This window comes from Elephas maximus, chromosome X (genome assembly GCF_024166365.1).
Source record: "Elephas maximus indicus isolate mEleMax1 chromosome X, mEleMax1 primary haplotype, whole genome shotgun sequence".
NCBI lineage: Eukaryota > Metazoa > Chordata > Mammalia > Proboscidea > Elephantidae > Elephas > Elephas maximus.
Window position 1 is genome coordinate 57,112,882 of NC_064846.1, and position 144,179 is coordinate 57,257,060.

Below are 144,179 nucleotides of genomic sequence, written 5' to 3' on the forward strand. Positions count from 1 at the left end.
ATCATTAAATTGTACACCTAAAAAATGTGTTATAGATATCAAAAAAAAATCATTCCTTTAGTTTAAAGAGTTAAGCTGCAAACATCCCTGGGACAGGCAACACTGTTAACGCTGGAATGGATTTCTTCAGAGTTTCAGAAGGCCCATCCAGGTGCACCAATGGGACGGCCACAAGTGAGCAGGCGGTGGGCGGGGTCGCGGGGAGGAGGGAACTTGGAGAGGGAAGGCTGCTGCCCCACATGGGGTCAAAAGTACTTTTGAGGAAGCTCTCAAGAGAAGAACCCGGGACATAGTAGAGAGGGGAGCTCCCCGACACCAACTGCCTGGGGCCGGGAAGCCGGGCTGGCACCTGGGAGGAGCCTTGCGTCCCACAGCGCCTGCCCCTGGTAGGGCTGGCGTAGACTAGAGGCGCCTGGCGCACAAGGAAGTGACTCTTGCCCCCACGTTTCTTCTCCAGAGGCAGCAAAGCCAGGCCATTTGCGGGCTTTTTCTTTTGCCGCCTCAGGTTTGTGGGAGGATTTATTGGTTACGAAGGTAAGGGGTAGAAATAGCCTGGAAAATCTGCTTTAACCCTTGCTGCACAGAAAACTGCTGCCTGTGCTCTACTGCCCGCGGGGCGGAGAATTGGGGGAGGGGGGGAACGACCGGACCGTGGCTGCACGAGGTCACGTCTAACTGACGGTCCCTCCTTCTCTGCCTGCCTCCTCAGACCCCGCGGCCTGCCCACATTCAGTAGTAGCCTTTCCAAGCGTCTCTTCTTTGTTAACCCTTCCCACAGGCACGGTGGGCAGAACTTGCCCAAAAAAGAAGGGAGGGGCTAGTGAAGGAATCCTGTGGGGGAAGGAGGGAACTGACTACAAATGGGCTGTAGTCGGGATGCAGCAGGAAACCGATCTGGCCGTTTGGTTTAGCAAGAAACTGTGTCTGGGGCCAGGCCAAGCTGAAGGAAAGGTGAACATTTTGTTCCAAGGAGATCCTTGGTCCCGCATGGATCAGAGCTAGCACATAGTCTCTTTGGCTTATAAGTCCTGGGTGGCGCAGAGGGAGCCCTGGCGGTGCAGCGATTAAGCCCTGGGCTTCTAACGGAAAGGTGGGCTGTTGGAACCCACCAGCCAGCCGCATGGCTGGAGAAAAATTACAGCCTTGGAAACCCTATGGGGCAGCTCTACTATGCCTTATAGGGTCACTATGAGTCAGAATCGGCTGGATGGCAACGGGTTCTGGTGGCGCAAGCCGTTTGCACTTGAGTACTAACTGAAAGATTGGTGGTTCAAATCCACCCAGCAGCACAGTGGAAGAAAGGCCTGGAGATCTACTTCTGTAGAGATTACAGCAAAGAAGATCCTATGGAATGGTTCTACTCTGTAACACATGGGGTCACCACGAGTCGGAATAGTGACCTCTCGACAGTAACCGGCTCTTTGGTTTGAACCTCCTTGAGCACCTCAGGCAGGTCACCCATTCAGCTCTGGACTCTGGGTATCTTTCCAGTCAATCCCTGAGGCAGGAATAGAGCAATTGTCACATCCTTTTTTTTTTTTTCTAGAAAAAAAAAAAAAAAAACCCAAGCATTTATTTAAAACCCCAAAACTATAAAAAACAAATAATCTTTTCGGTGAATAAATGGCTCCTCTGACATTAAGAAATAGAAACAGAACACACCTTGACTAGTATTACTGTGCTGCCTTGAAAATTATATTTTACTACCAAAACAAACTCTTTGCCATCAAGTGGATTCCTACTCATAGCGACCCTATAGGACAGAGTAGAACTACTTCAGGTTTTCCAAGGAGCAGTTGGTGGATTCAAACTGCCTACCTTTTGGTTAGCAGCTGAGCTCTTAACCACTGAACCACCAGGGGTCTTTTTTACTACCAAAACCAAACCAAACCCAGTGCCGTCGAGTCTATTCCAACTCATAGGACAGAGTAGAACTGCCCTGTAGAGTTTCCAAGGAGCTCCTGGCAGATTCGAACTGCCAGCTCTTTGGTTAGCAGCCGTAGCACTTAACCACTACGCCCCTGGGTTTCCTTTTTTACTACAGAAATTACTAAATATGAAGAAAGGCTTTTTACTAGGAGTGATGGCTGATTGGCGCTCTGAAATAGTACATCAGGAGAAAAATGGGGCAGTCTGCTTCCGTCCATGAAGATTTTAAAAAACCCAGTGCCATAAAGATTATAGCCTTGGAAACCCACGGGGGCAGTTCTACTGTATCCTATAGGGTTGACAGTGGGTTTGGTTTGGGTTTTGTTATTTTAGTCCATGGAGTCCTTGGGTGGTGCAAATGTTAAGCACTCACCTGCTAACCAAAAGGTTGGAGGATTGAGTCCACCCAGAGGGGCATTGGAAGAAAGGCGTGGCGACCTACTTCCAAAAGTTCAGCCATTGAAAAGCCTATGGGGCACAGTTCTACTCTGACACCCGTGGGGTCACCATGAGTTAGAATTGATTCAGTGGCAAGTGGTAGTCAGTATCTTAGTCTGTGTTTGATAATGCTGAGGAAGAGGCCTAGATGAACAAGCTCCTTCCTGCTGGGGTATAGGGCAAATGGACCATAGTCCAGGTGGCAGTCACTAGTCAGAGGACCCACGCACTCACAAAAAGTCTAAATGTCGTGGAGGATAGGATTTGTTAGTGCTGAGGAATCGATCCCAACCCATGGCGACCTCACGTATGCAGAGCAGAAGCGTTCCATAGGGTTTTTAAGGCTGTGACTTTTCAGAAGCAGATTGCCAGGCCTGTCTTCTGATGTGCCTTTGTGTGGGTTAGAATTGCCAACCTTTCGGCTAGTAGTCTAGTACTTAATGTTTGTGCCACCCAGGGACTACTGGAGGTGGGATTGGTATTGTTGTTGGTAGATGCCGTTGAGTCAATTCTAACTCATAGCGACCCTATGCACAACAGAACAAAACACTGCCCGGTCCTGCGCCATCCTCACGATTGCTGTTATGCTTGAGCTCATTGTTGCAGCCATTGTGTCAGTCCATCTTGTTGAAGGTCTTCCTGTTTTTCGCTGGCCCTCTACTTTACCAAGCATGACGCCCTTCTCCAGGGACTGGTCTCTCCTGATAACATATCCAAAGTACGTGAGACAAAGTCTCGCCATCCTTACTTCTAAGGAGCATTCTGGCTCTACTTCTTCCAAGACACATTTGTTCCTTCTAATGGCAGTCTATGGTATATTCAATATTCTTTGCCAACACCGGGGGTCAATTCTCTGGTCTTCCTTATTCATTGTCCAGCTTTCACATGCATATGAGGCGATTGAAAACACCATAGGGGGATGGGATAACCCAGTGCTGTGGAGTCGATTCCGACTCATAGCGACCCTTTATAGCTGTCTTCAAATCTCTCAGCTCCCTGTCCCACCTCTCCCAACCCCTAACTGGGCCTGCAGCTTCCTTCATCCTTCCCACTAGCCTGCCGGCTGGAGGGACAGCAGCCCTCTCCTGGCTCATCACCACTGTTTCTTCTCTAGTTTGGTCTCCATCCCCACTGGCCTCTTTAGCCCCCCAACCAACCAACCGGTTGCCATCGAGTCCCAGGCCATTCTATATCCTTTGTCTTCTGCCTCTTCACTCCCATCCGCTCTCTGGCTTTGTGCTTCTCCATATCAAATACATAAATTTGCCTCACCTAGAAAATATGTTTTATCACGAGTCACACACTGTTTTTTGAACATTTTATTGTGCTTTAGGTGATAGTTTGCAGAGCATATTAGTTTCTCATTCAAAAAAATTATATGCAGATTGTTTCGTGACACTGATTGCATCACTTTTGATGGTATGAAGCAGGCCATAGCATCACCTCCCTCCAGCAGACTCTAATGCAAAAGGGTTGGGAAGTTTTTTTGTGTTCGTTTTAAAAACTTCCCACATAATTATATTTATCCTCACAGTACTTGCATGTATTTTTATATCTTGCCAGTTTTGTAGGCTGGAGACTTTGAGGCACAAAGAAGCCAAGTGACATGCTTTGAATCAGAGCCTAAGGAAGGGCAGCGACACATGTTGAACACTTTCCGTGTTAGGCGCAGTGATATGAACTCATTTAATTCTCATTGCAACCTAGAAAAGTAGGTACTACTGTCCTGTTTTTATAGATGGTGACACTGAGATTCATAGAGGTTAAGTAACTTGCCTGAGGTCGTGCAGCTAGTGAGAGGCAGAGCTAGGATTAGAACATGGCTCCAAAGCCCACGTTCTTAACTATTACAGCTTGTTGTCTTCTACTGGGGGTGGGTGAGTGGGGATGTGCAGGTACCATTAACACCTGAACTCTGGGTCAGCTAAAATACCTTCTGTTAGAAATTTGAAATCTCACAATAATGCTTACATGATGTGACAGTTACTCTTTAAAAACCAAAAAAAGAAAAAAAAACCCAAACCCATTGCCGTGGAGTCAGTTCTGAACCACTGCACCACCAGGACTCCAAACTATTGCTGTTGAGTGGATTCCAACTCATAGCCACCCTATAGTACAGAGTAGAACTGCCCCATAGGGTTTCCAAGGAGTGGCTGATAGATTCGAACCACTGGCCTTTTGGTTAGTAGCCAAGCTCTCAACCACTGTGCCAACAGGGCTCCAATACTACTTTCTTTAATACTGTATAATCGTACAAAATTGTGTATGGGCTAAATATTAGAGCACCCGTGTCAATATCCTCTAAGTTACTATTGATCATGGCATATACAGTGGCACTAGAAAGCGCCCTGGAGAAATCTTTGTTACAAATTGTTTTAATTAACTAGTGCTCCAGTAACACAAATATCACAAGTGGGTGGCATTAAAGAACAGAAATTTATTTTCTCACAGTTCTGAAGGCTAAAAGTCCAACTCAGGGTCTCGGCTGTCCCAATTCCTGCCTTGTCCCCAGGTTTTCTTTGGTTCTTGTAGATATTCACATGGAATCTGTTAGGCTGGAACGTGCTCTCATCTATGTCTAATCTGCTCTGTTCTTTTTATAAGGCAGAAGTGATTAGGTTTAAGCCACAGCCTTCACTGATATGGCTCCATTAACATAACAAAGAACCCCTATTTCCAAACAGGATTAAATACACAGGAGTTAACATTCCAACACATGTTTTTGAGAGACACAACTCAATTCATACCACAAATCCACTGCATACATTGGACTTCTAAATATATATCATTCTGAATTAAAGTATAAGTTAGCACTGGGATGAAATCCAAGGCCAGGGCTAAAACCCAGTACCCATTGCTGTTGAGTGGATTCGGATTCCTATTTCACAGCTAATTAGTGCGGTATTGGGCAAGTCCATTGAAACTTCCCGGGTTATTTAAAAAAGGTGTTTACACAGCAATGGACAGACACCATAAGGTAAATAAGTAGAAGACACTCTTGTGTTGGAGGAAGAGGAATCCCTCCTCTTCCTAAAGTGAGGCTGTTCAGTTGTGTTCTCAGATTCATTCGTTCTAACTCTTCCAGTTTTTGCGTCATAGTTACTCCCACTACTGTCTCTCCCTGCCCCCTGCTTCTTCAGTATTGCCATCCCCACTTAGTTCTGTACTGTCTTTAAACACATCAAGGCAGTTATTATTAACACTTACTGAGTTTTTGCCAGGTACCGGATGCTGTGCTAAGAGCTTTACAAACATTTACTCTCTTTAATCCTCTGTAAGTACTTTAGTCTTTGTTGAGGAATAAGACAAATAAAATATTATTAATCAATTTTAAGTGGACACTATGATGATTTTTCCCCCATCCCCCCCTCACGCCACCCCCTGGTAACCACCAATCTTTTCTCTTTTGTCTCAGTGGATTTACCAATAAACCAAAAAAACCAAACCTGTTGTCAAGTTGATTCCTACTCATAGCAACCCTATAGGACAGGGTAGAACTGCCCCATAGGGCTTCCAAGGAGCAGCTGGTAGGTTCGAACTGCCGACCTTTTGGTTAATAACCGAATTCTTAACCACTGCACCAGCAGGGCTCTGGATTTACCTATACCTGGTATTATATTCATATGATATTTGTCCTTCTGTGTCTGGCTTATTTCACTTAGCATCTGCTAAGTACTTTTTAAGGTCCCTGGGTGGCACAAACAGCTTGCTCTTGGCTACTAACCTAAAGCTTGGTGGTTTGAACCCACCCAAAGTACTTTTTATTAATTTGTCTTTGTTTAACTCTTAGCTGTTTCTATCTAGTAGATTCCAACTCATAGTGACCCTGTAGGACAGAGTAGAACCACTGCAAAGGATTTCCAAGGCTTTGATCTTTACAGATGCTACATCTTTCTCCTGCAGAGCTGTTGGTGGGTTCGAATCGCTGACCTTTAGGTTAGCAGCCAAGCTCTTAACCACTGTGCCACCTGGGCTCCTATTTAACTCTTACAACCACTAACCCTATAGAACCGTCCCAAAGGGTTTCCAAGGCGCGGCTGGTGGATTTGAACTGCCGACCTTTTGGTTAGCAGACATAACTCTTAACCATTGCACCACCAGGGCTCCCACCATATGAGGTAGTACTATTATTATCTCCATTTTACAGCTGAAATAAAGGAAGGTCAGAGGGAATGATTACGGTGCCAAAGACCACTCCAGGTCTGTCTGACTCCAGGGTCTGCCCTCTTAAAATCTCAAAACCTTCATTTGTCCGCACTGCCTGCCACTTCCCATTGCCTTATTTCCCTTCTTCCTTTTACCTCAGACTTACTGGATGTGCCAATTCCTTCTTGAAAGGCATCTCCCTTGGCCTCCATGGCTCTGCCCTGTCCTGGTTCTGCTTCTGGGTCACTAGCGACTCTTCTTGCACTTCAAATATTGCCCCCCCCCCACAAGGTTTAGTCATTGGTCTTTTGGTCTTTTCTTTACTCAAAGCTCTATTTTTATCCCACAGCTTGTACCTCATATAAACATTGAACCAAATCTCTAGGCCTGACTTCTCTCCTGACATCTAGTACTACTCCACTTCCTTGTTAGACATTTCTTTTGGGACATTTCTCTATTATTTCAAACACAACATGTCTCAAACATTAACTTGCTTTTTATCACTTCCCTGTTTCATCCTTATTCCTCCATAGAAAGCCTCCATCAGTTCACTGTTGCCTTCGTAATAAAGTCCATATTCTATTCAGGCATTAAAGTTCCTCCACAGACTTACTTTCACTTATATTTTTAGCCTTCTTTTCTATATTCCCTAAAATGAACCTGCCATTTTAGCCAGACTGGTCCACCCACTGTCTTCTAAACATCTCATTCCCATCCCTGCCATCCCTTAAGCGCCAGGTGCAAGGCCTCCTTGCTCTGGGAAGCCTTCCCTGAATGCTCTTCAGGAATTAAATATATTGTGTTATGTATTATTTACTATTGTCTTTTCCTGTGTCTGCATTTGATCTTGATTATGTAGATTGTGACCTTTGTATCTCCACCAGTATCTAGTGTAGCACAGTACCTTGCATGTAGTAAGCACTTACTGAATACTAGTTGATTGGCTGACTCTTGGGTAGGAAGGTGGAATAGGAAGAGACTGGCCATAGAAGTGCATCCAGAGAGATGAGCTCTTTCCTGGAGGACAAAGACTGTGTTTTCCTCATGTTTTTACTTTGGGAGCCTAAGGCAGTGCCTGGCACATACTAATTCACTTCTGGGCAACATGTTGCTTTTACTGAGTATCTGCTCTGTGCCAGACACTGTTCTAAGTGCTAGGGTTCCATTAAGGTTTTTAAATGAGTGAAGGGGTTAGGAGTTGTGCATTCATCTCCCAACTTGTACATGTCCATTATTTTCATACAGGTAATTTCAGTGTGTTTCTTTGGTTGGCAGGTATTAAGAGAAGAGTCATTTTGTCCCAATGCACAGCCTGAGACACTTCCTCTCCAGGGTGGGTCTCTTCTCCAAACTAGGATTACTTCCCTGGTGTGGCAGAAAACCACCAGGTTTGTCACAGCCCTTTTTGGGCATAGCATGTGGGGGAAATTTCACCCACTTGGTAGCCAACAAGTATCAGAGAGGACAAGGAAATCAGAAGAGACCAAGCCAAGACCTTGGACCACTAGATGCTTCCTGGCAAGAAAGGTAAGGCCCAGGCTGACATCCTGTCCTATTAGCAAGGCTGAATCTGTGGACCTAATGAAATTCTGTATTCCTGATGTAGCCAAAGAAACCCTGGTGGCGTAGTGGTTAAGTACTACAGCTGCTAACCAAAAGGTCGGCAGTTCAAATCCACCGCTCCTTGAAAACTCTATGGGGCAGTTCTACCCTGTCCTGTAGGGTCGCTATGAGTTGGAATTGACTCGACGGCAACAGGTTTGGCTTTTTCTTTTTTTTTTTTTTGGTTTAATGTAGCCAATGTGACATAATAAGGATTCATGACAGCACCTAAGGTAATATATATTAAAAAAAAAAAGCCAAACCTGTTGCCGTCGGGTTGATTCCGACTCATAGCCACCCTATGTATATCCAGGGCAAACTTGAGAACGTCTAAAGAATGTTGATGAAAAATGCTTTAGGATTGCAGAAAATGTTCTCCTTGCCTTTAAGTGTATTTTTGGCAGAAAGGAGATATTAAACTGGGACATTGTCCCTAAAATGATCCCCGGCAGGTATGCTGACCACGAGGGACCCAGAGAGATACTAGTTGTATTAGAAATGAATAATCCCATAATAGCCATGCAAACACAAATATACCTCATTTTATGCAACAAATGTATTTTCTAAATCAAATTATATTTTAAAAGTATTAGGGAGGTGAGCTATTTAAAGGAACCCAACAGTGGAGCCTTTTGAAATATAACTAATTAAAAAATAACTAAATTTTTTTTAATTACCTCCTGATAAATCTGGATTTTTCTTATATTAAGTTTACCCATCTGTTCTGCTTTGTTAAGTAGACAGCACCAAAATGGGCTCTTCTCCCAGATACTTATCTCCCTAGGGGCATGCGAATTAGGTCTTCTGAATGATAAATAAAATGCCAGAGAAAATGGTGACAGGAAGTACTTGCATATAGCAGGTGCATAGTACGTATGCATATAATGAATGAAATGCATGAATTATTTTATTCCAGGCTGGCTGATGCCGTGACGCCACTCTGGAGGCTGAGCTATGAAGAACAGCTCAAGGTAGGTGCTCAGCTTAAGTCTTCACCACCCCACTCTAGAGGGGGGATGGTGCTGGACTAATAAGAAGCCCTACCCAGATGCCTCAGCAGGTCCTAAAACTCAACATGCTAATGACTCCCAAATTTTAAGTTTAGACTGATTGTGTCTTCCATACTGTAGACCCATATACCCAAATGCCTGTTTCCTTTCTTCCTTGCTTTTTTGTAATTCTCACTCTATGTGTGTGAGTAGCAGTGCCCTTGCTGTTTCATTATAGCTGTACTTTCCAACACGGCAGCCACTAGCCACATGTGGCTATTTAACTTTAAATACAGTCAGTTATGCTATAATGCTTGTGTTGAAAATGGAAATTTGTTCCAACAGAGTGATATATTAGGGAACAATTTGAGCATCATGCGAATTTTGCGTTTGCTTAGTGATTTCATCTGTGAGAACACCAGCTCCCTCAGTTCACCAAGGGTGTTATGAGTCACACCCATCCGCATCTGGTGTTAGAACTTTCTCTGATTCAGATAACCCTTCTTTTACCACTACAAGATAACTCACAAACTGCCACCCTTCTGATGCCCACTTCCACATGCCAACTTCATGTCTTTGTCAGGGTGAAGTGCCATGTTTATTGTAGTATTTATATATTTCTTATCCATTTAACATGTGCCAAACTGCACCACAGTTTTTATTAGGTTCCTCTCTTTTTTGTGTGTGTTACAGATTTTTTCATGTATATAGTTTTATTCATTTTGTTGTTGAGACTATACACAGCAAAACATACCAATTCAACAGTTTCTGCATGTACCGCTTAGTGACATTGATTACATTCTTCAAGTTGTGTAACCATACTTATCCTCTTTTTGTGAATTATTCCTCCACCATTAACATAAGCTCACTGTCCCCTAAGGTTCCTATCTAATCTTTCAAGGTGCTGTTGTCAATTAGATCCCATGTAGATAGTACTTAAAAGAACATAATGCTCAAGGCAGACATTTTTTACTAGTTAAGCTAAATTATTGTTTGGTTTTGAGAAGACTTCAGGGGGTATTTTTGGTTTAAGGTTTAAAGATTATCTCAGAGCAGCAGTTTCAGGAGTTCGTACAACCTTCATGGAAGTCTGGAGTCCATGAGAATATGAAATTCTGTTCTACATTACCCCCCTTTTGATCAGGATTCTTTTATAGAATCTTTGATCAAAATGTTCAGTAATGGTAACTGGGCACCATCCAGTTTTTCTAGTCTCATGGCAGAGAGGAAAGTTGTCCAAGGAGGCAGTTAGCCACATATTCCATGTCTTTCTCCTATTTCTGACTCTCCTTTTTCCTCTGTTCCAAGGAAATAGAGTCCAATTGTTGCCCTTTGGATGGCTGTTTGCAAGCTTTTAAGACCCCAGGCACTACGCATTGAACTAAGAGAACAGAAGCACTAAACACATTATTAGGCCAGTTAACTGGCATGTCCCATGAAATCGTACCCTAAACCTCCAAACCAAGAAACCAAATCCCAGTAGGTTTTTGGTTGTACATAAGCAGCCTCAGCAGCTACTCTATTTTTTTGGTCATTGTTGTAAACATATCTATCACATAACTTTTGCCAGTACAACTTTTTACAGGTGTACAGCTTACTGACTGCAATTACAATAATCAGCTGTATAACCTTAATCAATGAGATATTTCCATCACCGTTAGCCCCCCACCCCATTCCGCCTTCCTTCCGCCCCGGTAACCACTAATAAACTTTGTTGTCTGTGCATTTGCCTTTTCTTGTCTTTTTATGTAAGTGAGGTCATACAATATTTGTCCTTTTGTGATTGACTTATTTCATTCTGTATGATGTCTTTAAGCTCCATCCATACTATAAGTGAATCAAGACTTCATTTCTCCTTCTGGCCGAGTAGTAGTCCATTGTATGTATGTGCCACGTTTTGTTTATCCATTTATCTGTTGACGGGCTTTTTAGGTTTTTTCCACCTTTTGACTGTTGTGAACAGCGCTGCAATGAACATTGGTGTACAAGTCTCTGTTTGTGTCTCTGCTTTCAAGTCTTTTGGGTATATACCCGGGAGTGGAATTGCTGGGTCATATGGTAGTTCGGCAGTTTGAATCTACCGGCAGCTCCTTGGAAACCCTGTGGGAAGCTCTACTCTGTCCTGTAGGGTCACTATGAATCAGATTTGACTCGACGACAATGAGTTTGGTTTTTTTGGTTTGGATGGTAGTTCTATTTTTAGTTTTTTTGAGGAACTGATGTACTGTTTTTCATAAAGGCTGTACCATTTTGCATTCCCATCACCAATGGATAAGGGTTCCAATTTCCTCACATCCTCACCAGCATTGGTATTTTCTGCCTTTTTTTTTTTTTTAAATCTTAGCTAGTCTACTGGGAGTGAAGTGTTATCTCATTGTGGTTTTGATTTAGAACTCTCTGATGGCTAATGATGCTGAGCATCTTTTCACGTGTTTAGTGGCCATTTGAATGTCCTCTTTGGTGAAATGTCTATTCAGGTCCTTTGCCCATTTTATAATTGCGTTATTTGTCTTTTTGTTGTTAAGTTGTCAAAGTTTTATATATATTTTGGTTATTAATTCTTATTGGGTATATGTTGCCCAAGATATTTTCCCAGTTGGTAGCTTGTCTTTTCACTTTTTTGGTGAAGTCTTTTGATGAACAAAAGTTTTTAATTTTTATGAGGTCTTATTTATTTATTTTTCTTTTGCTGTTTGTGCTTTTATTATATTTGATAATCTGTTGTTAAAAGTTAGGCCTAACAATGTTGCCCCTGCTTTTTCTTCTAAGAATTTTATGGTTTTAGTTTTCACATTTAGGTCCTTAATCCATTCTGAATTTGTTTTTGTGTATGGTATGAGGCATAGATCCTGTTTCATTTTTCTGCATGTGGAAATCCAACTTTTCAAGCACTATTTACTGAAGAGACTCTTCTTTCCCCATCGAATGGACTTAGCACTCTTGTCAAAAATCAGTTGACCATAGACATGTGGGTTTATTTCTGGACTCTTAATTCTATTCCATTGGTCTATGTGTCTGTTGTTATACCAGTACCAGGCTGTTTTGATTACGTAGCTGTATACTATGTTTTAAAATCAGGAAGTCTGAGTCCTCCTACTTTGTTTTTCTCTTTCCACATTGCTTTAGCTCTTTGGGGCCTCTTGCTATTCCATATAAAGTTGAGAATTGGTTTTCTATTTCTGTTAAGAAGGCTGTTGGAATTTTTATTGGGATTGTGTTGAATCTATAGATTGCTTTGGGTAGTATTGACATCTTAACAATATTAAGTCTTCCAGTCCATGAATATGGAACATCTTTCCAATTAAGGCTTCTTTAATCTCTTTCAGCAGTTTTTTTTATAGTCTTCATTGTATAAGTCCTTCACATCCCTTGTTAGATTTATTCCTAGACATTTTATTCTCTTAGATGCTATTGTAAATGGCTTGTTTCCCTAATTTCCTTTTCAGATTTCTCACTGCTGTGTATAGAAACCCAACCTATTTTTGTTTGTTGACCTTGTGCCCTGCAACTCTGCTAAATTCCTCTGTTAGCTCTAGAAGTTCTCTTGTGGACTCATTGGAATTTTCTATATATGGGATCATATCATCTGTGAATAGAAATAATTTTACTTCTTCTTTTCCAGTCTGGATACCTTTTATTTCCTTTTCTTGTCATATTCCTCTGGCTAGGATTTCTAATACAATATTGATTAGAAGTGGTGAGAGTGGGAACCCTTGTCTTGTTCCTGATTTCATAGGGAAAGTAATTGATGTTTTTGAATGTTGTATGTCTGTCTTAGTTATCTAGTGCTGCTATAACAGAAATACCACAAATGGGTGAGTTTAAGCAACAGAAATTTATTTTCTCATGGTTAAAAAATAACAGAAATACCACAAATGGGTGAGTTTAAGCAACAGAAATTTATTTTCTCATGGTTAGGAGCCTAAAAGTCCAAATTTAAGGCACTGGCCCTAGGGAAAGACTTTCTCTCTCTATCTGCTTTGGGGGAAAGGTCCATGTCTCTTTTCAGTTTCTTTCCTCAGTTCCTTGGTGATCTTCGTCTGGCATCAATCTCCGCCACTTTGTCCTTGCTTGCTTCTGTACCTAAGCTGCTCCTTTTATATCTCAAAAGCGATTGGTTTAAGACACACCCTACACTGATGTAGCCTTGTTAACATAACAAAGAAAACCTTAATCGTGGTTGGGATTATATCCACATGTATCGTCGTTGTTATGTTATGTACCTTCTAGTCAATTTTCAACTGATAGCGACCCAGTGTGACAGAGTAGGACTGCCCCATAGGGTTTCCTAGGTTGTAATCCTTATGGAAATATTGAACTTGTCAAGGGTTTCATTTTACTTGGATCCACAGTCAATACCCATGGAAGTAACAGTCGAGAAATCAAATGGTGGAGGCAGGGCCAAGATGGCGGAGTAGTCAGACACTTCCGATGAATGCTTTTACAACAAAGACCTGAAAAAACAAGTGAAACAATTACATTTATGACAAGTTAGAAGCCCTGAATGTCAAAGGCAAAGTGAGAAAATGGACTGAGTGGCAGGGGGAGGGAGAGACGGTTTAGATGTGGAGAGGAGTTGCAGGACCCGAATTGCCGGGAACCCTCAGGCGCCATCCCTGGGAACAACTGCAGCGGGCTGGTGGTAGTGTTCAGCCGAAGTTTCCTCAGGGAGAATAACCCAGCCACACAGCCTACTCACACCTCCAGAACCGAAGAAGAAAGGCGCTTTCGGCAAAAACTAAGTACTTGCATATATTTTACCACGCCCGCAGCCCCCAGCCGGCAAGCTGCCTTCAGTGGCTGTCGATTTCCATGGGCCTGAGATAGGTCCTGTTGGGTGCTCTGAGCCATTCTCCCGGCCTTGGAGAAGGAATAAATTCACATTGGGGAAAAGGTAATCTGCCAGCTGTACTAACCTGGGGAGCTCAGGTCAGAAGCGACTCTTCTCCAGGCATAAATGGTCCGTGAACTTTGTGCATGGACCTGTGTGGGCCTATTTCAGGAGAATAGGCCCTTGTTGGCAGAATGTGAGTGTTTCAGCGGTGTGGTGGAGGGGTGGATGTTTGATGTTTGACAGGGTCCTCACCTACCCTCACCTGGGGCCTAAGGACTGGTGGCTCCACTCAGGTCACCCAGCCACCCACGACACTGGTCCAGGGATAACTGGTACCTCCCAGTCCTTACAGCAAAAACCACTGGGTGCCCGAGGTCCGTCTGCAGAACGCACCCACCTGTGTGCTCTAGAGAACAGGGATGCACTTTCCTCATGACACTCTAGGGACAGTTATCAGTCCCCTGCCTTGATCAGAACATGACCCCCTACTGCAACCAGATACTGGTACCTACACCAGTCACCCCTGCCCCTCTAAGATTGTAGGACAGAACCTATACCACACACTTGATGACCAGCTACGTGGCCACCTGAGCTGAACCCATACAAGAAAAGTGAATGGGCTCCTAGACTAATATACCCGATAACAAATCTAGCCATCTGGTGACAGAATATCAGAGCTTCAAAGGTGAAAATAATCAAGCTAGCTCACTCAAGCAAACCATTTGGGCATATCAAAACAAAACAAAGCAAGAAGCTAGGATACAGTAAGCAAACAAAAAATTAATACAATAACTTATAGATGGCTTGGAGACAACAGTCAACATCAAGTCACATAAAGAAACAGACCATGATTGCTTCAACAAGCTCTCAAAACAAGAACCAAGGGATCCTCCAGATGAAAGTGCATTCCTGGAATTACCAGATGCAGAATCTAAAAGATTAATATATGGAACCCTTCAAGACATCAGGAAGGAAATCAGGCAATATGTAGAACAAGCCAAGGAACACACAGATAAAGCAGTTGAAGAAATTAAAAAGGTTATTCAGGAACATATTGAAAAATTTAATAAGCTGAAAAAATCCATAGACAGATAGCAGTAAGAAATTCAGAAGATTAACAATAAAATTACAGAATTAGACAACTCAATAGAAAGTCAGAGGAGCAGAATTGAGCAAGTGGAAGGCAGAATTGGGGAACTTAAAGATAAAGCACTTGACACCAATATATTTGAAGAAAAATCAGGTAAAAATAATTTAAAAAAATGAGGAAACCTTAAGAATTATGTGGGACTCTATCAAGGGAAATAACCTACGAGTGATTGGAGTACCAGAACAGGGAGGGATAACAGAAAATACAGAGAGAATTGTTGAAGATTTGTTGGCAGTAAACTTCACTGATATCACGAAAGCCGAGAAGATACCTATCCGAGATGCTCATCAAACTCTACATAACGTAGATGTTAAATGAAAGTCACCAAGACATATTATAATCAAACTTGCCAAAACCAAAGATGAAGAGAGACTTTTAAGAGTAGCCGGGGATAAACGAAAAGTCACCTACAAAGGAGAGTCAATAAGAATAAGCTCGGACTACTCGGCAGAAACCATGCAAGCAAGAAGGCATTGAAGGAAAAAAATTGACAGCCAAAAATCATATACCCAGCAAAAAAAAAAAAAAAAAATTTTTTTTTTTTTTTTTTTTAGCAAAACTGTCTCTCAAATATGAAGGTGAAATTAGGACATTTCCAGATAAGCAAAAGTTTGGGAATTCGTAAAAACCAAACCAAAACTACAAGAAATACTAAAGGGAGTTCTCTGGTTAGAAAATCAGTAATATCAGATATCAACCCAAGACTAGGACCCTGAACAGAGCAATCAGATGTCAACCCAGATAGGGAAATCACAAAAATATATAAAGATTAAAAAACGATAAAAATAGGGAAACAGGGATGTCATTAAGTAAAAGAAGACAACATTAAAACAATAAAGAAGGACTAAGAAATGTAGTCATAGATCTTTCATATGGAGAGGAAGATAAGGCGATATAAAGAAATAAAAGTTAAGTTTAAAACTTAGAAAAATAGGGGTAAATGTTAAGGTAACCGCAAAGGGGACTAAGAGTCTTACTCATCAAAATAAAATACAAGAAAAAAATAGAGACTAAGCAGAAACAAAATAAACTACAATGAATAAAAGGAAAAGACAATATATAAAGATAAATTACGCAACACAAAAAATTAAGTGTGAAAAAGAAACTGCCAACAACACACAAAAAAGACATCAAAATGACAGCACTAAACTCATAAAAAAAAAAAAAACTCATACCTATCCATAATTACGCTGAATGTAAATGGACTAAATGCACCAATAAAGAGAGAGAGTGACAGAATGGATAAAAAAACACGATCCATCCATATGCTGCCTACAAGAGACACACATTAGACTTAGAGACACAAACAAACTAAAACTCAAAGGATGGAAAAAAATATGTCAAGCAAACAACAATTAGAAAAGAGCAGGAGTGACAATATGAATTTCTGACAAAATAGACTTTAAAGTTAAATCCACCACAGAGGATAAGAAAGGACACTATATAATGATTTAAAGGGACGATATACCAGGAGGATATAACCATATTAAGTATTTATGCACCCAATGACAGGGCTGCAAGATACATAAACTCTAACAGCATTGAAAAGTGAGATAGACAGCTCCACAATTATAGTAGGCTTCAACACACCACTTTTGGTGAAGGATAGAACATCCAGAAAGAAGCTGAATGAAGACACGGAAGATCTAAATGCCACAATCAACCAACTTGACCTCATAGACATATACAGAACACTTCACCCAACAGCAGCCAAGTATACTTTCTTTTCCAATGCACATGGAACATTCTCTAGAATAGACCATATATTAGGTCATAAAGGAAGCCTTAGCAGAATCCAAAACATCGAAATACTACAAAGCATCTTCTCTGACCATAAGGCCATAAACGTAGAAAAATCAATAACAAAAAAAGGAGGGAAGAGAAATCAAACACTTGGAAACTGAACAATACCCTGCTCAAAAATGACTGGGTTATAGAAGACATCATGGATGGAATAAAGAAATTCATAGAATCCAGTGAGAATGAAAACACTTTGTATCAGAAAATTTAGGACACAGCAAAGCAGCACTCAGAGGTTAATTTATATCAATAAATGCACATATCCAAAAAGAAGAAAGGGCCAAAATCAAAGAATTATCCCTACAACTTGAACAAATAGAAAGAGAGCAACAAAAGAAACCCTCAGGCATCAGAAGAAAGCAGATGATAAAAATTAAAGCAGAATTAAATGAAATAGAGAACAGAAAAATAATTGAAAGAGTTAACAAGACCAAAAGCTAATTCTTTGAAAAAATTGACAAAATCGATAAACCATTGGCCAAACTAACAAAAGAAAGACAGGAGAGGAAGCAAATAACCCAAATGAGAAATGAGATGGGTGATATCAGAACAGACCCAACTGAAATTGAAAGAATCATCAGATTACTATGAAAAATTTTACTCTAACAAATTTGAAAACCTAGATGAAATGGATGAATTTATAGAAACAGACTACGTACCTAAACTGATAAAAACAGAGGTAGAACAACTCAATAAACCGATAACAAAAGAAGAGATTGAAAGGGTAATTTAAAAACTCCCAACAAAAGAAAGCCCTGGCCCAGACGGCTTCACTGCAGAGTTCTACCAAACTTTCAGAGAAGAGTTGACATCACCACTACTAAAGATATTTCAGAGCATAGAAAAGGACGGAATACTCCCAAACTCATTCTATGAAGCCACCATATCCCTGATACCAAAACCAGGTAAAGACAGCATAAAAAGAGAAAATTCTAGACCTGTATCCTTCATGAACTTAGACGCAAAAATCCTTAACAAAATTCTAGCCAATAGAATTCAACAACATATCAAAAAAATAATTCACCATGACCAAGTGGGATTCATACCAGGTATGCAGGGATGGTTCAACATTAGAAAAACCATTAATGTAATCCACCCCATAAATAAAACAGAAGCCAAGAATCACATGATTTTATCAATTGATGCAGAAAAGGCATTTGACAAAGTTCAACACCCATTCATGGTAAAAACTCTCAGCAAAATAAGAATAGAAGGAAAATTCCTCAACATAATAAAGGGCATTTATACAAAGCCAACAGCCAACATCATCCTAAATGAAGAGAGTCTGAAAGCATTCCCCCTGAGATTGGGAACCAGACAAGGATGCCCTTTATCACCACTCTTATTCAACATTGTGCTGGAGGTCTTAGCCAGAGCAATTAGGATAGATAAAGAAATAAAGGGCATCCAGAATCATAAGGAAGAAATAAAAGTATCTCTATTTGCAGATGACATGATCTTATACACAGAAAACCCTAAGGAATCCTGCAGAAAACTACTGAAACTAAGAGTTCAGCAGAATATCAGGATACAAGATAAACATACAAAAAATCAGTTGATTCCTCTATACCAACAAAAAGAACATCGAAGAGGAAATTACCAAATCAATACCATTTACAGTAGCCTCCAAGAACATAAAATACTTAGGAATAAATCTTACCCAAGACGTAAAAGACCTGTACAAAGAAAACTAGAAGACACTACTGCAAGAAAACAAAAGAGACCTACATAAGTGGAAAAACATACCTTGCCCATGGATAGGAAGACTTAACACTGTAAAAATGTCTGTCCTACCAGAAGCCATCTGTAGATACAGTGCATTCCGATCCAGATTCCAATGACATTTTTTAATGAGATGGAGAAACAAATCACCAACTTCATATGGAGGGGAAAGAGGCCCCAGGTAAGTGAAATATTACTGGAAAAGAGCAAAGTAGAGGACTCACTTTACCTGATTTTAGGATTTATTATACCGCCACAGTAGTCAAAACAGCCTGGTACTGGTACAACAACAGATACATAGATCAGTGGAACAGAATTGAGAATCCAGACATAAATCCATCCACATATGAGCTGTTGATATTTGATAAAGTCCTAAGTCAATTAAATGGGGAAAAGACAGTCTTTTTAACAAATGGTGCTGCCATAACTGGATATCCATCTGTAAAAAAATGAAACACTCATACTTCACATCGTGCACAAAACCAGCTCAAAACGGATCAAAGACCTATATATAAAATCTAAAATGATAAAGATCATGGAAGAGAAAATAGGGACAACGTTAGGAGCCCTAATAAATGGCATAAACAGTATACAAAAAACATTACTAACAATGCAGAAGAGAAACTAGATATCTGGGAGCTCCTAAAAATCAAACACCTATGCTCATCCAAAGACTTCACCAAAAGAGTAAAAAGACTACCTACAGACTGGGAAAAAGTTTTTAGCTATGACATTTCTCATCAGCGCCTGATCTCTAAAATCTACATAATACTGCAAAAACTCAACTGCAAAAAGACAAATAACCCTATTAAAAAATGGGCAAAAGACATGAATAGACACATCACTAAAGAAGACATTCAAGTAGCTAACAGATATATGAGGAAGTGTTTACCATCATTAGCCATTAGAGAAATACAGATCAAAACTACAATGAGATTTCATCTCACTCCAACAAGGCTGGCATTAATCCAAAAAACACAAAATAATAAATGTTGGAGAGGCTGTGGAGAGATTGGAACACTTCTGCACTGCTGGTGGGGATGTCAAATGGTACAACCACTTTGGAGATCATTATGACGCTTCCATAAAAAGCTAGAAATAGAACTACCATATGATCCAGCAGTCCCACTCCTTGGAATATATCCTAGAGAAAAAGAGCCTTTACACAAACATATACATACACACCCATGTTCATTGCAGCATTGTTTACAATAGCAAAAAGATGGAAGCAACCAAGGTGCCCATCAACAGATGAATGGATGAATAAATTATGGTATATTCTCACAATGGAATACTATGCATCGATAAAGAACAATGATGAATCCGTGAAACGTTTCATAACGTGGAGGAATCTGGAAGGCATTATGCTGAGTGAAATTAGTAGTAAAAAGACAAATACTGTATGAGACTATTATAAGAACTCAAAAAATAGCTTTAACAGAGAAGAAAATATTCTTTGATGGCTATGAGAGGAGGATGGGAGGGAGGGAGAGGAGTTTTCAGTAATTAGGTAGTAGATAAGAACTATTTTAGGTGAAGAGAAAGACAACACCCAATATAGGAGAGGTCAGTACAACTGGAGTAAACCAAAAGCAGTTTCCTGAATAAACTGAATGCTTCAAAGGTCATCGTAGCGGGGGCGGGGGTTTGGGGACCATGGTTTCAAGGGACATCTAAGTTAGTTGGCATAATAAAATGTGTTAAGAAAATATTCTCATCTCACTTGGAGAGTGGCGTCTGGGGTCTTAAACGCTAGCAAGCGGACATCTAAGATGCATCAACTGGTCTCTACGCACCCGGAACAGGAGAATGAAGAACACCAAAGACACAAGGTAATTATGAGCCCAAGAGACAGAAAGGGCCACATAAACCAGAGACTACATCAGCCTGAGACCAGAAGAACTAGATGGTGCTCAGCTACAACGGATGCCTGCCCTGACAGGAAACACAACTGAGAACCCCTTAGGGAGCAGGAGAGCTGTGGGATGCAGACCCCAAATTCTTGTAAAAAGACTAGACTTAATGGTCTGACTGAGACTAGAAGGACTCTGGAGGTCCTGGTCCCCAGATCTTCTGTTAGCCCAAGATTGGAACCATTCCCAAAGCGAACTCTTCAGACAGGGATTGGACTGGACTATGGAATAGAAAATGATACTGGTGAAGAGTGAGCTTCTTGAATTAAGTAAACACATGAGATTACATGGGCAGGTCCTATCTGGAGAAGAGATGAGAGGGCAGAGGGGTCAGAAGCTGGTTGAATGGACACGAAAATAGAGAGTGGAGGGAAGCAGTGTTCTGTCTCATTAGGGGGAGAGCAACTAGGAGTATGTAGCAAGGTGTATATAAATTTTTGAATGAGAGACTGACTTGGTTTGTAAACTTTCACTTAAAGCACAATTGAAATAAAAAAAAAATTGAAATGGCATATTGCATTGGGCAAATCTGTTGCAAAAGACCCCTCTAAAGTGTTAAAAAGCAAAGATGCTGCTTTAAGGACTAAGGTGCACCTGATCCCATTCATGTTATTTTCAATCACCTCGTATGCATGTGAAAGCTGAACAGTGAACAAGGAAGACGGAAGAATTTATGCATTTCAGTTATGGTGTTGGGAGAGAATATTGAATATACCACGGACTGCCAGAAGATCCAACAAACCTATCTGTTTTGGAAGAAGTACAGCCAGAATGTTCCTTAGAAGCAAGGATGGCGAGACTTTGTTTTGCTTACTTCAAACATGTTATCAGGAGGGACCAGTCTTTGGAGAAGGACATTATGCTTGGTAAAGTAGAGGGTCAGTGAAAAGGAGGAAGACCCTGCACAAGATGGATTGACACAGTGGTATAACAATGGGCTCAGGCATAGCAACGAATACGAGGATGGCGCAGGACTGGGCAACATTTCATTTTGTTATATATGGGGTCTTCATCAGTCAGAAACTGACTTCATAGCACGTAACAACAATAATATTTATGGGAGCAGAATGTCAGGGCTTTTCTTTCGTGGAGCTGCTGGGTGGGTTTGAACTGCCACCCTTTTGGTTAACTGTCCAGTGCTTAACTGTTGTACCACTAGGGCTCCTTACTCACATGTATAGGGCTTAGGATTTACAGTACATATTTTTGGAGGATGCAATTCAAGCCATAACAATGTGCAATCCTATTCTTCCCATAATTCCTGTGATTTTTTTGTGTGTGTGTGATTTTGCACAGTATGGTGATTTTTTGTAACACTCAAGTCACATTAGAGCAGACTGTATAAATGAATTAAAATTAAATAAAATTAAGAATTCAGCTCCTTAGTCACAGTAGCCAAATTTCAAGTCCTTAGTAGCCACATGCAGCTAAATAAAAAAATGTGGCTAGTGGTCCCCATATTAGATAGCACAGACATAGAACATTTCCTTTATCACAGAAAGTTCTACTGGGCAGCACTGATACATAGCTTGACTGTTCAATCTGAAAGGTCAGATTAAATGATGAGCTTGCACCAAAGCTCACTCTAAACTTTTTCCTGATACCTTTCTAGGTATGTTCCTGCTCCGTCATTCTGGGTTCCTTATCTGCTGAGACCACGACCCAAGAATCTGTGGGACATCTTACTCTTTTCCTATTTGTTTTCCGTTCTTTGAAGTACAGCTGCAAAAGTCTTTTGTTTCATTACTTACACACACACACACACACACACACACACACACACACGCACAGACACATTTAATTTTGGTGTATGTTTATTTGGTCTACTTTAGGGCACTTCAAGTTTTTTTTTTGGCTGTCTGATTTTTTTATTGTGGTAAATATATATGTAACAAATTGTTTGCCTTTTCAACATTCTTCACTTGTACAATTCAGAGACATTAGTTAAGTTTATCTTGTTGAACCATTGCCATTATCTGTTTCCAGATTTTCTCCTCTTATATTTTTTTGCAGGTGAAATTTGAAGCTCAGAAGAAAATTTTACAAAGACTAGAGTCTTACCTCCAAATGGTCAATGGAGCCAGTGTGACAATAGCCATACCCAAATCTGAGGGACTCTCTTGTCTGCTCCATCCCATTATACCTTCTGTAAGCCCCCACCTCCCTATTCTTTACCTACTAAGTCTCCTTAATGGCTAATGATACCAGCAGTGTTTATTTATGAGGCATTTGCTGAGGACCAGCCCTATGTTAAGTGATTAGCATGCATCATTGTGTCATTTACTGTTAATAATAACTGGGAGGAGTAGGTGCTGTCATTTTACAGTTGAGGACTTTCTAGTTTAAAGAGATTAAGTACCTTGCCCAAGGCCATACATCTAGAAAGTTCTAGAGCTGAGATTCACACTCAGGTCTATCTGATGCAAAGACTACTTTCTCAGCCACTATATTACTGCCTCCTTAGAAAGATTCCAGACTTTGAAAACCTTTGTAATGAAGCCCCAGAGAATCAGAGTTTCATTTATGGCAGGGATTGGCAAGCTATGGCCCTTAGGCCAAATATGTCCCACTGCCTTATTTGGTAAATGAAGTTTTATTGGAACACTGCCAAGCTGACTTGTTTATATATTGTCTGTGGCTGCTTTCAGGAGTCCCTGGGTAGTGCAGAGGGTTAAGTGCTTGACTAGTAACTGAAAGGTTGGCAGTTCCAACCCACCCAGAGGTTCCTGAGAAGAAAATCCTGGTGATCTGCTTCTGAAAGGTCACCGCCATTGAAAACCTTATGGAGGGCAGTTCTACTGTGCGACACTTGGGTTCACCATGAGTTGGAACCAACTTAACGGCAACTGGTTATGGCTGCTTTCGTACTACAAGGACAGAATTAAGTGGTTGCAATAGGGACCATATGACCTGCAAAGCCTAAAATATTTACTATCTGGCCTTTTACAGAAAAAGCATCATCTCTGTAGGGCCTTGATCTTTTCAGCCATGGACTTTCACATATGCCATACCTTCCAAGCAAGCATCATTTGTCCCTATGTAGAGACTCATTGCTGAGTTGATTCGGACTTACAGTGACCCTATAGGAGTGGCTGGTGGATTGGAACTGCTGACCTTTTTGGTTACCAGCCTGAGCTCTTAACCACTGCGCCACCAGGGCTCCTATGCAGATAAGTCTTACTTTTCTTTATTGTTGTCCATTTTGGCTTCATTTGACCTGTTCTTCCTCTCCTTTCCTTCTGTCTTCTCCAGCCTGTCATCAATGGTTACCGAAATAAGTCCACCTTCTCTGTGAACCGAGGCCCAGATGGCAATCCAAAGACCGTGGGATACTACGTGGGAACTTGGAGAGGTCAATTGAAGGCTGTGACTAGTAGAAATAACAAACCAAGGACTGAGGAAAGGGAAGGGCTCAGAGGACAGTGTCAGCAGGAATGGTAACCCGTAACCCACTGCCGTCAAGTCGATTCCAGCTCATAGCAACCCTGTAGGACAGAGTAAAACTGCCCCATAGGGTTTCCACAGGGTTTATGGGATGGTTCTACTCTGTCCTATAGGGTTGCTATGGGTTGGAATCAACTCGATGGAAGTGGACATAGAGTTTCCAAGGCTGTAAATCTTCACGGAAGCAGACCGCCACATCTTTCTCCTGCAGAGGCGCTAGTGGGTTGGAACCACCGACCTTTCAGTTAGCAGCTGAGCACGTTAACCACGGTGCCACCAGGGCTCCTGAGCAGGAGTGGAGAGGAGTAGCAAAAATGGTGTTCCTAAAGGAGAAGGTTGAATTGGATGTCTCATGCAAAACATGATCACAATTGTAGATCTTTTTTGGTGGGTTAACTGTGGATCCTTTTTGGTGGATAGTGATTGTAATGGTGACAGCAATGAAAGCCCCCCACCCTTTCTTCCTCTAAAGTCCATATGCCTGATCTCTAGTGAGCAGATAGTAAATGTTAGCATTGCTGCTGATGCTGTCCTGTCATCATCATTGTCGTCATCATTTTATGCTACTTTCCATATTTGGAGCAGCCTCCTCCTTATTCCAGCGTGACCTTTTCATTTCACATCCCCTATCCCTGAACGCTAGAGCTTCCTGTGATAAATCTGCCTTAAAAGAATTAGTGGGGGAGGTGAGTGCTGATGAGGGAAATCACTATGCATATTTCTGAGACTTCATTCCAGTATCCATTCCCAGATTCCATTCCTGAGCTTTCTATTTGCCCATTTTCAATAAACTCACTTGAAACACCATCATTTTATAATTAGTCACGCTGCTTAATATCCATATGCCTTAGACTACAGTTCATTAGGGCAGGTGCTTGGGTTTTTTTTTCCCCTGTGTGCTGAATTAAATGAGTATATGACGTCAGTGTTGTATTAGTCAGTAATAGAAAAACAAAGCCCATTACATTTTATTTTCCTCTTAAAATCAGAACAGAAAGCAGACGTTGTTATATTACGCATTCATGGCATAAAAGAAAACATTGAGAACTAGCCCCATTGAGAAGTCTATTCTTGATGACTAGACCAGGAAACAGGTTTTCTCTGAAAAATGGCTGTGAGCTTGAATCAGGTACTTTGTTTCTTGATGTCTGCATATGCCTCATTGAAGGAGGGAGTTTGAGTTGCCAGACATTTTCTCTGAGGTAATCTTTTAAGAAGAAAACCATATAAATCGAATTTCTTTCTCTTTCTATAGACAGGAACATCGTGTGTGTACGGTCTCACCATCTGAAAAATATCCCTGAGAAACACAATCAAGTGGCACAGGTGAAAAGGAACAAGGGCTGGTTGATGATGACCCAGGGCATTGTAGCCTGCAACAGCAGCATCCCTGACATTTTAATAATAGAGCCGCTTCTAGTGCTAGGAGGGAGGAGGGCTCTGTACTGAAAGCATACCTCTTAACTTGGAGAGAACATTGCCAGTGTTTCATTTCAGGGAGGGTGGAGGAGAGGAGTGAGAACTGTACCTTTTATTGTAAATGTCAGGCATCCAAGGCATTTAATAAAACCAAAAAACCAAACCCACTGCTGTCAAGTTGATTCCAACTCATAGTGACCCTATAGGACAGAGTAGAACTGCTCCATAGGGTTTCCAAGGAGTGCCTGGTAGATTCAAACTGCTAACCTTTTGTTTAGCAGCTGAACTCGTAACCACTACGCCACCAGGGTTTCCACTAGGCATTTAATAGTGTGGAAGTATTAGGAAAGACAGGTACTGATGAGGACAATATAGCAGTGTCAGATGTCTGAAATATTTGGAAACCTAATGTTTTCACCAAGGAGTCCTGGTTGGCACAGTCGGTTAAGCTCTCAACTACTAACCGAAAGGTTGGCAGTTTGAACCCACACAGAGGTGCTTCAGAAGACAGACCTGGTGACCTGCTTCTAAAAGGTCACACAACCTTGAAAACTCTGTGGAGCACAGTTCTACTTTGCAATACATGGGGTCGCCTGAATGGGAATCAACTCCACGGTGACTAGTTTGGTTTTTTGGTTGGAGTGTTTTAGGCAGAACGGAATTGAGAAACATCATGAGAGGTGTAGGAGTGGTAGTAAGGCATCTACACAATGGGGTTGGCCTTTGAGACATTTTTATATCCTGTTTCATGCAGCTGCTATTTACTGAGTGCTTATTATGTGTCAAGCACTGTGCTAAGTGTTGGGAATGCAATGGTGACTAAAACAGACATGGTCCCTGCCCTCAAAATAAAAACAAAGCGGAAGCTTTACTACCTTATTAGACTGAGGATTGAGCAGGACTCCAACTGAACAGTCTTGTTCCCTGTTAATTCTCACCGGCATCCACCCTCCTACTATTGCAGGTTTCTGACATTTGGAAGGTGTCTTCTGATAGGACACATCCTGATCTCCAGTTTCCTTGTTAGGACATAGCTCCCTTTCTAGGACCTTTCTCCAGGAACCTTCCTACATGGTCCATCAGCTTCTTCTCCCATTCTCTTTAGTGACTACTGTAATCTCTTACCTCGCTCCTCAAGTTTCCTACCCCTTCATATCTGCCTTTGCTCTTGGCAGATGACCATGCCTTGTTTTCTCTTTATTTATGTTATTTGATTGATGTTGTCGTTGTTGAAATATACACAGCAGAACATACAGCAATTCAACAATTTCTACAATTCTGTGCGATTGATTACATTCTTGAAGTGATGCAACCATTCTCACCCTCGTGTTAGTCATCTAGTGCTGCCATAACAGAATTACCACAAGTGGATGGTATTAAGAAAGAGAAATTTGTTTTCTCACAGTCTAGTAGGTTACAAGTCCAAATTCAGGGCCTCGGCTCCAGGGGATGCCATTCCCTCTCTGTCGGCTCTGGAGGAAGGTCCTTGCCTTCAATCTTCCCCTGGTTAAGGAGCTTCTCAGGTGCAGGAACCCCGTGTCCGGTGCTGCTTTCTTGGTGGTATGAGGTCCTCAACTCTCTGCTTGCTTCCCTTTCCTTTTATCTCTGGTGGTGCAGGCCACACCCCAGGGAAACGCCCTTTACCTTGGATCAGGGAGGTGACCTGAGTAAGGGTGGTGTTACAATCCCACCCTAATCCTCTCAACATGAAATTACAATCGCAAAATGGAGGTTAACCACACAATGCTGGGTTCATGGCCTAACCAAGTTGATGCAGACATTTCTGGGGAGACATAATTCAATCCATGACACCCTCCTTTTCCAAAATGTTCCTCACCCATTAACATAAACTCACTGTCCCCTAAGATTCCTATCTAATCTCTCCAGTTGCTATTGTCAGTTTGATCCCATATAGATAGTTCTTAAAAGAGCACAATGCTCAAGGACCATGCCTCGTTTTTCACTGAAAAACTAAGACCATCAGATGAAAGCTCCCTTAGCTGCTTCTCCTACCATCTATGAGTTTAGCTGAAATCTTACCTCTTCTTTCCTGCTGTCTTAGTGGGGAAAGAGGTGGTTGGTTTTTCCCTGTACAAGGCTTTTTTTGCCCCCTTTTTGGACTCATTCCTTTCCACCTCCCCAGGATCCTTGTTCCTTCATTACATACCCTCTTTCTCCTGTTTCCTTACCCCCTTCTCTCCTACCTCTATTGCTTCTTTTCTTTCAGTTCATAAACATATTATCTCCCATCTTTAAAAAAATTTGATTATTCTTCTACCACCAACACTCCATAGAAATTGATCTTGCCAAAGTCATCAGTGACCTTTGTTTTGTCAAATCCATTGGAAACTTTCTGTCCCTAACTCACTCAACCTATGTCTGCTGTTGGCAGCATTTATTATTCTTATTCCCTCCCTGAAACACCATCTCCGTTTGGTTTCTGTGATACCGTTCATTCATGGTTGTCCTCCTGTTTCTCTGGCCGCTTCTTAGTTTTTCTCGTTGGATCTTTTTCTCTTCTGTTTTCCCACTATAAATGTTGGTGTCCCCTAGGACTCTGTCCTTGGCCGTTTTCTTTCAGAATGTGTTCATGTGAGAGCACACCCAATCATAGCTAATGATTTGAATGACAACCTAGAAATTGTTGATGTTGTTAGGTGCTGTCAAGTCAATTCTGACTCATAGGTAGTCAAGATAGGCCATATCAAGAAGAAGCTGTTTGAATAGAGTAGTGGTTCTCAGAGGGAGACAGTTTTGCCCCACAGGGTACACTTGGCAATATCTGGAGACATTTTGGGTTGTCACCACTAGTGGTGGGTGCTACTGGCATCTAGTGGATGGAAGCCAGGAATGCTGTTAAACATCCCATAGTGCACAGGACAGTCCCCCACAGCAAAGAATTATTTGGCCCAAGATGTCAATATTACCAAGGTTGAGAAACCCTGGAATAAAGACTTAATGGAGGTGAGGGTGTTATACTCCAGGCAAAGAGAATAGTCTTTGCAGAGGCCCTAAGATGAGAGTATGGCTGATTTTTGGAGGAACTGCAAGTAGGCCCAAATGAACGAGAGGAAAAGTAGTAGGAGATGAGGTAAGATAGCGGGGGCCAGATCATGTATTGTCTTGGGGGTCATTGTGGGGACTTCAACTTTTATTTTGAGTGAAATGGGGAGCCACTAGTGGTTTTGATCCGGGAATGTCATGATAAGATTCAGGTTTTAACAGGATCACTCTGGCTGTTGTGTCAAGGATAGATTATTGGGGGGCAAGGTAGAAGCAGGGAGAATAGTTAGAAAGCTATTGCGATTATCCAGGTGAGAGATGATACAGACTGAGACGGGCTGTGGAGGTGGATACAACTTGAAGACTGAACAACAGACATTCTTGATGGAGTAAAAAATGGATTCAAGTGCTTGAGTGGAGCAAGTGGAAGAATTACTGTCAACTGAGATGGGAAGACTGAAGTACTGCAGACTTTAGGGGGATGATTTCTAGCTCAGTTCTAGCCATGTTGCATTTGAGATGCCTATTAGGCATCCAAGTAGATGTGTCAAGTAGACAATTGGATATGTTAGCCTGGGGTTCAAGAGATAGAAATTTGAGAGTTGTCAAGATAGAAATGGCTTTTACAGCCATTGGACTGGAAGAGATTGATCACGAAGGGAGTGAGAGCAGATAGAAAAGAGAAGAGGAACATGGACTGAGCCCTGTGGCTCTCCCATTTTAAGGGGCCTGAGAGAAGAAGAGGAGCCAGCAAAGGAGACTGAGAAGGAGCAGGCAGTGAGGCTGAGTGAAGACAGTGAAGTGGGGAGGAAGGATTCATCAGCTGTGCCAGAAGCTGCTGATAGGTCAAGTAAGGTGAGGACTGAGAATTGACCATTGCATTGAATGATGTGGAAGTCATTCATGACCTTGACAAGAGCAATTTTAGTGGAGTAGTAGAGATGAAACCCTGAATGGAATGGATTTAAGAGAGAATAGGAGGAGAAAATTTAGAAACAGTGAATAAAGACAACTATTACAAGGGACAATAAAGTAGTCTGGATATTTGGAAACTCTGTTGGTGTAATGGTTAAGAGCTGCGGCTGCTAACCAAAGGGTCGGCAGTTTGAATCCGCCAGGCACTCCTTGGAAACTCTACAGGGCAGTTCTACTCTGTCTTATAGAGTCACTATGAGTCGGATATCTGGGGGAAGAACTTTCCTGACTGATGGAACAGACACTGCAAAAGCCCTAAGACAATAGTAAGCATGGCTTGTTTGAGGAACAGCAGGGAGGACACAACTGGGGCAGAGTAAGGCAAGGACTGGAATTGACCATTGGCCTTTGGAACAAGGAGGCCGTTGGTGATCCTAATGTGAACAGTTTCAGTGGACCTGATTAGAGTGGGTGAATGGGACGAGAGGAATGGGAGGCACTGAGTATATACAATTCTTTTGAAGAGTTTTGTTACAAAGGGGAGCAGAGAAATGGGGCAGTAGTTGGTGAAGAGAGTGAGGTCAAGAGATGGTTCTTATCTTTTTTTAAAGATGGGAGAATAAGAGCATTCTTGTATGTTGATGGGAATCATCTAGTAGTGAGGGAAGAAAATGATGGTGTGTGAGAGAGAAAAGGAAGAATTGCTGGAGCAATGATCATAAGTAAGCATAAACCATTGGCTGTCCTGAATTGTACATATAGAAATGGTTGAATTGGTGTGTTTTGCTGTGTATATATTCTCAACAACAAAACAAACAAAAAACCATTTGCCATCGAGTTGACTCTGACTAATGGTGACCCCATGTGTCGTCAGAGTAATACTGTACTTCATAGGCTTTTCAATGGCAGATTTTTTGGAAGTAGGTTGCCAGACCTTTCTTCTGGGTGAACTTGAACTGGCAACCTTTGATTAGCTGCTGAGTGTGTTAACCGTTTATACCACCCAGGGACTCCTAAGTAAGCTTATACCTTTTATGTTTCTTTATTTCATTTCAGTAGGAGTTTTAGGAGGAATATTCTGCCCTTACCACAAGGCCCCTTCAGTCTTAATACTTAGGCATTCCCATATAAGAATAGGCATTTTAGTCTCCACTTTATAAATGAAGAAACCAAGGCCCGAGATCATATAGTAGAGAACCTGTATTTTGCATGTACCGATTCATTATTTTCCAGGTCAGACTCAATTTTTCAATTCACATTCTTTCCGTACGTCTATGATATTTGAATCTTGCTTTCCAAAAGCATTCCTTTCCAACCAGCTAAAAAACAAAAGTTTCTGCAGTCTTTCTTTGAATCGCCAACTTCAAGATTTGAAAATTATGAAATTATAGCAAAAGTGATCAAATGTAGCCTAAATTGGTTTTATGTCCTCAGGCAGCACTGGTTTTTGGTATAACCCCCCCTTCCCTGCATAATTTTGGGCTTGTTTGAAAATACAGTGAACCCAGAACACATGCATTATGAAAACAAAACCCTAATAAATCAGACAGGATGTCTTTGTTGTGATAGCAGTTGGCTTTTGTTTGAGAAGTTTGCTTTTGAGGATTTTTAACATGCCATCGACTAAATCAGGATTGCATTTGACTTGTATTCCCAGGTGAATCTGATTACATGATAATGGAGTTGATTATATGAATATGGAAATAATAGGCTTATATTTGGAAGTTACAAGTAAGAATAGAATCATAGCAGCCTAGTAGTATATTAGGAATTGCTGCCAGAAGAAATTAATGGAAATGGAAGATTACTGCATTCTGTAATGGGTTTATGGGCTGAGATACTGTATATAAGGAGCCCTGGTGGCACAGTGGTTAAGTGCTCGGCTGATAACCACAAGATTGGTACTTTGAACTCACCAGCTGCTCCGCAGTAGAAAGATGTGACAGTCTGCTTCTGTAAAGATGACAGCCTTGGAAACCCTATGGGGCAGTTCTACTCTGTACTATAGAGTTGCTATGAGTCAGAATCAACTTGACAGGAATAGTTTTCTTTTTGGTTTGTACTATATGTTGAATAAACTGAGATTCTATATACAAATATATTTTTTGTTCATTCATTTATACCTTCTTTTAACAGTGTTTATTGAGTACCTATTATGTGTTATGTGTTAGGAAACCCTGGTAGCATAGTGGTTAAGAGCTATGGCTGCTAACCAAAAGATTTGCAGTTCGGATCCACCAGGCGCTCCTTGGAAACTCTATGGGGCAGTTCTACTCTGTCATACAGGGTCTCTGTGAGTCGGAATCAACTGGATGGCAACAGGTTTGGTTTTGGTTTATTACGTGTCAGACTAAGGATACAACTGTAAGCCTTCATGGAGTTTCCAGTTTGGAAAACAATGGATAGTATCCCTCTAGAAGGTTGTAGGCAGGGATTATACATTTCCAGCATGAATAAACAGCTATGGGACTTATTAATTTTGCATTTGTAATAATACTGTTTTCTTCCTAGTACTACGAAGTATTCCTTCGACAGTCCCCAGTAGAGCCCTGCCTACTGTTTCACGAAGGTGGGTACTGGCGTGAGCTCACAGTCCGCACCAATAGCCAAGGGCACACGATGGCCATCATCACTTTCCATCCCCAGAAATTAAGTCAGGTGAGACTCACCGGGTCATAAGAGTCAGCTTCTGAAGCAACCCTTACTATTACTATGCCGCAGCTGGTTTTTGGAAGTTTCAGGGCAGATAACAGAACCTATACCTCTATAGAGTATTAATGGAGGCCAGGGAGAGGGGTTGGGGATGAGGAAAAGGAGGTGGCTATTTAAGCATGTTGCTGGCGTAATCAAAGCCTAGAGATTGTGGCTTGCTTATCAAATTAATTATCACATGGTGATGTCTAAGTATTTTCATAAGAACTTTGCCATGAAAATTAGCAGGTGCTTTCCTGGATCCAAAAACCAATTCAATAGAGATTAGAATATAGCCAGAATTTCATGACCCAAATAATGTCTTACATTTGTAATGCACTTAGAGCTTTCAAACATTAACACAATAAAACATTCCTATACTTATTTGATCATCTCAACCAATTTGGGAGAGAAGGAGAGGTATTGTCAACCCTCATTTTACAGATGGGGAAATGGAGGCACAGAAGTACCCAAGGTTAAAGACCAGCAAATAGCAAAGCTAGCACTAGAACCAGGTCCTTTGGTATTTTTAACTCTATAGCCCCAACAGGGTTCATTGTGATATATCCTTGTGTCAAACTAATGGTTAGGCTGTCTGCAGTGATGCAGGAATTTTAAAATGTTCTGAACTCAAAGACGGGGTTTAGTTACTGTACCCATTCTCTTCTGTGCCCCCCTATTTCCTTTCTCCCAGGACTTGCACTTTATGAAGTGGTGTTTTTTTTGGTGGATGGTTGGGATGTTTGAAGTGGAGAGGTATGAAGGGAACCAAAAGGTTATTGCTTCTTCGTGATGGCACAAAAGCTTAGTTTAGCTCCTTGCTTAGAACAGGAATAGCTCTACACTTTCTTTTTTGTTGTTGTTGTTTTTTGCATTGTAATCATCTCTCTTCTTTTATTTTTTAAATTGTGCTTCAGGCGAAAGTTTACAGCTCAAGTTAATTTTTCATACAAAAATTTATGCACATATTGTTTTGTGACATTAGTTCCAATCCCCAGAATGTGACAGCACACTCCCCCTTTTTACCCTGGGTTCCCTGTGTCCGTTCAACTAGTTCCTGTCTCTTCCTGCCTTCTCATGTTGCCTCCGGACAGGAGCAGCCCATTTGGTCTCATGTATCTGATTGAACTAAGAAGCACAATCCTCACATCACACTTTCTTTAGAGAATTATTAAATAGGCTCCAGCCAGAGAAAGTACCACAGATATTGTAAAAAAAAAAAAAAAAAAAAAAAAATTTTTTTTTTTTTTTTAGGATTTGTCAAAAGCAGAGAAGCAAAGCAATTCTTCCACTGAGATGTGGCAATAGCTTTGGTCCTATAAAACATTGCTTTGTGTTAAGTGTTATTTATAATAAGAGTTGAGAAATGTGCCCTCTTGTCTGACTACTGCAGGGCTGACTACTGTAGGGTTTGGAGAGACAATTTGTCAGAGATGAGTCTTTGCTTGACTTCTGATTTCATGGTCTGGACAGGAGGAGCTCTGTGTCCAGAAGGAAAGTGTAAAGGAGTTTTTCACCAAAGGGCCAGGAGCAGACTGTGACTTGACATCACTTTACTTCCAGGAAAGGTAAACCTGGGACAGCCAAATGGCAAGTAGGAGGCCAAGGGTTGTCATATTCTGGGCTTGTAGATTACTAATGTACGGCTGCTGATAGTTGAGGATCTGGGCTGAGTGCTCCTGGCCCTCATACCCCAGCCAGGTCTGGGAAGCCAGACCAGAATATAGACTGGAGAGTGTCTGCATTACCTCCATCCCTAAGAGGGGAGCTCCTGCAGAGCTTTCCGGGGTGGGGGTGTGGGGGGTGGGGCGCAGGATGGGGGTCATAGCAAGGAGGCTTTGTCTCCTGAGATGCTGGAACCCTCCCCTCCAACCAACCACTAGAGGCACCAGTGAGCTGCTCTGCCCCCAAGATACTTTTTTTTTTTCAGCACCATGACCCGTTGTAGCCATCAGCAGTCCCCCTACCAGCTCCTGTTTGGGGAACCCCACATCTTTGAAGATCTCCTGGACTTGAAAATCCGCATCTCTCCAGATGCCTTTTTCCAGGTTAACACTGCTGGTGCAGAGATGCTGTATCGGATTGTGGGAAAGCTGAGTGGAGTGAACTCTAACACCATCCTCCTTGACATCTGCTGTGGCACTGGCAAGTGGCAGCCCACAGCTGAATCTGTGTGCTGCTTAGCTCCCAAACACTGCCCACCTAGTACACGGGGCCATTGCAGCTTAGTGGGGGAGATGGCGATGGTAGTGCAGGCATAACCCTGTTGGATTATGCCTAAAATACCCTTCCCTTATCCTGTCTTGCTTCTCCAGGTGTGATCGGCCTCTCTCTGGCTCGACATACCTCCCAGGTTCTCGGGATTGAGTTGATGGAGCAGGCGGTAGAGGATGCCAGGTGGACTGCAGCCTTCAATGGTACACTGCTCACAGTCTGAGGAGAAATTGAGATGCACTTGTTCCTTGCTATGGAAAGAGTTGTGTGGGAAAGGGTATCTATCCCCTATCTGTAGTGAAGAACGGAGGGGATTCTGAAGTGGTCAGAATTGGGTCCTGATTGTTTTCTGTAAAAGGTCCTGTCTTAGTCATCTACTGCTGCTACCACAGAAATACCACAAGCGAATGGCTTTAACAGAGAGATTTATTCTCTCACAGTCTAGTAGGTTACAAGTCCAAATTCAGGGTGTCAGCTCCAGGGGAAGGCTTTCTCTCTCTGTCGGCCCTGGAGAAAGGTCCTTGTCCTCAGTCTTTCCCCGGTCGAGGAGATTCTCAGGTGCAAGGACTCCAGGTCTAAAGGACGTGCCCTGCTTCTGGTACTGCTTTCTTGGTGGTATGAGGTCCTCATCTCTCTGCTTCCCTTTCCTCTTATCTTTTGAGAGATAGAAGGTGGTGCAGGCCACACCCCAGGGAAACTCCCTTTACCTTGGATCAGGAAGGTGACCTGAGTAAGGGTGGTGTTACAATCCCACCCTAATCCTCTTTAACATAAAATTACAATCACAAAATGCAGGACAACCGTACAATACTGGATATCATGGCCTAACCAAGTTGATACACACATTTTTTGGGGAACATAATTCAATCCATGACAGGTCCTAATGACTTTTTTTTCTGTTCTTTTTTTTTATTAATTTATTGTGTTTGAAGTGAAACTTTACACAGCAAATTAAGTTCCCACTTAACAATTGCTACACATATTATTCAGTGATATTGGTTACATTTTTCACAATGTGTCACTGTTTTCATTCCGTTCTGGTTGTACCATTTCCAGTACTCTTGTTTCTCCGCCCACTTACCTTCTCATCTTTGCTTTGGAGTAATTTTTGACCATATGGTCTCCTGTTGATGATTTTTTTAAAGTGCTCATCACTCACGGATGATATTCCTTATTTTATGAGCCAATCTGTTTTTTAGCCAAAAGGTGACCTTAAAGGATAATTTTTGCCTAATGATGTTCTCTAATCTTTTTTTTTTTAAATCAAGAAAAAGAGACAGAGGGAAGGAACAAACCTAGCTGATAGGAACAGAAGTAGATAAAACTTTGAACGATATAGAAGAACCTTCTTGACATTAGACTCATGAAGCATCATAGCATGCTACAATAGGTTTCAAGCTACTTGTAGCAACAGAATCTTCCTTCAAGCAAAATCTCATGCCAGATTACAATGTAGAAAACAGATCCTCTTGTCCCCCCTACTCCACCTCCAGACATCTCTTGAGGCACTGTGTGAAAACCTCTGATAGAACAGAAAGAACAGTTGAGTAAAAGTCAAGGTTCTGTTCTCAACATAGGTACTTAAGGGCCATGTGAGTCTCTAAGTTGTAAAATAATACTGTCTAGTTTCTCAAGCACAAAGGCTTACTGAGACATTCCAAGGAAAAGTGCTTTGGAAAAAATGAAGCAGGTCCTAAAGCATTTCATTTATTGTTGTTGTTCAGATTTATGCTCTATCCGAAGGGAAAATGGCAGAGCCCTAGTTCGTGTACGTTTCTATAAAGCTGAAGATTTTCCCCCTACTGCTGAGCCTGAGTTATGTCATGTGGCCTTCTCTCCTGCAGGCATCACCAACTGTGAATTCTATGCTGGTCAAGCAGAGAAGATTTTACCCCAGTTACTTAAGTCAAAGGAAGATGGGCAGTTAATTGTTGCTGTGGTGAACCCAGCCCGGGCTGGATTGCGTAAGAATAAATAGCTTCTCTACTGCAGAGCTAGTTGGGTGTTCCCCATGATGTCTGCCAGCTTTTGGTCCCTCATTCCCACACCATGCTAAGGGTGTTCCCAGTGGGCTGGCCCTGCATCATCTTCTCCTCTACTCATAACAAACCCTAAGTGGTGGTCATTTGGGAGTTCATCATGACCAGGACCATGATAGTTTAATATATTAATATCAAGGTATTTCTTCCTTCAGATCATCAGGTGGTTAGAGCCATTCGTAACTGCAGGGCCATCAGCACAATAGTATTTGTTTCCTGCAAGCCTCATGCTGAAGCCACAAGGAACTTCATTGAGTGAGTCTTGATTTCTTTTTTAATTTACTTATTTTTTTGTGGTTACCAAAGTAATCCACGCCCACTGTACAATATTTGGACAATGCAGAAAATTGTAAACAAACAGATAAAAATAATGTATTATGCCACCACCAGTAAGAGTTAGTTATAGGGCCAGGATTAGGTTGAGACAAGTAAGGCACCCACTTTGGGTGCAACATTTAAGAGACTGCCAAAAAATGTCAGTAATCAAAATAAAATTTTAATGCAGTATTTCCAAAAAATAAAGATTGATCCCCCCAAAATCCATGATAAACAAAATATTAAAGTTTTAAATAAAGACAGGCTCTACTCCTATACTTGCTAAACCTTGTCTCACTTGTCTCACCCTAATCCCTGACCTGGTTCCAATAAAACTTTATTTACAAAAACAAGTAGCTGGCCCATGGGCTATGGTTTGCCAGTTTGATTTTCTAAAATACTGGATCAAGGTATTATTTATCTTGATTACTGAGCTTTTTGACACCCCCTTAAATTTTGTATCCAAGGTGAGTACGTCTTGCTTCACTCTAGTCCAGGCCATGGTCAATGATTTTGATTTTTGAAATGTTTTCTTTTTATAATTTCTCCCTCTTTTTAACATAAATAATACAATTTTTAAAAATAACATTCAAATAACAGGCAAGTATAAACTGCAGATGACATATTTGGATAAAACAAGTGAGAATTTAAAATAAATAAATTGAGCTTTCAAGTCAAGGAGCTAAAAAAGAACAATAACCTAAGGGAAACTGAAGGAAGAAATCCATAGTGATAAAAAATAATCCAGAAATTAATGGATTACTAAACAAAAAAACTTGTAGACTTGACAAATAAACAAGTACATGTTTTTGGAAAAAGAAAATTAAATAGAAAAATAAACCTAATTGAGAATAAAAAGGGGCAACCTCCCCCCCAAAAATCACACATAGTCTTAAATGAGCAAAAGAGCATAACTACAGATATAAAGGAATTTTAAAATATTATAGTGAAACCTGTGAGAGCCAGAACTTGACAGGACTGCCTTGTTTTTCTGGGTCTCGCAAGTTTTCCGCTTTCGACAGGGAGCAGTCTTACCACTTTTCTGTCACTTGTTTTAGTGGAAAATATTTGAGTTTTCCTTCTCTGACAGGTTTCCACCTTACACAGGTTCTGACTTTTGCGGGTTTTACTGTATAAGAAAGTAATTTTTATAACTCCAAATAATATTTAAAAACCAAGTGAAATGTGATTTTCTAAGAAAATACAAATGGCTAATATTAACTGCACGGAAAACCTAAACAGACCAGTAACCACGGAATAAATTGAGAAAGTTGTTAAAGAGCTTCCCCTTCTCCCTCAAAAAAGCGTCAGATCCCCATGTTTTTACAGCCTCATTTCTTTCGCTATTCTTGCACCTTCCAGCTGTAAATTTCACTAATTTTCCCTGCTAATGGAAATTTAGGATATTTCGTCTTTTGTTGTTCCAATGTAGCAATAAATATCTTTATATATATGTCATTTCACACGTGTGTGAGTATATTTGTAGGATAAAGTCGCGGAAATGGAATTATTGGATCACTGGGTATATACGCAGTTGTGATTTTACTCTATATGGCCAAATTTCCTTCCATAAGGATGGTACCAATTTACACTCTTACCAGTAATTTTTCAGAATTTATAATTCCCCATAGTATTGCCAATAGAGTGTTGTATCAAGCTTGAATTTTTGTCAACCTGAGATGTAAAAAAATAGTATCTCAGGATAGTTTTAATTTGCATATCCATTATTATGAGAGAGATTGAGCATCTATTCATGGCTTATTTATAATATTCATTTTCATATCCTCTGCTCATTTTCCTATTGAGCTGTTGGCTTTTGTCTTCTCAATTTCCAGGAGCTTGTCATATAACGTATTATGGAGAAAAGTCTTTGTGACATGAACTGTAAATTTTTTCTAGTTTGTGTTTTGTCTCCTGTCTTTTCTTACGGTGCTTTTTATCATGCAAGAGTTAGTGATATTTTTTAAACATTTCTATTGAGATATCGTTCACCTGTTTAAAGTATACAGTTCAGTGGTTTTTAGTATATTCAGAGGGCTACGTATTTATCATTACGATTAATTTTAGAACATTTTCATTAGCCCAGGAATATACCCAGCACTCCTGAGTCATCTCCCTCCAAGCCCAACCCTAGCCCTAGGCAACCACTAATCTACTTTCTGTCTCTATGGATTATTTATTCTGGACATTTCATATAAAAGGACTCATACAATATGTGGTCCTTTGTGACAGGCTTCCTTCACTTGAAAACCCTGGTGGCATAGTGGTTAAGAGCTACAACTGCTATCCAAAAGGCTGGCAGTTCGAATCCCCCAAGTGCTTCTTAGAAACCCTTTGGGACAGTTCTACTCTCTCCTGCAGGGTTGCTATGAGTCGGAATTGACTGGATGGCAACAGGCTTGGTTTGGCTTTTCTTTCACTTAGAATAATGTTTTCAGGGCTCATCTGTGTTGTAGCATGTATCAGTAGTACTTCATTCCTTTTTATGGGCAAATGATATTTATTGTATGGATATGCCAGATTTTGTTCATCTCTTCATCAATTTATGGACATTTGGACTATATGTTTAACACTTGAGGAACTGCTGAACTGTTTTCCAAAGTGGCTACACCATTTTATAATCCAAACAGCAATGTATGAGGATTCCAGTTTTTCCACATCCTCACCAAAACTTGTATTGTCTACCTTTTTGATTATGGCCATCCTAGTGGATATGATGTGGTATTTCATTGTGGTTTTGTTTTTTAATGTTTAATGGTGTTGAGTTTTTTTTTAATTTTTATTGTGCTTTAATTGAAAGTTTACAAATCAAGTCAGTCTCTCGTACAAAAATTTATGTACACCTTGCTATATACTCCTAACTGCTTTCCCCCTAATGAGACAGCCCACTCCTTCCCTCCACTCTCTCTTTTTGTGTCCATTCCGCCAGCTTCTAACCCCCTCTGCCCTCTCTCATCTCCCTTCCAGATAGGAAATGTCTGGTGTTGAGTTTTATATGTGCTTATTGTTCATTTGTATATCTGTCTTGGAGAGGTGTCTATTCAAGTCCTTTTCCCATTTTTAATCAGGTTATTTGTCTTTTTATTATACAGTTATAATAGCTCATTTTTTCCAGTTAAAATATCATTACCTTTACTTTTTATGATTTTTTAAAATAATTTTTATTGTGCTTTAAGTGAAAGTTTACAAATCAAGTCAGTCTGTCACATATAAGCTTATATACACCTTACTCCATACTCCCACTTACTCTCCCCCTAATGAGTCAGCCCGCTCCCTTCTTCCAGTCTCTCCTTTCATGACAATTTTGCCAGTTTCTAACCCTCTCTACCCTCCCATCTCTCCTCCAGACAGGAGATGCCAACAGTCTCAAGTGTCCACCTGATACAAGTAGCTCACTCTTCATCAGCATCTCTCTCCAACCCATTGTCCAGTCCCTTCCATGTCTGATGAGTTGTCTTTGGGAATGGTTCCTGTCCTGGGCCAACGGGAGGTTTGGGGACCATGACTGCCGGGATTCCTCTAGTCTCAGTCAGACCATTAAGTCTGGTCTTTTTATGAGAATTTGAGGTCTGCATCCCACTGATCTCCTGCTCCCTCAGGGGATCTCTGTTGTGCTCCCTGTCACGGCAGTCATCGGTTGTGGCCAGGCACCATCTAGTTCTTCTGTCTCAGGATGATATAAGTCTCTGGCTCATGTGGCCCATTCTGTCTCTTGGGCTCATAGTTATCGTGTGACCTTGGTGTTCTTCATTTATAATAAAAAGAAAAATCAGTCCCTTACCAGAATCATGATTGGCCAGTATTTTTTCCATTCTGCGGGTTGTCTTCACTTTCTTGATAATGTCCTTCATTGCACAAAGTTTTTCATTTTGATGATGTCTACTCCACCTAATTTTTTCTTTTGTTGCTTGTGGCTTTGGTTCTGAGGTATGTTATTAAGTAGAAATAGCAAGATTCAGAACTGTGTATATAATAGGAAGATATCTTTGTAAAAAAAAAGGACAAGAAGAGGAATATATATTTGTATTTGCTTGTAGATGCAAAAAGAGGCTAGTAAGTTACTGTTTTAGTTATCTAGTGCTGCTATTACAGAAATACTATAAGTGGATGGCTTTAACAAACAGAAATTTATTCAGGCTGGAAGTCTGAATTTAGGGCTCCATTTCTAGGGGAAGACTTTCTCTCTCTGTTGGCTCTAGGGGGAGGTCCTTGTCTCCTTTCAACATCTGTGGGCTTGGTGTTCCTTGGAAATCTACATGTGTCTTGTCATCAATCTTCCCCTGGGTCTAGGAGGTTCTCGGCACAGGGATCCTGGGTCCAAAGGACACGATGCACTCTGGGCTCTTTTTTCTTGGTGGCAGTCAGGTCTCTCTGTCTGTTTGCTTCCCTCTCTTTTTATCTCTTGAAAGATAAAAGGTATTACAGGCCACACCCCAGGGAAACTCCCCTTATATCAGATCAGGACTCTGACCTGAGTAAGGGTGTTGCATTCTACCCTAATCCTGTCTCATTAGCATAAGAAACGTAACCTAATTCTTTTTAATCCTGCTTCATTAATATAATGGACAGCTCACTCCCAAATGGGACCATAACCGTAGGCATAGAGGTTAGACCTAGGACAATTATATCAGATCACAAAATGAAGGACAACCATACAATACCGGGAATCATGGCCTAGCCAAGCTGACACATATTTTTGGGAGATACAGTTCAAGCCATGACATTCTACCCTTTGGACCCCCAAAATTTATGTCTTTGCCACATGTAAAACACTTTAACTCCATCATATTATCCTAAGGGTCTTAAATTAACTCCAAGTCCAAATTCATCCTGGGGCAAAATTCCTCTTCATCTGTGAACCTGTGAAATATAGACAAGTTATCTGTCTCCAAAGTACAGTGGTAGAACAGACACAAGGTAGACATTACCACTACAAAAGGGAGAAATTGAAGAGAAAGAAAGGATAATGGGCATCAAACAAGTCCAAAACTTGCAGAGCAATTTGTGTTAGCTCTCAAAGCTTGAAAATAATCTTTTGTTCTCTGAGACCACCTAGGCAGTGGCCCTGGTCTCCAGATTTTAGGTGTTGGCCATGTTCTCTGAATTCTTGGTGGAGGCCCCTCAGCCTTGGGCTTCAGCTCCGCCTTCCAGACCCAGCACTCTCTAGTCTCTGCCCCCTCGGCTTTGGGCAGCCCCATTTTCCCAGTCCATCTGAGTGGCCACCCCACTCTCTCAGCCCGGCAGGCCCCTTTCTTCTGCCTCTTGGGCAAGGCAGCTCTACCCCCTCAGCTTTGGGCAGTGGATCCAGCCCCTTTCCCCTGGCACTTGTGAACGGCAGCCCCACACTCAGGAACCGGTTTGGTGAAAATTTGACTCTTTGAAACCTGGGAGGCAGGCTGTGGCCCCAACCCTTTGAAACCCAGAGGCCATGGTTCCACCCTTTGAGATCCCAGAGGTCATGGTCCTACCCTTCCAGACTGAGGCAGCTCTGCTTCCTGTGCTCCTTGTCTCTTCAGCTTCTGTTTCCTTGGCCTCTTGGCCCTTTGGCCCCTTGGGCCTCTTGGGCCAGCCTGGCCTCTGCCCTGCTTGGACAAGTGTTACAAAGGTGTTTAGCTATACCAGTAAATTCTCAGAGGTGCCCCATTCCACCAGTAAGCCTCAGCCTAAAGGTACTCAGCTCCTCTTGCTCTGTGGGTTGGCAAGCCTAGCTCCTTTGACAAGTGCCTGAGGGCACCCTACTCTGCCAGGAAGCCTCCTGCTCAAAGGCACTCAGCTATCTTGCTCTATAGGTCAGTTCCTGTACCATTTTGCACCAGCCTCCTGGTTCTGCTGCCGCCTCTTCTCTGCCCCTGCTTCTCGCCATCTGCGCTGTCTCTCTTGTTACAGCTCTCCTTACTTCCTTCTGAGCCCTCACCAGAATTGCCTTTGACATCTGTAATTCCACCAATGGTCTCTTCAAGGCAATCTAGACTTTACTGTCTGGATAGACTTTGCTGTCAGGTACCTTAAAACTATTCCAGCCTCTATCCATTACCCAGTTCCAAAGCAACTTCCACGTTTTAGGTATCTGTAAGAGCAGCACCCCACGCCCGGTACCAAATTTTTGTCTTAGTTATCTAGTACTGCTATAACAAATGGATGTCTTTAACAGAGAAAAATTTATTCTCTCACAGTCTAGAAGGCTAAAAGCCCAATTTCAGTGTGCCAGCTCCAGGGGAAGGCTTTCTCTCTCTGTTGGCTCTGAGGGAAGGTCCTTGTCATCAATCTTCCCCTGGTCTAGGAGCTTCTCAGTGCAGGGACCCCAGGTCCAAAGGACACGCTCCCTTCTTGGTTCTTCATTCTTGGTGGTAGGAAGTCCCCCTGTCTCTCTGCTTACTTCTCTTTTTTATCTCAAGAGATTGGCTCAAGATACAACCTAATCTTGTAGATTGTGTCCTGCCTCATTAACTTAACTGCCTCTAATCCTGCCTCATTAACGTCATATAGATAGGATTTACAACACATAGGAAAGTCACATCAGATGACAAAATGGTAGACAATTACACAGTACTGGGAATCATGGCCTAGCCAAGTTGACACACATTTTTGGGCGACAGAATTCAATCCATAGCAGTTATCTAGTGCTGCTGTAACAGAAATACCACAAGTGGATGGCTTTGACAAACAGAAATTTATTCTCTTACAGTTTAGGCGGCTAGAAGTCTGAATTCAGGGCACCAGCTCTAGGGGAAGGCTTTTTCTCTGTGCTGGCTCTGGGGGAAGGTTCTTGTCTCCTTTTAACATCTGTGGGCCTGGTGTTCCTTGGAGATCTACATGTATCTTGGCATCAATCTTCCCCTGGGTCTAGGAGGCTCTCAGTTTAGGGACCCTGGGTCCAAAGGAGTTACACAAGAAACTATAGCAATTACCTATAAAAAACCCAAAATCCAACCCACTGCCATTGAGTTGATTCCGACTCATAGCAACCCTATAGGACAGAGTAGAACTGCCCCACAGGGTTTCCAAGGCTGTAATCTTTATAGAAGCAGATTGCAACATCTTTCTCCCCCAGAGCTGCTGGTGAGTTTGAACCACTGACCTTTCGATTAGCAGCCGAGTACTTAACCCCACTCCACTATCGAGGCTCCTTGCAGTTACCTATAGTAGGGGAGAACTGGACAGAGGTGAGTCAGGGATGGGAAGGAGACTTTGCTGCATACAATAAAAAAAAAATAATAAACCTAGGATTCCGTTAGCACTCACACTGAGTAGAACAATAAATATGGCCTCACAAAGGTAAGACAAATTTTAAATCGATAGCATGTGCATATGGTGAAAAAATATTCAAATAATATAAAGGGTATACCGTGAAAAATGGGTCTCTTTCCTACTCTTGACCTCTAGTCCTTCAGATGTCACCAGTTTCACCATTTTCTTGTTTAGCCTACTAAGAGATATTTTGTGACTACAGTTGTGTGTGTGTGCGCACGTGTGCGTGTGTATACATTACCATCTCTCCCTCCTTTCTTTTTAAACAAATAGTTGCATACTATGAACTCTGTACTATACCATGCTTTTTCATGCACCGATAGATTTTAGAGATTGTTCTACAATGATGTAGCATCTACATCAATACATGTAAGTCTACTTAATTTTTTAAATAGACTGTATATTTTTAGCTTATATAAATATACCGTACTTTATTTTAACTAGTCTCCTGCTAATGGACATTAAGGTTGTTTCTCCTCTGTTGCTACAGACAATGTTACAGTGAATATCCTTGTGCATACATTGATGCACGTGTGTGCCAAGTATGTCTATATGTAATAGATAAATGTATGTGACAGCATATACTATATTAGATGAATTCCTGATGTGGAATTGCTCGGCCAAAGGATATATGCTCTTAAAATTTTCATGTATTTTATAGAAGAACTCTAGAATCAACCTACCAGAAATATCTTTTTGGGATTGTGACTGGAAGTGCACTGAATTTATTAATTCATTTAGGGAGAATTGAGATCTTTACAGTATTTTTTTCCATCCAGGTATGTGGTCTGTTTCTTCAATTACCGTATTTTTTTTTCTCAAATAACATGTGCATTACCTGTTTTTTTGCCAGCCATGCAACTGTCCTGCACATTGTTTTCATATGCCGTTTTTTTTTTAATTATTGTACTTTAGATGAAGGTTTATAGAACAAACTAGCTTCTCATTAAACAGTACACATATTGTTTTGTGATATTGGCTACTAACCCCACGACACATCAACACCCTCCCTTCTCCACCTTGGGTTCCCCATTACCAGCTTTCCTGTCCCCTCCTGCCATCTAGTCCTTGCTCCTGGGCTGTTGTGCCCCTTCAGTCTCGTTTTGTTTTATGGGCCTGTCTAATCTTTGGCTGAAGGGTAAACCTCAGGAGTGACTTCGTTGCTGAGCTGAAAGGGTATCCGGGGGCCATACTCTTGGGGTTTCTCCAGTCTTTGTCAGGCCAGCAAGCCTGGTCTTTTTTTGTGAGTTAGAATTTTGTTCTACATTTTTCTTCAGCTCTGTCCGGAACCCTCTATTGTGATCCCTGTCAGAGCAGTCAGCAGTGGGAGCTGGGCACTGTCTGATTATACTGGACTCAGTCTGGTGGAAGCTGTGCTAGTTGAGGTCCCTTAGTCCTTTGAACTAATCTTTCCCTTGTATCTTTAGTTTCCTTCATTCTCCCTTGCTCCTGACAGGGTGAGACTAGTGGAGTATCTAAGATGACTGCTCACAAGCCTTTAAGAGCCTAGACATTACTCACTAAAGTGGAACGTAGAACATTTTCTTTAGAAACTATGTTATACCAATTGAGCTAGATATTCCTTGAGACGATGGTCCCTGCAATTTTTTTTTTACATGTTGCTGACTTTAATTTCTATTTCTGATCACATAGAAACTTCACTTAAGGTAAGTGTTGATTTTATATTACTTGAAATTTAACTCAGATGTATTTACCTATATATCAAAAGTGTTATACAAAATTTAACTTTTGTAATTTCCTGATAAAATATCATTATAATTCTTGTGAATGGAACAGTAAGATGCCATGTTGAAAACAAAGAGTATGAATGTATGAAGAACTACAGAAGTAACTTTTCAGACTATTTTTATACACATGTGAAAATGAGGTGGTGTCTGACCTCCTGTAACTTCACAAAGGGAAAGGAGAATGAAGACCAATAGCCCCAGGCTGATTCCCATGAGGCGGAGGTTAGATGTGCGTTCTCTCTCCACCATCTTTACCAACTCTGACACCAACTGCCCCTCCTGTCTTTATTTCTCTGATGAGTTCGACAATTCATTACAATGGCCACATAGAACTCAAAGACCATTTTCACAGTTATGGGGTTTATTATAAGGGAATTAACAATTACAATTCAGCATCAGGGACACTCGGTACAGTTCTTTCATCAGGACAGCCTTTCCCCAGCTGTGCTCGCAGGCACACCTCTCCCTGGCCTTCGGCCTCTGCCCAAAGGCACTCAGCTTTCTCTCTCCATGGGCTGGGAAGCCCATTGCACCGTCTCCTGCTGCTGGGTGTCTCCTGCCACTGCTTCTCACTGTCTTCAGCTCTCTATCTCCTGGGTCCAGGAGCTTCTCAGCGCAGGGATCCCAGGTCCAAAGGACATGCTGGTTCCTGGCTCTTCTTCCTTGGTGGCGGTGGGATTCTCTCTTTCCTGCCTCTGGGATGGTTTATTTCAAGCCGAATGGCAAAACTGACCCAATCCCCTTGGTAAGCTACAATTACCCTATCTGCACAGTCCCGCCCAATCACCTGGGTGGGAGTTACAAGACCATGGCAAGAAAGGCCACACAAAAGCAATCCATTACACTGCAACACCTAAGCAGGAGATTAAAGAAAATGAACAGAACGATAATCATTTACATGTAACATGGGAGGACGGGTGAATGGGGCCAAAATTCACTTCTGGAAATGTCACGAGACATGCACAATATAGGCATGGGCGAGCTATGCCAGAACCGTTTTACTTAATTTCATCATTTCATCATATGCGTGGGTGTGTCATTTAAGTGGGTACATTATTTGCGGAAGAACGTACTCTAGTCTTTTCTTAGGTAATTCTCCAAAGCTATATAGTTTTGTTTTCACTATAGATGTTTATGTTTGTACAAAATATTTTAAAGTGTTCGTTGTTATGAATAGGATCTTTTTCATGACACTTTATTGCTGACCTTTTGTCCAGCTACCTTATACTCTCTTATAGGTTTTATTCATTTGTAGTTGATTCTCTTGCATTTCTTGGTAGGTGATCATATGCTCTCCATATAAAAATTTTGTCCCTCTTCTTCAAAACTTATTCCTTTCTTTTTGCATTGGATAGGAAAATGGTCCATCGTAGCAGTGATAGTGGATATCTTTGTCTTATTTCTGGTTTTAATGGGGTAGTGCTATTTATACTATTCAGTTTTACCCAGGGAATAATAAGTACTCTTTTACTTCACTGGTTTGAGTGTAAATTGGTATAACCTTTTTAGCTTACTGGTACATATCTTAGGGTCTTAAAAAAATATAAGGCCTTTAATTCAGTACTTCCTCTAAATAACTAAGAAAGTGTGCAAAGATATAACTATGACAATATTCATGGAGGGGCTGTGTGAAATAGCAAAAATTTCAAAACAACTTAAATTTCTAATTGTAAGGAATTGGATAAATAATGCTACATTCATTTAATGAAATACCATATAACCCAAACCAAACCCATTGTCCTTGAATCGATTCTGACTCATAACGACCCTATAGAACAGAGTAGAACTGCCCCATAGGGTTTTAAAGGCTGAAATCTTTATGGAAGTAGGTTGCCACATCTTTCTCTTGTGGAGTGACTGATGGATTTGAATCACTGACCTCTCAGTTAGCAGCTGAGCACTGTAACTACTACACCACCAGGGCTCCTTGAATACCATATAAAAAAACCAAACCAAACCCATTGCTGTTGAGTCAATTCCCACTCATAGCCAGTAAAAATGAGGCAGCTTTACAGACATATCTTTATGGAGAGATGTTCATGATGTTTTATTAATTGAAGAAACTGGTTGTAAAGCAGTATGTACGATATGTACAGTGTGATTCCACTTTTTAAACAGTGTAAATATATGCACTTGGAAATATATATCCTGAAAAGTTAGCAGCAGTGAGCCTTCTCTGAATGGTGAGATTTTTTTGTTGTTGTTCTCATTTTTGCTTGACTGTATTTTCTGGTTTTTCTGTAATGAGCCTTTGAAATAAGGGGAAAAATGTAATTTACTTTGAAAAAATCCAATAGAATAAGTTTAATTCAGTAAATATTTATTAATTACCTATGGCACTGGGTTATTGTGTGCAAAGGGGCCCTGGTGGGGCAGTGGTTAAGAACTTGGCTGCTAACCAAAAGGTCGGCACTTGGAATCCCCCAGCAGCTCATTGGAAACCCTGTGGGGCAGTTGTGTTCTGTCTTTTTGGGTCACTATGAGTCAGAATTGACTAGACAGCAAGGGGCTAGGTTTAGGGTTATTATGTGCAAATCATTGTGAGGTATACAGAAAAGTCTATGACCTGAGTCCCTCACTCTACTCACCAAATATATATTGATCCTCTACTCTATATCACACATTAGGAACACAAAGATAAAATAATATGCAGTTTTGCCTCGTTTTTACCCTCATAAAGATTATACTACAGTGAGGAAGATGGTTAAAAAAACAGGCTGCTGTTGTTGTTAGTTGCCATGGAGTCAATCCCAACTCATGGCAACCCCCATGTATACAGAGTAGAGCTACTCCATAGGGGTTTCAAAGCTGTGACCTTTCGGAAGCACATTGTCAGGCCTGCCTTCCCAGGTGCCTCTGGGTGGGTTCGAACGGCTAGTAGTCGAGCACTTAACTGTTTGTGCCACTAGGGACTAAAAAAAAATGTAGTTACGTTAGATATAATAAATGCTACTATAAAGAGGGAGCCCTGGTGGTGCAATGGTTAAGCATCTCAGCTGCTAACCAAAAGGCTGGTAGTTCAAACCCACCAGCTGCTCCCTGGTAGAAGATGTGGCAGTCTGCTTCCATAAAGATTACAGCCTTGGAAACCTTATGGGGCAGTTCTTCTCTGTCCTGTAGCGTCACTGTTGAGTTGGAATCAACTTGACAGCACATAAGAAGAGAAACACAGGGCTGTGGGAGCCCAGAGGAAGGGCTTAAAGTTTAAGAAATTTGTGTTCTGTATGTTCTCCTTTTGTTTCTAGGAACTGATATTATGATCTTTGTCCACAGGCTATGCTGTCCTCCCAACTCTGAGAAGAAGCTCCTAGGAGAGCCTTTTGTCCTGAGAGAAGCTATACCTGTGGATTTGTTTCCTCACACTGCACACTGTGAGCTGGTGCTCCTCTTCACTCGATAAGCAGCCTCCTAGAAGAGTGCAGGCTATTTGTTAAAGCTGAAGTTTCAGAAACTTCCAGGTTTGGCATATTGCTACAGTGCAGACCCTGGGACCATTACTGGAGAGCACAATCTTTGGATTGTGGGCAGGAAGAATATAGGAGCCTCCAGTCTGAGGCAGATTTGCCCTTAGCTTTAAGTTTCTTTGCTGTCATGCATGTTTGCCTGGTTTTCATCACACCTCACTCCTTGGCCTTGGATCTGGACTGTTCCTTCCTTTTGCTGTCAGCCTATCATAGCTCCCTTGGTCCTAGCTTATAGTCTCTGTCTATGATATGGTGACAACTGAGCTTTTCTCAGCAGTTGGTAATAATTTCATATTAACTCAGGTCTCTGCACTTGCTATGAGATTTTGCTTGCTACGTTTTTAAGACTTCTGAGTTCATGAAGTAGTCAAGGATTAGAACTAGAAAGAAGTCTAGCTTAAAAAAAATAACAAGCAGCGTTTATTTTCTTCTATTGATTCTTTCAATAAATATATATATACTTAAATTTCTTTATTTTGTTGTTGTCGAATGAATATACATAGCAAAACATGTATCAATTCAACAGTTTCTTCATGTACCATTTAGTGACATTGATTATATTCTTCGAGTTGTGTGACCATTCTCACCCTCCTTTTCTGAGTTGTTTCTCCCCCATTAATATAAACTCACTGCCCCCTAAGGTTCCTATCTAATCCTTCCGGTTGCTGTTGTCACTTTGGTCCCATATAGATGGTTCTTGAAAGAGCACAGTGCTCAAGGCAGACATTCTTTACTAGATCAGCTAAATTCTTATTTGGTTTTAAGAAAACTTCAGAGGATATTTTTGGTTTAAGGTTTAAAGATTTTCAACAAATATATTTTTTAAATTAAGTCTAGTTTTTTAAAATAGAGTAAGCTATGAAGTGATTGCAGGGCGACTGAGCGATCATTAGTAGAGATTCACGCCTTTGAGTTTCCTAGGCTTTGGGCCTTCTAGAATGCTTTTTAAAATGTGGTTACCTCCTGGAGCAATAGCACCAATCGCGTCTCCATGGAGGGAGAATCGGTCTTAGGAGAGACCCTATGGGAAAGATCTTCATAGAAGAGACTAAATAACCTACAATTGTGCTGTGTAGTATGGAGGCAAAAGCTCTAGAATCCCATAAGGACCCAGTATATATTATAATAACCTGGATATTGAAACTGACTGCATATCAACATTCTCTAGTCTATGATCTGTTCAATTCTAGAGTTGTTCTTGGATACTTGCCTGACAATTTAGATTATGCTTTCAACCTCTTAATAGCCTAAGGTCATGTAACTCAGGAAGCATTGTCTGATTTATAAAATATCAGTTTAACTAGTATTTTTAATTTTTCTCAATCCTAAATACTTTTAGAGAAGCCTCCTTCTTAGAAAAATATGTCTGTTAAAGCTACTAGATGAATATCCATTTTAAAAAGACTAGAAGGAAATTGTTTAATATAATAAGTGTTGGTTTATAATGGTCAAATAATTTTTTTTTCATTCTCTATTTTTTATTTTATGGTGCATTGCTTGTTCATCAGTGTAAGTCTCACCTTCCATGTGTGAGAGACCCAGGTTCCATTCCTGGCCAGTGCACCTCATGTACAGCCAGCATCCATCTGTCAGTGGAGGCTTGTGTATTGCTATGATGCCAAACAGGTTTCAGTGGAGCTTGTACACTAAGACTAACAAGGAAGAAAGGCCTGGTGATCTACTTCTGAAAATCAGCCAGTGGAAACCCTGTGGATCACAATGGTTCGATCCTCAACTCATCATGGGAATAACACAGAACTGGGCAGCATTTTGTTTCATTGTGAACGGGTAGCCATGAGTTGACAGCAGCTGACAACAGTAACAATTTTTTTGTTTCATGTAATGGGGTTATACTGTTTTTATAATTTAATATTTTTAAAAAGTCACTATATTTTTTCTCTTCCTTTGTTCCCCATATCAGTAAATGGCAGTATCATCTACCAGTTGCCTGAGTTGGAAATCAGGGAGTTTTCTTTCTTATTCCCATAGCCAGATGCCTATAAAATAGATTCTACCTGGATATCCAAACTCAACCTAACATTAAATGTTTCACATCTTTCCCCTAAACTGTTTTTCCTATATTCCCAATATGATGGCAAATACTAATCTATTTAGTTACCCTAGCCAGAAGCCTGGAAATTATTTTTGAGTCCTTCTTTTCCTATACCCTCCCACCCCCATCCAATTAGTCACCAAGCCTCCATCTCTACAGGCTACTGTCATCTTGCACCAGATTATTATTGCAAAAGCCATCTTCCTACCTGTTGCTGCTTGTACCACTCTTGCCCCCTTCCATTCCATTCGCTGCAGCCAGAGTGATTTTTCTGAATGTAAATCTGATCATGTCTCTCTATGGCTTAAAATCTGTTACACAAATTTAAAAAAATATATTATTGTGCTTTAGCTGAAAGTTCACAGCGCAATTAGTTTCTCATTCAAAAATTTATACACAAATTGTTTTGTGACATTGGCTGTAACCCCCGCAATGTGTCAGCACTCCCCCCTTTCCCTTTACACCTTGGTTTCCCCATGCCCATTCATCCAGTTTTCTTGTTCTTGCCTTGTCTTTGCTTTTGAGCAGGTATTGCCCATTTGGTCTCATATACTTGATTGAACTAAGAAGAAGAAGCACGTTCCTAATGTGTGTTATTGTTTGTTTTATAGGCCTGTCTAATCTTTGGAAACCCTGGTGGCATAGTGGTTAAGAGCTACAGCTGCTAACCAAAAGGTCGGCAGTTTGAATCCACCAGGCGCTCCTTGGAAACCCTATGGGGCAGTTCTACTCTGTCCTTTAGGGTCGCTATGAGTCGGAATTGACTCGACGGCAGTGGGTTTGGTTTTTGGTTTAATCCTTGGCTGAAAGGTAGACTTCGGGAGTGGCTTCAGTTCTGAGTTAGCAGGCTGTCCGGGTGCCACAGTCTTAGGGGTTCCTCCAGTTTCCGTGAGACCAGTAAGTCTGGTCTTTTTTTTTTTTTTTGGTGAATTTGAATTTTGTGCTACATTTTTCTCCCTCTCTGTCTGAGACTCTCTATTGTAATCCCTGCCAGAAACACCAGTGTAATCCCTGCCCAGCACCATCTAGTTCCTCTGGGCTTAGGCTGGTGGAGGCTGTGGTTCATGTGGCTCATTAGTCCTTCAGACTAATATTTTCTTTGTGTCTTTGGTCTTCTTCATTCTCCTCTGCTCCGGACAGGATGGGGCCGATAGATGCATCTTAGATGGTTGCTTGCGGGCTTTTAAGACCCCAGATGCCACTCACCAAAGTAGGATGTAGAACATTTTCTTTATAAACTATGTTATGGCAATTGACCTAGATGTTCCCCAAGACCATGGTACCCAGTCTTCAGCCCCAGTAACTTTGTCCCTTAAGGTGTTTGAATGTGTCTAGGAAGCTTCTATGACTTTGCCTTGGCCCAGTTGTGCTGTCTTCTATATTGTGTGTTGTCTTTCTCTTCACCAAAGTTTACACTTGTCTACTTCTAGTTAGTGATTTCCCCTCCCAACCCTCCCCTCCTTCGTAACCATCCAAGATTGTTTTTTTTTTCTGTGTGTAAACCTTTTCTTAGTTTTTTATAATAGTGGTCTCATACAGTATTTCTCCTTTAGTGATTGACTGTTTTCACTCAGCATAATGCCCTCCAGATTCATCCATGTTGCGAGACGTTTTGTGGATTCATCATTGTTCTTATTGTTGTATAGTATTCCATTGTGTGTATGTATCATATTTGTTTATTCATTCCTCTGTTGATGGACACCTAAGTTGTTTCCATCTTTTTGCTATTGTGAATAATGCTGCAGTGAACGTGGATGTGCATATGTCTATTTGTGTGATGGCTCTTATTTCTCTAGGATGTATTTCTAGGAATGGGACTGCTGGATTGTATAGTAGTTCTATTTCTAGCTTTTTGAGGAAGTGTCAAATCGATTTCTGTAGTGCCTGTACCATTTTACATTCCCACCAGCTGTGCATAAGAGTTCCCGTCTCCCCGCAACCTCTCCAACATTTGTTATTTTCTTTTTGATTCATGCCAGTAACGTCAGGGTGAGATGGGTATTTCATTGTAGCTATTTGAGTTGCATTTCTCTAATGGCTAATGATTGCGAGCATTTCCTCATATATCTGTTAACCACCTGAATGTCTTCTTTGGTGAAATGTAAAGTCTCAAATTCTTGATGTAGCCTAAAAGCCCCTTAATAATCTGGGCAACCTCATTTCTCTATACACTTAACCAGTTGCTGTCAAATTGATTCTGACTCACGGTGACCCCATGTGTATCAGAGTAGAACTGTGCTCTACAGGGCTTTCAGTGGCTGATTTTTCAGAATGAGATTGCCAGGCCTACTTCTTGTGGGTGGGCTTGAACATCCAACCTTTTGATTAGCAGCCAAGCATGTTAACCATTTGCACCACCCATGGATTCCTTTCCTCCAAAAAGACACATTTCTTCCTTTGTGGTCCTTTTCACATTATGTTCCTCAGCTTGGACTGTTCTTACCTCTTCTGGCTAACTTTACTCATCTTTTCATTTTAGCTTAGCTATTTCAAGGATTTTTCTGCATTTCAAGGAATATCTGATGAATGAATATAGCATTGGCTGTAGATAATCAGATTCCTGATAATTCCTTGTTAGTCTTATGCCCCGTAAGATGATTTTAGAAGCAAGCTTCTGTCATTTTTGTTTTGAAAAATTTTAAACTTATGGGAAAGTTGAAAGAATAATTGTACAGTGAACACCAGTAAATCCACCACCAAGCTTCAACATGTATTAAAATTTTACCATATTTCCTTTATCTGTGTGTGTGGATATGTTTTTTGATAAACCATTTAAAAGTAAGTTATAGACATCTTGACACTTAACCTCTGAATAACTTGGCATGCATCCTCTAAGAATAAGAACGTTTTTCTACATAACCATAAAAAGCCCAGCTAAGAAAATTAACAGTGCCTCACCAATCTTCACTAATATCATCTAACACCTAGCCCCGTGCTACATGAAGTGTGGTCTGCTGACTACCTCATGGTTCGCAGTGAGGTAAGGAGTATCTTAGGCAGGACTCTCTAGAGGAGCAAAACCAGAGAAGTATATATGTATAAATGTATATATAACCCATGGCCATTGAGTCGATTCTGACTCGTAGTGACCCTATAGGACAGAGTAGAACTGCCCCATAGGGTTTCCAAGGAGCGCCTGGTGGATTCAAACTGCCAACCTTTGGTTAGCAGCCAAGCTCTTAACCACTGTGCCACCAGGGCTCCATATATATATAGAGAGAGATTTATTTCAAGGAAATGGCTCATGCACTTGTGGAGGCTAGCAAGGCCCAAATCATGGGTCAGGCATCAGACTGGAGGCTTCTCCTGACTCACATTGTTGCAAGTGCTGACAAACACAAATTTGGCAGGTCAGATGGCAGGCTGCTGGCTCATGGGGCTGCGGGAGCTGGGGAATCCCAAAATCTGCAGAACTGGAAGTCAGAGGATGAGGAACTGGTTACAGGATTGAGAGAGGTGAGCTTTGCCAGAATACCCATATATATCGGATGCAGGCCGTACCCCCAGGGAAACTCCCCTTTCAACTGATTGGCTATTCACATCAGATCACAGAATGGAGCATGATTACATAATATCTGCCAAACCACTGAGAATCGTGGCCTAGCTGCGATGGTTAAGGTCGTGTGTCAACTTGGCTGGGCAATGATTCTCGGTGGTTTGGCAGTCGTATGATGTTGTGTTCACTTCCATGATGAGATTTGATGTAACGTGATCACCTCCATGTGGGATCTGCTGTAAGTAGCCAGTCAGTTGAAAGGGAGTTACCTTGGGCCTGTGGCTTGCATCGAATATAAGTGGACATTCTGGTAAGGCTTGAGGGCTTTTGCTTGCTCTGGATCCTACAGCTGGCTCCTGTTTGTCTGACTTGTAATTCTTGGGACTTGAGTTAGCAGCTTACCTGCGGTCTTGCCTGCCGATCTTGGGATTTGTCCATCTTCACAGCCTATGAGCAAGATCACTGCTCTCTGACCTATGGATTTTGGGTTCACCAGCCCCTGTGGCTATGTGAATCAGGAGAAGCCTCTATTCTGATCCACAGACTTGGGACATTCCAGCCTCTACAACCATGTGAGCCATTTCCGTGATATAGCTCTCTCTGTATATATTTATATGCTTTACTGGTTTTGCTTCTCTAGAGAACCCAGCCTGAGATACTAGCCAAGTTGACACATAATGTCACAAGGAGCTTGTACCAGAATGTATATCAGTGCACCCCATCATTCACCTGAAAGTTACTACAAAAAAAAAATGTCAGCTGAACTAAACGGTGTGCTGACATAGTTGATTAACATTTGTGGAAAAGCAGTTTGAGCAGCACAGCTCTATATTATTCAGACTTCCCCAGCTGTCCCCAAAATGTCTTTCCTGGCTAGTTCACATGTTGCATTTGGTTGTTGTAACTCTTTTTGTTGTTGTGTGCCATCAAATCAATTTGGACCCATGGTGAGCCAATGTGACAGAGTAGAACTGCCCCATAGGGTTTCCTAGGCCGTAGTCTTTACAGGAGCAGATCGCCAACCCTGCAGTGGTGCTGGGTGGGTTCAAACCACCAACTTTTTGGTTACCAGCTGAGTGCCACCATTGTGCCACCAAGGCTCCTTTGTGTCTCTTTAATAGTCTCTTTTAATCTAGAACAGTCTCACCACTGTTTTTTTTTTTCCTTCATGGCACTGATGTTTTGGAGACCAGGTCTGCCCCCACATTATGGATTTGTCTGATTATAGAGTGACCAACCTTACCACTTTGCCCAGGGCCCCCCTGTGCTACCACTGAAAGCCCTGCATCCTGGGAAAGCTCTTATTCCTGGGCAAACCTGGAAGGTTTGTTTCTCTATGGTGGTGGTTCACTCCTTCTTCCAATCCCTGTATTTCCTTTAAACAGGAAGTTAGGTCTAGAGGCTTGACTAGATTTAGGTTAAAACATTTTTGACAAGAATACTTCATAAGTGATGTTGTGTACTTCGTGGCACATCTCATCAGGAGGCATGAAGTGTCAAATGTGCACTGTTAGAGAAGTTAAGGGTCAGTGAAAAAGAAGACCCTCGACAAGATGGATTGACGCAGGCTGCACGAGGGGGCTGAAACATAACAGCAATCATGAGGATGGTGCAGGACTGGGCAGTATTTTGTCCTATTGTACATAGGGTCATTATGAGTCGGAACTGACTCAACGGCACCTAACAACAACAGTGAAGTTAAATGTGATCAGATGGTTAATGCGATGGCTGCCAGAATTTTCCCTTTGTAATTTTCCCTCTGTAACTAGCAAGAAATCTGTGGGGGTGATACTTTGGCACCATGTGACTATCCTGTTCCCTAATAACCTCTCACCTAAAGATTTTAGTATCACATTGATTACTGTTTCCTGACTCAGTAATTTATTTTTATTAATTTTTAAAATTTATTTTCTGACTTAGTAATTTAATTAAAAAAAACAAAAATTAGGGGTTGCAAAATGGTGATTTCCTAATTCTGCCATTCAGTCTATGTATATTAGCTGGCATTCTTCTATAAAGATGAGCTTTTTTTCATTTATAGGGGCTGAACTAGAGTTCCTCCAAGAAGGCAAGGTAAATGCCTAATTCTTTCTGCTTAAACAGGAATTTTCAGAGCAAGTGGATGTAATAGTTACTTCCAATGGTGGCAGATACTTTTTTTTGAATATTGTGTTTTAGGTAAAAGTTGACACAGCAAATTGAATTCTCATTCAACAGTTCATATACAGGTTGTTCCATGACATTGGTTGCAGTCCCTACAATGTGTCAGCACTCTCACCATTTCTGCCCCACCTGCCCCGTTTCCATCCATCCAGTTTCCCTTCCTTGCCCTCTCATCTTTGCTTTTGTGTAAATGTTGACCATTTGGTCTCGTACTGTTGATTGTTTAAAGGAGCACATTCCTCTCTGGTATAATTGTTTGTTTTATAGGCCAATCTCCAGGAGCGGGTTCAGTTCCAGGTTAAAGGGTATCTTAAAGTGATAATCTTGGAGGTTCCTCTAGTCTCTGTCAGTCCAGTAAGTCTGGTCTTTTTATGAGTTTGAGTTTTGTTTTGCATTTTTCTCTCATTCTAACCAGGACCTTCTATTGTGTACCCTGATCAGAATGGTCAGTAGTGGTAGCTGGGTACCATCTAGCTCTTCTGGTCTCAGACTAGAAGAGGCTGTGGTTTGTGTGGACCATTAGTCCTGTGGACTAATTTCTTTCTTGAGTCTTTGGTTTCCTTTACTTTCCTTTGCTCCAGGCAGAAAGAGACAGTAGTGGTCTCATACAATATTTGTCCTTTTGCAAATGACTTATTTCACTCAGCATAATGCCTTCCAGTTTCCTCCATGTTATGAGATGTTTCACGAATTCATCATTGCTCTTAATCATTGCATAGTATTCCTTTATGTGAATATACCATACTTTATTTATCCATTCATCCATTGATGGGCACCTTCGTTGTTTCTATCTTTTTTGCTATTGTTAACAATGCTGCAATGAAGATGGGTGTGCATATGTTTGTCCGTGCGATGACTCTTATTTCTCTAGGATATATACCTAGGAATGGGATTGCTGGATCATAAGGTGTTTCTATTTCTAGCTTTTTGAGGAAGTACCGTACCATTTTCCGTAGTGGTTGTACCATTTTACAATCCCACAAGCACTGTATAAGAGTTCCAACTTTCCCACAACCTCACCAGCATTTGTTTTCTGTTTTTTCGATCAGTGCCATTTTTGCCAGGGTGAGATGCTATCTCATCATGGTTTTGATTTGCATCTCTTTAATGGCTAATGATTGTGAGCATCTCTTCATGTATTTGTTGGCCACCTGAATGTCCTCTGGTGAAGCGTCTGTTCATGTCTTTTGCCCGTTTTTAGATTGGTCTTTATTTTTTAAAAAAATATCACTTGATTCAATGTTTTTCATTTTTTTTAATTCAGTGTTTTATGTTCAATTCTAGTCATTTTCTTTTTGATGCTCCAATTTTCCTCAGTGTGGCCAGTGGGAGTCCCATTTATCTGGCTCCATATCCTTTTATTAGGCCACCATTAGTGTGAGTACTTCCTTAGTTTCTGGCACAAGATTCTCAGGCTCATCTTATGTTTACCCTGCCCCAGCCCTGGAATCAGCCATTTTAAGGAGCCCTGGTACCTTTTAATGGTATTTAGAAACCAAGATCTGGACGCTGGGTGTTAGAATCAAACTTTAATAGTACTATATTCCAGTTTGTGACCTGTAACACCTTAATACGGTGACCGTCTCAATTTTCCTGGTATGCAACACTTTCAGTGCTAAAATCAGGAACATCCTGGACAAACTGAGACAAGTTGATCACCTTAAATTGGTCACACTATTAAAACATAGTAAAGAGTAAGGAAGAACAGTGGTAAATTGAGGTTGAGACATGGGAAATATTAGTTAACTAAAGTAGCTGTATATTTTCAGAAGGTTTACAGGTTTGTACTAAATGATCTCTTCCAGGTGTAAAACATGTAGGTCTAGGGCAGTGGATTGCAAATTTGACTGCACATTAGGATCATTTGAAAAGCAATTAAAACATACTGATGCCTGGGCCTTAAAGATTCTGATTTAATTGGTCTAGGGAGGGTCAGGCTTCAGTACTTTTAAAATGTCACCCACAGTGATTCTACTGTATAGCCAAGATTGAAAACCAGTGGTTTAGGTGGGACTTTAACCTTTCAGAGTCCCTGGGTGGTGCAAACGGTTAATGCACTTGGCTGCTAACAGAAAGGTTAGAGGTTTGAGTCCACCCAGAGGCACCTCAGAAGAGAGGCCTGGCAATCTATTTCCAAAAAATTTGGCCATAGAAAACCATATGGAGCACAGTTCTACTCTGACACACATGGGGTTGCCATGAGTTGGAGTTTGGCTAGATGGGAATTGATTTTTTTTGCCTTTATCTTTCAAATTGTGGTCCTTGGACCAGCAGTATTGGCATCAAACGGGAGCTTGTTAGAACTGCGTACTCTTGGGCTTCACTACAATGAATCAGAAACACTGGGGTTGGAAATCAGCAGTTTGTGGTTTAATAAGCACTTTAGGTGATCCTGATGCATGCTCAATTTTGAGAGCCACTGATTTAAGGCCACTGTTCTCAGCCTTAAATGTGTATTAGAATCACCTGGGGACCTTTTAAAATAATTTTTATTGTGCTTTAAGTGAAAGTTTACAAATCAAGTCAGTCTCTCACATAAGAACTTATATACACCTTGCCACACACTCCCAGTTACTCTCCCCCTAATGAGACAGCCTGCTCTCTCCCTCCACTCTCTCTTTTCGTGTCCATTTTGCCAGCTTTTAACCCCCTCTACCCTCTCATCTCCCCTCCAGGCAGGAGATGCCAACATAGTCTCAAGTGTCCACCTGATCCCAGAATCTCAATCCTCACCAGCATCCCTCTCCAACCCATTGTCCAGTCCAATCCAAGTCTGAAGAGTTGACTTCGGGAATGGTTCCTGTCCTGGGCCAACAGAAGGTCTGGGGGCCGTGACCACAGGGGTCCTTCTAGTCTCAGTCAGTCCATTAAGTCTGGTCTTATGAGAATTTGGGGTCTGCATCCCACTACTCTCCTGCTCCCTCAGGGGTTCTCTGTTGTGTTCCCTGTCAGGGCAGTCACCGGTTGTAGCCAGGCACCATCTAGTTCTTCTGGTCTCAGGCTGATGTAGTCTCTGGTTTGTGTGGCCCTTTCTGTCTCTTGGGCTCATAATTACCTTGTGTATTTGGTGTTCTTCATTCTCCTTTGCTCCAGGTGGGTTGAGACCAATTGATGCATCTTCGATGGCTGCTTGCTAGTGTTTAAGACCGCAGACACCACTCTTCAAAGTGGGATCCAGAATGTTTTCTTAATAGATTTCATTATGCCAATTGACTTAGATGTCCCCTGAAATCATGGTCCCCAAACCTCTGCCCCTGCTACGCTGGCCTTCGAAGCATTCAGTTTATTTAGGAAACTGCTTTTGGTTTAGTCCACTTGTGCCGACCTCCCCTGTATTGTGTGTTGTATTTCCCTTCACCTAAAGTAGTTCTTATCTACCAACTAATTAGTGAATACCCCTCTCCCACCCTTCCACCCTCCCTCCTTTCATAACCACAAAAGAATGTTTTCTTCCCAGCTTGAACTGTTTCTCAAGTTCTTATAATAGTGGTCTTATACAGTATTTGTCCTTTTACAACTGACTAATTTCACTCTGCATAATGCCTTCCAGGTTCCTCCATGTTATGAAATGTTTCACAGATTCCTCACTGTTCTTTTTCAATGCATAGTATTGCATTGTGTGAACATACCATAATTTATTTATCCATTCATCCCTTGATGGGCACCTTCGTTGCTTCCATGTTTTTGCTATTGTAAACAGTGCTGCAGTAAACATGGGTGTGCATATATCTGTTCATGTAAAGGCTCTAATTTCTCTAGAATATATTCCAAGGAGTGGGATTCCTGGATCATATGGTAGTTCTATTTCTAGCTTTTTAAGGAAGCGCCAGATCAATTTCCAAAGTGGTTGTACCATTTTACATTCCCACCAGCAGTGTAGAAGTGTTCCAGTCTCTCCACAGCCTCTCCAATATTTATTATTTTGTGTTTTTTGGATTAATGCCAGCCTTGTTGGAGTGAGATGAAATCTCATTGTAGATTTGAATTGCATTTCTCTAATGGCTAACAATCGTGAACATTTCCTCAAGGGGAATCCTTTCAGGCTCTCTCCATTTAGGATGATGATAATGGATATTGGCTTTGTATAAATGCCCTTTCCTTCTATTCCTATTTGCTGAGAGTTTTTATCATGAATGAGTGAACTTTGTCAAATGCCTTTTCTGCATCAATTGATAAAATCATGTGATTCTTGGCTTCTGTTTTATTTATGGGGTGGATTACATGAATTGTTTTTCTAATGTTGAACCATCCCTGCATACCTGGTATGAATCCCACTTGGTCATGGTGAATTATTTTTTTGATATGTTGTTGAATTCTATTGGCTAGAATTTTGTTGAGGATTTTTGCATCGAAGTTCACGAGGGATATAGGTCTGTAATTTTCTTTTCTTGTGGTGTCTTTACCTGGTTTTGGTATCAGGGATATGGTGGCTACGTAGAATGAGTTTGGTAGTATTCCGTCCTTTTCTATGGTCTGAAATACCTTTAGTAGTAGTGGTGTTAACTCTTCTCTGAACGTTTGGTAGAACTCTGCAGTGAGGCCGTCCTGGTCCAGGGCTTTTTTTTGTTGTTGTTGTTGGGAGTTTTTTGATTACCTTTTCAATCTTTTCTTTTGTTATGGGTCTATTTAGTTATTGTACCTCTGTTTGTGTTAGTTTAGGTAGGTACTGTGTTTCTAGGAATTCATCCATTTCTTCTAGGTTTTCAAATTTGTTTGAATATACTTTTTCATAGTAATCTGATATGATTCTTTTAATTTCAGTTGGGTCTGTTGTAATATCGCCCATCTCATTTCTTATTCAGGTTATTTGCTTCCTCTCCTGTTTTTCTTTTGTCAGTTTGGCCAATGGTTTATCAATTTTGTTGAGTTTTTCAAAAAACCATCTTTTGGTCTTGTTAATTCTTTCGATTGTTTTTCTGTTTTCTATTTCATTAGTTCAGCTCTAATTTTTATTATTTGTTTTCTTCTGGTGCCTGTGGGTTTCTTTTGTTCCTCTCTTTCTATTTGTTCAAGTTGTAGGGATAGCTCTTTGATTTTGGCCCTGTCTTCTTTTCGGATGTGTGCATTTATTGATATAAATTGGCCTCTGAGCACCGATTTTGCTGTGTCCCAATGATTCTGATAGGAAGTGTTTTCATTCTCATTGGCTTCTCTGAATTTCTTTATTCCTTCCTTAATGTCTTCTATACTCCAGTCTTCTTTGAGCAGGGTATTGTTCAGTTTCCAAGTGTTTGATTTCTTTTCCCTGCTTTTCCTGTTATTGATTTCCACTTTTATGTCCTTATGGTCAGAGAAGATGCTTTGTAATATTTCAATATTTTGGATTCTGCTAAGGTTTGCTTTATGACTTAATATGTGGTCTATTCTAGAGAATGTTCCATGTGCACTAGAAAAGAAAGTATAGTTGGTTGTTGTTGGGTGGAGTGTTCTGTATATGTCTACGAGGTCAAGTTGGTTGATTGTGGCATTTAGATCGTCTGTGTCTTTATTGATCTTCTTTCTGGATGTTCTGTCCTCCACCGAAAGCGGTATGTTGAAGTCTCCTACTATAATTGTGGAGCTGTCTATCTCACTTTTCAATGCTGATAGAGTTTGTTTTATGTATCTTGCAGCCCTGTCATTGGGTGCATAAATATTTAATATGGTTATATCCTTCTGGTATATTGTCCCTTTAAGCATTATATAGTGTCCTTCCTCATCCTTTATGATGGATTTAACTTTAAAGCCTATTTTGTCAGAAATTAATATTGCCACTCCTGCTCTTTTTTGATTGTTGTTTGCTTGATATATTTTTTTTCCAACCTTTGAGTTTTAGTTTGTGTCTCTAAGTTTAAGGTGTGTCTCTTGTAGGCAGCATATAGACGGATCTTGTTTTTTAATCCATTCTGCCACTCTCTGTCTCTTTATTGGTGCATTTGGTCCGTTTACTTTCAGGGTAACTATGGATAGGTATGAATTTAGTGCTATCATTTTGATGTCTTTTTTTGTGTTATTCACAGTTTCTTTTTCCCACTTAATTTTATGTGCTGAGTAGATTATATATTGTCCTTTCTTCATATTTGTTGTTGTTGGTTTTGTTCCTGCTGAGTCTGTATTTTTCCTTTGTATTTTATTTTGTTGAGTAGGATAGTTTGTCTCCTTTGTGGTTACCTTGTTTTTTACCCCTAGTTTTCTAAATTTAAACCTAACTTTTATTTCTTTATATTGCCGTATCTTCCTCTCCATATGGAAAGTGTATGATTATATTTCTTAGTCCCTCTTTATTATTCTAATGTTGTCTTCTTTTATATAATAACATCGCTGTTACCCTGTTTTGAGCTTTTTTTTTATAATCTTGCTTTGTTTTTTTGGATCTCCCTGTCTGGGTAGACTTCTGGTTGCTCTGCCCAGTGTTCTAGTCTTGGGTTGATACCTGATATTATTGATTTTCTAACCAAAGAACTCCCTTTAGGATTTCTTGTAGTTTTGGTTTGGTTTTTATGAATTCCCTCAACTTGTGTTTATCTGGAAATGTCTTAATTTCACCTTCATATTTAAGAGACAGTTTTGATGGATATATGATTCTTGGCAGGCAATTTTTTTTCTTCACTTTTTAAATATGTCATCCCATTGCCTTCTTGCCTGCATGGTTCCTGCCGAGTAGTCCGAGCTTATTCTCATTGGCTCTCCTTTGTAGGTGAGTTTTCTTTTATCCCTTGCTGCTCTTATAATTGTCTCTTTATCTTTGGTTTTGGCAAGTTTGATTATAATATGTCTTGGTGACTTTCTTTTAACGCCTACCTTGAGTGGAGTTCGATGAGCATGTTGGATAGATATCTTTTCATCTTTCTTGATATCAGGGAAGTTTTCTGCCAACTAATCTTCAACAATTCTCTCTGTATTTTCTGTTATCCCTCCCTGTTCTGGTGCTCCAGTCACTGGTAGGTTATTTCTCTTGATAGAGTCCCACATGAGAATCACCTGGGGACCTTTTAGGACCAAGGTTCCTGGGCTCTAACCCCTTAGAGATTCTGATTTAATTAATCTTGGGTGGAGCCCTAGTGTCATTATTTTAAAAGCTCCGCAGATGACTAATGTGCAGCCAGGAATGAGAATCCCTGGTGTAAGATTTCATCACCAAGCGCAGTGTTTAGCTGATGAATAAAAAGGTACATCAAGTTGCAGATAAAAGCTCTTTAGTTGGGTAATGCATAGGCCAAATAACTTGATTTTCTACTTCCTCCTTCTCTAGACCTTCCCAGATTCTCTGCGCACTGGTTTGCTGTCCTTTACAAGATTTGCATCTCTTTAAAGCATTTTCTTTCCCATTGCTTCTGCAATTATTTTGATGAGTGTGGTAGAGAGGAGCTTAGAGATCATCAGTTACTAATAATCCTGGCCAAGCCTTAAAATTAACACTCATATCCACAAGAGAAAAGGGAGCTTATTTTAATATTTAAAGTATGACATTTGTTCTAAGGGCTTGCTTTCAGCCTGCTTCCTGTCCTCCAGAACTAGCTTCTCATTAGGCTCATCTGTAGAGTAGCTGAATTGCTGAGTGCCAAATTTTGCCATTGCCTATATCTCAGCTTTTGAGTTATATCCAAGGTCAAGCCCATTGTTGTCACGTTGATTCTGAGTCATAGCCACTCAAAGGGTTTCTAAGGCTGTAAATCTTTATTGAAGCACACTGTTACATCTTTCTTCTGCAGAGTGGCTAATGGATTCAAACCACCAACCTTTTGGTTAGCAGTTGATCACTTTAACCACTGTGCCACCAGGGCTCCTTAACCCAAAGCCAACCAAACCCATTGTCATCTAGTTGATTCTGACTCATAGCGACCCTATCAGACAGCAGAACTGCCCCGTAGGGTTTCCAAGGAGTAGCTAGTGGATTCAAACTACTGTCCTTTTGGTTAGAAGCTGAGCTCTTAACTACTGTGCCACTAGGGCTCCTTACCCAAGGCAGTGGTTCCTAATCTTGGCTGCGTGTTGGAATCGCCTGGAGAACTTTAACAGAGCTGCACCCCCAGATATTCTTATTTAATTGGTCTGCAGTGTGGGTCTAGCACCTGCATTTTTTTCCCTTTTTTAAATAAATTTTATTGTGCTTCAGATGAAAGTTTACAGTGCAAATTAGTTTCTCATTCAAAAATTTATACATAAATTGTTTTGTGACATTGGTCGCAATCCTCGCAACGTGTCAGCACTCTCCTCCTTTCCCTTTATGCCTTAGGTTCCCCGTGTCCATTTGTCCAGTTTTCCTGTCCCTTTCTGCCTTCTTTTTTTAAAATAATTTTTATTGTGCTTTAAGTGAGAGTTTACAAATCAAGTCAGTCTCTCATACAAAAATTTATATACACCTTGCTATATACTCCTAGTTGCTCTTCCCCTGATGAGACAACACACTCCTTCCCTCCACTCTCTATTTTCGTGTCCATTCAGACAGCTTCTGATTCTGACCCCCTCGCCTTCTCATCTCCCCTCCATACAGGAGCTTCCCACATAGTCTCATGTGTCTACTCGATCCAAGAACCTCACTCTTCACCAGTATTATTTTGTATCCCTTAATCCAGTCTAATCCCTGTCTGAAGCATTGGCTTTGGTAATGGTTCCAATCTTGGGCTAACAGAAGGTCTGGGGACCATGACCTACGGGGTCCTTTTATTCTCAGTCAGACCATTAAGTCTGGTCTTTTTACCAGAATTTGAGGTCTGCACCCCTTTGCTCTCCTGCTCCCTCAGGGGTTCTCTGTTGTGTTCCTTGTCAGGGCAGGCATCCGTTGTAGCTGGGCACCTTCTAGTTCTTCTGGTCTCAGGCTGATGTAGTCTCTGGTTTATGTGGCCCTTTCTGTCTCTTGGGCTCGTAATTACCTTGTGTCTTTGGTGTTCTTCATCCTCCTTTGCTCCAGGTGGGTTGAGACCAATTAATGCATCTTAGATGGCTGCTTGCTAGCGTTTAAGACCCCAGACGCCACTCTCCAAAGTAGGATGCAGAATGTTATCCTAACAGACTTTATTATGCCAATTGACTTATATGTCCCCTGAAACCATGGCCCCCAAACCCCTGCCTCTGCTACACTGGCCTTTGAAGCGTTTAGTTTATTCAGGAAACTTCTTTGGTTTTGGTTTAGTCCAGTTGTAGCATCTGAATTTTTAAAAGACCCCCAGAGTGATTCCAGTGTGCAGCCAGGGTTGTGATCCTTTGATTAGGCTGTGGTTCCTAAACTTGTCTGCACATTAAAATCACCCAAACCAAACCCACTGCTGTTGAGTCAATTCCAACTCATAGTGACCCTATAGGACAGAGTAGAACTGCCCCACAGGATTTCCAAGGAGGACCTGGTGGATTCGAACTGCTGACCTTTTGGTTAGCAGCTGTAGCACTTAACCACTATGCCACCAGGGTTTCCAAAATCACCCAGGGATCTTTTAAACTTCCAAGGCCAAGACTACACCCCTGATCAATAAAATCATTACACTGTCTACAAGTGGGGCACCAAAAAAAAAAAAAAAAAAAGAACCTGTTGCCGTTGAGTTGATTCCGACTCATAGTGACCCTGCAGGACAGAGTAGAACTGCCGCATAGGGTTTCCAAGGGGCAGCTGGTAGATTCCAACTGCTGACCTTTTGGCTAGCAGTTGAACTCTTAACCACTGCTCCACTAGGGCTCCAGGAGTAGGGCAAGGCAGTGGTAATTTTGAAGTTTCCCCAGTGATTCAGTGTGCAGCCAGCATTGAGAACTACCATGTTAGGCTATTTGATAATGCTATTTGATTATTTTGGGCATGGAAGAGAGAAGAGAGAAGAAAATGATTGTCATTTGCAGAGATTTAGGCCTTCAAACCCTTTACCTTCAAAATGACATTGCCACTTTATAACTTAGAGGGTTACCATTGTCATTTTTCTAAGAAATATATTTCATAGTGGCATACCCATTGATCCCTATACACAATATTCATTTCAGCATTATCCACAATAACCAAAAGGTGAGCACAACTCAAGTGTCCATCAATAGATGAATAGGTAAATAAAATGTGGTATATGCGTACAATGGGATATTACTCAGCCATAAAAAAGGAATCAAGTTCTAACACATGCTGTGACCTGGATGACCCTTGAAAACATTATTGCTGAGTGAATTAAGTCTGACACAAAAGGACAAATATTGTGTGATTCCACTTACATGAAATATCTAGAATAGGTAAATGCATAGAAAGAAATGGTTATTAGTGGTTGTCTTAGGCTGGGTTCTCTAGAGAAGCAAAACCAGTGAAGTGTGTGTGTGTATATATATATAGAGAGAGAGAGAGAGAGAGGAAAGGAGAAGGGAGGAAGAGAGATTTATCTCACAGAAATGGCTCATGTGGTTGTAGAGGCTGGAAAATCCAAAGTCCATGGGTCAGGCGTCAGGCTGGAGGCTTTTCCTGACTCATGTAGCTACAAGGGCTAAGGAACCTAAGTTCAGCAGGTCAGACAGTAGGCCACTGGCTCATGAGCAGATAAGATGGCAGGTAAGATGGGAGGCTGCTGTCTCAAGCCCCAAGAACTGGAGGTCAGATGATGATGAGCCAGATGCAGGATCCACAGCAAGCGAGGTTTGCCAGAACTTGCATATATATATATTGGACGCAGGCCACACCCCTAAGAGGAAACTCCCCTTACAACTGATTGGCGATCACATCAGATCACATCATGGAGGATGACTACATCATTATACAACTGCCAAATTGCATCATTACATAACTGTCAAACTACATCATTATATAACTGTCAAACCACTGAGAATTACAGCCCAGCCAAGTTGACACAACAACCTTAACCATCACAGTGGTTAATGAGGGAAGGAGAGAATGGGGAATTATTGCTGAAGGGGTACTGAAAAACTTTTGGAAATAGATAATGATGATTACAGAACATGGTCAATATGATTAATGCCATTGAATTATATATTTAAAATGGTTAAAAGGGCGAATTTTATGTTATATATATTTTACCATAATGAAAAAATGGCATGCATATAAATGCAGTCTTGAGCCATTTGAAGCTTCCTTAACCATTGCCATCAAGTTGATTCTGACTTATAGTGACCCTATAGGAGAGAGTAGAACTGCTGCATAGGGTTTCCAAGGCTGTAATCTTTACGGAAGCAGACTGTCACATCCTTTCTCCCACGGAGCGGTTGGTGGGTTCGGACTGCCGACCTTTCAGTTAGCAGCCAAGTGCTTTATCCGCTGTCCCACCAGGGCTCCTTAAAGCTCACTTAGAGCTCACCAGTTAATACAAGTGCAAAGAGACAATTGAAATGAAATACAACGATAATGTCTGGGACTTAAAATTTTGCCATCAGCTGATTCTATTTCTCAAATAGATGTATTTCTACATTTCCCATTGTTTTTCCTCAAAGGAGACAAAGCGGGGTGGCAATACTCACCTCCAGCCCAGAGCCACACGATGGAGGAGCATGTAAATATCCTGTGTCCATTCATAACTGTTAGGTATCCTTAGGGTGCATGGAGGGGAAAGACCTTTGCTCTGAGGACCTAAAAAAGGAATTTAAATATTTAAAGGGGTCAGTCTTTACCCCTTGCGTTTCCCGATAACCTTTACTTGTTGTAAGCAAACCAAGGAATATCTAAGCAGGAGAGAGGGCTATATTATACTTAGCTGTTAACTAGTCAAGGAACCCTGGTTGCACAGTGGTTAAGTGCTCGGCTGCTAACCGAAAGGTTGCTGGTTCAAACCCTTTATGGAAGTTGGCTTCTATAAAGATTCACAGCCTTGGAAACCCTATGGGGCAGTTCTACTCTGTCCTACAGGGTCATTATGAGTTGAGATCTACTCGATGGCAGTAGGTTTGGTTTTTGGGGTTAAATAGTCTGTCTCCCAACTAAACTGTAAGGTTTGAGAGGATAGGAGCTATATCTTGTTTATCGCGGTATCTCTGTCTAGCACGTAGCACAGTGTTTAAAATGTGGCAGATGCTCAGAGGCAATATAGCATGCTGCCCAAGAGGATCAGCTTTGGAGTCATGCAGACCTGGGCTTGAATCCTGGCTCCATCACTTAAACATGCTGTGTGACCTTGGGAAAGTTCCTTAACCTCTCTAACCCTCTATTCCTACCCCCAGTCCCTGTAACCCTGTAAAATAAAGGTAATATTTCTTATCTCATGGGATTATTGTGACTGATTGAGTAGAACAATATATGTAAAGCGTTTCACAAATAGCCTGGCACATAGTACAAACCAGTTGCCATTGAGTTGATTCCGACTCATGGTGACCCCACATGTTGCAGAGTAGAACTGTGCTCCATAGGATTTTCAAGGCTGTCACCTTTGGGAGGCAGATCGCCAGCCCTTTCTTTGGAGGTACTTCTGGGTGGGTTCAAATCACCACCCTTTCAGTTAGTAGTTGAGTGCTTAACCGTTTGTGCCATCCAAGGACCCCTTGACACATAGTAAGCCTACATTAAATGCCAGTTATTCTTAATAGATTAATTTTTTGGATGAATAAATGGATGTCATGGCCTACTTTCCCTTCCCACTCTTAAGGAGGTAAACTAGCAAAAACAACCAAATCAATTTGTTTTCTGTAAGGTTTCAACACTTAATTTCAGGCAAACAAAGCCAAACACACGTTGGAGTCCCTTTCCTGTTCGTGTGGGTGTTTGCTAGCAATTATGTTATAGTCACATATTACAACTGGAAGTAAAAAGTTTCAATACAGTTTGAAGAAAAAGGAAGTGTAGAAAACAGACAAGGAAGGCCATCCCTCTCATTTTGTCACCCTCATAATATTGGTTGCTAAAATAACCCACTTGTCAGATCCCTTTGTACTACTGTGAGAAGTGCTAATTGAAGACATATTTTCTGAAAATAACCGTGATGAGGTGTCATGAATTAAGGGCTTCAGTACAGAAGTGATGGAGTTCCCTTCTAGGTGGAATAGCTCAGGATTGTAAGTTGCCCAGAACATCTACTGGCTTGCCTTTTAGATCTCCTAAAAGGAAACTTACTTAAAGGGGTGTTTTTTTTTTTTTATTTTTGTTTTTGTACTATTAATGCAGTATGGGATCCTGGACTGGATCTTGGAACAGAAAAAGAACCCCACCCGGTAGGACAGAGTAGAGCTGCCCCATAGAGTTTCCAAGGAGCGCCTGGCGGATTAGAAAAAGAACACTAGTGGAAAACTGGTGTAACCTGAATAAAGTCTGTAGTTTAGGAAATGATTTTGTACCAAGTTCAGTTTTATGTTGTGATAATTGTACTGTAATTATGTAAGATGTTAACATTGGGGGAGGCTGGGTAAAGGGTACAGAGGAACTCTCTGTACTATATTTATAATTCTGTAAATCTAAAAGTATTTCAAAATGCAAAGTTAAGAAAAATGAAACGTAGTCTTTTAAAAGCTAAACATACATACAAAATAAGCTAAACATACTGATAATTTTGGAACAATCAGGTTCTGGGCAGGTGTTGAGGCCAGGGTTCCAGAAGAGAATAGTACTCACCCGTATACAGACATACATGTTAGATGTTTGATTGTAAATACTGCCTAGGATAAAGGGACAAGGGGAGATATTATGTAGCAATTCCTTTTCAAATAATAAACTTCTGATTTTATCAGAAGACAGTTCCTCTCTCTCGGTATAACCTGTTCAAAACACAGCAGCCTGATTCAAAAGACATCCATATATAAGTTTTCTTAAACTCTCATCTTGGAGTTGTTTGGTCTGCTTGTGTTTGAAGTCGATTCTCATTGTAGTGCTAAATCTGCAGTGGTAATCCTGTTCCAGTAGGTGCCCTGAACAAAAGTGAGGAGGGAGAAGAGGAATGACCCAGCCATTTTAAAGCACCAGCCCCCCTCCCCATCCTTCATTTCTTTTCTGTTCCCTGAATCAAATTATCTGCAGAATTAACTCCTGTGTCAGCTAAAAGGCAGGTGACTATAACCTAATGTGAACAGCATGGCAATGAAAAAAAGGTATTATTAAAAATTTGCGTTTGGGGGAGGCAGAGTGGAATCTAAAGGAATGATGTCACTCTTCTTTCTCTTAGGCTCCTTAGAGATGCACTCTTATGTATATGCTTTTCCATAGCTGTAATCAGCCTGCGCGCCTGCTGTCTCCTATTCTGCTGTATTCGCTTACCATTCTTTCACGTTCTGGTTTCCACCTGCACAGCACACATAATTGTCATCTTTAATGGCAGTGCAACATTCCATTGTAGCAAACAGTGTGATAGTTTGTAGGACTGGGCTCATTTTTCTGAGCAGACCTAAAAGGCCTGCTGTCTCTTAGCACCAGAAGCCTATTTTAGTTCCTGGAAGTGGCAACTAGCATGAGTGTGGGCTCGCGTGGGATTCCTGAGTCATCATCGCACAGCTACTTTGAGTGTTCGGTTCACGTTGCTCTGCCCACCACCCAACAGCAGCCTTGGGTTCCCTGGACCTGAGCCTGGAGCTTCACGGGTACAGGGGCAGAGGGACAAGCTCCCTGACCCCCACGACCCTGAGCTGATAATATCTACATGCCAACAGCAGGTGTCTCACTGCTTTTTCTCCTGCTGGAGATTGAAATGAGAGCAAAAGCAAGAGGAGTAGAAGGATGGATTATTACAGCCTAAGGATTCAGGGCACAAGTTAAGAGGGCCATAGCTATAGTTCTAGACATACCTGTGCAAATGAAGTGGCGTGAGAGGCCGATTTCAGGTCCTGGAAAATGGGGTGAGAGCTGTCGTTCTCTATACCCCTTCCTGTCAGAAATAAAAGTTTTGGTCATCCAATAAGGGGCTTACGGGGGTGAGTGACTGTGTTAGTTATCTAGTGCTGCTATAACAGAAATACCGCAAGTGGATGGCTTTAACAAAGTAAAGTTTATTTCCTCACAGTAAAGTAGGCTGAAAGTCCAAATTCAGGGCATCAGCTCCAGGGGAAGGCTTTCTCTCTCTATTGGCCTTCTCATCAATCTTCTCTGGACTAGGAGCTTCTCCGCACAGGGACCCCGGGTCCAAAGGATGATCTCTGCTCCTGGTGCTCCTTTCTTGGTGGTATGAGGTCTCTCCTCTCTTCTGGCTTCCCTTTACTTTTATCTCTTGAGAGATAAAAGGTGGTGCAGGCCACACCCCAGGGAAACTCTTTACATTGGATCAGGGAGGTGACCTGAGTGTAAGGGTGTTACAATTCCACCCTAATCCTCTTTAACATAAAATTATAATCATGAAATGGAGGACAACCACAGAATACTGGGAATCATGGCCTAAGTTGACACACATTTTTTAAAATAATTTTTATTGAGCTTTAAGTGAACGTTTACAAATCAAGTCAGTCTGTCACATATAAGTTTATATACACCTTACTCCATACTCCCACTTACTCTCCCCCTAATGAGTCAGCCCTTCCAGTCTCTCCTTTCATGACAATTTTGCCAGTTTCTAATCCTCTCTACCCTCCCATCTCCCCTCCAAACAGGAGATGCCAACACAGTCTCAAGTGTCCACCTGATACAAGTAGCTCACTCTTCATCAGTATCTCTCTCCAACCCATTGTCCAGTCCCTTCCATGTCTGATGAGTTGTCTTCGGGAATGGTTCCTGTCCTGGGCCAACAGAAGGTTTGGGGACCACGACCGCCGGGATTCCTCTATTCTCAGTCAGACCATTAAGTCTGGTCTTTTTATGAGAATTTGGGGTCTGCATCCCACTTTTTTTTTTTTTATCCCACTGCTCTCCTGTTCCCTCAGGGGTTCTCCGTTGTGCTCCCTGTCAGGGCAGTCATCGGTTGTGGCCGGGCACCATCTAGTTCTTCTGGTCTCAGGATGATGTAAGTCTCTGGTTCCTGTAGCCCTTTCTGTCTCTTGGGCTCATAGTTATTGTGTGACCTTGGTGTTCTTCATTCTCCTTTGATCCAGATGGGTTGAGACCAATTGATGCATCTTAGATGGCCGCTTGTTAGCATTTAAGACCCCAGACGCCACATTTCAATGTGGGATGCAGAATGTTTTCATAATAGAATTATTTTGCCAATTGACTTAGAAGTCCCCTGAAGCCATAGTCCCCAAACCCTGCCCTTGCTCCGCTGACCTTTGAAGCATTCAGTTTTTCCCAGAAACTTCTTTGCTTTTGGTCCAGTCCAGTTGAGCTGACCTTCTGTGTATTGAGTATTGTCCTTCCCTTCACCTAAAGTAGTTCTTATCGCCTAATCAGTAAATAACCCTCTCTCTCCCTCCCCCCTCCCCCCTCGTAACCACAAAAGTATGTGTTCTTCTCAGTTTATACTATTTCTCAAGATCTTTTAATAGTGGTCTTATACAATATTTGTCCTTTTGCCTCTGACTAATTTCGCTCAGCATAATGCCTTCCAGGTTCCTCCATATTATGAAATGTTTCACAGATTCGTCATTGTTCTTTATCGATGCATAGTATTCCATTGTGTGAATATACCACAATTTATTTACCCATTCATCCGTTGATGGACACCTTGGTTGCTTCCAGCTTTTTGCTATTGTAAACAGAGCTGCAATAAACATGGGTGTGCATATATCTGTTTGTGTGAAGGCTCTTATTTTTCTAGGATATATTCCAAGGAGTGGGACTGCTGGATCGTATGGTAGTTCTATTTCTAGCTTCTTAAGGAAGTGCCAAATCGATTTTCAAAGTGGTTATACCATTTGACATTCCCACCAGCAGTGTATAAGAGTTCCAATCTCACCGCAGCCTCTCCAACATTTATTATTTTATGTTTTTTGGATTAATGCCAGCCTTGTTGGAGTGAGATGGAATCTCATCGTAGTTTTAATTTGCATTTCTCTAATGGCTAATGATCGAGAGCATTTTCTCATGTGTCTGTTAAAAAGCTGCCTGAAATTCTTCTTTAGTGAAGTGCGTGTTCATATCCTTTGCCCACTTTTTGATTGGGTTGTTTGTCTTTTTGTGGTTGAATTTTAATAGAATCATATAGATTTTAGAGATCAGGTGCTGGTCGGAGACCAATCTGTAGGTGGTCTTTTTACTCTTTTGGTGAAGTCTTTAGATGAGCATAGGTGTTTGATTTTTAGGAGCTCCCAGTTATCGGGTTTCTCTTCGTCATTTTTGGTAATGTTTTGTATTCTGTTTATGCCTTGTGTTAGGGCTCCTAACGTTGTCCCTATTTTTTCTTCCATGATCTTTATTGTTTTAGTCTTTATGTTTAAGTCTTTGATCCACTTGGAGTTAGTTTTTGTGCATGGTGTGACACACATTTTTGAGGAACACAGTTAAATCCATGACAGTGACAAAGCAGTGAGTCCAGGCCTGACCCCTATTCCAGCCGAGACTAATGACATTTTATAGGTTAAGAACACTAGTTGGCAGGAGTTTCTGGAGAAGAGTAGTGTTGTGTTCTGTGTACTTCATTATTAAGTCCTGCCAGTAGCAACTGCCTTGAAAACTAGTGATTCTAAGAGGTAGGGAAGAGTGATATTCAAAATATATCTGGTATGACACAAGCACCAAACAACACTCCAGGGCCTTTATAGCACGATTAATTACTATTGGTTTCCACGTAGCAACCCTAAATTATCACTGTGGTGTGTTCCATAGGGAGCCCTGGTGGTGCAGTGGTTAAGAGCTTGGCTGTTAACCAAAAAGTCACATTTTGAATCCATCAACCACTGCTTGGAAACCCTCAAAGACAGTTCTACTCTGACCTGTAGGGTCGCTATGAGTCAGAATTGACTCCATGGCAACAGGTTTTTGGTTTGGTGTTCCATAGGGTTTTCAGTGGTTGATTTTTTGGTAGTCGATCACCAGGCTTTTCTTCTGAGGTAGCACTGGGTGGACTCGAGCCGCCAACCTTTTGGTTAGCAGCTGAGCACTTTAACCATTTGTATTACCCAGGGATCCCTTTAACCTTTACTGCATATTAATTATGTATGACCCATGTTCTACAGATCATAGACTGGTCTATCAACCCTGCTGATAGGGTACTACTAGTGGATAGAAACAACATATGAATGAAGAGGGGTACCTGGAGTTTCCAATAGATAGAGGAACCCTTCTACTTATTCATTTTGAGTTCCGTAGTCAGAAAGCCCAGGCCTGTCTTGCCAGACAAAATAGAAAAGTACCCAGAGCCATGTGGGGCTCATTGAATGATGGGCCAAGGTTATATGCTCCAAGTACATATGATAGAAGCTGGGCTCTGCAGGTGTGGAGGAGGGAAGCCAAGACATTTGACAATAAAATATGAGAAATCCTAAGGGCAGCCACTTGCCTGAAAGAAAATTTGCCCTCAAGGTTCAAGAAACTATCCTTAATCTTGGTCCCTGGGCTGCCACACTGAGATGTAGATTTGTAAGGCCTGTTTAGTGATTTAAAATTCACAAAGACTATATAGGAGATAGTAGTTGTAGTTGCTACCCTAGATTATCTGTGGTCATTGTATTTTAGAATCTAAGACATCTTTGGATTGTTCTTTGCAGAAAACGGGATACCTCTCCCAGAATGGGGGTTGTTGTTAGGTGCCCGCAAGTCGATTGTGGCTCATAGCGACCCTATAGGACAGAGTAAAATTGCCCCATAGGGTTTCCTAGGCTGTCATCTCTACAGGAGCAAATTGCCCAGTCTTTTCTCCTGAGGAACAGCTGGTGGGTTGGAACTGCTGACCTTTTACTTAGCAGCTGAGCGCTTAACCATTGTGCTACCAGGGCTCCTAGAAGGGGGCGGGACATAGATGTCTAATAGTCTGAATGACCTTCTCCTCTAATGATAATAATAGCAGCTAACATTTAGTGAGCTACTTATGATGTGCCAGGCACTGTGCTAAGCTTTTTTATATGGATTGTCCCCTTTAATCCTCACAACAAGCCTGTGAGGTCGGTACTATCATACCTGTCTTCACTGGGGGAGATTGCCAGGTCACTCAGCTTGATGAGGGTACATTAGCAGTCTACAGCAACAAAAGTAAGATTTACTCAGAAAAGAATTTTTCCCTTTTATAAAATAAGAGTGTACTGGTTATTTTTTGGTTATATTTCAGGTCCCTGGATGGCACAAATTTGTGTTTGATTTCTAACCTAAAGGTTGGCAGTTCAAACCCACCCGGTGACAATGAAGAGGAAAGGCCTGGTGATGTGCTTCCATAAAGATTACAGCCAGGAAAACGCTATGGGATAGTTCTACTCTGACACAAGGGTTTGCCATGAGTTGAAATTGACTCAATGGCAACTTTTTTTTTTATGGCTGTATTTGAGGGGTACAGTTTTTTTTTAATGGCTGTATTTGAGGGGTATTCTTTAAGTAACTTTCTGTGATTGATAGATTCTGTTTTTGAAGATTTGATTGATACCCAGGAACGCATACATTGAACAAAGGGAAGTAGTATGTTAATATACTGAAATTCGGTCTTGTTAGAGATTGTTGCAACCTAAATTCTACACGCTGCCTACATTCATAGGTAGCAGTCCCATCATCCCCTTTTAGCAACATTTCCCCTTCCTACTCTGCAGAGAAAGTATTGCCTCATAAACACACATGCCCTCAAAAGAAATGCGGATGACCCAATTTTCTTAAGAACTGTGGTTTGTTGAGTTACAGTTTCCTGGCTGAGAAAACTCTTCAGTTTTCATAGTTCACTGCATCCCTGGGTGAGAATGATTGGCAGCAGAATTCTCCAGTGATATCAGGCAAATTGGAGGAAAGTGGATGGGCCTAGAGTGGCCAGAGAGGACCTGGGGGAGATGTGGTCCTTTTGGACAGGGTAGAGCATTGGCTTGGGCACACAGGGGATCTGGATTTTAGGAATAGCAGTGCCAATAATCAGCTGTACAATCTTAGGCAAGTCACTTAACCTCTCTGTACCTCAAGCTCCTCATCTGTATAACAACTGGGGTGGACTAGAAACCCTAGTTTCTTTCCACCTCCATGACTGATATGCTGAGCCTCAGTCAGAATCCTGTCAAGACTTCCTGGGGAAAGCAAGCCCACAGGGTGCTGGGGGTGGCTCCCTTACAGATAAGGCCATATACAATGCACAAGAGCAAGAGATGTGGCCTTAGCATCAGACTCGTCCGATGGGGTTGTTAGGATCTTTCTGTGCAAGGTTTCTACCCTCAGAAATGATTATGACTTAGCTGGTTCATGCAACCTGGTGAAGTGGCAAAGGGTAGAGTTCAGAGCATGGGTTATGGTGTCGGACCTTAATTTGAAACCTAGTTCTGCCACTTTTAGTGGGTGCCCTTGGACAAGTTATTTAATCTCTCTGGACCTCAGTTTCTGCCTCTGTAGGATAGTGATAATGGAACCTCTTCATTGAATTGTGAGGATAAAAGGCAAAAATATATGTAAAGCTGGCAAAATGGAAGTGCTCCATCAAACTTGTCTCCTCCTACTACTGGTGTGGTTATTGATATCAACACAATTCTTCTGACATGAGCATAGATAAGCTGCAGTGTTCTTCCTGGATATAGCTTTCTTTTTCGGAGTGGAGTCTGAGACAAGCATAAGTGGATCTTTCTGGCATAAAGTAGCTTTAGAGTCAGACAGATGTGGATTTAATTTCCTGCTTGCTTCTTGCAGGCTGTGGGACCTTAGGCAAGTTATCTAACTTCTCTGTCCCCTAGTTTCCTCATCTGTAAAATGTAGCCAGATGTAGTGCCTACCCCAAGGGTTGCTGTGAGCAAGATAATGGATGTGAAGAACTTGGCACTGTGCCTGGAAGAAAGAAGGCACTGGATAAATGGTGGATATGGTGCTGATACAGCAGGGCAAATGGTTTGAGCTAGACTGCTAATCTAAAGGTTAGTGGTTGAAACCCACTAAGCGACACTGCAGAAGAAAGGCTTGGTGAACTCCTTATATAAAGATTACAGCCAAGAAAACCATATGGAGTAGTTATATTCTGTAACACACGGGTTACAGTCAGAATCGACTTGATGGCAATGTTTGTTTTTTTGGTTTGGTGGTGCTGATGGTGATACTAATAGTGGTTTAAAAAAGTCGATTCTGACTCTATAGGACAGAGTAGAGCTGCCCCATAAGGTTTCCAGGGAGTGGCTGGTGGATTTGAACTGCCGACCTTCTGGTTAACAGCCTAGCACTTAACCACTGCACCACCCTTGGGATGGAGGGTTGAATGCGTCTAAGCTCTACATCCTTTGCATACCTAACCAAAGTGTTAGGAGAGGCAGCAGTTACTGTTCTTGAAGGGACAGCAAAGGAATTGTTGCTGGGCTTCACAGAAACTGGCTGGGAATTTAAAATGGAATTGCTTTTGGAGGCCGGACTAAAAATGATTCAGCAAAGCACAATTCTCAGCCCAAAAGTTCTATTTATTTTTGCCTCTCCCCTTACACCCAAGAACCTCAAGGAAAAAAGGAGTAATTCGGAACTAACCTATACTTCTAAGGCCCAATTTCAGTTGGTCGCCCAAGATGTATCGTCAACAGACTTCATCAGGAACATCTGGGTGCAAAGATGTACGGTCTCTGTTCTTCTTCATCGAGATTGTCTTCATTCTCAAATGGATGCCACCTACCCTTTCTTATTCCCTGAAGTTATTGCTCTTTTGAGCCTCTGAGTAGGCATAGGATTAATTTGATGGTTACAGTACAGATGTACAGGAACAATAAGGTTCTCAGGGCTGTGATGTTACAGTAGGTGGAGTTGTAGGGGGAGTGGAGAGGTGTTATCAAATAGCTGAAAAGCTGTGTAGTCATGATGGTTCTAGAGATGAGCCCATTTGCCAAGGGAGGGATATTAGATGTTTCTTTTGACTTCCCTCTATTTTTCTCGTTAGTAGTGTCTTAAAAGTCTAAAATGAGAAAGAAAATAGCCAGTCACTGCAAGCGAACCAAAGTGCCAGTTTTCCTGTCCTTCCCAGACCACTTCAGGTTAGAAGGGTGTCTGTTGGCCAGTTCCTAAAGGGGGGTGTAGACTGCACCCCAGCCTCATATTTTCTCTCATCTTGCTCTTTCCCTTCTCCCCTTCTTTTAAGGAGTACTAACCACAGGAACCAAAGGTCTCTCCACAGGGATTGTCCGGTAACATTTCACCTGTGTCCCATGCATCCACTGTGTTGTTGGCTCTGGGCTCTGAAAATATAGAAATGAAATTGAATTTCAATTTTGGACAAAGATTTAGGGTTAGTTGCTGAAATCAGGAAATATTTCCTCAACTCTTCTACCAGATTCTGTCCACTCAGCTCTTATCCTCGACCGTCATCCCCAGAGCAGTGCCTGTTTCCTCTTTAGTGGCCCTGGCCAAGTCCAGGCCCCTGCAGGCAGTTTAACAACTCAAAGCTCCAGGGTAGCCTGAAATGCCAGATCCCTTGGAGAGCTAAGGTGACATTATAATGACTGTTGATCTTGGAGACTGGGGTCTCAAAGAACACCAAGAAGGAGTGGCTATTAACAACAGTAAGCCTTCAAAACCTCACAGATTTTTTTTTTAATTTTAATGCCTTTATTGGGTTGGGAGAAATGATATTTGTGCATTATAAAAATGAAAATTTCACAGTACTCAATACATGGAAGGTCAGCTCAACTGGACTGGACCAAAAGCAAAGAAGTTTCCGGGATAAACTGAATGCTTCAAAGGTCAGTGGAGCAAGGGCAGGGGTTTGGGGACCATGGTTTAAGGGGACTTCTAAGTCAATTGGGAAAATAATTCTATTATGAAAACATTCTGCATCCCACTTTGAAATGTGGCATCTGAGGTCTTAAATGCTAACAAGCGGCCATCTAAGATGCATCAATTGGTCTCAACCCACCTGGAGCAAAGGAGAATGAAGAACACCAAGGTCACACGATAACTAAGAGCCCAAGAGACAGAAAGGGCCACATGAACCAGAGACCTACATCATCCTGAGACCAGAAGAACTAGTTGGTGCCCGGCCACAATCGATGACTGCCCTGACAGGGAGCACAACAGAGAACCCCTGAGGGAGCAGGAGATCAGTGGGATGCAGACCCCAAACTCTCATAAAAAGACCATACTTAATGGTCTGACTGAGACTAGAGGAATCCCGGTGGCAATGCTCCCCAAACCTTCTGTTGGCACAGGACAGGAACCATTCCTGAAGACAACTCATCAGACATGAAAGGGACTGGACAGTGGGTAGGAGAGAGATGCTGATGAAGAGTGAGCTAATTATATCAGGTGGACACTTGAGACTGTGTTGGCATCTCCTGTCTGGAGGGGGGATGGGAGGATAGAGAGAATTGGAAGCTGGCAAAATTGTCACGAAAGGAGAGACTGGAATGGCTGACTCATTAGGGGGAGAGCAAGTGGGAGTACGTAGTAAGGTGTATATAAACTTATATGTGACAGTCTGACTTGATTTGTAAACGTTCACTTGAAGCTCAATAAAAGTTAATAAAAAAATGAAAATTTCCAGTAATACACAAAAATCTAAGAAAGGCATCTAGGCCTTTTATTTCTCAAAATCACCCAATATCTCACCCCTAGAGAAAACCATTGCTAATATTTGGATGATATCTGTCCAGATATTTCTCTGCATATGTGCACGTCATGCTACACATGCTGTACTCTAACTTGCTATTTTTCCTAACAAGATGTCAGGTTGTGGGAAACTTTCCATGTCACTAAATGTTGACGTACAAAATTAGCCTTTTTGATGTCTATGTGGTATTTCATTGTGTGGCTACACCATAATTTATTTATCCATTCTCCATCATTGAATATTTAGGTTGTTTCCATTTTATTGTTGTACACAGTGCTGTGATTGAACACCCTTGATACAGTTCAAGAAATGAGATTGCTGGCTCGAAGGGTCTCGACATTTTAAGAATTCTTGAGATTTTATGTATACATAAATACACACACACAAAAATATATATATATGGGGGCAGGGAGAGGGAGGGAGAAATTGAGCGTGAGAATGTTTGAGTAAGAGTGAGCCAGCCAAATTACCCTCCATAAAGGTTGTACCTGTTTGTACTTCCACCAGTAGGAATCATAACCTTTAAAATAACCCTGTAGCCATCCATTCAAAGTCGCTGTGACAGTGACCTCAAACATAGCAACAATTGTGAGGAAGGCACAGGACCAGGCAGTGTCTCATTCTGTTTTACATAGGGTTGCTATGAGTCAGAACCAACTGGACAGCACCTAACAACAATAACATTGCCATCTAAAGATCTTGTTTCACTCAGTACTGGGAGTCATACTGGGCGGTCCCCAAGCACTCTTCCTGTGCTTCTGCTTCTCTTCTCCTAACCACCAACCACAGTATAAGAGTTTCAGACTCAAAATAGGAATACTATTTTAGAAATTGTGACGGAAGGCCTATATATCTTTTCTTTTCTGACTAACCACCGGTCCAATATTACCTTCAAAAGGATCATCATTAACATATGGAGCTGGAGTCTGCAAGTTAGCACTTTGATTGTAGTGGAGCTCATTGGCTTTCTGATCTTCATTTCCTGCAGAAGATTCACCTTCTTCCATTGGTTCATCTAAAGCAAATGTTACTGATCTATTCTTTTTAGGCCTTAGTAAACCTTCCTTCTGTACAGCAAGAAGATGGGGAAAGAAAGTCAGTTGGTACCCAAAAGTTCAGGGATTGGTTCCTGGGGCAATAACATTCAGAAAATTGTTTACCTGTAGGATTGGCTTTAGGGGTCTAGCTTCTACTGAATGTTGTCCTAAATCCAGTCTTTTCCGTTTGGTCATCCTCATCCTGGTGTAGAACCTGGGGAAGGTGGAAAGGACAAAGCAGTAGTAGAAACAGGTGCACTTCAAGTTCTTAATCAAATGCAGCTATTACCCCATCCCCTACCATATGCCTTCGTTTAACAAGAGAGCAAGAGGGAGGGCATTTAGACCTTTCATTCCTCAAAACCTTGAGCACCTCCTATTTTCTTTTTTCTTTTGCTCTTTTTAACATTCCTAATCTTTCCCATCATTTCTTTTTAATGCGAAGATCAGAGAACCTGGAGACTGAGAACATGGGATAGTTCCATGACATTCATTCATAGAATAATGCTGATAAACTCCTTAAGGGGCTCGTATGCCTCTTTTCCTCCTCATGGCAAATAGAAGCTCTACTACTAATAGGTTGCTTTTACTTTATATAACTCATCCCACTACCGCAACTACTCGAACTGTGTGTGAGGGGTGCACCTAACAATGTTGGTCACTTCCGTAGCTCCATTTGGGCTAACTGATCTTGAGAGACTAATTTGGTGCTGCACAGAATCCAAGCACCTCCTAGAACTCCCTGCTTATGTTGAAGATTGACTCTTTTATCTGTTCCTATCAGTAAACCCAATAGAGGCAGCTCAGAAGCTCAGTACCTGCTGAATGAACATCTTTCTCTAGAGCTTCTGGTGCCCTTGGAGGTTGGGTTTCTTGAGGTAGATGATAGTTCCACTCCATATTGCTGTTGACGAGTACTTAGGTCTTCATATCTATCCTCGATGGCAGCTAATAGCCAGCGCAGCCCTTCAATTATTGGCTGATGGTTTCTTCTTCGGAGGTTTTTGATGGCTGAACAAGCCTCCTGTGACAAAAAAAGACGACTCCATGGAGCCCACATTCCCAATAACTCATCCAAAGAGCAGAGGTTCACATAAGCTCTACCATGCCTAGAGTGGCTCTACAGCCTCCTAAGAGACACTCAGCATTGACTTCTTAGAAGGTAAGTGAAAGATACAAAAGCTAATGTCCTTCAGTAAAGCAGTGTAATGTCCTGGATGTGTGACCTTGGGCTTAGACTTAGCGTCTCTGAGCCTTATCTTACTTATCTATAAAATGGAGATATTAAAACTTCCAGCTTTACATAGCTATTTTGAAGGCTTAATGAGAAAACAGATGTGGGAAGTGTTATAAGAGTGTGATATTATCACCATTAGGTCAGAAATCATTACTGTAGATGTTGCCTAGAGGGGAGAGGCTTTACCCCAAACCCAGCATATGGGACTGATTATGGAATGGGCCAAGGGACACAACAGCTGGACTCTAGAGGGAGAGGGAAGGAAGGGGTTGATGCTTACCACTCGGCACAAGGACTTATGCTCATTTACTAGCTTTTCCAGGAGTAGGTACTCAACAATTTCACAAGGCAGGAGGGCATCCTTCTTGTCTTGTTTGTTTGCCAGGCTAGAACAGGGCACAGGAGAGAAGGATGCAAGAAGAGAGAAGTATGAAACAGATACAGAGACAAAGAGCAAGGAGAGAAGATAAAGAGGAGGAGAGCCAGCTCTGGCACAACTGCTGTATATCCAATGAGATAAGCCAGGAATTTTTCTAGCCAACTCTCAATGGAAGGAAGAAATAGTACAAATAATTTAAATCCAACAGAATCCCAAGGCCTCATTTCTCACTTCCTCTACATTATGCCATCAAACTTTAATTAGAATTGCAAACTGGAATACGAACACATTTGGAGTTTTTACATCTTCTCCCAAACTCTGTTCATGCTCTAGTGGTGGTGTTAATGAGGAATGAAAAAGGCAAAAAGGGGGTGGGGGAGGGGTGAAGATTGACTGGTGACTGGAATTATCACCCTGGAATAAGTGTTAGTTACTCAGCTCTTGAGCAGTCTGCTAAGGGAAGGGGCCATTGGCATAGATTATGCAAAGTAGGGGCTGTTCTCTGCCACTGTGAGATCTCGGGATTAGAGATTGAAACCAGACAAGATGAGAAGCAGATTGCTGAAGGCAGTCTTCAGGAAGAGTCAAGGGATGGGAGATGGTAGATCCAGATATTATTACTCTCTATTTCCCTTCAAAATTACCTTTATACAATTAGGTAGGTCCCTGGGTAGCGCTAATGATTTGTGCTCAACTGTTAACCTAAAGATTGGCAGTTCAAAACCATCCAGTGTGCCTTGGTGATCTACTTCCAAAAAATCAGCCTTTGAAAACCCTATGGAGCAAATATACTCTTTAAACTCTTGTTGTCACCATGAGTCGGAATCAACTTGATGCAACTCACAACCAACAATGCAGTTAGGTAACATGCCCTCCATGGCAGTGTGTGGTAGATAGTGGCCCTTGAAAACAACCCCTAGAGGACTGGGCCACTTCACCTCACTGAGCCTAATAAGGAAAGAGGAGGTCTAGCTGGGCCTCAACAAAGGGACCATTGCATCCTTCACTCTATATATGTATCTTATTAAGGCACAAAATGGGAAGGGGAAATTGGGCCCAAAGGCAGAGTCTTACAGTAAGATCGGTTTTCCTGCCACTCGTTGATCAGATAGCAAACATGGCAAGATGTTCTTCATTTCTTGCATACATCCCAAGTCACTGGAGTCCAGCACAAAAATAATCCCGTGAGCCTGCGCATAGTAGTTTGGCCATAATTCCCGATCCTTTGGGTCTCCCTTCAGGTTGTAGATGGAAATGTTGTAGTCATCTAACAGCAGTGTAGTCAGTTCAGATTTCATACATTTGTTCATTCTGCTGGGAAGCTCTGTGAGTAGAAGATTAGAGAATCAACAACTAAATAAGGAAATATAATTAGTCAGGGTCTGATTACTCAGTAAGATAAGCAAAAACTGGTGAAATTATTCTCGTAAAAAGACCAGACTTAATGGTATGACTGAGACTAGAGGGACCCTGAAGGTCATGGTCCCTGGACCCTTTGTTAGCCCAAGACTGGAACCATTCCTGAAGCCAACGCTTCAGATAAGGATTGGACTGGAATGTAAGGTAGATAATGATACTGGTGAGGAGTGAGGTTCTTGGCTCGAGTAGGCACATGAGACTAAGTGGGCAACTCCTGTCTGGAGGGGAGACGAGAAGGCAGAGGGGGACAGGCGCTGGATGAATGAACATGGGGAATACAGGGTGGAGAGGAGGAACGTGCGGTCTCATTAGGGGGAGAGCACCTAGCAGTACATAATGAGATGTGTATAACTTTTTGTGTGAGAGACTGACTTGATTTGTAAACTTTCACTTAAAGCACAATAAATTAGAAAAAAAGAAGGAAAAAAACAGGTAAAATTGTTCATTACAGATTAGTAAGTAAGCACAAGTAAGCCCGTGCTTACTTTGTTTACTGGGGTCATGCACCCCTGTCAGGGATTGTAAATTTGAAAAGAGGCTTTCATTTTGTGGGAAGGTGCTGTGGGGTTGGGAGGGAGACAGATGCCAGGCATACCTAGAAGCAGAGTCTTTGATGTGGTGAAAAATGTGACATTGTTCACTACAGATGATCTGGTAAGCAAGGTAAGCACCGTGCTTACCTTGCCTATTGGCTAATCCACTGCTGATTTAGATCAAAGGATTTGCTAAACGTTTAGCTAAACCTTGACTAGAGTCTGCCCCTTAAAATCCTACTGAAGCATTCTGCCATCCTGCTCATACTTACGGGTTCATCTTCCTAAAACATCACTTTGCCCATGCTACCCTTCTCCAGGCTCAGTAAGTTTCAGTGACTGCCCACTGCTCCCAGGATAGGACGCAGACTCCTTTACCTTCTAACCTGCCAGGCCTATCTCCTAGCACTCTAACCATACTGATCTCCTCATCTCTGGTACATACTCTCTGGTCCTTTGTTCATGCTCCCCCCCCCGCCCCCACTCCACATGAACACCACACACTTTTGCCACTGGACCTTCACAAGATGCTGTTCTCTCTGCTTAGAACTCTCTCCCACTACCCTTTGCCTGGTTAGTGCCTTTTGTTTTTTTCTCGGGGGGGGGGTATCAATTTAAATATTGTTTCCTCTAGAAAGCCTTTCCTAACTCACTCCACCATCTCCCAGTCTAAATAAGGTGGCTTTCTTCTGAGCTTATCACCATCGTAGCACGTATTATGTTGTTATACAGTATATGATTTGCTTATCTGCACTATAAATTGCAGTAGGACAGAAATCCTTTCAGTTTTATTCACCGTTATATTCATGATGCCCTGTATAGCAGCTGGCACATAGGTGCTCAATAAATATTTGTTGAATGAATTTGATGAATGAATGAACAAACAGGAGGTCATGCTCTCCTACCCTTTCTTCGGGAAGCCATATCTGACCTGCCCAGCTCTCACTTTCCCTCTCTCATTGAGCACATGGTCTCTTGAACTGGTCCTTCACCTCTTTCTGTGCTTGCCCTGTCTCCCCTACCTAAAATATAAGCTCCTCGAGGGAGGGGCAGGTGTTCAATAAATGTTTATGGTGACTGTCGCTGTGGATCAGGATATGAAATTTTCTCCCTCATATCTTTTCCAAGAATCCATGCAAGACTCAGACACATTTTACCTTTAAAAGCTGTGGCCAGAGCATAAAATCCCAGAGGGAATCCCATACCTCATTCAGCTCTCATAGAAATGCAGTTCAAAATGCTTGTCTTTATAGACATTCCAGTTGGCTGACCTGACAGTTCTGGCCTAGCTTTCTGCCCCCATCTGTAGCAAAATGATTTTATAGATTCTCTATACCCATACCAGGCACTTCCAAGACTCTACATCCATACCAGGCGGTTCCAAATAAGTAACTTCTTATTTATAGTTGCAGATCTGCCTGTGACCTTTTCCACAGGATTGGCAGAATGAGTCATTAAGCTGAGAAGTTAGTAACATGCTTTAAGATCTTTGGAAATGTATGATTATACACAAATTTATGTGTGTGCGCATATATATCTATATGTGTGTGTGTATATTATTATGCTTTAATGTGATTTTATACCTCTTCTGTTTTCATGTTAGTCAATGATCTTTTTAATTTTAGTTTTCAGATAACATATAATTTTTAGTCACAACTTTGATGTGACATTTGCTATGTCTGCATTAGACTACTTAAAAATAATAAGTGAATAGGTTAAAACTCCAAAGGAAATTTTTACATCTTGTTTCCTGTATTGAGGCAAGCTTTATATTATTTTTCCCCATCAGAGCAAAACATTTCCCTTTTTTTCCACTTGAAACCCTACCAATTCCTTCACTAATGCAATCTATTGTTAGTGAACCCTAGATGCCATGAAAAATTGTTCCCTGACAATTTGCATCTCTCTCTTTTTCCTCCTTTACCTATGAACTCCTTGAGGACAGGCAAGGTCCCTGGGTGGTATAAACGGTTTGCTCTCAGCTACTAACCAAAAGGTTGGCTATTCAAATCCACCCAGCAGTACCACGGAAGAAAGGCCTGGGGATCTACTTCTGTAATATTACAGCCATTGAAGACCCTGCAGAGCAGTTCTGCGGTGATACATGTGGCATCACCCTGAGTTGGTATTGACTCGACTGCAACAGGTTGAGCACAGGTACTGAGTCTAATTCATCTTTATATCCCTAGTACTGTGTTTCTTAAATGGAAACCCTGGTTGCATAGTGGTTAAGTGCTACGGCTGCTAACCAAAAGTCGGCAGTTTGAATCTGCCAGGTGCTCCTTGGAAACTCTATGGGGCAGTTCTACTCTGTCCTATAGGGCCACCATGAGTCGGAATCGACTCGACCGCAATAGGTTTGGTTTTTTGGGTGTTTCTTAAAGCATGGTCTGGGGACCGTCTGCTTCAGAATTACATGGGGGTGATTGTTAAGTCCTGCCCTAGACCACATGAGTCAGAATCTCTAGGCTTGGAATCCAAGCCTGTGTATGTTTAACACACTCCCTATAGTTAACAAATTTCCCAGGTGATTTTTCTGCACTTTAAGCTTGAGAACCACTGCCCTAGAAAGCAATGAAACTCATGTCTACTTGTGCCTCAGCATCATCTGGTAAATTTGTTAAGTTATAGATTCTCTGGGTCCTCCCCAGACCAGAGTATTTGAATCTCCAGGTCCTGGGCCAGTAGTTTTGAAAGCTCCATAGGGGATTCTGATAATTGGTTCTCTGTTACTCACTCAACTCCAGGAGCACCTGTGGTGCTTTCGAAAAAAAAATATGCTGGGCCTCATTTTCTGAGGGTTTCATTCCATAGATCTGGGGTGGGGCTCAAGCATCATGTTTTTTTTTAAAGGCTTCCCAGGTGTGAGTGGCACTGGTCTAAATGCCCTCACTGAGGACACCTGCTTGTGTTCACGCTTGGCTTTCTTGCCCCATGTGACCATGCTGAACAAAACAGTTATAATGAATGGTGTCATCAGTAATAATGGCTTGTGTCCCAAAATATCTTAGAGTTGGCGTCTTCAAACATTCATGACAAGCAATTACTTGTAGACTGGAATTTCCCGGCTAGGCAATCCTCAGTAATCATCTCATAAATATTTGCAGGAGCAGGGGAGGTGAGCTGTTGGACTTTGGGCCAAGAGCAACCTATCAGGTTGACCCTGGTGGTCCTGCATGGACAGTAATGGCCTGAAACACTCTTCAGAATGTAACACGTCAGTGGTATTTTGCTTCTTGGCCATGCAAAGATCCTCTGTGCATGCAGCCACAACCATAAACCAAGTCATTTATGAATCAGCCCCAAGTTTGTCACTGAGCACAAAGCAAGCCATGCAGTAACAAAATGAATTAAATAGACTTCAGGCCCTGTCCTCTAGAGATCAGAATGGAAAGTAGACAATATTCTTACAGACAAAATGGTATACAGCTATTTCCAGATGAGTGCTTCCCAAGCCTGACTGGCCATCAGAAACAACTGGGGCGTTCTTTACGTATGGATTCCCAGGGCCAACCCAGACCAAATGGGGCTAAGTTGGGGCTCTAGAAAGTTATCTCCTGTTTTAGCAGTAATCTTGTGATCTACCCAGGCTCCTTGATTTTTCTGCTGCTGCTTACCTTTTTTTTCCCTACCATTTCTGCTTGTTAAGTTCTTTCAGAGAACTGGGAGAAGCAAGAAAAGAGTCAAGTTTGCTGTCTATAAGGTTGGACACTAGGCTGAACCATTGGCTAAAAGTGTGGTGCTTGGAGCTGCCACTACAGTAAGAAGAAGTGAGAAGGCAACATGTAACCCAAGGGGAATCATGGAAATTAGAGTACCTACCTGAAGGTACTAAAAGTACAGAGGCTAAAGATACAGAGATGAAAAGGTCCATTACTGAACTTCTCCTCAAGGGGCCCACAGTCAAAGAGATGGACTTATGATTGCGCAATGATGCTGTGATAATTGCCACAATAGGGGGATGCCCGGAGTAGTAGGAGTCAAGGAAAGAGGTGTTAGGAGATAGGGAAGGCTGTCCTGATGTCAAGCCTGAGCTGGGCCTTGAGGTGTTTGATGAAGCAGATAGATAATGGAGGCAATGATATGCTAGGTAGTGGGAACAGCATGTGCAGAAAGCATGGGCATTGAACTAGAACAGTGTGATGGCGGAATAATGGCAAATGATTTCTTCTGGTTCTATCATAGGCCCTATGTGGAGAACATGAGAAATGAAACTGAGGAAAGAGACAGGGACAAAATCATGGAGGGCTTTGCATGCCACGCTAAGGAACTTAAGTTTTATTTTGAAGACAATCAGAAGGTATTGAACAGTATTGAGCAGGGAAGTGCAGTGATCAGATTGTTGCATTAAATCCTTCTGGCAATGGTGTGGACTGCATATTGGTGGGACAACTGAAGGTGGCTAGATCTGTCAGAAGGCTGTTGTTATATATAGTTCGAGGAGATTGAGGAGGTCTTCAAGTAGGCCAGTGGCAGAGGGGGCAAGTTAGCCCTTGCCTGTACTTTACTGTGGACTGCTAGGTGAGAGAAAACTCAGCCACATCATCATATCCCTTCATTTATTTAATAAACATCCATGGAGTTCCTAAGGAGCCCTGGTGGCACAACAAGTGCTTGGCTGCTACCCAAAGGCTGCTGATTTGAACCCACCCAAACAGCTCCATGGGAGAAAGACCTGGCGATCTGCTCCTGTAAAGATTACAGCCTAGAAAACCCTATGGGGGCAGTTCTACTCTATTGCTATGAGTCAGAATCGACACGATGGTACTTAACAACAATGGAGCGCCTCCTGTGCCAGGCACTATGCTGGGTTCTTAGAGTGGTTGGCTAGCAGTAAGCTGGGTCTTCACAACTAGAATACTATCTCCCTGAAATTCTGTGCAACTTCTTCTTGAAATGTCAAAGTATTAAGCAAAAGATATACTTGCATGTCTCTGAACTGACAGTATTTCTCAAGCTCCAAGCCTCTATGTTAGCTGTCACCAAGAGTTTCATGTTATTAAACTTCTTTATCACCCCACATGTGTCTTTCTTATCTACACGAAATACCACTTTGAGTTCAGAAACTAGACACCATTTCACACATGCCATCCTTCATAATTGACTGCAATGCTTTACATAGTTTGAGCTCATGCACAGTGACACTATGAGAGGACCTTCAATTAGGACATCTTATAAAGGAAGCAGGTGATAGACATTACATCTCACAGCATAAGCTGGCTAAAAACACCCAAAGAGGTGTGTGTGTGTTTTGTGACAGAGAAAGGGAGGAAGGGAAGGGAAAAGAGGGGAAGAAAGAAAGTGTGTGTATGTGTGTGTGTATTGTGAGAAACAGAAAAGAGAGAAGAGGGAGAGAGAGAGAAGATAGGGGAGACACAGTGTTTGTATGTGTTGTGAGAGAGGAGGAGAGAGAATGTGTGGTTTTGTGCTCGTGTGTGTGTGTGTGTGTGTTCTATGAGAGAGGAAGAGTTGTGAGAGAAAAAGGAGGAAAGGAAGGGAATAGAGTTGGAGTGTGTGTGTGTGCTGGGGTATGAGTTTGTAGTTAGAGAAGAGGGGGGTGGAGAAGGGAAGTACAAAGAGAGGAGGAGAGACAGAAGAGGAGGGGAGAGGGTGTGTGTGTTGAGAGAAGAGAGAGAACGTGTGTGTCTGTGTGTGTCGAGAGAGTGTGTGTGTGCATGTGTCTTGTGAGAGAGAAAGAAAGGGAAGGGAAGAAAGGGGGAGAAGTGTGTGTGTGTGTTTGTATTGACAGAGTGTATGTGTGTTGTGAGAGAGGAGAGAAGAGTGTAGCAAGGGGGAGAAAAAAGAGAAAGGGAGAGAGAGAGTGTGTGTTGTGTGTGTGTGAGAGAGTGCTGGAAGAGAGGGAAAATGGGTAGGTGAGCAAGTGAAAGAGATAAACAGTATATGTGTGTGTGTTAGGAGAGGAGAGAAAAGGGAAGAGACAAGGGGAGGAGAGAAGAGGGGAGAGAGAGAAGGGGGGAGACTATGTTTTGAGTGTGTGTTTGTTGTAAGAGAGTGTGTGTGTGTATTGTGTGTGTGAGAAGAAAGGAAGGGAAGAGGGAGTGTGTTTGAGTGTGTCTGAGTGTTGTGAGAGAGAGAAGAGGAGAAAAGAGAGAGAAAGGGAGAGAGTGGGAGGGGAATGAAGAACTCAGGTGAGAGAAGAAGGGGGGAGAGAGGGAATGTGTGTGTGTATGTGGGTGTTGTGATGGAGGTAGAGAGAAGGGAAGGGAAAGGAAAGGAGGAGGGGGAGAGAGAGCTTATATGTGTGTGCTGTGTGAGAGACTTTGTGTATATTTTTAGAAAGGGGAAGGGAAGGGAGGGTGGGAGCTGTCTGTGTTTCTGCTTGTGGGTATGATGGATGAGAGAGAGAAGGTCTGTGTATGATGTGTATGTGAGAGAGAGGATTTGTTAGAAAGAGATGGGGAGGAAGGGAAGGGAAGATAGTGGGAGTATGTGTGTTTCTGTGGGTGTGTGTTTGTTGTGACAGAGAGAGAGGAGGAAAGGAGAGAGAGAAAAGAGGAAGGAAAGATGAAAGTGGGGAGAGGAAGGGAAGAGGGGAGAGAGAAGAGAAGAAAGGGAGCTAGACAAAAGAAAGGGAAAGAGAAAGGAGATGAGGGGAAGGGAAGAGGGGGGTGAGAAAAAAAGGGAGGAGAGTGTATATGTCTGTGTGTGTGTGTTGTGTGAGAAAGTGTTGTGAGAGAGAAAAGGAAGGAGAAAAAGAAAGAGAAGGGAAGGGGGAGGTAGAATGTGTGTGTGTATGTTTCTGTGTGTGCACTGGGAGAATGTGTGTGTGATGAGAGTGTGTGTGTGTTGTGAGAGAGAAGAAGAAGAAAACAGGGAGAAATAGAGAAGAGAGGAAGATAGTGTGTGTATGTTGTGTGTGTGTGAGAGAGAGGAGACAAGTGGAGAGAAGGGAGAGAGAGAAAATAGAGTGAGCGAGAGAGACGGGAAGGGAAGAGAGGGAAAGAGAGAGAAGGGAGAGCATGTCTGTGTTTGTGTGTTGTGTGCATGGGAGAGTGTCTGTATGTGAGAGAGACTGCGTTTGTGTGTGTTATGAGTGGGGAGATTGGAAGGAAGAAGGGGAGAATATCTGTGTATGTTGTGTGTGAGTGTGTGCGTGTTGTTTGAGAGAGAGGGAGAAGGGGAAGAGAGAGAGACTATGTGTGTGTTTCTGTGGGTATATGTTTGTCCTGTAAGAGAGGAAAGGAGGGGGGAGAGAGGAAGAGGGGAAGAGAAGGGAAAAGAGAGAGAAGAGGAGGGGGGAGAGTGTGTGCCTGTGTGTTGTGAGAGAGCAAAAAGAGAAAAGAAGAAGGGGAGAGTGTGTGTTTGTTGTCAGAGAGTGTGTGAGTGTATTGTGAGACTGTGTGTGTTGTGAGAGTGAAGAGTGGGAGACCTAGAGAAGGGAAAGGGAAGATAAGGGAAAAGAGGAGGTGGGGGGGAGAGAGGGAGTGTGTGTGTGTGTGTGTGTATGATTGCATGTGTTGTGAGAGATTGTGTGTGTGTTGAGAGAAGAGAGGGGAGACGGGGCGGGGGTAGAGAGAAGAGAGAGACAGACTTAGGGGAAGGGAAGAGAGGGAGAGAGAGGAGGAGGGATAGAGTGTGTGTGTGTGTCTCTCTGTGTGTGCATGTGTTGTGAAAGAGATGGGAAGGGAAGGAAGAGTGGGAGGGAGTGTGTGTGTGTGTTCTGTGAGAGAGTGTAGGTGTGTTGTTAGAGCATTGGGTGTCTGTGTAGTGTGAGAGTGTGTTGTGAGAGGAGATAATGTGTGTATTGTGAGAGAGAGAGAAGAAAAGTGAGGGGGACAGAGAGGAAGGGAAACAAACGGAAGAGAGGAGGTGAGGGATGTGTGTATATATGTTTGTAGGTATATGTGTTGTAAGAATGTGTGTGTATGTTGTGAAAGTGTATTTGTGTGTGTGTTGAGAGAGAGGAGAGAAAAGAGAATAGAGTGGAGAAGAGAGGGAGTGAAGGCAAGAGAGGGAGAAAAAGGGGGAGAGAATGTGATTTGTGTTTGTATGTTGTGAGAGAGAAGGTAGGTGTGTCTGTTGTGACAGTATATGTGTGTTGTAACAGAGACAGAGATAGTGTGTGTGTTTGTGTATGTAGTGAGAAAGAGAGTAGGAAGAAGGGAAGGGCAGAGGTAGGGGAGAGAAAGTATGCCTGTGTGTGTTGTGAGAGAGGGAAGAGGAGATGGGAGAGAGCAAAGAGTGAAGGGAAGAGAGAGAAAGGGGTGGGGGAGGAAGGGAAGAGAGGGGAGAGAGAGAGACAGGAGAGTGTGTGTGTTTGTGCATGTGTGTTGTGAGAGAGAATGGGTGTGTTTCTGTGTGTGTTTTAGGAGAGAAAGAGAAGAGAGGAGGGATGTTAAAGGGGAGAGAGAAAAGAGAGAAGGGGAGACAGCCAGAGAGAAGGGGAAAGGGAAAGAGAGGGGAGTGTGTGTGCGTGTGTGTGTGTGTGTGTGTGTGTTGTAGAAAGAGGAAAGAGGAGAGAGAGAAAGGACTGGGGGAGGGAATGGAAAAGGGGGTGAGAGAGAAAAGTGGAAGGAGGGTGAGACAGTGTGTGTTTTGAGAGAGAGAAAGAGCGGGGAGGAAGGGAGAGAGTGAGAGAGTGCATGCCTTTGAGTGTATATGTCTGTGTGTTGTGAGAGAAGAGAAGAGAGGGAGAGATTGTGTTGAGAGAGAAGAGAAGAGGGGGAGAAAGAAAAGAGAACAGAGTGGGTGAGGGAACAGACATGGAAGCAGGAGAAGAAGAGTGGGGGGAGGAAGTGTGTGTGTGTATGTGTTGTGAGACTGTGCGCATGTGTTAAGAGAGAAAAGGAGAGAGAAAGAAATGGGGAAGAGAGACGGGAGGAAGGGAAGTGAAGGGAAGAGGGATTGAGAGGAGGGGAGAGAGAGTGCGTCTGGTGTGTGTGTTGAGAGAAAAGAGGAGAGAGAGAGAATAGAGTGGGCAAGAGAGAGAGGGCAGAAGGGAAGTGAAGAGAGGGAGAAAGAGAAGGGGGGGAGAATGTATGTGTTGTGTGAGAGAGTACCTACCTGTGTGTTTGTGTTGTGATAGGGATGGGAAGGACGAGAGGGGGAGTGAGTGGTGTGTGTGTTGTGAGAATGTGGGTGTCTGTGTATTGTGAGAGCATGTGTGTATTGTGAGAGAGTGTGTGCATTGTTAGAGAGACAGGAGAGAAGAGGGAGAGAGAAAAGAAGGGGGGGGACAGAGGAGGGAAGGGAAGTGAAAGGAAGTGAAGGGGAAGAGAGAGCGTTGTGTATATTTACCTGTGTATGTGTTGTGAGAGTGTGTGTATGTTGAGAGAAAAAGAAAGGGAGAGAGTAAAGAGAATAGATTGGGGAAGGGAAGTGAGGGCAAGAGAGGAAGAGAGAGAAGGGGGAGAGAGTGTGTGTGTGTGTGTTTTATGTGTGTTTGGAAAGGGGGGAAGAAGGGAAGGGGGAAGAAGGGAAAGGAGAGGGGGAGTGAGTGTGTGTGTTGTGCGAGAGTGTGTTGTGCAAGATTGTATGTGTTGTGAGAAGGTGTGCGTGTGTTGTAAGGGAGATAGAGTGGATGTCTGTGTTGTGAGGGTGTGTGTGTTGTGTGAGAGAGTGTGTATGTTGTAAGAGAGAGGACAGAAGAGAGGAGGGGAGAGAAGAGAATAGAGCAGGGAGGAGAGACACAGTGAGGGGAAGAAAAGTGAGGGGCAGAGAGGGAGAGAGGGAGAAAAGAAGGGGAGAGTGTGATTTGTGCTTGTATGTGTATGTGTGAGAGAGAGCATGTGTGTATCTTTGTGTGTGTTGTGAGAGAAAGTGAGGGGGAAGAAGGGAAGGGAAGACGGAGAGAGAAAATTTGCCTGTGTGTCTTTCTGTGAATGTGTGTTTGTGAGAGAGAGTGAAGAGAAGAGGAGAAAAGGTGGTGGGGGGAGGGAGATAGAAGAGAAAAGCAGTGGGGGCAAGGAAGGGAGGAGAGGGGGAGACAGAGAAGAGGAGAGAGAGAGACTGTGTGTAAGTGTCTGTGCTATAAGAGAGAGAGAAGACAAGAGAGAAGAGGAGACAGAGTGCCAGGGAGAGAAGGGGGAAGAGAAGTGAGAGAGAGATGAGGGAGTAGGGAGAGTGTGTGTATTTGTGTGTTTTGTTTAGAGAGCATGGATGTGTGTGTGTGTGTGTGTGTGTGTGTGTGTGTTGTGAGGGAAGGGAAGAGAAGTGAGGGAAAGAGAGTGATTTGTGCTTGTATGTGTGTGGTGAGAGGGTAGGTGTGTATGTTGAGAGAAAGTGTGTATAATGTGTGTGAGAGTGTGTGTGTGTGTCCCTGTTTTTGTGTGTGTGCTGTCAGAGAGGGAGAGTGAGGAAGGGAAGAGAGTGGTAGAGCAAGAGAAAGTGTGCTTTTGTTGTGAGAAAGAAGAGGGGAGGGCAGGGGAGAGAGAAAGGGGAGGAGGAAGGGAAGAGGAGAGAGGGAGAAGAAGGGGCAAAAGAAAAGTGTGTGTGTTTGTGCGTGTGTGTGCTGAGGGAGAGGAAGAGAAGGGAAGAGAGTGTACATTTGTGTGTTGTGAGACAGTGTGTGTTGTGAGAGAGAAATAGAGAAGAGGGGGAGAAATAATGTGTATGTTGTGAGAGAAAGTGTGTATGTGTGTTGTGAGAGTTTGTGTGTGTGTGTTGCGAGAGGAGAGGAGGGGAGAGAGAAGAGAATAGAGGGAGAGAGGGAAGAAGGGAGGAGAGGGAGAGAGTGTATGTTTGTGTGAGAGTGTGTGTTGTGAGAAAATGTGCAATGTGAAAGAGGAAGGGAAGAGAATGGGATAGAGAGTGTGTGTGTGTATTTCTGTTGGTGAGTGTGTGTTGTGAAAGAGATGAGAAAGGAAGGGGGAGAGAATATGTATCATTAGAGAGTGTGTGTGCTAGTGTGTTGTGACAGTGTATGTATGTGCGTTGTGAGAGAAAAAAAGGGGAGAGTGTGTGTGTTTCTGTTGCCAGAGAGTGTGTTGTGAGAAAAAGTGTGTTTGTATGTGTGTTGTGACAAAAAAGGAGAGAAGTGAGAGGGGGACAGAGAATGAGGGGGAAAAGGAGGTGAAGGGAAGAGAGGAGGTGAGGGGGGAAGTGTGTGTGTGTCTGTGTGTGTTGTGAGTGAAAAGTGTGTGTGTGTATTGAGAGAAGGAGGGATGGAAAGAAGGGAAAGGGGAGAGAGTAGTGTGTGTGTTTGAGTGTGTGTGTCTGTGTTTTGAGAGAGGAGAGATTGTGTGTGTGTTGTGGAGTGTGTATATGTTGTGAGAGACGTGTGTATGTGAGAGAAAGAAAGAGAAGTGAAGGGAAAGAAGAGGAGGAGTGTAATTTTGTGCTTGTATGTGTGTTGTGAGAGAGTGAGATGGCGGAAGGAAAGGAAGACAGTGAGAGAAAACGTATGTGTGTGCGTTTGATTCTGGGGATGTGTGTTTGTTGTGAGAGCAAGAAAAAAAAGGGAGAGAAGGAAAAAGAAAAGATAATAGAGTGGACAGGAGAGAGAGGAGTGTGTGTGCATGGTATGAGAGAGAGTGTGTGTGTACGTATTGTGACAGAGTGTGGGTGTTGAGAGAGAGAGTGTGGTTGTGTGTGGTGAGAAAGAGAAGAAAGGAAAGGAAGAGGGGGGAGAGTGATTTTATGCTTGTGTGTTATGAGAATGTGTACGTGTGTTGTGAGAGAGAGGGAGAAAGGAAAGAGCAGGAGAGCAAGAGGAAGTGTGTGTGTGTGTGTTTCTGTGGGTGTATGTTTGTTGTGAGAGGAGAGAGAGAAGGGGGAAAGGAAGGGATGAGAAGAGAGTGGGAGAAGAGAAAGGGGAGAGTGTGTGTGTGTGCTTGTGCGTTCTGTAAAGAGAGAGAAAGAGGAGGGGGGAAGGAATAGAGGGGGTGAGAGAAAGGTGGAGGGGGGAGAGATTGTGTGTGTGTGTTGTGAGGAGAATGCGTGGTGTGAGAAAGTGTGTTTTGTGCCTGTGAGGGGGGAAGAGGGGAAGAGTGTGTTTTTGAGTGTGCATGTCTGTTGTGAGAGGAGAGAAGAGGGGGGAGAGAGAGGAGATAAGAGAGGGAAAGATGTGTTGTAAGAGAAAGTGAGGAGAGGGGAGGAGAGAGGAGGAGAGGAGAGTATATGTGTTGTGAGGGGGAAAGGAAAGGGGAGAGTGCGTGCGTGTGTGTGTGTGTGTGTGCATGTGTAATTTTATGCTTGTGTGTTATGAGAGGGTAAGTGTGTGTGTTGTGAGAGAGAAATGTATGTGTTGTGTGAGAGAGAAGGAGGAAAGGAAGGGAAGAGCAGGAAAGAGATAGTGTGTGTTTTTGTGGTATGTGTTGTGAGAGAGAAAAAGGAAGAGGGAGAGAAGAAGAGGAGGAGAGAGAAAAGGAGAGGGAGAGAGAAAAAGCATGTGTTTGAGAGAGAAAAGGAAAAGGGAAGGGGGAGAGGAAGTGTGTTTCTGTTGTCAGAGACTGTGTGTTGTGAGAGAGGAGAGAAGAAAAGGGGAGAGAGAAAGCTAAAGGGGTAAAGCAAAGGGAACGGAAAGGTGGAGTGTGAGGACAGGTGTAGGAGCGGGGAGAGAGTGTGTGTGTGATGAGAGAGAAGACGGGGAGAGATAACAGAGAGGGTGGGAAGGGAAGAGTGGGGAGAGAGAAGAAGAGAGAGAGGGTGTGTGTTGTGAGAGAAGAGAAGAGATGGAGAGAAGGGGCAAGAGATGGAGAGAGAGGAGGAAGCAGAGCGTGTGTTGTGAGAGAGAAGAGGGGGAGAGAGAGTGTGTGTGTGTTTGAGAGAGAATGTAGTGTGAGAGTGTGTGTGCTTGTGAGAGAGAAGAAGGGAGGGGAAGAGAAGGTGGGAAAGTGTGTTGTAAGAGGGAGAGGAGAGGGGAGAGAAAGATGAGAGAACGAAAGGAGAGGGAGAGAGTGTGTGTTTATGTGTATGTGTTGGAGAGAGGGGGAAGAAAGGAGAGGAGAGGAGGAGAGAGAAAGGGAGGAGGGGAAGGGAAAAAGGGAAGAGAGGAGGGGGGAGAAAGTATGTATTTGTGTGTGTGTGTTGTGAGAGAGAAGAGGAGAGAAGGAAAGGAGAGAGAAGAGAAGGGGGAGAGGGAGTGTGTGTATGGTTGTGCATGTGGTGAGAGACAGTGGGAAGAAAAGAAGGAGAAGAGAGAAGGGGAGAGAGAGTGGGGTGGGGAGGGTATATGCCTGTTGGGAGGTGTTTACCCTCAGGGAAACTGAGGGTCATGAAGTAAGGCTAGGAAAAAATGAATATTTCATTGGTCCCTTGGGCCCATGGGAGACCTAAACCAGTGTGTAATGAATGCCCTTGTTTCCTTACGCCTTTGGAAAGCCTCCACAAGAACAGTTTTACCCGAGTTATCCAATCCAATGATAATGAGTGTCACGTTCCTGGAAATGGAAAAGAGAAATGAGTCCAAGCCTGAAAGCGCTGTTAGTTCTTAGGCTAAACAAAGAGTTCCGCCCACTTTCTTAGTGTTTGGGGCTCTGGCTACAGAAGCTCCACTGTATGCATCAATTAAAGGCATAGCCAAGGTGGAAGAAGGTGGTTTGGGAACCCCTCCCCAAAGCCTCCAAGGCAGCTTTCCTTCCCTGATTCTCTTGCCTTGTGGAATTGGCCGCCCTCCCCCAAACTCTGCCCCAGTCCTGCAGTTGCTGCTTAATCACTTCCCCTAACAATATATATCATGAAGACTTGTCCCGTGAGTGGCTGAGGGCAGATACACTGAAGGAAATGGCAGAATATGTCTAGAGAAATAGTTGCAATATTACCTTCGTGGTTCTTTGGTTGTCCTCGTCCGAGACCAGCAAGAGGTCAGTAGCCGGAACATGATTAAGTTTGGTTCTTTAATACAAAGGAAGTAAGTAAACTATAGATTAGCCCCATTAGTAACACTGCATCGAACCTAACTTAGCTTATGATCGCACAAGTGCTGATAAACAGGAGGCCTGGGACTGTCAGAAGAATTCTGTTACTTCATTCTATCCAACCTTGTCCATAAATGTCATGGGTGGGACTGGTTATCCTCAAGTCTAGTGGCAGGTTCAACCCACATGGTCACAATGGCATTAGGTGTGGCCTATGCTTCAGCCATATTTCATTCCTGCTAGGAATATCTTAATTTGGCCCTGGAGAGGGTGGGGTAACGACTCCTGCCTTGGAAAAGAACTAGTAGCTTAGGCTTCAAAAAGGATCTGTTGAGGAAATCTAAGTAACAGCTATCCATTGGGCTTGGTTCTTTCTCTGCCTCTGCTTCTAAGATGTGGGTGTTGGTGACCCACTATCATAGATTTCATGTAATTCCTGGAACTGTAAAGGACCTCATCAGTTCAGGTGCCCCGCTTCCAAAGATTCCCAGTCAGTAGACTCGTAGATGCGTCCAGGGATCTGTATAAGCTTCTTAGGGAATTTCAACGTACAGTCAGATTTGGAAGAGATTGCCTAAGTCAAAAGGAGTAATTTAGGCAATCACTTCAAGAGTAATCTATATTGTAGTATGTATCAGTCGCCCCTTGGAAACTCTATGCGCAGTTTTACTCTTCCTGTAGAGTCACTATAAGTTGGAATCAACTCGACGGCAACGGGTTTGGTTTTTAGTTTATCAGTACTTTACTGGTTTTTATGGCTGAATAATATTCCATTGTATGGATATACCACCTTTTGTTTATCCATTCATCAGGTGATGGACTTATATAAGGGTAGGTTCCACTTTTGGGCTGTTATGAATAGTGTTGCTATGAACATTCATGTAGAAGTTTCTATGTGAACATACGTTTTCATTTCTCTTGGTTTATATACCTAGGAGTGCAGTTGCAGGGTCATACAGTCATTCTGTGTTTAACCTTTTGAGGAACTGCCAAACTTTTCTAAAGTGGCTGCAACATTTCACATTCCCACCAGCAGTGTATTTCTGCACCTCCTCCACATCCTTGCCAACACTTGTTGTTGTCTGTCTTTTTAATTATAGCCAGCCTAATGGATGTGAAGTGATATCTCATTGTGGTTTTGATTTACATTTCCTTAATGACTAATTATACGTTGACATCCAGAGCTGGGGAAAGCCCTGGTTGGGTTAGCAACTACTTCAGTTGATACTCAGCTGGACTTAGCTTAGCTATGTGATGAGCACAGTTTATGTGCCAGCTTGTTAATGGATAACTTAGCAGTGTTCTGCAGAGTCATCCACTGTTTCAGAGACTCACATTTCATAGCATTTATTAGAGCACAACAGTCTCCATAGGAAATCAATCAGAATGGCTCTGGCTTATGCCAGACAAAAGGGAAACCTTATATATGGCCCATGATCAAAAACAGCCTTACTCCATCTTTGCTCATGAAGCTGATAAGACCTGGAGCCTGAAACACCAGATTCTAATTATCTGGGTTCCATGATAGCCATCTCTCTTTTAGACAAGGCCAATAGCAGCTTCATGTCTGTTTTCTGATCACTGGCTTGATCCTGGCTTGATCTCAGACTGCTTGTATTTGCCAGTGCCACCAAAAAAGGTCAAACAACATTGACACCTGACATCACACAAGTTCTTCTTTACAAGGAAGAGTAAACAGGATAACTGAGTGGGAAAACTATTGAACTAGGGCTTACTGGTCCTATCTTTTCTTCCCATTACTTCTTCTGGGCCACCTGGGATAAAATCACCTAAATTAAACCTACCAGTTTCAGATTCCTTACCTGTAAAATGGAGATGATAATGTATTTTGCTTACCTTGAGGTGGTTAATTGTTTATCTGATAAGAAGTTGGTTCTTTTTAGATGAAAGAGGAGTCAGAAAGGTGTATTAAGCCTTCTTGCTAGACTAACACAGCTCAGTTGTTCCTTTGCAAAATGTATGGCAGCACCCTAATAAAGGCTATCAAGGTTCTGGTGTATCTATGGCAACCATTATCTGGTTCATAGCAACCAAAGTCACATCTGTCTCCCTTATATGATAATCAAAAAAAAAAAAAAAACCAATGCTATTACGAAATGAACTTTTAGTCACTGTAGTTTTTATTTAGTTTACAAAATATTTAGATAGAACTTATTATGTGTCAGCACTCATTTAAGCACTTTATCCACATCAACTCATGGAATCGACTCGATAGCAATGGATTTTGTTTGGTTTTGGTATGACGTGATAAAGTAAGGAGCTATCATTCCTACTTTTTTTTTTTCTTGGTGAAATTACACACAGCGGATCATATATCTATTTAACAACTTCTACATAAAAAAAATTCTTTTTTTACATGTATAGTTCAATGATGTTGGTTGCATTCTTCATGTTGTGTCACCATTCTTGCTTGCTACCCCTCCCCATATTGTTTCACTCCCAGCAACTTAGACCCACTGCCCTTTAAACAACTTATCTGTACTTTAAATTACTGTTGTCAGTTTGATCTTCATATAGGTAATTCTTTAAAAGAGTACAGTGCTCAAGGTGAGCACTCTTTAATAACTCAGTTAAACTGCTGTTTAGTTTGAAGATGACTTCAGGGGATAGTTTTGGTTCAAGATTCAAAAATTTTCTCAGGGCCACGTATTTGGGGGTTCCTCTAGCCTCAATGAGTCAAGTAAGTCGATGCTATAGGACATTTGAAATTCTGTGCTACATTTTTCCCCCTTTTGATCAGAAGTCATCTTTTCAGTTCTTGATCAAAATATTCAGTAATAGTAGCCAGTGACCATCCAGTTCTGGTCTTGTGGCAAAGGAGGCAATAGGTCATGGAGGCAACTAGATCTGTAGTCTAGTTCCTTCTCTAATTCCTGGATCTCCTTCTTTCTCTGCTGTTCCAGGTAAATAGAGACTAATTGTTTTATCTTGGATCTCCAAAGCTTTTAAGACCCCAGCCACTACTCACCAAATGGGAGATAAGGGGTAGAAGAGAAACTCTAAAACCGTTGTTAGGCCAATTGGCTGGACAATTCCACAAAGCCATGACCCTAAGCTTTTGAACCAAGAGAACTAATTCCATGAGGTATTTAGTTGTACCTAAGTAGTATCAGCAACTTCATCCTCTTTTTTTTTTTTTTTTGGTTGTTGTACAATTATATATAACACTACATTTGCCATTTTGCCCTTTTTCTGGTGTATAACTTAGTAATATCATTTATATTAATTAACTTGTATAATCATTACCCTTAATTGATGCCAATTCTCCCATCATCATAGACATAAACTCTACTTCCCAGGGAATGGTTCCCTCTCTCCCTCCCCTCTCCAACCCCAGGTAACCACTTATAACCATTGGTCTCCATTTATTTAACAAATTTGTCATTTTGTATTAGTGAGGTCATATAGTATTTGTCCTCTTGTAATTAACATATTTCACTTAGCATAATGTCTTTGAGGTTCATCCATATCATAGCATGCATCAGGACTTTGTTTCTCTTTATGGCTGTATAGTATTCCATTGTATGCATATACCACATTTTGTTTATTCATCTATCCATTCATGGGCACTTGGGTTGTTTCCACTTTTTGCTATTGTGAATAGTGCTGTTATGCACATTTGTTGCTGTTAGGTGTTGTTGAGTCAGTTCTGACTCATAGGGACTCTATGTATAACAGAATGAAACACTGCCCAGTCTTGCACTATCCTCACAATCGTTGTTATACTTGAGCCCATTGTTGTAGCCACTGTGTCAATCCATCTTGTTGAGGGTCTTCCTCTTTTTTGCTGACCCTCTACTTTACCAAGCATAATTGTCCTTCTCCAGGGACAGATCCCTCCTGATAACACGTCCAAAGTATGTGAGACATAGTCTCAACCATCCTTGCTTCCAAGGAGCATTCTGGCTGTACTTCTTCCGAGACGGATTTGTTCATTCTTTTGGCAGTCCATGATATATTCAGTATTCTTTGCCAACACCATAATTCAAAGGCATCAATTCTTCTTCTTCGGCCTTCCTCATTCATTGTCCAACTTTTGCATGCATATGAGGCAATTGAAAACACCATGGCTTGGGTCAGGTGCACCTTAGTCTTCAAGGAGACATCTTTGCTTTTTAACACTTTAAAGAGGTCTTTTGCTATAGATTTGCCCAATGCAATGTGTTGTTTGATTTCTTGACTGCTGCTTCCATAGGTATTGATCATGGATCCAAGTAGAATGAATCCTTGACAACTTCAATCTTTTCTTTGTTTATCGTGATGTTGCTCATTGGTCCAGTTGTAAGGATTTTTGTTTTCTTTATGTTGAGGTATAATCCATACTGAAGGCTGTACTCTTTGGTCTTTATCAGTAAGTGCTTCAAGACCTCTTCACTTTCAACAAGCAAGGTTATATCATCTGTATCTCACAGGTTGTTAATGAGCCTTCCTCCAATCCTGATGGCCTGTTCTTCTTTATATAATCCAGCTTCTCAGATTATTTGCTCAGCATACAGATTGAATAAATATAGTAAAAGGATACAATCTGCACTTCTCCTAGTGAATCCAATTTTGTCCTGGGGCAGTTAGTTGTGGGAACTTCCACTGACCTTGGTGTCTTGGTTATATAGTTCTGCTCTAACAGAAATACCACAAGTAGATGGCTTTAACAAAGAGAAGTTTATTTTCTCACAGTTAAGTAGGCTAGAAGTCCAAATTCAGGGCATCAGCTCTAGGGGAAGGCTTTCTCTCTCTGTCAGCTCTGGAGGAAGGTCCTTATCTTCAATCTTCCCCTGGACTAGGAGCTTCTCTGCATAGGAACCCTGGGTCCAAAGGATGCACTCTGCTTCCAGTGCTTCTTCCTTGGTGGTATGAGGTCCCCCTGTCTCTCTCACTTCATGGATAGGTAAGCCTAGCTCCACCAATAGGTGCCCAGAGGCACCCCACTCCACCAGGAAGCCTCCTGTGCACAGGAAGTCAGCTCTCTTGTTCCGTGGGTCGGCTCCAGTGCTGTCTCACACTGGTCTCCTGGTTCTGCAGCTGCTGGTTCTCTGCTGCTGCTTCTCACCATCTGTGATATCCATAATTCCACCAAGGCAATCTAAGCTTTTAGGCACTTTAAAACTCTTCCAGCTTCTATCCGTTCACAGTTTCAAACCACTTTCACAGTTTAGGTATTTGTTAGAGCAGCAGCCCACTCCCGGTACCAAATTCTGTCTTAGTTATCTAGTGCTGCTATATAACAGAAATACCACAAGTGGATGGCTTTAACAAAGAGAAATTTAGTCTCTCACAGTCTAGAAGGCTATGAGTCCAAATTTAGGGTGTCAGGGGAAGGCTTTCTCTCTCTGTCAGCTCTGGAAGAAGGTCCTTGCCATCAGTCTTCCCTTGGTCTTGGAGCATCTCAGCGTAGGAACCTCAGGTCCAAAGGACGCGCTCTGCTCCTGGTGCTGCCTTCTTGGTGGTATGAGGTCCCCATGTCTCTCTGCTTACTTCTCTCTTTTATATCTCAAAAGAGATTGGCTTAAGACACTATCTAATCTTGTAGATCTCATCAATATAACTGCCACTAATCCATCTCATTACATCATAGTGATAGGATTTACAGCACATAGTGAAATCTCATCAGATGACAAAATGGTAGACAATCATAAAATACTGGGAATCATGACCTAGCCAAGTTGACAGATATTTTGGGGGGACACAATTCAATCCATGGCACTACGTGCGGAATTTTGGAAGTCCAACAGCCTTCTTTCATTTTATCCTCTCTCTATCCCTTTGGCAGTGTTTCTGATAGCATAACATTCTGAAAAACGTTACGGGTCTCCTGTTCATGTCACAGGAGTTCACTCCATTAGACAAGAGGATCATCCAAAGATCTTTACTGAATAATCCCTTCTCTATTCCTGACTTCCACTGAGAAGGTTGAGTGGATCCATGAGTCACAAGCTTAATCTCTTCAAAGAGCCATCTGTGTGAATGAATACTCTGATCTTTTGGTTCTTCTGAAGCACTGGCAAAATATTGTCCAGCCACACCCTTTGCTTTTTCTTTAGAGCACACCTTCTTGACAATGAATTTCCTAATGTTAGTATCTTTTGCAATATGGATAGGCTGAGAATTTCCTAAATCACCAAGTCCTGATTCCTTTTTGTTTAACAGTTCTTCCCTCAATTTATCTTTTCCTCTCACATTTTACTAAAGGCAGCAAGAAGAAACCAGGCTGTACCTTCAACGCTTTGCTTGGAAATCTCCTCAGTTAAATATCCAAGTTCATCACTTATGAGTTCTCCTTTCAGTATAACTGTAGGACACAATTTATCTAAGCTTTCTGCCACTACATAATAAGGACCCCCTTTCCTCCAGTTTTCAAACACATTTATTATTTCTTTCTGATCCCTCACCAGCACTGACTTTAGTGACCACATTTCTGCCAACATTCTATTTATAGTGATTTAGGTATTTTCTAAGATGATATAGGCCTTCTCTGTCATTCTCCTCACTTCCTTCTGTGTCCTCCCCAGCAGCACCTTTAACATTCATATTTCCACCAATAATCTATTTAAGGCAATCTAAGCTTTTTCTACCATACTTCTCGAATTTCTTCCACCCTCCACCCATTACCTAATTCCAAAGCCACTTCCACATTTTTAGGCATTTGTACAGCAACACCTCACTTCTGGTAAAACAAAACAAAAGAAAAAACTCTTAATTTCCTATAACTGCTGTAACAAATCACCACAGTTTAGCCTTTGAAGAAAGGCCTGTCAATCTACTTTCAAAAAATTAGCCATTGAAAACCCTATGGAGCACAATTCTACTGACACACATGGTGTCACCATGACTCAGAATTGACTCCGTGGCAACTGGTTTGGTTTTTTCATTTAGTGGCTTAAAACAACAAAAATTTGTTCTCTTATAGTTCTGAGGCCTGAAGTTTGAACTGAGTCTTACAAGGCTAGAATCAAGATGTGGGCAGGAATAGATCCTTGTGGAGGTTTCAAGGGGAGAATCCATCAATTCCTTGTCTCTTACTGCTTCTCGTGCCGCTGGCATTCCTTGGCTTGTGGCTACATCACTTCAATCTCTGCCTCCTTGGTCACACTGCCTTTTCCTGTTCTGTAGTCAAATCTTCCTCTAACTCCTTCTTATAAGAATACTTGTGATTACATTTAGGACCCTCCTGGATAATCCAGGACAATCTTCCCTTGTCAAGATGCTTAATCACATCTGCAAAGTCCCTTTTACCATATAAGTTAACATTAAAAGGTTCCAGGGATTGTTGTTGTTAGGTGTGATTGAATCGATTCTAGCTCATAATGACCCTATGCACAGCAGAATGAAATATTGCCCGGTACTGTGCCATTCTCACAGTCGTTGTTGTGCTTGAGCCCATTGTTGCAGCCACTGTGTCAATCCATCTCATTGAGGGTTTTCCTCTTTTTTGCTGACCCACTACTTTACCAAGCATGATATCCTTCTCCAGGGACTGTTACCTCCTGATAACATGTCCAAAGTATGTGAGACAAAGTCTCACCATCCTTGCTTCTAAGGAGCATTCTGGCTGTATTTCTTCCAGGACAGATTTGTTCATTTTCTGGCAGTCCATGGTATATTCAATATTATTTGCCAACACCATAATTCAAAGGCATCTATTCTTTTTCAGACTTCCTTATTCATTGCCAGCGTTCCCATGCATATGAGGTGATTGAAAATACCATGGCTTGGGTCAGGCGCACCGTAGTCCTCAAAGTGACGTCTTTGCTTTTTAACACCTTAAAGAGGTCTTTTGCAGCAGATTTGCCCAATGCAATATGTTGTTTCTTGACTGCTGCTTCCGTTGATTGTGGATCCAAGTAAAATGAAGTTCTTGACAACTTCAATATTTTCTGTTTATCATGATGTTGCTTATTGGTCCAGTTGTGAGGATTTTGGTTTTCTTTATGTTGAGGTACAATCCATACTGAAAGCCGTAGTGTTTGATTTTCATTAGTAAGTGCTTCATGTCCTCTTCTCTTTCCACAAGCAAGGTTATGTCATCTGTATTTCGCAGATTGTTAATGAGACTTCCTCAAATCCTGATGCCCCATTCTTCTTCATATAGTTCAGCTTCCTGGATTATTTGCCCAGCATACATGTTGAATAAGTATGGGGATAGGATACAACCCTGACGTACACCTTCCCTGATTTTAAACTGCGCAGGATCCCCTCGTTCTGTTCGAATGATTGCCTCTTGGTCTATATACGGGTTTCTCATGAGCACAATTAAGTGTTCTGGAATTCCCATTCTTTTGCAATGTTATCTATAATTTGTTATGATCCACAGAGTTGAATGCCTTTGCGTAGTCAATAAAACACAGGTAAACATCTTTCTGGTGTTCTCTGCTTTCAGTAAGATCCATCTGACATCAGCAATGATATCCCTTGTTCCACATCCTCTTCTAAATCAGGCTTGAATTTCCAACAGTTCCCTGTCAATGTACTGCTGTAATCACCTTTGAATTATCTTCAGTGAAATTTTACTTGTGTGTGATATTAATGATATTGTTCAATAATTTCTACATTCTGTTGTGTCACCTTTCTTTGAACTGGGCACAAATATGGATCTGTTTCAGTTGGTTGGCCAGGTAGCTGTCTCTCAAATTTCTTGACATAGAAGAGTGAGCACCTCCAGTGCTGCATCCATTTGTTGAAACATCTCAATTGGCATTCCATCAATTCTTGGAGCCTTGTTTTTCACCAATGCCTTCAGTGCCATTTGGATTCCTTCCTTCAGTACCATCAGTTCTTCATCATATGCTACCTCCTGAAATGGCTGAATGTCAACCAATTCTTTTTGGTACAGTGACTCTGTGTATTCGTTCCATCTTCTTTTTATGCTTCCTGCGTCATTTAATATTTTTCCCATGGAATCCTTCACTATTGCAACTTGAAGCTTGAATTTTTTCTTCAGTTCTTTCAGCCTGAGAAATGCCTTGCGTGTTCTTCACTTTTGGTTTTCTAACTCCATGTCTTTGCCCATTTCATTATACTTTACTTTGTCTTCTTGAGCCGCTCTTTGAAATCTTGTTCAGCTCTTTCAAGTCATCATTTTTTCCTTTCACGTTAGCTACTCAATGAGCAGGTTTCACAGTCTCTTCTGACATCCATTTTGGTCTTTATTTCTTTCCTGTCTTTTTAATGACCTCTTGCTTTCTTCATGTATGATGTCTTTAATGTTATTCCACAACTCATCTGGTCTTCGCCATTAGTGTTCAGTGCGTCAGATCTATTCTTGCGGTGGTCACTAAATTCAGGTGGAATATATCGAAGGCTGTAGTTTGGCTCTCGTGGACTTGTAATTTTCTTCAACTTGGTCTTGCATATGAGCAATTGATGGTCTGTTCCGCAGTCGACCCCTGGCCTTGTTCTGTCTGATGATATTGAGCTTTTTCATCATCTCTTTCCACGGATGTAGTTGATTTGATTCCTGTGTATTCCATCTGGCGATGTCCACATATGTAGTTACCGTTTATGGTGTTGAAATCATGCAATCTCTGGTGTCATTTCTGTCACCAAGGCCATGTTTTCCAACTACTGATTTTTCTCCTTTGTTGCCAACTTTCACATTCCAATCACCAGTAATTATCAATGCGTCTTGGTTGTGTGTTTGATCCATTTCAGACTGCAGAGATACATAAAAATCTTCGGTTTCCTCATCTTTGGCCTTAGTGGTTGGTACATAAATTTGAATAATAGTCACATTAACTGGTCTTCCTTGTAGGTGTATGGATATTATCCTATCACTGACAACATTGTACTTCAGGGTGGATCTCGAAATCTTCTTTTTGATGATGAATTCGACACCATTCCTTTTCAATTTGTCATTCCCAGAACAGTAGACCATATAATTGTCTGATTCAAAATGGCTATTACCAGTCCATTTTAGCTAAAAAAAAAAAAAAATTTAATGCCTAGGATATTGATGTTTATGCATTCCATCTCATTTTTGATAACTTCCCATTTTCCTAGATTCATACTTAGTACCTTACATGTTCTGATTATTAATGGATGTTTGCAGCTGTTTCTTAGCATTTTGAATTGTGCCACCTCATTACGGTTGACTCTACTTTGAGGAGGCAGCTCTTCCCCAGTTGTATTTTGAGTGCCTTCCAACCTGAGGGGCTCATCTTCTGACACTATACCAAACAATGGTCTGCTTCTATTCATAGGTCAATTTTTTCAAAAGTAGACCGCCTGGTCCTTCTTCCTAGTCTGTCTTAATCTGGAAGTTCCGCTGAAGCCTGTCCATCATGCGTGACCCTGCTGGTATTTGAAATAGTGGTGGCATAGTTTCTAGCATCACAGCAACATGCAAGCCATTACAGTATGACAAACTGACAGACACATGGGGACTGACACATGTGGGATTAGAACACTGATATCTTTGGGGGCCATTATTCAACTTATAACAGCTAGTGATATTGAACATTTTTTCATGTGCTTATTTACCATTTATGTATCCTTGTTAGTAAAATGTCTTTTCATTTTATTTTCTAATTGGATTTTTTTTTTTACTGTTGACTTTTGAGAGCTGCTTATATATTCTAAACACGAGTCCTCTGTCTGTTACATGGTTTGCAAATATTTTCCCCCAGTCTGCAGTTGTCTTTTCATCCTCTTGGCAGGGTCTTTCTCAGAACAAAGTTTTTAATTTTGATGATGTTTAATTTATCAATGTTTTTCTTTTATGGAATATGCTTTTGATGTCGAGCCTAAGAGCTCTTCACCAAGCACTAGGTCCTGAAATTTTTCTCTTATTATTTTTTTTCTAAAGCTTTTATAATTTTACATTTAAATGCCTAATCCACTGTGAGTTCTTTGTGTAAGGTGGAGACCTAGGGAGAAGTTCATTTTTTTTTAACCTATGCATATTGAATTGCCCCAGCACCATTTGTTGAAAAACTGTTCTTCCTCTCCATTGAATCAGTTAGCTGTACTTGTTTGGGTTTATTTTTGGGTTTTCTGTTCTGTTGCATTGATCTATATGTCTCTCCCTCTTCCAGTTCCACAGTCTTGATTACTGTAAAAAAAATTTTTTTTTTAGCTATATAGTAATTTTTGAAATGGATAGAGTGATTCCTCCCCTTTTATTATTCTTTTTAGAAATTGTTTTAGGTATTCTAATTCCTTTGCCTTTTCATATGTTTTTTTGAATAACCTTTTCTATATCAAAAGTCTCCCTGGAATTTTAATAAGAATTGCATTAAACCTGTATATCAATTGGGGAGAATTGACATCTTTACTACGTTGTGTCTTCCAGTCCATGAACATGGTATGCCTCTCTATTTATTGAGATCTTCTTTGGTTTCTTTAATCAACATTGTGTAATTTTCAGTGTACAAGTTTTTACATGTTTTGTTAGATTTACAACTAAGTATTTCATTTTTCTTGAATGCTTGTAAATGTTATTGTATTTTTACTTTTGGTATCTACATGTTCATTGCCAGTATAGAAATACAATTTGTTTTTGTATGTTTATCTTGTATCCTAGAAACATGTTTAACTCACTTATTAGTTCTGAGCGTATTTTTTGTAGAATCCTTGGGAGTTTCCTATGCAGATAATCACGTCATCTGTAAATAGGGGCAGTTTCATTTCTTCCTTTCTGATCTTTATTCCTTTTATTTCCCTTTTTTGCCTTATTGAGCTGGTTAGAGCTTCCAGTACCATGTTGAATAGCAGTGGTGAGTGTGGACATCCTTGACTTTTTTCTGATCTTAAGGAAAAGGTATTCAGTATTTCATCATTAAGTATGATATTAGCTGTAGTTTTTGTATAATGTTCTTTATCAGGTTAGTGAAGTTCCCTTGTATTTCTAGTTTGGCGAGAGCTTTTATCATGAATGGATGTTGAAATAGTCAAATTATTTTTCTACATTATTTGATGTGACCATGTGATTTTGATTCTTTAGCCTCTTAATAGGTGGATTACATTGATAGATTTTTGAATATCGAGCCAGCCTTGCATCCCTGGAATAAACTCCACTTGGTTGTGGTGTATAATTGTTTTTATACATTGCTGCATTCTATTTGTTCATATTTTATTGAGGATTTTTATATCTATGTTCATGAGGGTATTGGTCTGTAGATTTTCCTTTTTGTACCCTCTTTGTCTGATTTTGGCATTATGATAATACTGGCTTCATAAAATGAGTTGGGGGTGTTCTTTCTCCTATTTTCTGGAGGAACATGTATAGAATCGGTGTTACTTTTTCCTTAAATGTTTTGTAGAGTTTTCTAGCTTGGGGAGTTTTTAAACTGTTAGTTCAGTTTCCTTAATAGTTAGTTATAGGGCTGTTCACATTATCTATTCCATATTTTGCTTTCAAGGAAGAACTGGTCCATTTCATCTAAGTTGACAAATTTATCTGTGCAGAGTTGTTCCGTTATTATCTTTTTATTGTATGCAAGGCCTTTGGTTTTCATTCCTGATATTGGTAAATTGTGTTTTCTCTTCTTTTTTTCAGTCTTTTTAGAGTTTTATCAATTTGCTCGATCTTTTCAAAGAACTAGCTTTTTGTTTCATCCATTTATTGTATTGTTTTTCTGTTGTCAGTTTTATTGATTTCTGCTCTTTCTTGATCTCTTCCTTCTGTTTGTTTTGGGTGTATTTTGCTCTTGTTTTTCCAGTTTCTTTTTTGGCTTTAACAAAGAGAAATTTATTTCCTCACAGTAAAGTAGGCTAGAAGTCCAAATTCAGGGCTTCAGCTCCAGGGGAGGGCTTTCTCTCTCTGTCGGCTCTGGAGGAATGTCCTTGTCATCAGTTTTCACCTGGACTAGGAGGTTCTCCACACAGGAACCCTGGAGCAAAGGACACGCTCTGCTCTCAGCACTGTTTTCTTGGTGGTATGAGGTTGCCATGTCTCTCTGCTTGCTTCTCTCTTTTATATCCCAAAAGAAATTGAATCAAAACACAATCCAAGCTTGTAGATTGAGTCCCACTTCATTAACATGACTGCTGCCTATCTCCCCTCATTAACATCCTAGAGGCAGAATTTATAACACATAGGAGAATAACATCAGATGACAAAATGGTGGACAATCACACAATACTGGGAATTATGGCCTAGCCAAATTGATACACATATTTTTGGGGGACACAATTCAATCCATGACATTACACCCTTTGGCCTCCCCAAAATTCATGTCCTTGCCTCATGTAAAACATATTCACCCCATCAAAGCATAGCAAAAGTCTTAACTCCAAGTCCAAAATCCAAAAGTTCCTCTTTACCTGTGAAATCTAGAATACAAGTTATCTTCTTCCAAAGGTTCAATAGCAGAACAGGCACAAGGTGGACATTTCCATTACAAATGGGACAAACTGGAGGGAAAGAAAGGATAACAGGCACCAAGCAACTCAGCAGAACACATTACATTAGCCCTCAAGGCTTAGAAAATAATCCTCTGTCCTCTGAGACAGTTTATACAATGGCCCCACCCTCCAGACTCCAGGTATTGGCCACACTCTCCAAGTTCTGAGTGGAGGCCCCTCACGTTTGGGCTTCATCTCCACCTTCCAGGCCTACTGGGACAGCAGCTCTGCACCCTCGGCTTTAGGTGCACCATTCTTCTAGTCCATCTGAGTGGCGACTCCATCCTTATAAATACCAGAGGCTGTGGCTCCACCCTTTGAAACTCCAGAGGTCGTGGCCATACCTTTTGAGACCGAGGCAGCTCAGCTTCCTGTGTTCCTTGTCTCTTCAGCTTCTGCTTCCTGGTTCCTTGGCCTCTGGGCCCCTCGGGTCTCACACTCGTGTCTGTCCTGCTGAGGCAGGTGTTCCAGAGCTCTGTAGCTCTACAGATAAGTGTCTGGAGGCACCCGACTCCACCAGTAAACTCCAACGGGAAGGCATTCAGCTCTCTTGCTCCATGGTTCAGCTCTAGTGCTGTTCCGTGCTGGTCTCCTGGTTCTGCTGCTGCCGGTTCTCTGCTATGGCCAGTCCTCTGCTGCTATTTCTCACCATCTGCCCCTTTTCTGGTGTTAACAGTTCTCCTCACTTCCTTCTGAGTCTTCTATACATTCACAGTTTCAAAACCGCTCCCACATTTTTGGTATCAGAGCAGCATCCCACTCCCTCAGTACCAAATTCTGCCTTAGTCACCTAGTGCTGCTGTAACAGAAATATCACAAGTGGATGGCTTTAACAAAGAGAAATTTATTTCCTTATAGTAAAGCAGGCTAGAAGTCCAAATTCAGGGTTTCAGCTCCAGGGGAGGGCTTTCTCTCTCTGTCGGCTCTCGAGGAAGGTCCTCATCATCAATCTTCGCCTGGGCTAGGAGCTTCTCTGCACAGGAACCCCGAGTCCAAAGGAAGCACTCTGCTCCCAGCATTGCTTTCTTGGTGTTATGATGTCCCCCCTATTTTTCTAGTTTCTTAAGGTGTGGTAGGAGCTTAGAGTATTTACTTGAGACTTTTCTTCTTATGTAAGTTTTTAATATAAATATTTAGTGCTATAAATTTCCTTCTCAACAGTACTTTAGCTGCATCCCACAAATTTTGATATGTTGTATTTTTATTTGCATTCAGTTCAATGTAGTTTTTAATTTTCCTTGAGACTTTGATCTGTGGAATATTTATTCATCTGAGTGTTCTTTTAATCTCCAAATGTTTTGAGATTTTCCTGTCATCTTTCTGTTATTGATTCTATTTTGATTCCATTGTGGTCAGAGAACACACTTTGTATGATTTCAGTTCTTTTAAAAATTTTCAGGTTTATTTAATGGCCCAGGAAATGGTCTGTGTTGGTGAATGTTCTGTGGGCGTTTGAAAAGGATGTCTTTGCTGCAATTGTTAGGTGGAGTGTTCTATAAATGTCAGTTAGAGCCTGTTGTTGGTGTCGTTCAATTCTTCTGCATCCTTACTAATTTTCTCTCTAGTAGTTCTATCAATTGTTGAGAGAGGGAGGCTTAAGTTTCCAATTATAACTGTAGATGTGCCTGTTTCTCCTTTCAATTCTATTAGTTTTTGTCTCATATATTTAATGCGTCTGTTGTTTGGAGGATACACATTTAGGATTGCTAAATCTTCTCAGAGGATTAACCCTTTTATCATTCTGTAATGGTCTTCTCTGTTTCTGGTAATTTTTTTGGTCCTAAAGTCAACTTTATCTGGTATTTATATATCCATTCTTGCTTCCTTTTGATTCTGTTTGCATAGTATACCTTTTTTCTATCCTTTTACTTTCAACCTACGTATATCATTATATTTGAAGTGAGTTTCTTATAGATAACATGTTTGAGTCATCTTTTTTTAATTCCAACCTGAAAATCTCTGTCTTTTAATTGATGTATTTAGGTCATTCACAAATGATGTAAAAATCGATATGTTAAGGTTTAAGTTCACCATTTTATTTTTTGTTTTCTGTTTGTTCCTTATGTTTTTCATTCCTCTTCTTCATTTTTCTTGCCTTGCTATGTGTTACTTGAACTTTTTGAGACTTCCATTTTGGTTTATCTATAGAGGTTTTTTTTTTTTATTCTGCTTTAAGTGAAAGTTTACAAACCAAGTCAGTCTTTCATACAAAAACTTATATACACCTTGCTATATACTCCTAATTGCTCTCGTCCTAATGAGACAGCACACTCCTTCCCTCCACTCTCTCTTCTCTTGTCCATTTGGCCAGCTTCTGACCCCCTCTGCCCTCTCATGTCCCTTCCAGACAGGAGATGCCAACATAGTCTCATGTGTCTACTTGATCCAAGAAGCTCGTTTTCCACTAATATCATTTTCTATCCCATTGCCCAGTCCAATCCCTACCTGAAGAGTTGGCTTTGGGAATGGTTCCTCGCTTGGGGTAACACAAGGTCTGGGGACCATGACTTCCGGGTTGCTTCTAGTCTCAGTCAGACCATTAAGTCTGGTCTTTTCCTGAGAATTAGGGGTCTGCATCTCACTGCTCTCCTGCTCCCTCAGGAATTCTCTGTTGTGTTCCCTGTCAGGGCAGTCATCGGTTGTAGCCGGGCACCATCTAGTTCTTTGGGTCTCAGGATGTAATCTCTGGTTTGTGTGGCCCTTTCTGTCTCTTGGGCTCATAATTACCTTGTGTCCTTGGTTTTCTTCATTCTCCTTTGCTCCAGATGGGTTGAGACCAATTGATGCACCTTAGATGGCCGCTTGCTAGTGTTAAGATGCCACTCTTCAAAGTGGGATGCAGAATGTTTTCTTAATAGATTTTATTATGCCAATTGACTTAGATGTCCCCTGAAACCATGGTCCCCAAACCCCTGCCCCTGCTACGCTGGCCTTTGAAGCATTCAGTTTATTCAGGAAACTTCTTTGCTTTTGGTTTAGTCCAGTTCTGCTGACCTTTTCTGTACTGTGTGTTGTCTTTCCCTTCACCTAAAATAGTTCCTGTCTACTACCTAACTGGTGAAAACCCCTCTCCCTCCCTCCATCCCCACTCTCATAACCATCAAAGAATATTCTCTGTTTAAACTATTTCTCGAGTTCTTACAATGGTGGTCTCGTACAATATCTGTCCTTTTGCAACTGACTAATTTCACTCAGCATAATGCCTTCCAGATTCCTCCATGTTATGCAATATTTCACAGATTCATCACTGTTCTTTATCGATGCGTAGTATTCCGTTGTGTGAATACACCATAATTTATCCATTCATCCGTTGATGGGCACCTTGGTTGCTTATCTTTTTGCTACGGTAAACAGTGCTGCAGTGAACGTGGGTGTGCATATATCTGTTCGTGTAAAGGCTCTTATTTCTCTACTTTTTTTTTTTTTTTAATATTCCAAGGAATGGGATTGCTGGATCGTATTGTAGTTCTATTTCTAGCTTTTTAGGGAAGCACCAAATCGATTTCCAAAGTGGTTGTACCATATTACATTCCCACCAGCAGTGTATAAGAGTTCTAGTCTCTCCACAACCTCTCTAACATTTATTATTTTGCATTTTTTGGATTAATGCCAGCCTTGTGGGAGTGAGATGAAATCTCATTGTAGTTTTGATTTGCATTTCTCTAATGGCTAATGAGCGTTTCCTCATGTATCTGTTCGCTACCTGAATGTCTTTTTTAGTGAAGTGCCTGTTCATATCTTTTGCCCATTTTTAAATTGGGTTATTTATCTTTTTGGAGCCAAGTTTTTGCAGTATCATGTAGATTTTAGATATCAGGTGCTGACTGGAAATGTCACAGCTAAAAACTTTTTCCCAGTCTGTAGGTAATCTTTTTACTCTTTTGGTGAAGTCTTTGGATGAGCATAGGTGTTTGATTTTTAGGATCTTCCAGTTATCTAATTTCTCTTCTGCATTGTTAGTAATGTTTTTTATACTGTTTATGCCATGTATTAGGGCTCCTAATGTCCCTATTTTTCTTCCATGATCTTTATTGTTTTAGATGTTATATTTAGGTCTTTGATCCATTTTGAGTTAGTTTTTGTGCATGGTGTGAGGTATGGGTCTGGTTTCATTTTTTTGCAGATGGATATCTAGTTATGCCAGCACCGTTGTTAAAAAGACTGTCTTTTCCCCATTTAACTGATTTTGGGCCTTTGTCAAATGTCAGCTGCTCATATGTGGATGGATTTTTGTCTGCATTCTCAGTTCTGTTCCATTGGTCTATGTATCTGCTGTTGTATCAGTACCAGGCTGTTTTGACTACTGTGGCAGTATAATAGGTTTTAAAATTAGGTAGAGTGAGGCCTCCCACTTTGTTCTTCATTTTCAGTAATACTTTACTTATCCAGGGCCCCTTTCCCTTCCATATGAAGTTGGTGATTTGTTTCTCCATCTCATTAAAAAATGCCGTTGAAATTTGGATCAGAATTGCACTGTCTCTATGGATCACTTTTGGTAGAATAGACGTTTTTACAATGTTTAGACTTCCTATCCATGAGCAAGGTGTGTTTTTCCACTTATGTAGGTCTGTTTTGGTTTCTTGCAGAAGTATTTTGTAGTTTTCTTTGTATATGTCTTTTACATCTCTGGTAAGATTTATTCCTAAGTATTTTATCTTCTTGGGGGCTACTGTAAATGGTATTGATTTGGTGATTTCCTCTTCGATGTTCTTTTTGTTGGTGTAGAGGAATCCAACTGATTTTTATATGTTTATCTTGTATCCTGATACTCTGCTGAACTCTTAGTTTCAGTAGCTTTCTTGAGGATTCTTTAGGGTTTTCTGTGTATAAGATCATGTCATCTGCAAATAGAGATACTTTTACTTCTTCCTTACCAATCTGGATGAACCTTATTTCTTTATCTAGCCTAATTCCTCTGGCTAGGACCTCCAGCACAATGTTGAATAAGAGTGGTGGTAAGGGCATCCTTGTCTGGTTCCTAGTCTCAAAGGGAATGCTTTCAGGCTCTCTCCATTTAGGGTGATGTTGGCTGTTGGCTTTGTATAAATGCCCTTTATTATGTTGAGGAATTTTTCTTCTATTCCTATTTTGCTGAGAGTTTTTTTTATCATGAATGGGTGTTGAACTTTGTCAAATGCCTTTTCTGCATCAATTGATAAAATCATGTGATTCTTGTCTTTTGTTTTATTTATATGATGGATTACATTAATTGTTTTTCTAATGTTAACCATCTGTGCATACCTAGTATGAATCCCACTTGGTCATGGTGAATTATTTTTTTTGATGTTTTTGAATTCCATTGGCTAGAATTTTTTTATCTGAGTTCATGAGGGATATAGGTCTGTAATTTTCTTTTTTTGTGGAGTCTTTACCTGGTTTTGGTATCGGGGATATGCTGGCTTCATAGAATGAGTTTGGGAGTGTTCCATCCTTTTCTATGGTCTGAAATACCTTTAGTAGTAGTGGTGTTAACTCTTCTCTGAAAGTTTGGTAGAACTCTGCAGAGAAGCTGTCCAGGCCAGGGCTTTTTTTATTATTATTATTTTGGAGCTTTTTAATTACCTTTTCAATCTCTTTTTTTTGTTATGGATCTATTTAGTTGTTCTACCTCTGTTTGTGTTAGTTTAGGTAGGTAGTGTGTTTCTAGGAATTCATCCATTTCTTCTAGGTTTTTAAAATTGTTAGAGTACAATTTTTCGTAGTAATGTGTTATGATTCTTTTAATTTCAGTTGGGTCTGTTGTAGTACGTCCATCTCATTTCTTATTTTGGTTATTTGCTTCCTCTCCTGTTTTTCTTTTGTCAGTTTGGCAAATGGTTTATCAATTTTGTTATTTTTTTCAAAGAACCAGCTTTTGGTCTTGTTAACTCTTTCAATTGTTTTCTGTTTCATTTAATTCTGCTCTAATATTTATTATTTGCTTTCTTCTAGTGCCTGAGGGTTTCTTTTGTTGCTCTCTTTCTATTTGTTCAAGTTGGAGGGATAATTCTTTGATTTGGGCCCTTTCTTCTTTTTGTATATGTACATTTATTGATATAAATTGACCTCTGAGCACTGCTTTTGCTGTGTCCCAAAGGTTCTGATAGGAAGTGTTTTCATTCTCATTGGAGTCCATGAATTTCTTTATTCCATCCTTGATGTCCTCTATAAGCCAGTCTTTTCTGAGCAGAGTATTGTTCAGTTTCCAAGTGTTTGATTTCTTTCCCGTTTTTTTCTGTTATTGATTTCTACTTTTTTGGCCTTATGGTCAGAGAAGACGCTTTGTAATATTCAATGTTTTGGATTCTGCTAAGGCTTGCTTTATGACCTAATATGTGGTGTATTCTAGAGAATGTTCCATGCGCACTAGAAAAGAAATTGTACTTGGCTTCTGTTGGGTGGAGTGTTCTGTATATGTCTATGAGGTCGAGTTTGTTGATTGTGGCATTTAGATGTTCCATGTCTTTATTGAGCTTCTTGCTGTCCTTCACTGAAAGTGATGTGTTGAAGCTCCTACTATTATTGTTGAGCTGTCTATCTCGCTTTTCTATGCTGTTAGTGTTTGTTTTATGTATCTTGAAGCCCTGTTGTTGCTTGCGGGGGACACGGTAAAATATATGCAAGTACTTAGCTTTTGCTGAAAGTGCCTTTCTTCTCTGGTTCTGGAGATGTGAGTAGGCTGTGTGGCTGGCTGCTCCTCCCTAAGGAAACTGCGGCTGAACACTAGTACTAGCCCACCGTGGCCACTCCAGGAGTGGTGCTGAGGGCTTCTGGTGATTCAGGTCCTGTAACTCCTCTCCGCTTTTGAACCGTCTCTTCCTCCCCCTGCTGCTCAGTTCATTTTCTAACTTTGCCTTTGATGTTCAGAGCTCTTAGCTTGTCATAAATATACTCGTTTCACTTGTTTTTTTTTTTTTTTTTACTAGTGTTAACATTTTATCATTTCAGAAATGTTCAGCCATTATTTCTTCAAATACTTTTCAGGCTCGTAGCTTTTCTCCTCTTCTTCTGGGACTTCAGTGATACAAGTGTTTTATCTTTTTTGTTATTGTTCCGCAAGTCCCTAAGACTCTGTTCATTTCTTTACCGTTTACTTTCTTTCTTGTTCAGATTGGGTAATTTCTATGGTTCTATCTTCCAGTTCACTTATTCTTCCTGATGTCATATTCTTTCTGGTATTGAGCCCAGCCAGTGAGGGTTTTTTTTTTTTTAATTTTATTGTTCAGTTCTAAAATTTTCATTTGGTTCACTTTTATATGTTATATTTCTTTGCTAAGACTTAATTTTTTCATTTGTTTAAAGCATATTTGTAATTGTTGGTCGAAGCATTTTTATAACAATTGCTTTAAAATGCTTGTCAGATAATTTCCGCATCTGTGTAATCTTGGTAAACTCCGGTGGCGTAGTGGTTAAGTGCTATGGCTGCTAACCAATGGGTCAGCCGTTTGAATCTGCCAGGTGCTTCTTGGAAACTCTATGGGGCAGTTCTACCCTGTCCTATAGGGTCGCTATGAGTTGGAATTGACTCGACAGCACTGGGTTCTGGGTATGTAATCTTGATGTTGGAGTCTGTTGATTGTCTTTACTCATTCTAGTTGATTTTTTCCTTGTTCTTGGTATGACAAGTGATTTTTTTATTGTATCCTGAACATTTGCGGTATTATGATGTGAGACTCTGCATCCTCTTTCTTCTCTTTTTGCCAGTAGTCACCTTGGTGTACTGTGCTGGTTTGGATTGGGGTGTGTATACAGCTCCCTGCTGGACCATGCTGACCCTGGCAAAAGTGGAGTACCACTTCACCCCACTTTGTTGCCAGTGGGTGGGGGTGGAAGTGTAACTTCCCACTCAGCCCCACTGACACTTCCCTGGCAGAAACAGAGTACTGAGTCACATCACCTTGTTGCTGTTTGGATGGGGCAGAAGTTCAGCTCCCGCTGGGCCTTGTCGACATAGCGAGGAGGGGAGATGTGTGGAAGATGGAAGGCTGACTCTTACTGCCTCATTGCTGCCAGGTATGGATGGCTCCACTGATACTTTACCCAGCCGGGAAAGTGGAGTACTGACTAGCCCATCTCGAACTGCCTTGTTCTGCCTCTTTGCTGCCAGTTAGGGATAGAAGCTTAGCTCCCCAGTAGTCCCAATGAGACTACCCCTGTGCAGGGGCAGAGGGCTGTCTCTTCTTGCCTAACTGCTGCCATATGAGGCAAGACATGGGTGTCTCTTGTTGGCCTCCCTGGCACCACAGAGAACGGGCAGTTATTCTTTTAATGTTTGGCTGGAATATGGTGATTATTATAAAAAATGTTTTTTGTTTTGCTAGGCTACCCTTTTCCTGGTAATTTCGGTAGAGGGAGCAAGCTTTTCTTGGGACTTTTTTGGCAGTTTCAGATTGCACGTTTCTCCAGCACCCCATCTTTAATATATGGGATGCAAAAACAGAAAACCCAGGTACTTTACCACTGGGTTGTTCCACAAGTCCTAGGGACCCTAGGCAGTCTACCGTCTCCTTTCCATTTTTAAGAAACTCCTATGCTTATTCATATTTTTCGTTATTGTTGTGAGACAGGATTAGTGAGAAATAGACCATTAATTTAAAAATATGCGTTTACTAATTGCTTACTTCTACCTTCTTTGGGTATGTTTTGTTGCTCTTGAATTCTTGAGTTGACTGTTTAGTTCATTTATTATGAGTCAAAATAGTTAATTATCAGTGAAATGTATTTCCAATAAATGAATTCAATGCTGAAAACATTCTTATGAAATAACATTTTAGCTTGTATCATGGGTTTTGTTGGATGTTGATTTCCTTGCTGATCATTTCTAAACAGTTTCTGATTTCTGTTTTGATTTTTTGTTTAACCCAAGGGTTATTTGGAAAAGTGCTTCTAAAATACCAAGTGGATAAATGGGAGGCAGAGCTGCCCTTTTTGCCAGCTTATTTCTACATAAGACTAGGTAGGTCTGTCATGGATTGAATTATGTCCCCCCAAAATATGTTTCAACTTGGCTAGGCCATGATTCCCAGCATCGTGTGATTATCCACCTTTTCAGTCATCTAATATGATTTTCCTATGTGTTGTAAATCCTCTGTCTATGATGTCAATGAGGTCGGATGAGCGGCAGTTAAGGTAATGAGGCAGCACTCAATCTACAAGATTGGATTGTGTCTTGAGCCAATCTCTTTTGAGATATAAAAGATAAGTAAGCAGAGAGACAAGGAGACCTCATACCATAAAGAAAGCAGCACCAGAAGCAGAGCACGTCCTTTGGGCCCGGAGTTCCTGCCTGAAGAAGCTCCTAGTGCAGGGGAAGATTGATGACAATGACCTTTTCCCAGAACTGACAGAGAGGGAAAGGCTTCTCCTAGAGATGACACCCTAAATTTGGTCTTTTGGCCTCCTAGACTGTGAGAGAATAAATTTCTCTGTTAAAGCCATCCACTTGTGGTATTTCTGTTATAGCAGCACTAGATGACTAAGACAGAATTTGGCACTGAGCAAGTGGGATGCTGCTCTAACATACCAAAAATGTGGAAGCAGTTTTGAAACTGTGAATGGATAGGGACTGGAAGAGTTTTAAACTGCCTAATAGTAAAAGCCTAGATTGCCTTGATGAGACTGTTGGTGGTTTTATGGACATCAAAGACAATTCTGGTGAGGACTCAGAAGGAAGTGAGGAGAGCCGTTACACCGGGGATGGCACAGATGGCGAGAAGTGGCAGCAGAACCAGGAGACCAGCAAGAGACAGTACTGGAGCCGACCCATGGAGCAAGAGAGCTGAGTGCCTTCCAGCTGAAGTTTACTGGCAGAGTGGGGTGCCTCCAGGCACTTATTGGTGAAGCTAAAGAGCCTTGGAACACTTGTCCGAGCAGGGCAGACATAAGCAATGAGGCCCGAGGCTGAGAGGCCAAGGAACCAAGAAGCAGAAGCTGAAGAGACAAGAAACACAGGAAGCAGAGCTGCCTCAGCCTCAAAGGGTGGAGCCACAGAGTCCTAGGTTTCAAAGAGTCAGGTCTTCATCAACTTGGGGTTCTGGAGTGTGGGGCTGCCATTCACGAGTGCCAGCAGGATGGGACCAGGTCTGCTACCCAAAGTTGAGGGGTAGGGTTGCCATGCCCAAGGGGCAGAAGAATGGGTCCTGCTGGGCCGAAAGGGTGGAGTTGCTGCACAGATGGATGAGGAGAATGGGGCCGCTCAAATGCGAGAGAGCAGAGTTGCCTTTCCAGTGGGCCTGGAAGGCAGAGCTGAAGCCCAGGGCCAAGAGGCCTCCACTCAGAATCTGGAGAGTATGACCAATACCTAGAGTGTGGAGGGCAGGGCTATTGTCTAAGTCGTTTCAGAGAACAGAGGATTATTCTCAAGCCTTGAGGGCTAATGTTATGTGTTCTGCTCACTTCCTTGGTGCCTTTTATCCCTTCTTTCCCTCTAGTTTCTCCCATTTGTAGTGGAAATGTCTAGCTTGTGCCTGTGCCATCATTGTGCTTTGGAAGATTTCACAGATGAAGAGGAATTTTGCAAAGGTGAGATTTTGAATTTGGAGTTAAGACTTTTGCTATGATGTGATGGGGGGAATGTGTTTTACATGTGGCAAGGACATGAATTTCTGGTGGCCAAAGGGTGTAATGTCATGGATTGAATTGTGTCCCCCCCAAAATATGTGGCAGCTTGGCTAGGCCATAATTCCCAGTATTGTGTGATTGTCCACCATTTCTGTCATCTGATGTGATTTTCCTATGTGTTGTAAATCCTACCTCTGTGATGTTAACAACATGGAATCAGCGGCAGTTATGTTAATGAGGCAGGACTCAATCTACAAGATTAGGTTGAGTCTTAAGCCAATCTCTTTTGAGATATAAAAGAGAACTGAGCATAGAGACATGGGAACCTCATACTACCAAGAAACAAGAGGCAGGAGAAAAATGCATCGTTTGGATGTCATTGGGGTCCCTGTGCTGAGACAGTCTTAGACCAGGGGAAGATTGATGACAAGGACCTTCTTCCAGAGCCGACAGAGAGTGAAAGCCTTCTCCTGGAGCTGGCGCCCTGAATTTGGACTTGTAACCTACTAGACTGTGAGAGAATAAACTCCTCTCTGTTAAAGCCATCCACTTGTGGTATTTCTGTTATAATAGCACTAGATGACTAAGACGAAGTCCTTAGAGAGTTAGGCATTTTTTGAGGTGCTGTCATGGAAAAACCAGATTAAGAATTTGGTCCCCTGCTCTTCTTTCTTGTATCTTTAGTCTTCAGGTATTTATTGTATGCCAATTATATGCCATATGTCTCAAGATGCTTAAAAAAAAAAATTTTTTTTTTATGTCTCAAGATGCTTAGTTTTGACAAGGATTCAAAAGAAGTTAAAACATAATTCCTGTTTTCAAGAAGTGTAGTGTCTTAGTTTCTAGGGTTGCCATAATAAAATACCACAAAGTGGATAGCTTTAAAGAAAGGAAATTTATGTTCTCACAGTTCTAGAGGGTAGGAGTTGGAATTCAGGGCATCATCTCTAGGAGAAAGTCCTTCTTTGTCTCTTTCAGCTTCTAGTAGCTGCTAACAATCCTTGGTGCTCCTGGCTTGTAGGTATATCTGTTTCCATTGTCACATGGCATCTGCCGTTGTGAGTTTAAGTTTGTCTCTCGGTGTGTGTACTCTCTGTGTCTGTACTTTCCTTTCTAAGATACCACTCAGAAGGGATTAGATTTAGGACCCACCTACTGTGGCATAACCTCATTAACATAACAAAAGGAAACCCCTATTTCCAATCAGGATCATGTTCACAGGTATAGGGGCCAGGACTTCAACATATATTTTTTGAGAACACAATTCAGTCCATAACATGTAGTGTCTAGTTGAGGTGATGATATATATACACAAACCAGTTAAACAGCAATACTTGACAGTAGCGACTAAATTATTGGCAATGGGGAGGGGTTCAAAGAGAAGAGAAATCAATGTGGGCTAAAATAGTTGAGGGGAAAACCTCTTGGAGGAGGGGGAAGTATTTGAATTGGACCTTAAAGAATGGGTAAGTTTTATTTATTTATTTTTTAAAATTTATTTTGTTGAGAATATACACAGCAAAACATATACCAATTCAACCACTTCTACATGTACAGTTCAATGACATTATCGAGACGTACAACCATTCTCACCCTCCATTTCTGAGTTATTCCTCTGCCATTAACATAAACTCACTGCATCCTAAGGCTCCTGTCTAATCTTTCGAGGTGCGCTTGTCACTTTGATCTCATATAGATAGTTCTTAAAAGAGCATAATGCTCAAGACAGATAGGTTTTAAATATGTAGAAAATGGAAACATGTTTTAGGCTTAGAGGTTGGCATATCCAAACGTTATCATTAATGGAAATGGAAAAATTGAATTATGGTGGTAGAGGAAGATGAATTCAGTTTTAGTTGTGTTTAGTTTTGAATGATTATAGATCATCCAAAGGCGAGATACCGTGGAGGTTATTGATCCTCATTTAGTAATAAACTAATTGATTTTAGCTTTGTCTAAAACCGTCTTTTCTCTCTTGACTTGGTCAGAGGAATACACTGTTCTGGTTTGGATAATATTTTGGATGAGTATATATGTAATAGATAGTGTACCAGAGAGCTTTTGCTTGCCCCTCCAGATCCACTCTCTACCCTCTCGTACCCTGTTCTGTGCTCTGTGAAGCTGACCTATGTGAATTACATCAGTGAGTTGCCTTCCCTTCTTGGCTTTTTGTAGGGTTTGAGCATTGGGGATCACTGGGAACCTTGGTGGCATAGGAGTTAAGAGCTATGACTGCTATCTAAAAGGTCGGCAGTTCAAATCCGCCAAGCGCTCCTTGGAAACCCTATGGGGGCAGTTCTACTCTGTCCTATAGGGTCGCTATGAGTCAGAATCGACTCGATGGCAACAGGTTTGTATTTTTTTTTTTTTTGGTAAGACATCAAAGGGGGAAAGAAACTGAAGTCAGGATGCTTGTTCTTGGCTTTCTCCAGGCAGCATTGCCTCAGGCTGGCTACTGTCCCTTAATTAATGGTCACAGCTCCTCTCAAGGGGACCCTCTAATCACCACATTCTCCTTGTTCTGGTATCTCTTCTCTCCCCTCATCCTTTTGGGCTTAGGGATGATAATAGTCTCAAGTTATTGCACCAGCTCTCTTGGTTTTTCTACACCCTGCCCTCACCTTTGTAGATAGTCCTTTTGTTAAACTCTACTAATTATGCTAATTTCAGTGTGCCATCTGTTTCCTGCTGGAACCCTGACTGATACAGATGAGGTCTCAATCTTCAAAGAATTAGAATACAATAAAACAAACTGAACATAAAATATGACTAAATATGATTCAATATGTTGCCCTCTGATTAATCTAAGCTCTTGAAGTGCTTCCAGATAATTATTCTGAACTGCAGTCTTCAGAGTATCATAGATGTATGGGAGTGCCAGTTCATGGAATATTAATAATAGTTAGCATTTATTAATTTCTTACTCTGTTCTGAGCAGTGTGCTCAGCATGTTTTACATGAATTATTTCACTTAACCGTCACAACAGCCCTATGAAGTAGGTAATATTTTTATCTCCTTTTCATAGCTAAGAACTGGAGAGCTGCAATTTAAATCCAAGTCTGTCTGACTCCATAGCTCGTGTTCTAAGCTCAAAGTGTGGTCCTCAGATCAGAAGCATCCAGGAGCTTGTTAGAAATGCGGAATCTCAGGCCTTACCTCACACCTGCTGAATCAGAATCCACATTTTAACAACGTTCAAGTGCAACAAAAATTCATATGCTCATTGCAGTCAGCGAAGCAGTGCTCTAAACCACATTGCTGTACTGCCTAATGATTACAGACTGTTGTAGAAAGTTCTCTTTGATTGATGCTGAATAAGAGGGACATTTACTAATCTGTGCTCTTTTACAGTGGCATCATATGGTCTTCTAGCTAGAATCAGAAAAGCCAGTGCCATTTTTGAGACAATGACATTGAGAGCCATTTGGAAACCTAACCTAGTGAGAGATTCTAGGAAACAGCCTGAGCTGGGGCTGTTGTGAAAAGGAGAACTTGACCTTAGGTTGATGCCAGGAACTTTTTATGGTTGGACTTCAGGGATGCAGCTTTAGCTTCTACACATAATAGACTCCCAAATCTATGCATACTTGACCAAACAAAACAAAAAAACTTGGCCAGTCCTCAGAAAAACTGGTATGCTCAGAAAACTTGATTTAGGGTGCCTAGACTCTTATTTCTATAGTGTTTCCTTCCCACCCTCATCCCATAATCACTACACTACACTCTCACCATGTTCTTCCTCTCACTTTTTCTTGCCACTGTTAAAACTTCCTTTAAGAAAGGACATCCAACGAGAACCCTGTGAAATGTGCTCTATCTCACTAGTAATCAGGAAAACTCAAACTAAAACCATAATAAGATACCACTATACACCCATCAGTGTGACTAAAATGAAACAAAGACTGACAATACCATGTATCGATGAAAATGTAGATCAATTGGTATTTTAATACATTATTGGTGGTAGTATAAATTGGTACAACCACATGGGAAAACTAAACTACTGAAGCTGAACTTATGCATACCCTATGACCTAGTAGTTTCAAGAGCAACTCTCCTGCATGTGCATAAGGATGCATATATATGTATAGATGTCCACTGAAGCATTTTATTTGTGATGGTAAAAATGGAAAGCAATGTAAATGATCATCAAAAGAATGGATACATAAATTACGGTATATTCATCCCATGGAAAATCTTACAGCAGCTAAAAATGAATGAATTATAGCTACATGTAGCCACATGTATCAAACCCATACGGTTCAGGAAAACATTTGCAGATCATTGTGTATAATAACATTTATGTAAAATATAAAAACAAAACTCTCTGTAGTGTTTATGGTTACATGCATAGGAAGTAAAAGGGGAAAAAATTTCTCACTAAATATTTGTTCAAACACACACAGACACGCCACACACACACAGAACCACATACAGCCAGTTAGTTGCAGAACTAGGACTAGAGGCCAATTTTCCTTATTCTTCTTTAAGCTGCCTGAGTAATGGATGGCTCAGAATCCGAAGGGCCTGCAGAGTTGTTAACTTAGCTCTCTGTTTCCGGCAGCTAGGCCATGTATAGATCAGAACGTATTGGGGGAGCCTGATGAATTGGGGATTAACAGGATCAATCAACTTTTTTGTATTCAAGTGGGGGGGGCAAGATTGCTATATACTTCTTCCCCCCCCCCATCTTCACCCTTTGTCTGCTGGCCAATAATGTTGAGTTTGACCTGCTTAAGGGTATCAGTAAACAGGGTAACGTGAAACACTGGTAAGCAGTTGACTGTTCTAACCTAAAGTTGAACTCCTACCAGCACGTCTCTGTCATCTTTGACTAGCTCTGGCAGCAGCTGCTGAAGTAGGGATAAAACCCCAGCCCAGAGAACAGAAAAGCTGTAAATGGTCTCCAGTGTAATTAAAATGGACTATTGGCAAAGTGCTTGAATTGAAATTCTAAACTCTGAACAGCACAAGTTTTAATGTAAAGGGCCTTAAGCGTGTTTAGAAGAAAACAGAATTCTGGAAAGCAAAAGGCAGTACGTGGTTCCTGTTCTCTTTGACCTGCCATAGTTACGTTTTTTTCCTCAATTACTTGTTGTCGTTGTGTGCCATCGAGTTGATTCCGACTCATAGCAGCCCTATAGGACAGAGTAGAACTGCCACATAGGGTTTCCTAGGCTGTAATCTTTACAGGAACAGAGCGCCAGGTCTTTTCTCCCATGGAGCAGCTGGTGGGTTTGAACTGCTGACCTTTCGGTTATCAGCCGTGTGCTTAACCACTGCACCACCAGGGCTCGTGTTGTTGTTGTTAGGTATTGTTGAGTCAGTTCTAACTCATAGCAACCTTATGTACAACAGAACAAACCACCACCTGGTCCTGTGCCAGCCTCATGATTGTTGTTATGCTTGAGCCCATTGTTGCAGCCACTGTGTCAGTCCATCTCATTGAGGATCTTCCTCTTTTTCGCTGACCTTTCTATTTTACCAAGTGTGATATCCTTCTCCAGGGACTGGTCCCTCCTGATAACATGTCCAAAGTATATGAGACATAGTCTCGCCATCCTTGCTTCCAAGGAACCTTCTGGTTGTACTTCTTCCAAGACAAATTTGTTTGTTCTTTTGGCAGTCCACAGTTTATTCAGTATTCTTCACCAACACCATAATTCAAAGGAATCAATTCTTCTTAAGTCTTCTTTATTCATTGTCCAGCATTCGCATGCATATGAGGTGATTGAAAACACCATGGCTTGGGTCAGGCGCACCTTAGTCTTTAAAGTGCCATCATTGCTTTTTAACACTTTAAAGAGGTCCTTTGCAGCAGATTTGCCCAATGCAATGTGTCTTTTGATTTCTTGACTACTGTTTCCATGGGTGTTGATTATGGATCCAAGTAAAATGAAATCCTTGACAACTTCAATCTTTTCTCTGTTTATGACATTGCTTATTGGTCCAGTTGTGAGGATTTTTGTTTTCTCTATGTTGAGGTGTAATCCATAGTGAAGGCTGTGGTCTTTGATCTTCATCAGTAAGTGCTTCAAGTCCTCTTCACTTTCAGCAACCAAAGTTATTTCCTCTGTGTAACAACGGTTGTTAATGAGTCTTCCACTAATCCTGATGCCCTGTTCTTTTTCATATAGTCCAGCTCTCGAATTATTTGCTCAGCATACAGATTGAATAAGTATGGTGAAAGGATACTACCCTGACGCACACCTTTCCTGACTTTAAACCACGAAGTATCCCCTTGTTCTGTTCGAATGACTGCCTCTCGACCTATGTACAGGTTCCTCATGAGCACAATTAAGTGTTCTGGAATTCCCATTCTTCGCAACATTGTCCATAATTTGTTATGATCCACACAGTGGAATGCCATTGCATAGTCAATAAAACACAGGGTTTAGTAATTGCCTTTTAATTCCACTTTATCCAGGCTGTGAAGACCTTGAAAATCTGCCAGAGGGGTACGTGCAATAGAGCAAGAGAGAGTTTTAGAAGGAAGAAAAGAAAAGACTTTTTTGAATGGATTTTTTTCTGTTCTTTGATGTTGAAACTGATGATCTGAGTCCCCTAATAACTACTCTTGAGAAGAGTGGATTTGAACAATTGACCTTTTTGTTACAGCCGAGCTCTCAACCACTGTGCCACCACTTACTAGCTCTGTGACCTTGGACAAATCAGTTAACCTCTTTGAACTTCAGATATCTCATCTATAAAATGGAGGTAATAATAGTATCTGCCATTTGGGCTGTTGAGGTGTGTAAAGTGCTTAGCACAGTGCCTGGCACATGGTAAGATCTTGATAAATTAACGATGATTGTTCTCGTTATTACAGTATCATGGGAGCAAAGGAGGAGAGACTTTCGAGTTGGAGAGAGAAGTCTGCTCTACATAATGCTGAATGCAGCAGAGAGGTCAAGGAGGATGAGAATTGAGAAAATGCAAGCGTTTTGAGACTTGATTAGAAATGCTCAGTGGTATTTACATTTGAGACTTAGGTTCTGAACTCATTTTTACTAGAAATGGAAATCAAAGTTTAAAAAGAATACTCATCACTTTTTGTGTTTAGGATAAATATTTACTTTAACTTCAGAACAAGCAGTGTTAATAGGGAGTATATAAGAAGGCAGCTGCAGCTGGGGCCCCATAGCAGACTTTCAGCACTGTCCATTAGAATTTTCTGTGATGGTGGAAATGTTCTATATCTGTGCTGTCCAATACAGTAGCTACTAGCCACATATGGCCATTGAGCACTTGAAATGTAGCTAGTGTGACTGACAAAGTAAATTTTTAATCTTATTAAATTTTAATTAGTTTAAATTTAAGTAGCTCCATGTGGCTAGTGGGAAACCCTGGTGGCGTAGTGGTTAAGTGCTACGGATGCTAACCAAAGGGTCAGCAGCTCGAATCCGCCAGGTGCTCCTTGGAAACTCTATGGGGCAGTTCAACTCTGTCCTATAGGGTTGCTATGAGTTGGAATCAACTCAACGTCACTGGGTTTGGTTTTGGTTTTTGATGTAGCTAGTAGAGCCCTGGTGGTGCAGTGGTTAAGAGCTCAGGCTACTAACCAAAAGGTATTAAATAAGGTCATAAAGGGCTTACAATAGTACCTGGCACATAGTAAACACTCAATAAAAACTGGTACTATATTAATATTACTTAAGCTAAAACACTCTTTCAGTTTATTCCAATTATTACAATAGTTAAAGCTAATCAGTTAAATTTCTCAAAAAAGTGTCAGATTTACCCATTCAGCGTATTAACACTGAACCCTAGGCTTTGTGCTTAACAACTTGTATTCCAGAGCATTAATTTTGCTGGGCTTAATGCATGACTATCGTTCATAAAGTAAGTCTAAACAGAGGACTCTGCCCACTGACTGTATTAGCCTATGGTTAGGTCCTAGCTATGAATTATGTATCTTTTAGAACTTTGTGCTTTTTATATTGCCACTAGCTTTCAGTGAATGATATTTATGATGCTTATTTCAGGAAAAAAAAAAAGGATGAACTCTTTTTGCTCTTCTAGGGGACTGATGGAGCCCTGGTGGCACAGTGGTTAAGCGCTCAGCAAAAAGGTTGATTGTTCAAATCCACCAGCTGCTCCTTGGAAACCCAAGGGGACTGATAGTGAAAATAAAATGCCATTTCTTGTCTGATCATACGTAAGTGACCCCAGGGTGTACCCTGGAGGTGTAGCAACAGCTTTTTCAAGGAGTGCAAAAGTCCCTTCAAGTGGCTAAGTCAGTTGTTTGTGATGCTCTGGCTGGTACTTCACTCTTCTTCTAGGCCTCTCCTGAGAAGGAAGCTTCTCCTAGCCTCTCCAGTTTTCTTTGCACAGTCAGCTGTGTGAAGCAACTCTCAAGATGCACCTTGAAGTCTTGAGGGCTGAGAGAGAAGGAAATAGCTGAAGACCCATGATAGCCTTCACAGACTTCTGGGCCAGGCTGAGCCAGGAGATTGCCTTAGACTCTTCTTTCTTGCTTTCAAAAACAAAGTCACTTTTAACTTTGTTCACTTAGGTTCTGTTGGATGGTCGAAAAAGATGGAGTTGTGGCATGGTTAGTTAAGGATCTTTTTTTTAAGCTTTGAAGAGATAAATACGTATTTCTCCCTACTATCTCTCTGGAGGCAGCCACTATTACCAGTCTCTTCTATATCCTTCCAGAGATATTCTAAACATGTATATAGAATATGAATATATATGTGGTTGATCCTCATCATGTGCGGATTTCATATCACAAATTCACCTTCTTGCTAATAATATGTTTTGTAACCACAAAAGCAATACTTATGGTGCTTTCATGGTTATTTGCAGACACGCACAGAGCGGTAAAAAATTTGAGTCATCCCACACACACCGAGGTCCCACCTGATGTTGAACAAGGTGGTGCTCTACCTTCTTGTCAGTTCTCATACTATAAACAAGCATTTTATTGTTTGTTTTTTTGCAGTCTATCTAGTGCTAACTTTGTCACACTTTGGTGCTTTTCGTTGGTGATTTTGTCATTTAAAATGGCCCTCAATCATACTGCTGAAGAGCTGTCTCCTAAGCTTGAGACTGCTGTGATCTGCCTTATGGAGAAAATACATGTGTTAGATAAGCTTCCTCTAGGCGTGAGCATAGTGCTGATGGCAGTGAGTTCAATGTTAATTTATCAACAATATGGTACTTCCAGAAAAAGGAAGAGAAAATTCACTAATCTGTACATGAAGCCGCTCCGGAAGGTGCTATAAATAACGTCTATAGTGTGTGATGAAGCTATGAAAAAGTGGCAAAGTTTGTGGATTCATGAGATGATGACCAATTAAAAAAAAGCATAGTGGACAGCATTGTTGTGATGCTGAAAGCTGAAGAAATACACGCACGTTACCCAGGGTCAGGAAAATGTTAAAACCTCTGGCTAGTGCTCGCATGTTGCAAAAGGCTATATATCTTGAAAACTCTTAAACTTGCAAGCAAGGCGGGTTCTGCAGATCAGGAGGCTGTGGGAGAATTTTTTTAAACACCTGCTGTGGGCATCCCGACTCATAGCAACCCCATGTGTGTCAGAGTAGAACTGTGCTCCATAGAGTTTTCAAGGCCGTGACCTTTCAGAAGTAGATCATCAGGCTTTTATTCTGAAGCGCCTCTGGGTGGATTTGAGCCTCCAAACTTTTGGTTAGCAACCAAGCTCTAAACCGTTTGTACCACCCAGGGATTCTCTGAGTGTCCCTGACTGCATAATATTCCATAATTACTACAGATGTACTGTAATTTATTTTAGTAGTCCTTTATGGATGGATGTTTAGGTTGCATCCAGTCTTTGGTGATTATAATCATCCTTATGCATAGTATTGTTCACATGTAAGAGTATATGTATACAGGCATACCTTGGAGATATTGAGGGTTTGGTTCCAGACCACCACAATAAAGTGAGTCACATGATTTTTTTGGTTTCCTAGTGCAATTTGTCGTACCTTCGGGGCTTGCGTGTTGCTGTGATGCTGGAAGCTATGCCACTGGTATTCAGATACCAGCAGGGTCACCCATGGAGGACAGGTTTCAGCTGAGCTTCCCGACTAAGACAGACTAGGAAGAAGGACCTGGAAGTCTACTTCTGAAAAGCATTAGCCAGTGAAAACCTTATGAATAGCAGCAGAACATTGTCTGATATAGTGCTGGAAGATGAGCCCCCCAGGTTGGAAGACACTCAAAAGATGACGGGAAGAGCTGCCTCCTCAAAGTAGAGTCAACCTTAATGACGTGGCTGGAGTAAAGCTTTCGGGACCTTCACTTGCTGATGTGGCATGACTCAAAATGAGAAGAAACAGCTGCAAACATCCATTAATAATTGGAACCTGGAATGTACAAGGTATGAATCTAGGAAAACTGGAAATCGTCAAAAATGAAATGGAACGCATAAACATCTATATCCTAGGCATTAGTGAGCTGAAATGGACTGGTATTGGCCATTTTGAATCGGACAGTCGTATGGTTTACTATGCAGGGAATGACAACTTGAAGAGGAATGGTGTTGCATTCATCGTCAAAAAGAATATTTCAAGATCTATCCTGAAGTACAATGCTGTCAGTGATAGGATAATATCTATACGCCTACAAGGAAGACCAGTTAATACGACTATTATTCAAATTTACACATCAACCACTAGGGCCAAAGATGAAGAAATAGAAGATTTTTATTAGCTGCTGCAGTCTGAAATTGAACGAACATGCAATCAAGGTGCATTGATAATTACTGGTGACTGGAATGCGGAAGTTGGAAACAAAGAAGGATCAGTAGTTGGAAAATATGGCCTTGGTGATAGAAACAATGACGGAGATCGAATGATAGACTTTTCCAAGACCAACAACTTCTTCATTGCAAATACCTTCTTTCACCAGCATAAACAGTGACTGTACACATGGACCTTGCCAGATGGAACACACAGAAATCAAATTGACTACGTCTGTGGAAAGAAACAACGGGAAAGCTCAATATCATCAGCCAGAACAAGGCCAGGGGCCGACTGTGGAACAGACCATCAATTGCTCATATGCAAGTTCAAGCTTGAAACTGAAGAAAATGAGAGCAAGTCCACGAGAGCCAAAATATGACCTTGAGTATATCCCGCCTGAATTTAGAGACCATCTGAGGAATAGATTTGACTCATTGAACACTAGTGACCAAATGAGTTGTGGAATGACATCAAGGACATCATCCATGAAGAAAGCAAGAGGTCATTGAAAAGACAGGAAAGAAAGAAAAGACCAAGATGGATGTCAGAGGAGACTCTGAAACTTTCTCTCGAACGTCGAGCAGCTAAAGCAAAAGGAAGAATTGATGAAGTAAAAGAACTGAACAGAAGATTTCAAAGGGCAGCTCGAGGAGGCAAAGTATTATAATGACGTGGAAAGAGCTGGAGATGGAAAACCAAAAGGGAAGAACATGCTTGGCATTTCTCAAGCTGAAAGAACTAAAGAAAAAATTCAAGCCCCAAGTTGCAATAGTGAAGGATTCTATGGGGAAAATATTAAATGATCCAGGAAGCATCAAAAGAAGATGGAAGGAATACACAGAGTCATTATACCAAAAAGAATTAGTCGATGTTCAACCATTTCAAGAGGTGGCATATGATCAGGAACTGATGGTACTGAAGGAAGAAGTCCAAGCTGCTCTGAAGGCATTGGCGAAAAACAAGGCTCCAGGAACTGATGGAGTATCAAGTGAGATGTTTCAACAAACAGGTGCAGTGCTGGAGATGCTCACTCATCTATGCCAAGAAATATGGAAGACAGCTTCCTGGCCAACTGACTGGAAAAGATCCATATTTATGCTTATTCCCAAGAAAGGTGATCCAACTGAATGTGGAAATTATAGAACGATATCATTAATATCACACGCAAGCAAAATTCTGCTGAGGATCATTCAGTAACAGCTGCAGCAGTATATCGACAGGGAACTGAAATTCAGGCCGGTTTCAGAAGAGGATGTGGAACCAGGGATATCATTGCTGATGTCAGATGGATCCTGGCTGAAAGCAGAGAATGCCAGAATCCTTACCTGTGTTTTATTGACTGTGCAGAGGTATTCGACTGTGTGGATCGTAACAAACTATGGATAACATTGCGAAGAATGGGAATTCCAGAACACTTAATTGTGCTCATGAGGAACCTTTACGTAGATCAAGAGGCAGTTTTTCGGACAGAACAAGGGAATACTGATTGATTTAAAGTCAGGAAAGGTGTGCGTCAGCGTTGTATTTTTTCACCATACCTATTCAATCTGTATGCTGAGCAAATAACCCGAGAAGCTGGACTATATGAAGAAGAACGGGGCATCAGGACTGGAGGAAGACTTATTAACAACCTGCGTTATGCAGATGACACAACCTTGCTTGCTGAAATTGAAGAGCACTTGAAGCATTTACTAATGAAGATCAAAGACCACAGCCTTCAGTATGGATTGCACCTCAACATAAAGAAAACAAAAATCCTCACAACTGGACCAATGAGCAACATCATGATAAACGGAGAAAAGATAGAAGTTGTCAAGGATTTCATTTTACCTGGATCCACCAGTCAACACCCATGGAAGCAGCAAGCAGTCAAGAAATCAAAAGACGCATTGCATTGGGCAAATCTGCTGCAAATGACCTCTTTAAAGTGTTGAAGAGCAAAGATGTCACCCTGAAGACTAAGGTGCGTCTGACCCAAGCCATGGTATTTTCAGTTGCATCATATGCATGTGAAAGCTGGACAATGAATAAGGAAGGCAGAAGAGTTGACGCCTTTGAATTGTGGTTTTGGTGAAGAATATTGAAAATACCATGGACTGCCAAAAGAACGAACAAATCTGTCTTAGAAGTACAGCCAGAATGCTCCTTAGAGGCAAGGATGGCAAGACTGCGTCCTTACATACTTTGGACATGTTGTCAGGAGGGATCAGTTCCTGGAGGACATCATGCTTGGCAGAGTACAGGGTCAGCGGAAAAGAGGAAGACCCTCAACAAGGTGGATTGACACAGTGGCTGCAACAATGAGCTCAAGCATAACAACGATTGTGGGGATGGCTCAGGACCGGGCAGTGTTTCGTTCTGTTGTGCATAGGGTCGCTGTGAGTCGGAACCGACTCGATGGCACATAACAACATAACGACAAGTGCATATAAAAGTTATAATTACGCTATACTGTGGTCTATAGGGAAACCTTGGTGCTGTAGTGGTTAAGAGCTAAAGCTGCTAACCAAAAGGTCAGCAGTTCATATCCACTAGGCAGTCCTTGGAAACTCTGTGGGGCAGTTCTACTGAGTCCTATAGGGTTGCTATGAGTCAGAATAGACTCGATGGCAAAGGGTTTGATTTTTGGTTTGGTAGTCCATTTTTTTTTTAGTAGTCCATTAAATGTGCAATAGCATTATGTCCAAAAAAATGAACATACCTTTATTAAAAAATACTTCATTGCTAAAAAATGCTAGCCATCATCTGAGCCTTTAGTAAGTTGTAATGTTTTTGCTGGTAGAGGGTCTTGCTTCGATGTTGACGGCTGCTGACTGATCAGGGTGTTGGTTACTGAAGGTTGGGGTGGCTGTGGCAATTTCTTAAAAAAAAACAACAATGAGGTATGCTGCATAAATTGATTCTTCTTTTCATGAAAGATTTCTCTGTAGCATCCAATGCTGTTTGATAGTTTTCTACCCACAGTAGAACTTCTTTTGAAATTGGAGTCAATCCTCTCAAACCCTGCCACTATTTTATCCACTGTTTATGTAATATTCTAAATCCTTTGTTGTTATTTCAACAATGTTCTAAGCTTTTTCACCAGGAGTAGATTTCATCTCAAGAAACCATTTCTTTGCTCATTCATAAGAAGCAACTCCCCACCTGTTAAAGTTTTATCATGAGATGGCAGCAATTCAGTCACATCCTAATTCTGGTTCTCTTGTTATTTCCACCACATCTGCAGTTACTTCCTCTACTGAAGTCTTGAACCCCTCAAAGTCATCCATGAGGGTTGGAATCAGCTTCTTCCAAACTCATGTTAATGTTGACATTTTGACCTCCTCCCATAAATCACAAATGTTCTTAATGGTATTCTAGAATGGTGAATTCTTTCCAGAAGATTTTCAATTTACTTTGCCCAGATCCATCAGAGGAATCACTATCTATGGCTCATTATAGCATTATGAAATGTATTTCTTTTTTTTTTTTTAATTTTTATTGTGCTTTAAGTGAAAGTTTACAAATCAAGTCAGTCTCTCATACAAAAATTTATATACACCTTGCTATATACTCCTACTTGCTCTCCCTCTAATGGGTCAGCATAATCCTTCTCTCCACTCTCTATTTTCATGTCCATTCGGCCAGCCACTGACCGACCCCCTCTGCCCTCTCATCTCCCCTCCAGACAGGAGCTGCCCACATATTCTCATGTGTCTACTTAATCCAAGAAGCTCAGTCTTCACCAGTATCATTTTCTATCCCCTTGTCCAGTCCAGTCCCTGTCTGAAGAGTTGGCCTTGGGAATGGTTCCTGTCTTGGGCTAACAGAAGGTCTGGGGACCATGACCTCCGGGGTCCTTCTAGTCTCAGTCAGACCATTAAGCCTGGTCTTTTTACGAGAATTTGGGGTCTGCATCCCACTGCTTTCCTGATCCCTCAGGAGTTCTCTGTTGTGTTCCCTGCCAGGGCAGTCATCGGTTGTAGCTGGGCACCATCTAGTTCCTCGGGTCTCAGGCTGATGTAGTCTCTGGTTTGTGTGGCCCTTTCTGTCTCTTGGGCTCATAATTACCTTGTGTCCTTGGTTTTCTTCATTCTCCTTTGCTCCAGGTGGGTTGAGACCAAATGATGCATCTTAGATGGCTGCTTGCTAGCCCCAGATGCCACTCTTCAAAGTGGGATGCAGAATGTTTTCTTAATAGATTTTATTATGCCAATTGACCTAGATGTCCCCTGAAACCATGGTCCCCAAACCCCTGCCACTGCTACGCGGGCCTTCAAAGCGTTCAGTTTATTCAGGAAACTGCTTTTGGTTTCATCCAGTTGTGCTGACCTCTCCTTTATTGTGTGTTGTCTTTCCCTTCACCTAAAATAGTTCTTATCTACTATCTAATTAGTGAATACCCCTCTCCCACTCTCCCTCCCTCCCCCGTCTCGTAACCATCAAAGAACATTTTCTTCTCTGTTTAAACTATTTCTTTAGTTCTTATAATAGAGCTCTTATACAATATTTGTCTTTTTGCAACTGACTAATTTCACTCAGCATAATACCTTCCAGTTTCATCTGTGTTACGAGATGTTTCACGGATTCATTGTTGTTCTTAATCGTTGCATAGTATTCCATTGTGTGAATATACCATAATTTATTTATCCATTCATCTGTTGATGGGCACCTTGGTTGCTTCCAAGTGATTCTTACATGAATTTAAGTATTAGAACTACTGTGTAAGGAATGGCAAGTTGGAGAGATGGTCATGAGCCTTTTAATTTGGAGTGGTCTGTAAAATCAGTGATTAGAGCTAACAATTCCAGATACCATATAGTTACTTGATTTGAGAAGACATCCAAAACTGGGTTAGTTGCCTCCTATATGCTCCCATCCACCCCGTGCTTCTTCTGTCATAATCCTTATTTTGCTGTATTGTAATTGACTGTTTTTGTTTTTGCCCTGTACAATCTAGAGGGTTCTTAGTTGTGACCAACAGAAATGGATTGGTTAATTCAAGCCAAAAATGAATGTTTTCAAAGCATATTGAATAGTTTACATAGTCACCAGTTGGGCTGGAGAACCAGGCTCAGGGGTACATAGCCAACATCAGCTGCCACTGTTATTCCAGCACCACTGCTACCACCATCAGTGTGTTATAGGTCACGTTCTCTGAGAAGCAGATACCAAGATGCATTTAGACATGCAAGCGATTTATTGAGGGAAATTAATTTTCTGTGAGAGGAAATAGGAAAGGAACCAGAGGAGGCTGGGAGGGCTGTCAGACTTCAATGTTTGTCTGACTTCTGTGGATGAGAGAGCTAAAGAAGAAGGTTGAGTAGGGAGAATCTTAGACTAAATTACAATTCTAATAAAAATTCTGCCAGGCCAGTGGGGAGTCCTGGAACCAAAGTCACCCGTCATAATAGTCCTCTCTTGCCGAGGAATGGACCTGACTTAGTATACTTGCTGTGTTCAGTCATTGGCCAGGCACACTGTGGACTTAGAACAAAGCAGCAAACATTGGGGTAGATTCAGAGCACAGCAGCTGGGGCAAAGGTCAATTACACTCCCCATGTCTGGATAACTGAGAGAACATTCTCCTGCCTATCTCAATTGGGGAAGATTTTCTACTTCTTTGGGTTACCTGCTCCCAATTCGAGGTCCTGATGGGTTGTTGGATTGAGTGAGCCCGTCTTAGTTATCTAGTGCTGTATAACAGAAATACCACAAGTGGATGGCTTTAACAAACAGGAATTTATTTTCTCACAGTTTAGGGGACTAGAAGTCTAAATTCACATGCCTGCTCTAGAGGAAGGCCTTCTCTCTGTTGGCACTGGAGGAAAGTCCTCGTCTCTTTAGCTTCTGCTCCTGGGCGATCTTTATGTGACTTGGCATCTCTCTTCCCCCATCTCTGCTTCTCTTGCTTGCTTGTTTAATCTCTTTTATATCTTAAAAGAGATTGACTCAGTATATACCCCATACTAATCCTGTCTCATTAACATAACAAAGACAATCCATTCCCAAATGGGATTATAACCAAAGGCATAACCCAACCTCCAGTGCCGTCGAGTCGATTCCAACTCATAGCGTGCTCCTCGGAAACCAAAGGCATAAGGGGTTAGGATTTACAACACATGTTTTTTGGGGACACAAATTCAATCCATAACAGAGCCTAAGTCATAGATGCCTGTGTCCTTACTGCAAGGGGGACCCACCTCCTACTAAGATTCTTAAGCCTTTCCCCCAAAATGGAAGGCGTTCAGATGCTGGACAGTAACACCCCAGAAAAGGACAAATATCCACTACATAGTATGAACTCCTTGAGTGCAGACATCTTTGTCTTGCTCATTGCTATTATGAATATTTACAAATAGGTTCTTATTGAAATCATCGAGTGAATGTGGCCAGTTGGTGTTGAAATGATCTTATACACACAGACATAAAATCAATTTAGCCTTCAGGGAAATACAAATCAAAACCACAATGAGATCCCACTTCCTACTCCCTGAAAACCAGTTGATATGGAGTTGACTCTGACTCATGGTGACCCATGTGTATCAAGAGTAGAACCATGCTCCACAGGGTTTTCAATGGCTGATTTTTCAAAAGTAGTTCACCAAGCCTTTCTTCTAAGGCACCTCTGGGTAGACTCAAACCTCCAGCATTTCAATTAGCAGCCAAGTGTGTTAACTGTTTTCACCACCCAGTTATCATATGACCTACCAATTCCACTCCTATGTATATGCCCAAGAGAATTGAAAACATTCATGCAAAAATTTGTACATCGGTGTACAGCATTATTCATAATAACCAAAAAGTGGAAACAACTCAGGTGTCTATTAGCTGATGAATGGTGCAGTGTGTTGGATCATTTTTGTGTGGGCTTTCTTGCCATGGTCTTGTAACTCCCGCCAAATTATTGGGTGGGACTGTGCAAATAAGGCAATTGTGGCCTACCAAGGGGATCGGTCAGTTTTGCCATCCCACTAAGCTTAAAAGAGAGCCAAATCCAGAGCAGAGAGAGGACCTCACCACCACCAAGGAGAAAGGCCAAGAGTGGAATGCGTCCTTTGGACCAAGGATCCCTGCACTTAGAAGCTCCTGGAACCCAGAGAGAGAGAGAGAGAGCATTAACACTGAAGACGACGAGAAGCAGTGGCAGAAAAACGCCGGCAGGAGGCTGGCAAGAGATGGTGCAGTGGGCTTCCTAGCCCACGGATCGAGAAAGCTGAGTGCCTTCGGGCAGGAGGCTTGCTGGAGCTAGGCTTGCCGACCCACAGATCTAGAGCCGAGTGCCTTTTGGCCGAGGCTTACTGGTGGAGTGGGATGCCTTGGTGCACTTATCGGCAGAGCTAGAAGAGCTTTGTAACACTTGCCCAGGCAACGCAGAGGCCGAGGGGCCAGAGAGAGACATGCCTGTGGGGACGGCTGAGAAGAGGCTGTCCTGATGGAACAGCTGTACCCTGAATGTTCCTGTACCTAAATTGTAACTGTTACTTCCCTAATAAACCCCATAATTGTGAGTATGGTTGGTGAGTTCTGTGTGACCATTGCAATGAATTATTGAACCCAGCAGAGAAGTAGAGAGTGCTGCTGCCAGAGGGATGGTTGGTGTCAGAACTGGTAAAGATGGCAGAGAAAGGAAGCATGTTGGACCTCTGCGTCTTAGGAATCAGCCTTGTACTGTTAATCTTTATTCTCCTTCCCCTTGGTGAAGTTAGAGGAGGTCACACGCCACCGCCCCCATGCCATTTTTACAAATGGATAAACAAAATGTGGCATATCTATGCAATGGAATTTTATTCAGTCATAAAAAGGAATGAAGTACTGATACAAACTATAACATGGATTCCCCTTGAAAACATGCTCAGTGAAAGAAGCCAGACACAAAAAGTCACACTGTCTATGACTCCACTTATATGAAATGCCCAGAATAGACAAATCCATGGAGACATAAAGCAGATTGGTGGTTGCCTAGGGCTGGGGGCAGGAGATTGAGGGGGAAGAAACAAACCAAAACCAAACCCTCTGCCATCGAGTCGATTCCGACTCATAGCAACCCTACATACAGAGTAGAACTGTCCCATAGGGTTTCCAAGGAGTGCCTGGGGGATTCGAACTGCTGACCCTTTGGTTAGCAGCCATAGCGCTTAACCACTACACCACCAGGGTTTCCAAATGAGGGGGAGTGACTACTAATTGGTATGGGGTTTCTTTTTGGGGTGATGGCAATGCTCTGGAACTAGATAGTAGTGATGGCTGGTAACTTTTTGAATGTACTAAAAACTACCAAACTGTATTTTAAATGGATGAATTGTATGGTATGTGAATTATAGCTCGATAAAGCTATTAATTAAAAAAAATAAATAATATCCATGCCATCCTCCTTCCCTGTCCCTCCCCTTTACCAGGCAATGTAAGTTTGCCTAGCAACAGCCATCATCCCCAAATGCTATGCTGCATTTTTGTGATAGCACTTCTTTCCCTTCAAGGCTAATTTAGATGTTTATCAGATTTCTTGAAGAAAACTGCTAGGGGTGAGGGCTGGAGGGAACTCACTTGTTATATTTTGACTCCAGGCCAGATCCCACCTATTGTTGATACTGAGGGAGTGGCTCAAACCAGAACAGCAAAGTCTTTGTCCTTAGGGAGTTTACAGTGAAAAGAGAAAGCCCAGAGGACATGTGACTGATTTTGCCTTGGATATCTTTGAAGGATTCTAACAGCCCAAGAGGTTGGTAGGTGGTACAAACATTTTGGGCTTGACTGCTAACCTAAAGGTTGGCAGTTCATACCCACCCCACGGTACCATGGAAGAAAAGGCTTGGTGATCTGCTTCTGTTAAGCTTTCATCCAAGAAAACCCTGTGGAGCAGTTCTACACTGTCACATGGGGTCACCATGAGTTGGAACTGACTTAATGGCAACTAACAATAACAGCCCAAACTGAGCATTCTATAGAAGAAGGAAGCCATCCTTCCATCCTAGCTCTGATTCTCTGAGCCTTGCCCATTACCTCCCACCAACCAGTGTTCTTTGACTGGACTATCAGCCACTTGGTACACATCTTCTCTTTCCTTCTGCTCTTCTTCCCTTGTGGATGTCAGCCTTTTACAAATCAGCTCCTGGGAGGCTGATGAGTAGTTTTCCTCAGGCGGCAGTGATTTCGAAAGCTCAAACCTATCCTTGGTTCAGAGGGCCTCTGAATGCTGATAAAGATGTGGAGAGCTTTTACACCAAATGGCTTTTAGACCTGTTCTTTGTTCCTGCTGTGTTAGGGGTTGGAGGTAGGGTAGGTGAGGAGTCAGATTTTGGGTCTCCCTTTCCCGTAGAACTCTTGTGCTCCCAGAAAGGTAAACTGACCCTTGAATAACACTACCTAGCATTCAGAGGGCAGCCTAGGGGCGTCACTTCAGATGACCAGTCCTTGAGGGATCAGTGCTTTTAATGGGCAAGGGGTTCCCAGGGCCTCAGCAGTCTCATGACTGCCAACATTTCCAGCATCTCTAGTCCTAAGAAGAGGAAAGAGCTGAAGCCTAGACATTACCTGAGAGAGGAAAGAGTGCTGGATAGAACCAGGGCAAATTCTCAGTTAGCTTCTCCCAGCAGGGCAAAGGAACAGGGGAATAAGAGACCAGAGGATTTAATGACCCAAAGCGCCAGAGAGTCCCAGGTTGAAAACAGAGAATCTGGTGGTTAAGGAGGATCAGATGGCAGGAAATTTATAGCTCCATACCAGCCATGGGGGATCCAAAAAAAATATAACAGCAGGGGCTCTGCCCTCAAGGAGCTTATGATAATTTAATTGGGGAATAAAAGTTAATACACTTGAAACAATTTATAATTTGGAGCTAAATTGTTATATCATCAAACAACAACAAAATGCTGTAGGAACTCTGAGAAGGGACAGGTCATGTGGACTGGCATCCTCTGTTAGCTGAATGAGAATACATGTCCCAAAGGACTTTATGCCTCAGCTACACTAGCTATAGTTTTTAGAGGTGACTGTGTCTGAGTCTCGCATGGTTTCCTGGAGGAGGTATGGGGGAGGAAGCTTCATCTGCATCACCATTAACGAACTGAAAACCCAACTCACTGCGGTCAAGTCGAGAGTGGATTACCGACTCATAGCGATCCTATAGGACAGAATAGAACTGCCCCATAGAGCTTCCAAGGAGCGCCTGGTGAATTCAAACTGCCGACCCTTTGGTTAGCAGCCGTAGCTCTTAACCACTACGCCGCCAGGGTTTCCTCGCCATTAAGAGTAAACATTAATTGATCATCCCTCCTTCACAGAGAGGGCAAACACAGAAGAGTTGAAGGACCCGTATAAGAGAGCACGTGACAGTAGCACAAAGACAGAGAAAAGTGTGGGTTGGGAGGAGAGAGAAGGCTTCTTGGAAGAGGTAGTACTTGAGCTGCCCCTTGGTGGAAGGTTAAAAAAAAAAAAAACAGTTGCCATCAAGTCTACTCCAACTCATGGCGACCTCGTGTATGTGAGAGAAGAATTGTGCTCTATAGGGTTTTCATTGGCTGATTTTTTGGAAGCAGAACGTCAGGCCTTTCTTCCAAGGTGCTACTGGGTAGACTCAAACCTCCAGCCTTTTCACCACCCGGGGACTCCAAAGGAAGGTTAGGGTTTGAATTATTTGGGAAAAGGGTGGAAGGGGCTGTAAATGGCATTGACAAGACGTAGTGGTGGGAATGAGCAAGGCAAAGATGATAAGTGAGAAAACCTGGACTGGAAGCAAAGGGTGTGTGGTAGGGTAGCTGGGTAATAAAGGAGAGATAAGTAGTGTGGTGGTGGATTAGAGGGGGCCTTGGATGGCAGACAGAAGGAGTTGTTTTAGAACAAAAAAGGAAGGCATTGTAGATTTGTGTATTGGGGGAATAAGGAGGGCATGGGGAAGCAGGAGGAAAAACTTGAAAAAAGAAAAGAAAATGCTGGGATTCTACATTCTTCCTAGTTTTCACACTCCCATGTTAGGATGTCCAACCATCCCGGTTTGCTCGGGACATGTGGGAATAAAT

At 41.7% G+C, this 144,179-nt stretch overlaps 2 protein-coding genes across 2 annotated transcripts; one reads left to right on the top strand and one right to left on the bottom strand.

Moving 5' to 3' along the window:
* The first annotated feature begins 229 nt into the window (after positions 1–229).
* Positions 230–49,466, top strand: TRMT2B (tRNA methyltransferase 2 homolog B). The gene is made up of 13 exons (XM_049872376.1): positions 230–534; positions 7,789–8,040; positions 9,032–9,086; positions 22,537–22,671; positions 23,776–23,875; positions 25,223–25,293; positions 31,816–31,962; positions 33,469–33,563; positions 33,926–34,140; positions 34,311–34,412; positions 36,054–36,173; positions 36,404–36,503; positions 48,833–49,466. Exons 2-13 carry the CDS (start codon positions 7,817–7,819, stop codon positions 48,957–48,959), a joined length of 1,491 nt encoding a protein of 496 aa, XP_049728333.1. The 5' UTR covers positions 230–534; positions 7,789–7,816; the 3' UTR covers positions 48,960–49,466.
* Positions 49,467–70,588: 21,122 nt separating this feature from the next.
* Positions 70,589–98,534, bottom strand: ARL13A (ADP ribosylation factor like GTPase 13A). The gene is made up of 9 exons (XM_049871450.1): positions 98,476–98,534; positions 98,024–98,094; positions 83,877–84,126; positions 82,704–82,809; positions 82,005–82,210; positions 81,310–81,400; positions 81,039–81,216; positions 71,388–71,467; positions 70,589–70,666 (listed from the first exon to the last, which is right to left on the bottom strand). The coding sequence occupies exons 1-9, from the start codon at positions 98,532–98,534 to the stop codon at positions 70,589–70,591; spliced, it is 1,119 nt and encodes a 372-aa protein (XP_049727407.1).
* Between the last annotated feature and the right edge of the window lie 45,645 nt (positions 98,535–144,179).

Bases quoted from the DNA above. Each gene is read 5' to 3' on its own strand.
- ARL13A (XM_049871450.1), bottom strand. From the start codon at position 98,534: ATGTTCCGGCTACTGACCTCTTGCTGGTCTCGGACGAGGACAACCAAA. The intron at 98,095-98,475 runs GTAATATTGCAA...TTCCATTTCCAG, and splicing joins ACAACCAAAGAACCACGAAG to GAACGTGACACTCATTATCA. The intron at 70,667-71,387 runs GTATGTCTAGAA...TGTTCACATTAG, and splicing joins ACGCCACTTCATTTGCACAG to GTTATAGTCACCTGCCTTTT.
- TRMT2B (XM_049872376.1), top strand. From the start codon at position 7,817: ATGCACAGCCTGAGACACTTCCTCTCCAGGGTGGGTCTCTTCTCCAAA. The intron at 25,294-31,815 runs GTGAAAAGGAAC...TTTTCTTCCTAG, and splicing joins AACACAATCAAGTGGCACAG to TACTACGAAGTATTCCTTCG. The intron at 34,413-36,053 runs GTACACTGCTCA...TCTCTCCTGCAG, and splicing joins GTGGACTGCAGCCTTCAATG to GCATCACCAACTGTGAATTC.